The 140,954-nt window shown below is 47.2% G+C and overlaps 2 protein-coding genes and 1 long non-coding RNA gene across 8 annotated transcripts; all 3 read left to right on the top strand.

Moving 5' to 3' along the window:
• The first annotated feature begins 19,469 nt into the window (after positions 1-19,469).
• Positions 19,470-73,375, top strand: POC1A (POC1 centriolar protein A). 5 transcript variants are annotated; one of them, XM_036391213.1, is made up of 11 exons: positions 19,470-19,856; positions 30,242-30,326; positions 30,992-31,163; positions 32,072-32,251; positions 33,354-33,461; positions 34,704-34,819; positions 39,017-39,150; positions 46,947-47,015; positions 48,228-48,323; positions 61,112-61,249; positions 73,091-73,375. In XM_036391213.1, exons 1-11 carry the CDS (start codon positions 19,470-19,472, stop codon positions 73,187-73,189), a joined length of 1,584 nt encoding a protein of 527 aa, XP_036247106.1. In that variant the 3' UTR covers positions 73,190-73,375. The 5 variants fall into 5 exon arrangements, with proteins under 5 accessions (XP_036247106.1, XP_054372056.1, XP_036247104.1 ...); XM_054516081.1 differs by lacking the exon at positions 19,470-19,856 and adding an exon at positions 29,026-29,079 and having other exon boundaries at positions 34,734-34,819; positions 61,109-61,249; XM_036391211.1 differs by lacking the exon at positions 19,470-19,856 and adding an exon at positions 29,026-29,079.
• A 34,421-nt stretch (positions 73,376-107,796) lies between these two features.
• LOC118691498 (uncharacterized) lies at positions 107,797-111,660 on the top strand. 2 transcript variants are annotated; one of them, XR_004981013.2, is made up of 4 exons: positions 107,797-109,369; positions 109,529-110,454; positions 111,104-111,226; positions 111,425-111,660. It is a non-coding gene; the product is annotated as an uncharacterized LOC118691498 (long non-coding RNA). The 2 variants fall into 2 exon arrangements; XR_004981012.2 differs by having other exon boundaries at positions 107,797-110,454.
• Positions 111,661-117,836: 6,176 nt separating this feature from the next.
• DUSP7 (dual specificity phosphatase 7) lies at positions 117,837-126,050 on the top strand. Its single transcript, XM_036390998.1, has 3 exons — positions 117,837-118,458; positions 120,733-121,161; positions 123,659-126,050. The coding sequence occupies exons 1-3, from the start codon at positions 118,047-118,049 to the stop codon at positions 123,964-123,966; spliced, it is 1,149 nt and encodes a 382-aa protein (XP_036246891.1). The 5' UTR covers positions 117,837-118,046; the 3' UTR covers positions 123,967-126,050.
• The last annotated feature ends 14,904 nt before the right edge of the window (positions 126,051-140,954 follow it).

The following is a 140,954-nucleotide window of genomic DNA, read 5'->3' as shown; positions in this document are numbered from 1 at the left end:
TTCTGTTCTGATGATTTGTCAATTTCTTAGCTAAATAAAAGTTAGGGGAAAACAAGGGTAAATTCCAGCAGTTTGAGTGGAGAGTGAGAAGCCACAGAAAGTGCTTCCCACAGAGAAATTGAAATTGAAATCCTGCCATAAGATCATGTTAATGTCTGCAAATGTCTCTGAAGCGTTGCTGGTGAAGATGATCTCTTTCCATGTTGCTGGTTTACCCATGTAGGGTCAGGTGTAAGTTACCTGGAATACTTCTCTCCCATCCCTCTTCTCTCAAGCATGTTTGCCCCAGCATTCCTGGAAACAGAACTGGGTTCACAGGTTTGTAGCATTCATCTCCCCTTGCATTTGTCTGCAGGTAGCTCCTTTAATAGAATTTTCATGAAATTTTGAAGAGAGCATTTAGATACTTAGCAGAAAAGCAAGGGTCAGAGCCCTTCTGCCTCCAGCCTGTTCAAATGAAAGGTTTTGCCCACTTCTGAAGTCAGGACTGTGCATATTCCTAATTTTTTCCCATCCTGTCAGTGTCAGAGAGGGCAAGCCAGAAAAACAATTTCCCCTCCCCATACACAAACCCTTGTCTATATTGAGATCTGAATTTTCTGAGGGAGTGGGTGTGATCCTGACATCTGGATTTAATCCAGACTCAGATTCCGGGCTTCATCTGAGAACCTCCACCTCCAGTGCTGAGACCAGCAGTTCTTAGAGAGGATTTAGTTTATTTACCTTTTAAGGCAAAATTGGAGGTCTGTTCTAGCAGCTGCATAGTGACAGTTCTTCCCATGGTGAATTTCTTTAACACGTTTCCTGATTTGGAGCCAGTGTCTTCTTTACATGACAGAACAGGAAATCTCATTCCTTTCTAGGACCCTCTGAGCAGCAGAGACTTGGAGCAAGCTGGAGGAGCTGCTGGATGCCGAGGCTCGTGTTGTGGAGTGGCTGAGCAGCACCCCTGTCTCACTGACACAGGCCAGGCAAGATCTGTGCCCATCTCATACAAACAAGTGTGAGTTGTTTTGTTCCCTGCTGTAATGGATCTCCTCAAATTCGTGGGCTGCTGGTGGGCCCTCCCAAGGCTGTTGGGTCAGGACACTTTTCCTGTCTGCCAGAAGCTGCCCACTGCAGCGGAGGAGTTTGGTTTCCTGGCAAAGTCCCATCACAGGGGGGTGAGTCAGGCTCAGTCCGGGCAGTGGAAGCTGTTGTCACCCTCATACAAGGTACCTCACTGTCCCACTGAAGGGCACCACCCCACACTGCTGCTGCAGTCACAGCCCAGCTGATTAACACATCCACCAGTGGCTTATCCTAAGTCCAGAATATCTCCCTGACATCTCTCCAGTTGCTGCACATGTAGAAAATCACATAATTTTTAAAAAATCTTTTATTGTTGAGTATGTCTTGCTTTGTGCAGCACATAGCAGGAAATTATACACTAATCCTTCCAGCTACTGTGTGCTTTGCTGCACTTGCCATGACTTGCCTCCACACCCTCATTTCCTCCTCTCTCACACAGTTTTCCTCCTTCTCTTAGAAAGAACCAGTAGACCCCAACCAGTATACTTTTAGTTATGGCTATTGAAGCTATTCAGCCTGTCATTTTTCTTGCATATCTCAGCCCTCACTTCTCCTCCTTAGGTACTCAGTCAGAGACAGCACCTTCTACATCCAGTTTAGGAGCTTGAAGTCTTCTCAACAGAAAGCAGAAATACCTTAGAAAATGTGAATTCAAGTGCTTCCTATATTGAAGGTGTGAGAGGGTGGGGAAAGGATTTGGATTTTTAGTCAGAGCTCTTTATAGAAGTAGAATGGATTTTTCCAGAAAGTATTTAAATAGATAGCCTGCTTCTCTATAGAAAGGGCAGCTGTCAGAGGAGAGAAGTGTGTGTCTTCTTCGAATTTAAATGCTTTAGGCCCAGAAAGACACTCAAGTCATGCTTATGTAGTAAAGCATCTTTGCTATAGCAGGTATCTCTAATAAGAGCCCCGAGTGTTGCTCATACCTGTGCTACTGTGGGCTTTGGCAGGCAGGTGGAAGTCAAAGCAGAAGGGGAGTTGTCCAAGTCCTTGAAAACAAGAAATCAACCCACAGCAGTGAAAAATGCTGTGCTGGAGCCTATGGGCTCTCTCCCTTAAAGCAATGCCAATGTTAGGAGTTTTCTGTCAAGAAGATTGCTAGAAAGCAAGCAGCAGACCTTGTTCTCTTCTTCTTGTCCTCTAAAAATATGCTGGTGTTGGCTAGGATAGAGTTAGTGCTCTTCATAGCAGCTTGTGTAGTCTGTGCTTTGGATTTCTGGTGAAAACAGCGATGATAACAGAGGGACATTTCAGTCATTGCTGAGCAGTGCTTGTGCGGTGTCAAGGGCTTTTCTGTTTCTCCCACTGCCCTGCCAGCAAGTAGGCTGGGGGCACACAAGAAGCTGGGAGGGGACAACCCCAGCTGAACACATTCCACACCATAGGACATCAAAATCAGCAGTTAAACTGGGAGGGTAGAGATTGGCTGGGGGTGTCATAGCTCAGGGACTAGCAGGACATCAGTCAGTTGGTGGTAAGCAATTGTTTTCTGTTGCATCTTGTTTTCTCTGTTACTTTTGTCCTCTTTCTTAGTTATTAAACTGACTTGATCTCAACCTACAAGTTTTTACACTTCCATTCTTCTGATTATCTCCCCCACCTGAGAGAAAGGGGGGAGTGAGTATGGGCTGTGTGGGAATTTGGTGCTTACTGGTGTTAAATCATAACCAGAAATTTCTCTGACTTGTCTACCTGTCCCATGGGCCTGCCATGGGCACCTGAGAAGGCAGTAGCATAATAAAACTGCCCTCCCTTCTTTCCAGTCACCACAGGCTCAGACTGATACAGGAAGTGAAATTCTTTGTATATAGTGATGTCCTTTTTTTGTCAAAATGAAGATTCCATGACTGGACAGTTTTTAATCAATACTATTTCCTGCTGCCTTTCTGTTCCCAGGTGTAGCAATACAAGTAAGTTTGCCTTTTCAGCCTGGGAATAGGAGTAAAGGCATCCAGTGAAGTCCTAATAGTCACAGAATACCTACTAGTAAGGCTTGTTGTTGTTGTTTGTCTCAGCAAAGGTTTGTAATTCTTTTACACATCTGGTAACATAATTTCTTCTGCAAAGGTCAGTGAAATTCAGTGAAGTAAGGAGAAGCATTTCAGAATGAAATACCTGCTGATGACGTGAGAAGGTGGGGGAAAATCCTGCTCCTGACTAGAGCCAAGCTGGGTGTTTCTGTGTAGGTGTTATCCCATGAACAAGTACCCAGTGAGGCAACAGAACTCTGTTAGCTGAGTGGCTTTTCTCCTTATCCAGTCATTCTATAGCATTAGATATTGCTGGCTGTGAGTTGGTTTTAACAACTGTTTTGGAGAAAGCAAGCAGTAACAGAGTAAAGTGTAAAGCAGTTTTGATCTTTCATTGTATCCATCAATGGCCAGGGAAAATTTATAGTTTTAGAATTAGTTGTCATAGTTAATATTGTATGCTATAGTTGTACAGTCAGAGTTAGCTCCTTGCAAGGCATAATCCAAAGGATTGAGGCAAAGTGGCCAAGCAGCAGAGCAGAAGGATGCCTCACATTTAAGTAGAGGTTTTCCAGACATGGAAATATGAAAGTGTGTGGTAACAGGGTATAAAACCTCACAGAGCCAAACTCTCCTGTGAGTGGAACACCACAGCCTGTGTATACACCAGAAAGGTGGAAGAATGAGTTTACAGCCTTCTTGGGGTCCAGCTCCAAATGCTTCCAGCTCCCAGTCTGCATTCTGCCCATGGCATTTGCTGTGCTGTTTTGCAATAGCTCTTGTTGCTTAACCTGTGAGAGCAAGACATGCTATTCCTCCTTATGCACTGAAGATTACACATAGAGGGTGGTGATAAGGTATTAAAATGAGAAGAGTGTCAGCTATGGGGAAGAAGGGGCCTTGTGCTGAAACATTAAGGGAGGAAATTAGCACACTGTATCTCCAAATCTGAACTTGAAAGCTGCAGATCAGAGAAACTCTGTGACCTATTGAGATTATTGGAGTGTGCAAGGCTTTAATTCCTTGTTTGCTTTGGTACTGAACTCTCCCAAAAGCTGCCAAGTGCTCTGTGTGCCCTGTCTTACAAACAGCCTCAGTCATGCAAAGCTCTGACTCCACTTCCAAGGCTCCCAGGCCGCTCTGCCTGCCAAGAGGCACAGGCGGTACCAGGAGCAGTGAGGATGCCAGGACAGCTGGACTGGGAGGTTTCTTGGGGTACTGTGACCCTGCTGGCAGCCTTGTCTGCATTGGTTTACTAGACCTGATGGTTCTGCAGCTGCTTTGAACATCATTCCAGCTGAGATCTGTTGGACTAGAGGACTCAAAGGAGTGAGCTGTCTCTGGCTTGGTGTGCTGAGCAAACCTAGTTGTGTTGTGTTGGCTTGGGGTGGTGGTCTTGGTAGGAAAATGTGTTGCTCTTGTGCCTCCAGGAGATGTGGTAAAGAGCTCTGAGCTTTTAAGGTCTTCTTTTCAGGAATCTTCCTGCTTAATTGGGGGTTAGGCATGTGCTCTCTTGGAAATGTATCTTGTCCCAGCCCTGGGCAAAGAAGATGAAAACTGATTCTAGAGAATGTCCTAGAAAGAGATGGAAGTGCAAACATTACATAAGAAAAAGGTTGAGAGGGATCAGCTGAGACATTAAGATTGAAATGGCAAAAATACAAACCAAGGTTAAGTCATTGTCTTTACTTCTGTGCCTGGTTTCTCATGTCCCACTGACTGTAAGAGCAAACCAAGGGAGAGTGCAGGATTATTGCTGGCTTAGCACTAGTGATGGATCAAGTGATTGACCTCTCTGCTGTGGTTTTATAGAGAGCTCTGGTAATCTTAGGGATATATACATTAGATAATTCAGTCTCTTCAGACTTTCAACCCAGAAATTCCTGCAGACATCCCGCAAGCTTGTAGGAAAACTGGCATGTAATTCTGATGATTTAGTTTTGTACTCCTTATTTTTTTTTTAAAGACCTCTAGTCTTGAAAAGTCTCTGCTTCAAAGTTTAACTTGAAAAGGAAATTCCAAATTCATGTTCTCAAAAAGAGGCATTGTGTTTTCACTGTGAAATATAATAATGCATAAATTAATAGAAAATAAAAATTATTCTATGTTACTCCAGGTGACCTGTTGTGAGACACCCTCTCTAGGCACTGGTAAGGATGATTGATCACATGGGGAGGAAGTACTGAGCCTGTGAGAGTGAGGTGTGGTGGCTCTGTGTGGAGAGGGAACTCGGGGCAAAGGATAACTGGTGATTCTCCAGCCATCAGTAGCACCAGACAACTTTAAAATTAGCTCCACTGCACAAGGCTCTTGCTGGCCAACAGTGGCTGAACTGTTTTCCCAAAAGCCCTGATGGCAGTTTAATATTTCCTTGTAGTTCTTTGGCACTTTGAAGTCTGCAAATACAGCACATAATGATGTATTATTGTAGTGTTTAACAAGTAGAGGTGTGGTTGGGTTGCTTTGCAACGTTTTTCCACAGCCCATTCACTACTTTAAGGTTAGTTCTTCTGCCTCTGATGGAGTGTGCTGAGCAATCTCTGTGCCCAGATGGGTGTCAGGTTGGGTTTTTTTGTCAAGCTGAATTTTGTGAGGCAACAATATCTAGAAGGGAGTAATTTTGGGGAGAGATGCCATGCTGGGCCATGCACACTTATTGGCCAGGCTCTGATATGGAGCAAATGTTCATCCTCTCCAAATGTTCATCCTCTCCAACCTGCAGCAAGAATGAGCCACTGTAGTGGAGGGTGGGGTGCCTGGGAAGAGGACAGCCACCATTTCAACCACAAAACAGGAGCCAACAGTTCTAATGAGTGAAGATGTGCAAACCTTCTGGACCTTTGTGCTCTCTAGTGCTGAAATCCAGAAGTATCTTCAGGGCTTGTGTAGCACCTGGCTTTGCACTTTGGTTAGAAGAGGTAGAGAGGAGGCTGCTGCTTAGCACAGCAAACAGCTCTGCTGTTCTTTGTGGGGTGTGATGGGGGCAAGCTCTCAGTGCACTTGTGAGCCTTTGAGGCCATGGATTGTTCTGTGAGAGCTGTACTCTCTGTACTTCTCTCTTGGAAAGGTGCTAATCTTTCCTGTGTTTATTTCAGCTTTGTTCCCAAAACTGCCTGCCTCCTCCACAGCAAAAACTCTGTCAGGATTATTTACCATGAAGAACACTGAGATTTTGAGCAAGTAATTGAAATTTAAAGCTCTAATTACAAGAGCAAATAAACTAGAGATGCTTCCTAAGCTCATATTTTAATTAGAAGAAGTGATTTCAGTGCATCCTTCCCAAAGTCCTGGCACTGTCTCTTGGGTTTGATAGCCAGTGACCCAGTTTTCATGGAATGATCTCAGTGTAGTGCAGTCTCTCACCCAGCTGCACTTGGATCAGGGAGAACAGTGCATGTCTACAGTGATGGTGTATATACTGTGAATTTGATTGCTCTGCTTTTCAAAGTTTCCTTGGGTAGAAATACTGTTTTATGTTTACTTGGCAGCTTTTCTCCTTTCTAGTTGTCCTGGTTTAATTGTATCTGTTCCCTGGCATGCTGTCAGTTGTTCATGTTGGGGAATACAATGCCTTTGGGGGTGATGGTGAGCACAAGTGACACTTTAATAAAGGTCCCCAGAGACATGGCTTTAGTACTAAGCTACCCCCCTCTCCCAACAGTTGTCAGTGTAGAGCTTATTAGTCATCCATCTCTCCTCTGAAATACTATTTTTAATGCTTCTGCTCTGTGCTGAGTCCTCAAAAGCTCTGTTAGGTGTTGCTGGTTTTGCTGACAGTGGCTGCTTTTTAATTGCTCAGGTAGCAAAAGCAGGGCTCGAAAACTCAATCAACATTATCCTGTCTTATCTCCCTGTCACCAGTGGAGCTAAGCAGATCAAGATATTTGTATGGATCATGTGTAGAGGCAAAACACAACCAGCTGTAGAGGCCAGGGCAGGTGACATTTACCTAGACTGCTCTCCCCAGTTCCAGCCATCCATGGCCTTGCCCTCAGTCAGTCTCTGCTCCTGCTCTGTTGGCAGATGTGCTCTCCACTGTCATGGGCAGGACCAGCTCTTTCTGCCAAGTGACCAGCCTGGCTTTGCCAGCATGTGACCTCTGCTAGTGTCAGCTGCAGTGTCAGGCCCTTTTCTTCATTGGCCTTGATGTCCCTCTGCAGCACCCAGGGCTGTGACTGCCTCTGTGCAAACTGAGGCAGCCCTAGCAGAGCAGCTGGTATCTCTTAGCTTCTCCCAGAGGAGTTGTGGGAAGAAGTGACTTGGGATAGCACATCCCACCCAGCACAGGGATGTGCAGAGGAGAAGAGCAGGGTTGCAGGTGAAGCACAGCCCAGGGATCTAGGGTTCAGCTGTCCATCAGGATTTGGTACAGCTCCTCTGCTGGAGCCTCATGTCTGCCTGGTCTGTTTTCAATCCCATCACTCTCCTGTGTCATGGATTATGTCAGTGTGGTTTGGGCAGGGGCTTGTGAACAGGCTCTGGGTTGCTGTCACTTCCTCAGGGGACATGGGGAGAGCCTGGTGTGTCTGCTGGCTAAAAGCTTGGCAGGGAGCAGGCTTGGCAAAGCAGCTGCTGCTTGGCTTGGGTCTGGCATAACCCCTGGCTTGCTTTTTTGCTTAATGAGCCACCTTATCTGTCATGTTCCTCATGGCAGATGGGGAATCTTCAGGATTAATTAAGGATCATAACTGTGACCTAGTTACCAGACTTGCACTATTGTCACTGGAACTCTCTGAGCCATCAGGCTGTTTGAGAGAGCTTCTTACCCTTGCCTTCTCTGGTTACTCGCTCTATGTGTCTTTGTGGGACTGACTCTGAGCCCCAGGCAGGATCACATTGCATTAATTTCTCTAATTGATCCCTGCTTTACCCGTGGGTAGGTAATTCTCTGCTTCCTGCTTGCAGTGCCTCAGTTGGTGTGGGGATTGGATATGCTGACATAGACCTTTCACAGGGCTGTCTCCTGCTTGGGAGCAGGGGAGGGATTGGCTGCAAGATGAGGGAGGATGGTGCAGGAGACAACATCCTGAGACAGTCCAGTTCCATGCTGCCATACCTTAAACCATATGGATACTGAAAGGTTATTCCAGGGACTCTCTTCTCTTGGCTCAAATCTTTCTCATTTCTAGCTTGTGCTTTATTGTGGCAAACACTTAGGGATGCTCCCCTCATGGTGAAACAGCAACGATAACTAGAGCTTGAGAAGTAAACTGAGTTCAAGCTCTTCTAACCCTGCTTTTTACCTGCCAGATTTTCAGGTAGAGCACTGTTCCAGCTGGTGATGTCTCAGCCCTGTGTTCCTGTGCTCTGCAGACCTGCTACAGCCCAATCCCTCCTTCTGCTGGGGAGGGGTTTGCACCACAGGGATCCTCTTGTTCTCTCCCTCCTGTTGCTGCTGGTTTGGTGGGAGCTTGCCTTGCCCACGGGACTGAGTCCCACACAGCCAGGCCATTGCATGAGCTCCCAGCCTCCTGCACAGGGACTGCACATGGCCTCTGTACTGCTCACATGAGGGAGGTTTGTGTTCCTGAGGCTCCCCTCAGTCCCCTGTGGAGCTTTAACCAGCCTGATGTTCTGCTCAGGGTCTGTCCATAGCCCCAGTGGGATCCCAGCAGCTCCTGCTGGTTTTGGACAGAGGAGCATGAAGGAAGCTGTGGAGTGGGACCCCAGGGAAGCAGCACTTTGTCCTCAGGAGCCCACCTGGAGGGGGAGCTGCCTGGCTTTTCTCCTCTGCCTCAAAAAACATCTCTTGTGTTCCAGTGACCTGCTTATTATGTAGGTCAGCATCAACAGGAAAAGATAAACAATTTCAAAAGTAGGAGAAATCCAGCATGAATCCTGCACACAGCAGTTCCTTCCAGAAAAGCAAGGAAAGTTTTCCTGGGGGAGGTGGCAGGCAGCATGGCCTGTTCTTCCACCCAGCCAGGGCAGAGCAGCTGGAGAGGGAAAGCTCTGAGGCTGTAGGGATGTGTGATGCCCTGAAAGCAAGCACAGTGTGCCATGTGATGGGGAAACAGTGCATTAAGTTAGGCAATAGGAACTTGACTTGGGTGGGTTGTTTGTCCTTTATTGACTTCCTTGGGTTTGGTTTTGGTAAAGAGGAGGCAGTTTCTGCTGGTCTGCTTGGTCATGTGTCTGCACAGCACACACTGGTGCCATGTTACGGGAAGAGCTGTCCCTGCTGGGACACAGCTGTCCTGCCAGGGTGAAAAGGGGATGCAGAACAAGCAAATGCCTTTGGATGCCAAAAGTAAAACTGGGACCTCAAGCAAAATTCATCTCAGTGTTGTGCTGGTGCCATTACCCTGGGGCTGCTGCACTATGCTTGTAGCAGAGCTGACACCTTGTGATACCCACTGGGGAAAGAGAAAGTCCTTAGCATGAACTCCTGACTGTAACCTAAGCAAGGAACAAGTTGCTCTCTGCACAAGCAGTTTGGAGAAGTCCAACTTCAGTTGTACTTGCCACTGATGCAGTAAATCTTAGTATCCCTCACTATGCTCACTCCTCTCCCAAATCACCTACTGACTATCAGCTTGGTGGGAGACACCCTGTGCCCTGGCTAATTCTCACTTGGGAAAGTGTGTGTGTGTGTTCTTGCTAGCCAGCCAGCAGGGCAGGTGAGAGCTGCAGCTTTCTCTTGGCAGGAGCAGGAATGTAGCTCCCCTCTCTCCCTGCTCACTATGGAATTTTTCTTTCCCTTCAAACATGTAGAAACACCATGTTTTTGAGACAGCTGGGTTTGACAGGAGAAGCTAAAATCACTCAAAGGCTTCACTCATAATCAAGGTGAGGCAACACAATCTTGTAATTGTACAATGAGATTTCAGTATGCTGCATTTCTGGGATGAAAAGGTGTGTGGGGAGGTGGGTTGTGCAGTGAGCAGATGGCTCTGCCTGCATCTGCCTTGCTGTTTGCTGGGTCCCCTCCCCATTCACCTGGCCTAAAACTGAGTGTCTGAGGCCTCTCCAGCTGCAGGAGGTTCCTGGCACCACCTCTTGTGCTTGAGGGTGCACTGAGCTTTTCTCAGATCACAGGTTCTTGCAGAGGTGCTCACTGTGTTTCAGATACAGCCTCCTGCAGCCTTTGCTCCTTACTTTATACCAGCATCTGCTGTGCTGGCTTGATAAAGCATATCTGTCTGTGATTGGACTGTCCTTCCTCTTCAGTGGCTTGATCTTGGTGGTTTCTATTTAATATTTGAAGAGCTCTCTGCAGATCCCAGCTCTCCCATTGTCTCACCCAAGGCCAGGCAGTCCTTGCCCCATCACACCATGGTAATCTGGAGAAATCAATGCAGGAAGCAACACAGCAATGACATTTTGAAGAGAATGATGTTTTTTCACCTGCAGTAACAGGACATCTCCCATGCTTTGTGCACTCACATGGAGCAGAGCATTAAAGCAGCAGGCATGTGTCTTAGCTGGAGGCACTGCCAGTGTACTGCACACAGCTTGGAAGTCTCAGTCAAGATGTAGGATTAGGGTAATACATTCCTAGCCCAAGATTTTCTGACTTAGCAGGGGATGGGTGCCCTGAGGCTGGGATTGTCACACTGGCTTGGTGGGTCCTTGCACAATGAGGCTGCTGTGTGTTGGAGACAGCAGAGTGCTGGAGCTGTCATGTACTTGTGGTGAGAGTGTTGAGGATGGCTTGTTATCTGTGCTTGGAGGAAGGATTTGATTAGAAACTGTCTCATAAATGTGTGGTTATTGAATGAGTTGCTCCTTTAATATGCATGAGCCATCTCCACATACGTGACAAGTGCATCTGTCCTGGGCAAGCAGCTGCTCTAAAGGAAAGCAGATGAGCTTTCCTCATCACAAGCCTTTTCTCATCAAGCTTTTTCTAAATTGTTCCCTGCATGGAGCAATTCTACAACAATATTAAACACAGCAGCAGGGGTGAGTCAAGCAGATCTTGTCAAAGCTGCCCTATTTTTTCTCTTTTTGGTTTTATTATAAATTGAATTCACTGTGCCACAGGGAACAGTGCTGTTCTCAGCATGATTGGTAGGAACAAATAGTCACCCAGGAAAAATATGTATTGTGTGGTAACTGGGAAGAACCTCCTGTTCCCAACAACTCCAGCCTATCTGAGGCTTGTTGCCATGAAATTGTGGAACTTAACTAAAAGATGATTGGGCTGTGAGAAAATCCTTTTAGCCACTGGTTAGCTGAGCTTACTTGTGTATGTCTCATTGTCTTCAGAAGTTGGTGAGACCATAAATTTAGCAAGATGGAGTGTCCAGCTCATGTTCTTAAATGGAAAACAAGGCAACCTGGTGTTGGAATCAACAGTGATGCTTTTGTGAAGGAAACTTGTTTATGTCTGGACAGTAACACCCCAGTCCTGAGGTGCTGGAGGTCAAGTATGCAGGAAGTCTGTGGTTCTTGCACCTCTTTGGTCTGGATAAGAGATGAGGTCAGGTGGCCCTTGGACTTGGCATGGAGGCCTTGACAGCACTCTGCCTGGCCTGGGGCTCTGCATAGCTTTCTGTTGCGAGAGCACATCTCCCATTTGCTCAACTTTGCTTTGCTAATATCAAGATAAGTCCTGGTATTGTTCAATGTAGGTTTTTGCCCAAACCATGAACAGCAGTTGAACAGTTACTGTAGCCTCAGATGTTGTAAACTTGTGGGCAGTGGGCGAGCTGTACTGGAACATGGAAGGTCTTTGAAGCAAACACCAGCCTGAGTCTTGGATAATTACTTGGGCTGCTTGCAAGTAGTTGTCCCACCAGTTACTTGTCTTGGAAGCTTCAATTGTCCTGTGGATGAAACAACGACTAATTTGAATTAATGTTAAAGTAAAGGGTGCCTGAAGAAATAAACCACCTTGGCTGTTTTTGTGGCAGTGAGTTCTTCGCAACCTGGGGTTGTTCTTTCCTGCACAGCCCCAACTTGCCAATGCTCAGATCTTGGCTTCCACCTCTGGGGTGGTGCAGTGGCCCCAGCACAGACCTGGCTTGCCCAGGGCAGGAATGAGTGAGGAGCACAGCTGGGCCCTGCTGGGCAAGAGGGGGAGGACTTGGAGATGACTGTGCACCTCTGGATGCAGGTGAGGGAGGTAAGGAGGCAAGATGAGGCTGCTGGAACCTCAATGCAATGGTCTTAGCATTCCTCTGCTCTTTCTGCAGCCTGCAAAGTGGGCCCTTGCAGCCTCTGTCTGCCCCTGCACAGCCTTGCTCAGACACTGCTGGTAAAGCTGGCTGGACATCCTCCCTAGGAGGTGATTTAATTACAACCAGACAAAGCCTCAAGGATCAAGCCTCTGCCATCTCTGGTTGCTCAGCCCAGTGGAGTGGCACCATGCAGGGAACTGGTTTCACAGCTCTCTTGTGCTGGGTGAGATCGTGCTGTGGGGGACAAGAAAACAGCCCAGTGTCCCAGCATGAATGAGCCATCCATTCATAGCCAGCTTCTCCAGCAGTACCAGGCAGTCCTGCACGGAGATGGGCTGCAGGGATAAAGGACTGACTCTCCTCTTGTGACAGGAGGGTTTATGCCAGGCAGTTGTGGCTGGCTGCTGATGGTGATAGGAGAAGGAGACTTGGACTGAAGAGCTTCCCTTGTGCTCTGGGTGTTCAGGCTGAAGATCCAGTCTCTAGATCATGAGTGTCCAAATGCTCTGGTTTGGAGGTTCAGGCTACATCTCTAAGAATTGAGGAGACAAACCTACAAACAAGAATCTTCTGATTCGGTGCCTTTTCAGATTTGGTTTTGCAATTCTCTTGTGCTTTAAAGGATTTTTGCCAGGCTAGGATATGATTTGCTCTTGGCTTCCTTTTCCATTTGTTTCAAGCTGAACTCTGTGAGGGCACAGTGTTGTACTGGGGTTGTACTGACTGCCTGCCAGTGCCTTTGAACGTGGTGGCCATGCTGCAGTTCAGTGAAAAGCTCAAAGAACAGTAAAGCTTTTAAAGGCTCCTAAGAGAGCTCTGAAACCACAAAGCCAGTTGATAGAGACCTTGCCATCCACTGACCAAGAAACAGGCTGTAGCAGACTTGAACCATGGCAGCCATGAGGAAAAAAAAACAAACCAGAAACCAATTATCCAAATACTAAATCCATGAGGGACCTGGTTTCCTTAGGTCTGCTCTGATGGAGCTCTTTGCATGGCAGAGGAAACAAAATCTCTCATCAAGTAGAAACTAAATTAGTGGAAAACAATTTCTGGATTGCTTGCAGCTATTTGCCAGTAGTGTAAGGCAGGAAAAGGTTAAACATTAATTTCTATTCATCTCTTCTGCACTTTTTTTCACTTGCCTCCAGTGTAGCAATCTGGAGGGTGGATGGCACACGCAGTGCTGGGGAAAGAGGTGCTTTTGGGTGAGGATATAGTGGGAATGTTCACCTTTGGGGGATATCTTGCCAGCCAGGGCTGCTGTTGCCAGTTAGGCCAAATGTCACTGAGCTGTTGGGCTGAGGGCTTGGCCTTGGCAGCCAGGGTTGCTGTGCTGTGGAGTTGCCCTGCTGCAGCCAGGCCCATTCTCTGCTGTGTGCCTGGACAGATGAGAACGTGAGGACTCAGCCTGTGCTATAACCCCTGCCCTGAGTTTCTCCAAGCCTGTCACTTGTGAGTCACTATTTGTTTATTTAAAAAGCTCACACAAATGATATCAATACAGAGTCAGGCTGTTACAGACACTGCTGTTTGGACATCAGGCTGTGTTTGCAGAGCACAGGCAGAGCAGTTGCACAATCTGTGTAAGTAGTCAACCATTCCTAAGAAAACCACTCAGATATCTCAGGTTTTCTACCTGATCAATTGCTTGATCCCAATGACCTGACTCTCTGGTTGCTTTTACGATGTAGAGGTTTGATTTTCCTGCTGCAAAGGTGTTTTACCATGTGTGGGCTTTGTGTCACCTTTCCACCTCCCCTACTGCATAAAAGCATTAGGTGAGAAGCTGTAAGAGCACCACATCCATACAGGTGCATAAAAGATATGTTCAACATAATTTAATGTGGTTACTCATGATTTTATTTTTTAGTGCTAAAGCTTCCTCTCCACAGTCTAAGCCCAGAACCCCATTGTAAATGCTGGTTTCACCAGCACGGCAGAGACCACAGCTCAGCTCAGGGGCAGAGCTTTGTACCACACTGAACAAGGTATAAGAGCTTATGGTGGGGTTGGCACCAGGAACCTTTACCTTATAATTATGACATCTAGAGGTGATATGAGGGTACCTCTTTATAGTAGCAAGGAAATGTTTCTATAACTGTGCAAGAAACATATATTCAGCAGTAACAGTAAAATGATGCTTTTGCTGTTCACCTTGTAAGATCAAGGCAGCTCCCTCCAGATATGTGGCAGAAGATGTGCTCTAGCATAGTACTCGGCTAAAATAACAGGCCATAGGTAGGTCCTTGTTGTTTGGCCTAGCTTAAGAGAGCTGGGAATCTCTGTTTATAATTAGAGTAAATAAGCCCTGATGGAAAATTGTCATCCTCCTCTTCTTTGGGTCATTTTTATCCATGACACCCATGATTGCAACACCAGTGTGATTAATTCCATGCAAGGGATTTATCTAAGATGTCTTTTCATGTGAGGTTAGACCATTTGCTTGCACAGTGTTGTAATACTTTACAAACAAGAAGCAGAGCAACTCTGTGTCTGCCCTCCTCGGAGATGGTGGTCTGTCTTTTCAGGCTCACAAGAGACAGAAGGAGGAACTGAACACTGAGAAGACACTTTGAGAAACCCCACACTGCCAAATGAGGCTTTGTTTTGCACAAACAACACTGAGACTTGAATACTTCAGTCTTGGCTGACTGTATGAGTCAAGTGAGTCAGAACAAATGTCCATCCAGCTAGCAGCAGACTCTAAAGGAAGATGCTGGTGTGCACTGTGCTCCTGGCAATCCCCTGAGCCAGAGGATATGAACCAGGAATAAAAAAAAAAAAAAAGAGAGAGAGAAAATTGTTAATCATTAAAAGAATAAAATTTCTGGTGAACTCTGCCTCAATGAACTTTCATGAACTTCACAGAATCACTAGGCTGGAAGAGACCTTCAAGACAAACGTGCTTAGTTTCGAGCTGAAACTTGGCAATGAGTTAAACAGTTCTGTGTCATTCGGAAACAAACTTCCTTGAAAGAAAATAATATATTTGTGTTCAATGTCAGCTGCACTTTCTTGCCCTCTAAACTCTAGGATAGCATACCACACTGTCATGAAACTTGCTGGTCTTTAAACTCTCAGTCTGAATGCCATACAGTTTTGCTTTGGCTGAGTATCCTGTAATGTCAACAGCCTGCATTTCTGACATCTTTTGTCATGGTGTAAGTATTTATGGCAACCATGTTGTGCTAGAGAGACTTTTCCCTGAAGGTCAGGACAGCTGCAGATGAAATTGCTGATCCCTTCCTCTGCTGGTCCTTTACTGTACCTCTGCAGTTTCTAATAAATGTTTGCTGATTAGAATAATTAGCTTTGGGGTAATTTGACAGAACTAAATACTGCTAACCCTAATTGTTCAATAAGTCGATTTATCAAGTGAAGTACTTTGCCCTAGGACCTTTTTGGTGCACCTAGGTTTGCACCACTAGGTTTGGACCACTCTGCTTAAGTAGAAAAACAAAACTGGATGTTCTTAGCATGAAGTTCTCCTACCTCCTGAAACTGGACACCATCTCTCTTCAGGTTAACACAAATGACTGAAAATAGGAATTAGAAACAGCAGGTCTAGCTCCTCAGCTCTAATTATAATAGTGTTCAGCCAGAGCCAGTGCCTGCATTTGGCAGAGGTACTGGCTTCTGTGATCAAATCAGGCAGCTTGAACAAGAGCTTGGCCATTCTCCAGCTTTAGTGTGACACTTTCCTGGGCAGGCAATGCCTTTCTTGTGCTGTTCTCTGGGGAAGTGCCTCACACAGAACAAGTTCCAGTGGATCACTTACTCATTCAGCTCCTTAGCTTCTGCTTGGCACGGGCTAGAAGTTGCCAGGAGCTTGACAAGTGGCAGTGGCCATAGAGCCCTTGAACTGGAGCCAGCATGAGCACAGCTGTGGCAGAGCTGTGGGGTCTGCTCCCAGCAGCTGAGGTCTGGTCCTTCTGTGCAGTTGTGGTTATTCAAGGGACCAAGCGACCCCTGAGGAGCAGCTGAATGTGGTATTCCCCTGTTCTCCTCCTGGCTGCTTGGAGCATCCTGAAGCCCAGCAGGTGTTTTCTGTTCAGCGGTGGTAGCAGGCTGTACTAGATAAATATCTACATACTCAGCAGGCTCAGGAGGATTTGTGGGTGTCTCTGTTTAGGCTGGTCTGGACTTTGTCATGTTTTGCTGCCCTTCCCAGATGCTTCCTTCTGCACTTAATAAAGTAGGGTATGGCGTCACTTTTGGTTTTGTCTTTGGAAGAGTAAACAAAACAGAGACCAAAAGCCAGCTACTTAAAATATATTCCTCTGCTGTAACTGGGGAAAATCTCTCCTTCAGTTACAGGCATCCACTGTTTGGATTGCTCATCCTCCTGGCAGGGGTTACAGCTTTGTCTGCCTCACTTGGTTCAAGCCTAACCTTTCTGATCTTTCTATTTTTGAAATGCCTGAAATTCTATTGCTTCCTGTCACGGATTCTGGCTCCAGCTGTTTCCCACATCTCCAGGAAATAATGAAAAAAGAACTCATCAGTGGGTCAAGGTATGGTGCTAGACAAGAATGTGCTTGGTTTTGCCAGAGCTTGGTTTATCTGTCAGAGACATTGCAGGCCTGGCATTGAGCTGAAAGGCAGGGGCAGAGGAATGTGCCTGGTCTCCAAGAGGGAGTAAGCCCAACCAAGAAATGCAGAGCTGGGTGACTTGCAGTGGGAAATAAATTCTTCTGAGAAGGCCTGAGGTGTTGTAGGAGACTCCTACACCTACAGGCTTTTCCTATACCTTTGGATAACTCAAAGCAGCACCCCCCAAACTCACTGCAGCTGTAGCACCTCCCTTTTTATTGACTTGTCCATCTTCCTGTGAGAACCAGCTTCTTTCTTCACCTTTCTGCTTTCACAGGAAAAAACACAGCAGCTTACTTCCTGAAGGCTGAGCTGGGAGAGGTGGTGCTGTGATCACTGGATGCTGGCTCTTCACCCCAGAGGGTTTGCCCTGCTGCCAGCAGCTGCATGTGGCTGTTCCTTGTCTTCTGTGAATGCTTGGTGAGTAAGCCTCACCAAGTAAGCCTAAATTGCTGAGGATTTTCTGGAGATAAAGCTGAAGTCAAAAGCTGAATATGGACATTTTATAAGGGTCAGAACCTGCTAGAAACTGGCTTTTTGAATCTGTTTTGAATGGAGGATTCACATTCATGTGCAAAAGACTGGAGCTAGACAGTGAAATATCCTCTGACCCTCCAATTTTCCAGTCCTTAATACAGTATTAAAGCTCTGTTGCAGCAGTTTGAAGGATTTACAGCTAGATATAAACTGTTCTATAGAGGAAATATAATCATATTTATACTTCTCCCTTGTGCTGCTGGTGACTCCTCTCTGTTGACAAGCTCTTCATTCATTGGCACGACCATGACAAGCCTGCTTTTAGCACTGTTTCCAAACTTAGCCAATGTTTAGAACAGATTGTCAGAGAACAGCAACCTGGCAGTGCTAACAAGGTGAGCTCAGGGGTTGTTCTGGGCTCTCAGCCGTCTGCTGGGTCCCTGTCACCTCAGAAATAGCCTCTCCTCTCACAGAGATCACAGAATGTTGCAGCCAAACTGCCTCACACTGGGCTGCAAGAGAGAGACAAGCAGCAGCTCAGAACTGGGTACCAAGACAGGTTGTTTGTATTGATCCTGCTGGCATGAAGAGTGTTTACTCCACACAAAGGCTTGCTGCAATGTGTTTCAACACAGAAAACCCTTTCCCCTTGCTTGGCAGAACTTTTCCTAGCCAATTAAAAGGCTGGTTTGTTACCAAGGAGCTTTGTAAGATGTTTCTCCAGTGAATCACAAAAGGTGCAGACTGTCAGGGTGTTTCTGCAGGTGTCAGAGGGGCGCAGCTGGACAGGTTTCCAAACGGGGCACTGGGATGTCCCAGGCTGCAGCTGTCCCTGCTGCCCTTTGGGGAACAACTCCTGGGTGCAGCTGAACATGGCCCAGGCCTCTCCTTGCCCCTTCAGGACAGCTCTGTGGACTTGCTCAGGTAAAAACCCAGGGCTGGTTATCACTTAATAGAACCATATTGTAACATCTGAGACAGCCCAAGCTTGAGGTTTCAAACTCCCCTGTCTTCTTCAATACCCAGGTTTGGATTTTGGCCAAGACTAAAGTCTTAGTTCTTATGTATTTTTGATTTTCAGGCTTGAACTGGTTACAACTCTCTTCTTCTCTGCACTTTCTAGCTTCTATGATTCTGTTATAGCCCAGCTTTAAGATGGACCATCCCAAGGTGCTGGAAGGCTACAAGCCAAGAGTGAGCCACAAAAAAAAGAACCCCAGCTGCATTGTGCCTGGATGAGGAGCTGGAGGAAAGCTGCCCCTCAGGAAGCAGCCAAGATCTTTGGCCTGTCCAGGAAACCACTGCTGGCATGGAGAAGGAGAAGCTCACAGCAGCTCCTGTACAGGACACACAGGTGTCTGCTCACAGAAAGCCTGTGCTTGCCAAGGTAACATAGCTAATCCCTAACACATGTCCCTGCATATGCAGACCCTGTACACCTTGACAAACAGCTGCTCCCCCACTTCCCAGCTGTGCTGGAGAATGCCTGGAATGTCTCATCTCTGTCACCACCACCCAGCAGCCAGGCCCTGGCTGGCCTCCACCTTTGCCATCAGGGCTGGGCTTTCCCACATTCCCCCTGTGCAGCCTGGTGCAGTCCCTTGGGCTGGCCTCTCTCCTTGATATCCACAAGGACATTTCTGCAGGTGTCAGAGGGGCCCAGCCAGAAAGTCCCCAAACAGGGCCCTGGGATGCCCAAGGCTGCAGCCATCCCAGCTCCTCCCAGGGAACACACTCCTGGTGCAGCCAGACAGGGCCCAGGCCTGTCCTTGCCCTTCATAACAACTCTGTGGGCACTGCTGGGCTCTGGGCTCCCACCAGACAGAGAAGCAACAAGTTCCCTTCAGCAGTTTCTGCTTGGGCTGCTCCCCCTGCCAGGGCACCACTGAGATCAGTGGTGAGATCAGTGGCAACCATCACTGAGATGTCACCTGCAATGTCCCCACAGCACAGGCACCACAGGGCTATGCCAGAACATTCCACTGGAACCCACAGTTAGCCATGGCCAGTTGGCTTTTGCCCACTGACTGGGAGAACGAGGTATGGCTGTGCAGGGCGATGGCCAATGAGGGAACCTTCAGTCCACCTGTGAGAATAGAAAAGCGAGCTGATTCCCCCAGAAACACCAGTCCTTTCTGCTTCAGATGCACTGGGGCAGTGGGCTGACATGGCTGCTCCTGGCCTTCCAGAACAGGGGGAAATTGTGCCCTGTGACACTGCCATACAAGCAATGGAGGATGAGCAGGACATCTGGAATGGCAGTGACAGACACAAGACCAAACGAGCTCCTGCTGTTTCCAGTGAGAGCACAGGCAAAGACAATCAATTCTTGCCCCTCTGCTTTCCAGAGAAGCTTTGGAGAATGCTGGAAAGTGACCAGTTTCGGTCCATTTGGTGGAGTGAGGGTGGAAAATGTGTGGCCATCAACAAAGATCTCTTTGAAGTGGAGGTGCTGGGCAGGGGAGTTTGCCAGCGGGTTTTTAACACGCAGCACATCAGGAGTGTTATTCGCCAGCTGAACCTCTATGGATTCACCAAAGTGCAGCGGGATTTCCAAAGATCTGCCTCCCTGCCTGAATTCCTATCAGAGGAAGCAGCAGCTTCTGCTCACAGCCAGGTACAGCAGCTGCTCTGCACAGCTACTAATGCTTGTGATAATCTGGGGGAGGAGAGGGACCTTCACAGCAAATAAGGCCTTGCCATAGAAGAGGTGGGGATGGGAGTGAGTGGTCTGGTTTTCATTCCTTTCTCAGCCTGTGCTCAGGCAGATTTGAGAGAGGCTTTCTGACTAGTAGAAATGCAGATAAGATACATTTCAGTGAGAGCGACTGAGTTTTAACCTGTTTAAGGGACACGCAGACTCAGTGTAATCTGATTTCTCTGAATGTCTTTGCTCCATGGCTGGCTGTACCAAATCTGAAACCTCCCTGTGGCACCTGCCCAATGCCAAGCAGATGCATCCAAAGATCATGGGGTTACCTGCCTGCTCACATCTGCACTGAAGCTGCTGAGAAATAGTGATATTTAGCTTTTGAAAGCAGCTGTTCTGCTTTGGTCCCCAGAAGGAAAAAACCTCAGTTGTGATGGCTGAACACAATGGTCACATAATGCTTTAGCCTGAGCTTTAAGTTCCATATTTAAGTTCAAAGTCCTTTTCCTTAGCCATGCTCCTCTTTTGCAATTCAGAGTCCTAGTTCTTGCAGCTTGGGTTTTTCCAGTCTTGGAATAGTAGCAACTAACTCTTCTCCTTGTTTTAGATCCTCTACTACTATAACCCCAGCTTCAACAGAGCACATCCCTGGCTGCTGGGAATGTGCAAAAGGAGAGCTGCCCTCAAACAGAGAACCCTGTGTGCAGCAGGGTTGGATGAAAGGCCCCTCCAAAAGCCCAGATGGTCAGTGTGGAGGGACATGCAGGTGTCAGCTGAAGCCCATCCATCTCCACTGGCAGCTGCTCCCATGCTTCTAGAGCCTCCTGGAGCGCTGTATGGATATAAAGTCTGATAGCCACAACCTAATAGAGTTGATAATAAACTGTTTGAACAGTAAACCTTTCTGGTTGTCCTGTCCTAACTGAACAGTGGAAAACTCTCTTACATCGTTCTGTGTCTTTAATGTCCCACTTATCCTTTAGTGGCCTCAGCAAGACAGATGTCCCAGCACAAATGTGGCCATGTCATGCTAGCACAAAGAGGTGCAGCAAAGGCTGAGCTCCTGTTGGCACTGGACAGAAAGGAAGCCAGGAGCTTCTTTCTCTCTCTGAGGATAAGATGTTGGAAGGGTAAATGATCTGTGCAAGGAAGCAATTGGTTTGGGTGGTAGGCAGGGAGCCCACCACTATCTCGTTCTGCCTGCTTCAACTGGCTTGGAAATAGAAAGAACCACTATCCCCTCACACAGCTCAGTTCACAGCAGGAATGTCCAGCTTTAGTAATTATGGTCTTTCAGAGGGGGGAGATGCTCAGGTGGGTGCCATTGAGTTTATGCTCGTTGGAACAAGGGCTGCTCTGACATTCTGCAAACAGGTGCATCCTTCAGCATGTAAAGGCAGCAAATGTAACAGATATTTGGGGTTGTTCTGTGGTCTGCTCTGGTCACACTTACCTGCCATTCCCCTCTGCAATGTGCAGGAATGGTGTGTGGGAAGGAGAGAAGGCAGCTCTGGGTATTCAGGAGGTGCAAGGCTCCTGAGAGTGTAGAGCTTTAGAAGAAGCACTGGGCAATTCTGTGCTTGCCTGTGCTGACCAAACTCTCCTGTCAGCAGGAGCTTCTCTAGGAAGGTTGATGTTGCCCTGCCTACTCTGCTCTCAGCATGGCTGAGTCTTCATCCTTTTAGTTTTTCCCACGTGATACATTCCACGGACACCTGAAACTCTTCAGCAAGGTCTGACTGATACCCTCTTCTAATCTGCAGAGTGGAGATCCAGATTTGTGAAATTCTGGGACAAAGAACTGTTCGATAAGATTAGAGGCTTAAAAGTCAGGGCCAAATGTGATCCAGCCCAGTGATCAGTGTTGTTTGGAAAGCAGCCCCATGGGGATGGGTGATTTCTGGAACATGCTTCCATGGCACTGGCAATACTAACCTGCTTTTAGGTGGGTGGTGCTGGACCATACAGTGTTACCTGCCCTGGCCAGGCCAGCCCCAGGGTCTGTGTGGCAATGAACCCTGCTGGGTGCGGGTGCTGGACATGTGCCCCATGAGTGAGGAATTCCATGTCCCAAAGGTTTCAGCTTCACTCCTGTGAACTCAGCTAGCATTTTCCTAGCACTAGTTTTTGTGCACTTTGGGCTCTGGGTTGATGCAATTGTGAGTTCAGCGAAGCCTGAACTCTGCTCACCCCTGCAGACACCAGCAGAGAAAGTTCAGGGACTGAAAGCAGCCACCTGCCCTTGCTCAGCAGGATCAGCACAGCTGAGCCACCTGTGCTGGAGACATTTTAAAGCCAGGTTTGATCTACATTCCTGTAACAGATTTTAAGATTTTATAGTGGCTTAAGACACTAGAACTAATGTAAGTGGTCAGAGACAACTTTGTAGATGCCAAGAGGCTGCTGATGGTATTCTGGCTGGATCCAGCTTGAGGTTTTCTCACTCCTGGATTCTTCTCCTCTTTAGGCTAGTTCTGGAAACTGCAGGCATGTACGAGCTCCCTTTACTTGCTCTCTCTCAGATGGCTTAAGAACTGTGTAGCTCCACAGAGAGAGTAGCAGTGTATTCCTCTGGTGCTTCTGCATGGATCCCCTTGCCACCTTCCCCTCAGCCATTTGGATGAGCAGTGAGTAGTACAAATCCACTGCAAAGATCAGGCAGCAAATAAAACAGGGTATTGCAATTAATTCTGACTCTCTGCCTAGCAGACGCTTCAAATCTGAAGCAGAAGTATTTTCTCTTAAGTGTCCGGAGCAACTGCAGAGTCCGGGCTTTGCAGACCTGCTGAGTGCTGAGGGGAGAGCGCCCCCAGCCCTGTCAGCTGTTTCCTGCTCTTGCTGTAATCAGCTCCTGTCACTTTCCTCCCTCTTTCCAAGGCACTGATAACAAGCACCTGGGCAGCCAGGTGACCTTTGTCTGAGCTTCCTCTTTAAACTCCCTTGGCTTTTGCTTCATTGCCTGGTTGTTATGCAGTAGTAAAGATCTGCTCCGATAGCAGTAGAGGCTGCTCCCCTTTCCTTTCTCTTCTTTATGGAGCATCAAAGCTCTCTGAATTTGCTTGAACAGATTTGCATTTAGGTCAGGACTTACTTGAGTAAAAGGTTGGTATTTTTCTTCCTCCTGTCTTTCTCTTAACTCTGTAAGGAAGGGTAATAAGCGCAAAGGCAGGTGGCAAAAAGAAATATGGGCTATAAATAAACAGGTTTGGTACACAGGGGAGGACAAAGTCATTAGTAAGAGAAAAAATAACTGATGTGGCAGCAAGCTACATCTTCAGCTGCTGTAAAACAGCCTCTCCCCATGGAAGCAATGGGACATGTCGCTGTCATCAGCTGAGCTGCTTGGTGGGTCTGCTCCCTTCTGCAGTGTCTAACCTGTCTGTAGCTGCCCCCTTCCACAGCAGCAGTAAAGGAGGTTGGACAACAACTCTCTGTGCCATGAATCTTCATCTACATTCTTTGGCTCCTTGTAGCTGTGTGCTTGGGCTGCCTGCATCCCTGCTGTGCTCTCTGGATGCAAAGTGCCAATACAAAGGTGGCTGTAACACCCCAGATGGCCATTTCAACCTATGCCAGAGCATTGCAGGGCTGGTTGCCCAATGCCACTGCCTCCATCTCCAGGATGTATTGGGATGGGACACAAAACAGCAGTGAAGGAGCCATGCTGGGATCATGGGGACAGGATGACCTTGTTGTGAGAGTGCTGCTAGCAACTGGAGCCCTGGGTGTAGGTGCTGGTTCCATTTTAGTGTTTGCATTGCATTCACCAGCTCCATGTCTCTTGGAGCTTCCTTTGTAGATGGCAAAATACTTCTTCCCTTCACTGGTCTCATTGAGAACCTCAGCTTTTTCAGAAAAACTCTCATAGTGGCTTTCTGAAGCTTTGCATGCTGTTCTTTGGAATATTCTTAGCACTGCAAAGGTACAACTAGGTACTGGTATGCTCAGCAGTTTAAGTATTAACAGGACACGTGAGAACTGGGGTTTGCCATATAGAATTGGTAAACATTAAGTTTAGTTGCTAAACTTAGACCCACACACTCTAGAGAGAAATCCAGGCTTTTATGAATTGGGCTTGAAGTCAAAGGTTAACTGTCATTTCATGCAAGAAAAACTCACCTGAATTCTGAGTGTGTCTGATGCTCTGCAATAGCTTTTGCAGCATGCAGAAATCACAGCTTTGGCAGGGCTGCCAGTGCAAGGCTCTGTCGATGTGACAGAGGGGGCAGATCCTGGGGCTTCTGGTCTCTTTCTGATTCACTGCGACAAAAATAAGCCCAGGGAAGGACTTGCTGAGAATTACTAGATAATGCCTAAAGGTGCCAAGCTGGGAAGTGGCATTTAAAAGAGGCACGCTCAGAGCTTTTATCACGCAGAGTTACGGTATTCTTCCCAAAGAAGCTGCCTAGATGGGCCTGATTTATCTCTAATGAAGCCGTGCTGCATTTCATCCCTTTTTCCTGCTGGCTTTTCCCTCTCTATCCAGGCGAGGCTGCTGCGGCCCCCGCCTGCCCTCCGGTGGCCACCTGAGGAACGGCAGGAGTCCCTGCGGGGACAGCGGGGTGACAGCGCACGGCCTGAACGCCCCGGCCCTGAGGAACGGCAGGAGTCCCTGCGGGGACAGCGGGGTGACAGAGCACGGCCTGGGCGCCCCGGCCCTGAGGAACGGCAGGAGTCCCTGCGGGGACAGCGGGGTGACAGCGAGCGCACGGCCTGAGGCCCCGGCCCTGAGGAACGGCAGGAGTCCCTGCGGGGACAGCGGGGTGACAGCGCAGGGCCTGAGGCCCCGGCCCTGAGGAACGGCAGGAGTCCCTGCGGGGACAGCGGGGTGACAGCGAGCGCACGGCCTGAGGCCCCGGCCCTGAGGAACGGCAGGAGTCCCTGCGGGGACAGCGGGGTGACAGCGAGCGCACGGCCTGAGGCCCCGGCCCTGAGGAACGGCAGGAGTCCCTGCGGGGACAGCGGGGTGACAGAGCACGGCCTGGGCGCCCCGGCCCTGAGGAACGGCAGGAGTCCCTGCGGGGACAGCGGGGTGACAGAGCACGGCCTGGGCGCCCCGGCCCTGGCTGGCTCCGGGACACCGTGTCTGAGGGACTGGGAAAGCCCCATCCTGCCCAAACTCCGGGCAGATAATGCCACAGGGATGTTTGAATGGCTGAACTGGGCTATTCAAGAGTATCAACTTCACTGCTGGGCCCAATGTGTGCTTGTTGCTCCCAAGGGCCCCTTTTTCCCTCTAGGATTTTCTTTAATTATTAATTAATTTTCTTAAATTCTTTCTCTTTTGACATTTGCTCTGAACTCCCACAGGTGGGAGTGTCATGCCACTGATCTGCTGTCCCCTCTGGCTGTTGGTGTTACACAGTGGCACCCCAGGGCTGAGGTAAGCAAAGTAACCATCCGTGGCCACCATGGATGCTGCTTGTGTATTATCTAGAAGGCAGCTTGGGGTGTTTTTTTGAGTGGTGTAATCCTTCAATTAAAGCAGATGTTCCCATTTCCTGCTTTTATAAGTGGGAGTCCAATTACAACGTTTCTGTTTTTTTATTTCTTTAAAATGGATTCTTCCAGACCTCAAGCATATTTAGCATCATGTATATCTACATGTGGTGGCTGTAGATATAGATTTTATTTCTCTAAAATGGATTCTTCCAGACCTCAGGCATATTTAGCATCATGTATATCTTCTTTTTTTATTTCAGTACAGAGAAAGAAAAGCTAATGCTGAAATGCCAAAGAATTTAATGAGGAACAGGTCAGGCCACACTAGAAACCACTTCAAACTTGCAGATCCAAAATCCATGGCTATGTGGGCAGAAGGGCCATGTCTGGGGGAGGAATGTATCTCTTCAGATGCAGTACCTCAAAGGGCAGGGAGGAATGCAGAGCTTTTCAGGCACACAAACACCCCTGAACCAGCAGACTGTCTGCTGCAGGAAGGCAGTGCATCAGGGAGAAGGAGGGATGGCTTCCCTGAGAAGACCCATTGATGGAATTGTGTTCATGGCTCTGCATTTATGAACAAAGCAGCAGTGATTCAGGTAAAGTAAACCAGAACATCTCTTGACCAGATGGCTTGAGTGAGGGCTTGGGCTTTGTTTCCCCAGCCTGATTGCTGGGCCGTTCATGGATGGAATGGAAACTACTGCTTTGGGGTCTCATGCCAGAAATTAAGCAAGTGTGTCCCCTGCTCCATCTCTCCCAACTAGTTTTAAGCCCACTAGGTAAAAAAGTGCAATCCTATTCAAGAAATTTGCTAAGACAATGGGTTGACATCAATGAATCCCTGCTGCTTTGGGGCAGGAGATATCAAGAAAATTATTCTCCATGCTATCACTGCTGTTTCTGCATTGCAGGGATCCAGGGAGCCTCATTTCTGCAGGTGTGAGAGGGGCCCAGCCAGAAAGCTCTCCAAACAGGGCCCAGGGATGCCCAAGGCTGTAGTGGGATAGGAAATAAGAAAATAAAGATAGTGTAGAAAGTAATCTTACCCCTAAGGAGTTGCAGCTGGGCCAATTATCAAGGATTAGGAGCAGGCCTGACTTTAACAGGCCACACCTGTAAGCAATGAGAAGCGTCTATAAAAGAGTGGGGTGGCTGCTTTGTGAAGAAGAAAGAGTCAGTGCTCTGAGGAGCTGCCCATGAGAAACACCAAGAAGGTATGGAACTTTTGTGATAAGGCAATAACAGTATGGAGTAAGATGACAACACGAGGCTGCAGCCATCCCAGCTCCTCCCTGGTGAGGACCCACTCCTGGTGCAGCCAGACACAGCCCAGGCCTCTCCTTGCCCACAGCCCCTCAGGACAGCTCTGTGGGCACTGCTGGGCTCTGGACTCCCACCACTGGTGGCTCTGGGACAGAGAAGCAACAGGAGAGATCAGCCTTTACAGTTCCCTTCAGCAGTTTCTGCTCGGGCTGCTCCCCCTGCCAGGGCAGCAGTGCCAGCCATCACTGAGATGTCACCTGCAGTGTCCCCAGAGCAGAGGCAGCACAGTGATACACCAGAACATTCCATTGGAACCTGCTGTCTGTTGGTGCCAGTCGTTCTTTGCCTGCCAGCTGGTGGGGCACAGCCGAGCTGTCCAGGGCCATGGAGCGAGAGTTCTCGTCCCTGCGCTTTCCACAGAAGCTTTGGAAAATGCTGGAAAGTAGCAAGTTTCAGTCAATTTGGTGGACTGAAGGTGGAAAATGTGTGGCCATCAACAAAGATCTCTTTGAAGTGGAGGTGCTGGGCAGGGAAGGACAGCAGGTCTTCCACACACAGAAAATTAAAAGTTTCATGCGACAGCTGAATGCATATGGATTCACCAAAATGCAGCAGAATTTCCAAAGATCTGCCTCCCTGCCTGAATTCCTATCAGAGGAAGCAGCAGCTTCTGCTCACAGCCAGGTACAGCAGCTGCTCTGCACAGCTACTAATGCTTGTGATAATCTGGGGGAGGAGAGGGACCTTCACAGCAAATAAGGCCTCCTCATAGAGGGCCATTTGCAGGTTGAAAAGAAGCCACTTTTCATAAGGGGGCTTATAAAAATGAGGGAAAGGGACTTTTAGTGCAGGCAGAGAGTGACAGGACAAGGAACAGCGGTTGTGTAGTGAAAGAGGCCAGGTTTAGATTGGCCCTTAGGAAGAAATCCTTCCCTGTGAGTGTGGTGAGGCCCTGGCACAGGGTGCCCAGAGAGCTTGTGGATGCCACATCCCTTGAAGTATTCAAGGCCAGGCTGCATGGGCATCTGAGAACCTGGGATAGTGAGTGGCATCCCTGCCAAAGGCAGCAGGGTTGGGACCTGATGATTTTTAAGATCCCTTCCAACCCAAGACAGTGTGTGATTCTGTGATGGAGAGGATGGGGATGGGAGTGAGTGGTTTCATTTCCTTCTCTGGTTTTTATTTCCTTCTCAGGCATGTTTGAGTGAGGCTTTCTGACTGGTAGAAATGTGAATAAGATATATTTTGGTGAGATCTACTGAGTTTGAACCCATTAAAGGCACAGACAGGCTCAGCATAATGTGATTTCTCTGAATGTCTTTGCTCTGTGTCTTGCTGTATTAAATCTGAAACCTTCCTGTGGCACTTGCCCAATGCCAAGCAGATGCATCAAAAGACCAACAAGATTACCTGCCTGCTCACATCTGCACTGAAGCTGCTGAGAAATAGTGGTATTTTCAAAAAGCTGTTCTGCTCTTGAAAATCCTACACTTCTCTGCTCTCAGGAGGCAAAACCCCAGAGGTGGTGATGCCTGAACACAACCATCTCAAGCTTTAGCCTGAGCTTTAGGTTCTACACAGCCCTCAGGGTACATGACCCTCTGCTGCAGTTTGGAGTAACCAGGGATATGGTGGCAACTAACTCCTCTCCTTTGCCTATTTTAGATCCTCTACTACTATAACCCCAGCTTCAACAGAGCGCACCCCTGGCTGTCAGAAACATGCAAGAGGAGAGGTGTCCTTAAAGGAAGGGGCCTATATGCAGAAGAGATAGAGGAAAAGCCCCTTTAGAAGCTCAGATGGTCAGCCCAAGCTTCATGGAGAGGCAGATCTGGGCTCCACACAGGCGTCTGCTAGAGAGCAGTCAGTGTCCAGTCTGTAGTGTCTAATTAATAGCGCTGTTCCTAGATAGAGATGAATAGAGTTGGAAGAAATTTGAGTTGGTATTAAACCACTGGAAGAATAAACCCTTCTCGGTTGTCCTGTGCTCTTTCCACAACCCCGGGGTGAGCTCCTATTTGGAACACTCACAGGCCAAGCAGAAGCAACTGATCTCCCAGCAGCTGAACCACTTCTTGGAAGTGAGCAGCCCTAGAGAGCACGGCTTTGCGGTGCTCCCCTGGCTGCGATCCGGAGACCGCCTCACCAGGCTCGGGAGCCATTCGGCCCCAGGGCAGCAGTGACACAAAGGAGAAGGGTAGTCGGCACTGAATAGGCTGCCAAGATAACGGCTGTAACAGCGGCGGAGGGGGCTTTCCCAACGCCCCCCAACGACCTGAGTCCCCTGACGGGCCCAGCCGTGCTCAGAGGATCCCGCTCCCACACACGGGCCACTCCCCGGCCCTGAGGGGCTCCCGCCCCGGGCCCGCCACGGCGCCCTCAGGCCAGGCCCGCCCCTCGCTGGGCGGGGCCGTTGCTACGGGGCGCGAGCGGCGCGGGAACCGAACGGCGGCCGCGGGGCGTCATGGCCGCCCTGTGCGAGGTGAGCGCCGGCCGGGCGGGAACGGAACGGAACAGCACAGCCCGTGTGGGGCTGCTGAGGCGGGACCGGGGCATCCCGCCGAGCGGGGGGGCGGCAGCGGCAGCCCTTGGGCCGTTGTGTCCCAGCTGGGAGGGTTGTGACTGCCCGGAAGAGTGAAAGGGGAAGGCAGGGCTGGTGCCGGCCCGGGCGTGTCTGGTGCTCTGGGGGGCTCTGAGGCCGCGGTAGCGGTGGGAGGCAGTGCTGGTTTAGGGGGGTTCAGCGCTGCTGTGGGGTGGCATCGTGCAGGTGGGGCTGGGGACAGAGGGGCTCGAGGAGTTTAATGCTGGGTGGAGCTTAATGCTGGGGTAGCCCTGGATGTGGGGTGCTTTGCAGCCGGGGTTGGTCTGTGTGTGTGCAGGCTGTTGGAGGGGTTCCGGATCTCCGGGGGGCCGGGGCTGAGCGGGGAGCGCTGCCCTGCTCTGGGGCTGGGTGCTGGGCTGGGCTCTGGTCAAATCCTGAGTGTGGGGATTGCCAGGAGGCAGGGGCAGTGTGTGTGAGAGCAAGGATTGAAGGCTGACCAGCCTGTCCTGAACCATTTTCAAGTGTTAAAACCTCTTGTAATAGTTCTCTCAGGTCTTTGTTTTTTTGCCTGACCTCCGACTTTTGTTGGCCTTTGCAGCAAGGTGCTGTGGGAAGGGTTAGGTGTCAGTCTGTTTTGCTGCAATTCTCATTTGTCCTGCCTGTTCCAACAGGTGTGTTAAATCTTGTGAGTTTGCCTCTTCTGTGCAAATAGTGGCCTCTTGGCTACACCTGAGCTGAGCAGCTGTCAAAGCAGAGCTGAGCTTGGCTGCCTGCTCGGGTGATCATGGACGTAGCTTATCTGTTCTGCAGTCAGCTTTAGAGTCTCTGTGCCAGCAGCATGTTGTAAAAGTGCATGAGGGATTTGTGCAGTCACTCAAGATCCAAGCTAATAACAGCTTGGATAATTTGCTTCTTTTAAAATTTATGGTATATGTGAAATTTGTGTTTTGTGTTGTGCAGTTGCCTGCACTATGGTTCTTGCCTCTGCCTGTTTTTTGTAGGGTGAATATGTGGCTTGGTTCACTTCTTCTAGAAATGAAATTATTTTATTGTACAAAGATTGTTCTTAAATCTGTAGTGTCTGAACATTCTTGTCTTCTAGGAAGATCCATCCCTGGAGAGGCACTTCAAAGGCCACAGAGATGCTGTCACTAGTGTGGACTTCAGTCGTGCTAAGAAACAATTGGGTAAATTGTCTGTGCTTTGATGGCCAGAGGATAAAGAAAAAGCTGTTCTGCTTTAGTTAGTTGGGGGGAGCAGTGGAGGTAACTGAGCTCTGCACCAGCAAAAGGTCCTGCTGTTGCTTCCTGTTGCTTCCTGCTAACAGCAAATTGAGTGCTGCTCCACTCACCTTGCCAAGCTTGTGTTTTTAGTATGTTGTGAAGAACCGCTGAGCTGACTTTGGTCAATGTTTTGCCACAAGGGGGAGGTGTAGCCAGGGTGCTTTTAAGTCACCAACTCAGTGGTCTTCTCTGCTTAATCTGAAGTGACATTTAACCTGCTGCAGCTGATGCCTCTGCCCATAAGAAAGTGAAGAGATAACCTTAATTTCCTGAGTGTGTGGACGATTTGCAACCTGTGGCTGTTGCATGTTTGGACTCTTGGAATTAAATTGTCAGTCCAAAGTAATGCATGGCTGGCCTTGTTTTCTTCGAATTACTAATGAAATTATGTGCATGACAATAATGAAATACACAGCTTGCATTAGACTGGTGAAGCTTCAAGGGCAATGTATTGAGACTGCTGCAAGCTACGATGGAGAGTTGAGTGTGAAATGTAGTTTTAGTGTAATTGGAGGAGAGCTAATGCAAGTTTGCTTTTGTGTGGTTTTGTTTTTCCTTTTTTATTTCAGCAAGTGGCTCAATGGATTCGTCCCTGATGATTTGGAGTATGAAGCCTCAGATGAGAGCCTATCGCTTCTTGGGCCACAAAGATGCAGTTTTGTGTGTCCAGTTCTCACCTTCTGGTCACCTTGTGGCTTCAGGCTCTAGAGACAAAACAGTCCGTTTGTGGATCCCTAGTGTGTGAGTACCTGTTCCCTTCTGCCTCTCTTTGTGTTTAACTATGGCTTGGAATTTCTCCTTAGTGCTTTGTAGCAGTTCTCTGGCTATGGGACAGGGATCTGTTTGAGGGAAAGAAGAACCACTGTGTCTTGGTCTTCTCTTCAGTCTATGGATATGGAGCTCCTGGTGGTACAGTACATGCTGGAGACAGATTTTGGACTGAGAGTTCCATAAACCTGTTGGATCTCTAAATGTGCTGTGCTTCGGGTCTCTAAATATGTCTTGTGCTTATTTGCCAGAAAAATGCATCTTGCATTTCTTTGGAAATGATGTGTAAAGAAAAACGAACACATTTGAATTGTCTTGCCTGGCTGAGTTAATGGCAGATTGCTCACAGCTGTACTGCATCAGGTGTGCATGAATGCTTGTGTGATGTGGCACTGGGATGGCCAGCTGGGCATGGCCCATTACAGGAGCAGTTGTGAGGTCGTTGCCTGCTTGGCTCTTGTTTGAATGAGCTGTGAAAACACCTCCCTCTTTGCCTGCCTTGCAGCAAAGGACCTGGCAAGAGTACAGAACCAAAGTGTTTTCTTTAACATTGATCTTTTTGTAAGTGTCTAAATGGTTGCACAAATTGGCTGTAGCATTTTTCCCCTTTATAGGAAACATGGGTTGTTTCCTGTTGGATTGGCCTCCAGTATGGAACTGGAACAACTGGTTTTAGCTGTGTATTCTGTACTGCTTATGAAGCATGAGCAAGTTTGAGGTTGATCAACGTTTTTATCCTAATGTGGTCACATGCAGTTCCCATAGAAGTGATGGTTACTAGCATGGCTCAGCATACAGCAGCTCTGTGCTTTCAGGTACAGAAAACAAATGCATTTGCTGCCCTGTTGTGCAGTTTTAAAGAGCTCTTCCCTTCTGTGTAGCAAAGGAGAATCAACTGTGTTCAAGGCTCACACAGGAACCGTGAGAAGTGTTCATTTCTCCAGCGATGGCCAGTCCTTAGTTACAGCTTCTGATGACAAAACCATCAAAGTGTGGACGGTTCACAGGCAGAAGTTTCTGTTCTCACTGAGTCAGCACATCAACTGGGTTCGCTGTGCCAGGTGAGTACAGCCCTCTGACAGACAGAGATGGAGATTTATCCCTCAAAGCAGAGGCTCAGTGTCACGGTCTGGTGCAACACATTTCTGTTCAGGGTGATTCAGGTGTGTCTAGTGACTGAAATACAATGCTGACCTGCAGAGACATCCTTTGAGTAATAGTCTGTACCCACTTTGTGTTTCTCCAGTAATCTCTGCCAATTAGAGGCTTTCCTGCTTTGTGACGTGTTTTGTTTTTACCTGGTAAGGAGAGTTCTGTGTCTTGAAATTGCTAATAGAAAAAAAAAGGAGAGGTTTCTGCTGTTATTTCAGCTTGGTTTCCTTAGACTTGTCATGCCTCTTGTTAAAATGATCAACAGTGCTACCTCTAAAATGTTTTAAATGCTGCCATAAGAACATTATTTCCTGATAACTGTTTCAGATTTGGTTTCAAGGAGTTATTTATGCATATGTGTATCTAGGCTAAAGCCATGGTTCCTCTGTAGGTGAAAAGTTCATTACAGTTCTGGAACGTGGTGGTGGCAGTGACTGGTAGCACTATAGATGCCCACAGAAGAGCAGAAAGGATGTTTTTCCAGTATGTCTGATGATCTGTAGTTAAGAGACTCAAGTCCTGATTCTGTAATGTGTATTTTTGTGAAGAGAGGTCTGGATCTGTCATGTATATGGTATTTTGAGATGGGAACTTGATATATTCTCCTAAGGCACTGGAATGGTGAAGGCTCTGCTGCAGCTGTTTTCTTGTGAGTGGCTGTGTTGCTCTGAACTCTAGTGGTAAAGGCAGGAATTGTTTTGAATCGGGGCAGAGAAACAAATTGAGGTACGCTTGAATTTAAACAAGTAAGGCACAGGATCTTAAGTCAGACTCAAGACTTTCCTGAGGGTTATTTTATGTGCTCATGGAGTTAGGGATAGTTTGAGTACTCAGGGCTTGCTTTCTTTTCCCTCAACTTAGTGATTGGATTTTCAGTGTCACTGATGTCTCTGTGACTTCTTGAAAAGCTGGGTGTGTTTACCAGCATGTCAGAACACCTGGCCGAATTCAGTCGACCCTGTACTCCTTTCATTTGAGGGCTTTTGTTAATTGCTGTCACTCTTGCCTTAGATTCTCTCCTGACGGACGATTGATAGTGTCATCCAGTGATGATAAAACTGTCAAGCTGTGGGACAAAACCAGCAGAGAATGCATCCACTCCTTCTGTGAGCATGGAGGGTAAGTACCTGGTGGTGATGTCTGAAGTGGGGAATTTACACCTGGTTTGTGAGGTTCAGAGGTCCCTGTCCTGGCAATTATAAAACTGCTTAAAAAGCCATTAGCACCTTTTACAAAAGTAGCCAGTGTGAGGCCCCAGTCCAGAATTGCCCTGGTCCCTTTGACTGCTCAAGGTTAGAACTGTGAGGGTTATATTTCAGCAACTGTCCAGCACATCAAGCCTCAGTTTCTTTGTGCTTATTTATTTTTGGAGATGCTTAAATTCCTTATTTCTTCTATTATTTTGCTCTGAGTTGACATAAATCAAAGTGCAAAAGTCTACTGACAGAGTAGCACTTGGATGCTTTGATTAATCTTCAAGTTTTTTAATAACAAGGTTATTCAAAACCCCCACTTTGCAGTCAGAAAAATAGTTGTTGAATTTGGAATGTACAAAAGATAATTTACCCAGAAACATAAAACTCAGAGACCTGAGACTGCAGTCTCCCTAATTCGTTGCTGCACTGAATTTCTAGTGCAATCATATGTTCTTTCTAGGTAATATACAATGTTAATAAGACAAATTCAGACATTTTTTTTCAATGCTCTTAAGTATGTGTCTTGTCCAAACAACCTATTGAAGTAGCTCAATTTTTTAAGTACTTGCTACGAGAACAGTCAAAAGATAATTAATTTTATCCAATTTGTTTGGTGAGGAGTTATCTTTTCCTGAAGGGTCTGATGCTTTTATTGTACTTAAGCATTCAAACTAAAAATTGATTGGATTCAGAACCAGAAAGAAATTTGACCTCAGCCTTGCTACTTTCCAAGGGGCAACATATGATTTCAGGCACAAATTCACTCAGTTCCATCTTAAATTTAATTAACAGAAGAAAAATCTCTGTTCAGTCTTGTACACATCACTCTGGAAATAATGTTAATATAGTAGAAGACATATATTATGCAAACATTAAATGAAGACTTGAAAAAATTGTTGTGACAGTTGGATCCATCAGATTTCAGGAGGTTTGTGTCTACAGCTCCTACACCTGTAACGTGAACTACTGAAGATGTGCTTAGGTAGGAGCCTGCAGTCTGGCTGGGGTTAGAAGCAAGGTCTTAAGAGAAATTCAGCAGAATACATTTTCAGGTTATCTGCTCCTTTCCTTAACGTTCAGTGAGTCATGATGTAGCTCGTGAAGAGGCATTTTTGATGTGCAGCAGGAGTTGCAGGTCAGCAGTTGGGTTTGGTGCTGTTGGCAGGTTTGTGAACCACGTGGATTTCCATCCCAGCGGTCACTGCATTGCCGCGGGCGGCACGGACAGCACCGTGAAGCTCTGGGATATCAGGATGAACAGACTGCTGCAACACTACCAAGGCAAGTCAACAGCTTACAAAAGCTGAACCTTTCCATGTATTGATGCCAATTGCTCTGAAGTCCAAGGATTGTTTCTCCATCAGCTGCTGCTTTTCCAAAAAGGCACTGGGTTAGGCCTGCCAGCAGGAGCCTTTCTTCACCAGATGTCATGCTTTGCTTTGTGTTTTGCTCAAGAGCTAATCCTGAAGTTGTCCCGTGTTGCATGTGGGCACGGGTCTTACCTGTGATGCCATTTGGCTCATATTCACTGTTACTGAGAAGGTGATGTGCAATAAAAAGGATGTGGCCTTTGCCTCTGAATAAGCCTATAGTAGTCAGAATTGCATTCTGGCAATTCAGAATGTTAGGTTCTTTTATGAGAAAATTAGGAAAAGTTAGCAAAAAAGGAAAATCAAAATCAATCAGTTGCAATTCTATACTGTGATCCATGTTTATGGTTTCTTTTCCAGACTCTGTTTTTCAGCTTCCATAATTAGCTTTGATGATGCCAAATGGCATCTCTTCCCATTACATGTTCTTGTCCTACTGATTGGTGCTGCTGTTTGGTAGATCTGCATAGGAAAAGGGTGCCTTCCCTTCCCTGCCAGCTTCTGTGATATTGATTGACCTATTCTGTGCATTAGTTTCTTCAGCCAAAATGTGGCTTTTCTTTGCTAACAACAGTTTTTAGGCTGCTGTGATATTTTAAAATGAATACATTCTCCAGCACTCTTTTCAGTGTTGATAGCTTATTAAACTTAATTTTGCTAACTTTCCCTGAGGAACTGCTTCTGGCTTGCTCATAAAGCAGAACAGAGACACGGAGCTTGGTGTTATCTTTCTGCCCTCAACATAAGCTTTTGTGCATTCCTGCTGTGAGTCTCCCAGCTTCAGTCATTCTTCTGGATCACAGTCACTCCCAGCTCTCTGATAGTTAACAAAATCTAATAGATATCAAACTTTTTTGGTGACTTTTCCAATTCGTCAGTATTGAGCGTGCAATTTGTGTAATAAGTATTGTTAAATTGTGGCCTGTATCAAACTTGGAAATGCCTTCCTGAAGTCTTGTTGCTAAAATCAGTAGTGTTTTTAAATACTTGGGCAGTGTCATGTTGTCCTTTAACCTGCTTTATCAGCTTTTCAATGGTGGCAAGATCTGCAGTGCATGTTTCCAGCCACAGTATAACTTGGCTCAAAAGTTGTCTCTTCCTGCTTTCCACTTACTGCTATAAAATTGTCCAAATCTAATGTGGTTTAGGCTTGGCTTCCAGGTTTATTTTTGTCTTGGATTGACATATTTCCCTGGTATCCCACCCTTTCTGAATGGCATTTTAGTGTGACACCCTTGCTATTGAAGTGATCATTTTCCTGGGGTGAGTGTTATTTTTAACAGCTACTGTGTAAATCTTAACTGTGTATTAAACCTTTAACTAAAAATAGTAATAATAGCTGAAGAAACCTTAAATTGCAGTGGTGGTTTTTTGCAATCACTTCATGCACCTGTGGCCACAAACTGGTGTGTTCTGGGGACGTTTATAAGTCCTGCCCTTCTGAGGGTTTATACATACCTCCTTTTGGTTAAATCTGATTTAGTTTTGTGTCTCCCCTGTGAAGCTGCCAGTCCTGTCCCACTAGATGGCATCTGTGCCTTCAGAATGTGCTGATGCTGCCGGATTTCCAGGGACTCCATTTTAAACATGGAGTTAATAGATGAGTAGCCCTGCCTCGGGCTCTTGCGTCTGAAGGTTGGGCTGCTTTCCAGCACTGATTAGTCTTTTAGCAGTGTTGCTCTTGTTGCTGGCACTTGTTCCAACTGTGACATTTGTAAATGAAGGTTGGAAGTAGAGAGCAAGCTGCAAAACCTTTTGTATGGTGTGTTTTTCTTTGAGCCAAGCAAAGTATGCTCTGGTCACGTTTTTACTGTACAGGAGAACACACAGAGGCTTTATTTGGTTCTCTGCTTGGCACTGACTCTTTTGTACAACCCCTACAAAAATGGCCAGTGTTTATTGCCTGACATTTTTTCCCTGTCCAAAGCTGTGTGTGGGACACCTCTGTAGCAGGTTTATGGAAACTGCTCTAACCTGTTTTTTATTCCTGTTTAAAAAGAATAGTTGGTACTTCTGTCCAGTTTGGATGGGGCTGATGGTGGATATCTGTTCAGTGGAGACTGTGGCTGTTTCAAATTCATCCTAATCTATCTTCTCCTGGTGATACTAAGGGTTACATTACATAAAAGCAATGCTGTGGGGCTTGGGACAGTTTTGTGCAGGCTGGGAGGACTCAGTTTTAGATGTTAACCCCCAGTGTAAGTCCCCTAGGGGGCTCTTACTTTGCTAGGGCTTGGCTGGCAGAAGGGTGGGCTTGTAGCTAAAAGTCACTGGGAGATGGCACCTGCTATTTCTTGTTCACAGCATGAAATCAAGTGAGGTGGCAGGACGTGTTGGCCCTTTTCTTGGAGAGATGTTATGAATGGTCTTGTGGGAGGTATGAGCTGCTTTGTGAGGAGAGATGAACTTTTCTCTGAGTTTACAAGAGCCAGTAACTCCAGGCACAGAGCTGTGACTGCTTATGCAGCCACAGTCTGTGACTTTTTTTTCCATTATGGAAAGGATTTTTTGTGAAGCTGGAAATACTTTATTTACCTTCTGGAACTTGGAAATGTGATACATTACTAACCTTGTCTATTTCTGATGTGATTCCTTTCAGGACTTTCCTTAGTTGACAAGACACATTTACATTTATCTGAATATAGACACTAAGGGGGTGAGGAATATTACAAATCACTCAGAATAAGATTTTCAAGGGAAAAAGATATTTATTTTCATAAGAAAGATCTCCACACAGACCTTTTTCTCCTTCAGTAGGTAGCATGATACAGGGTTGGGGGTAGAGGAAACTATGTGATAGAGACAGTATTAACCAAGAAGAATAACAGTTTAGGAGTTACCTGTGTTAAGATTTTCTTCTGTTTTGTAACAGTCTGGGTCAAGAGGAGTTGTTTTCAGAACTTTGCTGAGGTATTTAGTGTTACTGAGAATTTCAAAAGTAGAGGCATTCTGTTTTACAGTTGAGCAAGGTTATTTCAGCTATCTGCTTCAAGTCCACGTATGCAAAAAATATTATTTGCTTCTAATGTACTTAAAATGGTATTTTAAGGGGTTTCTTAATATGCAGTGTGGATTCAAAATGCACAGTAGACTCTCAACAGAATATAAATTTAGTTGGGTGTGATGTATCAGAAGTAGTAGATTTGAGATACCAGAACATTTGGAGGGCATATAGTATAATTAAGAATAATTGGATGGTTAAAACCCTCCTCAGGCTTATTAATATTCTGTAATGTCACATACGCTCAGGAAGCTGGGCATATGTGAGGTACTGCGTGTTCTCATAAATAAATATGTTCAATAGCCTGTTCTGCAAAAGTTTGGGGAGGGAAAAAAGTCATATATTAAATGTTTAATGTTACACTGAACTTCAGTGAAGTTTGATTTTTTTTTTCCTAGAACATTTTCTTTAGCTTTTTTCAGAATAAATCTTGGGCCTCATCTTCACGCAGGGAAAATGGCTTTATTGCAAGTTCACACTCTTGATAGTTTGTCTATTTGTATTTGTTTTGAATTTTTGGCAAGACAAATAGGATGTCTGAGGAAATAATGCTTGTACTGGACCACTTTCAAGTTGCTCTTATTTCCCAGTTTCTCTTAACCCCAGTCTTGGCTAGAGTCAGATAGTAAACCAAAAGAAGCTGTGCAGTGTCAACTCTGAGTGTCTTCCTTTGTAATTTCAGTCTTCTCAGTGTCCTGAGATGCAGATTTTCATCTAGAATGACTTGAGAGTGAGGCCAGCAGCTCCACCGTAGTAAAGTACATCAATGTCCAGCACTCTCACAGAATCCTGTAGTTCACTTGCACATGCAGTACATTTTGGGGCTATACTGGAAGCCTTTGTAGCATTAGATCTCCCAAAATAATTGGCAAAGCTTCCATTTTCCTTTCAGTAAAGTAGTGCCTATTTTTACAAGAATTGAGTTACTGTTATTGTTCTCCAGTGCTTTGAAGAGCTTTTGTGGAATGTTTCCCCCATGATAATTTTCCTGTTAAAATTTATAACAGAAAATTGCAATGTGCTTGTGCTTTATTTTATTCTTTTGCCTTGGGCTTATGTAAACTGGCTTTGGTGACTATTATACTTGGGTTTTTTTTCCATCCTTAGTGCACAGCTCTGTGGTCAACAGCCTTTCCTTTCATCCCTCTGGAAACTATCTGGTGACTGCTTCCAGTGATTCAACTCTTAAGATTCTGGACTTGTTAGAAGGAAGACTTCTCTATACTCTGCATGGTCACCAGGTGAGGCAAAACCTTTTTTACAGTGATGTACAGACTCACACTAAACTGAGCAAATGCATACTTGAGACTTTCATTCTTCATGACCAGAAATTGTTTGAAAGCTTCCTTGTGTAAAATCATGATAATAATGCTAATAATCTTTGAGATCATCACTGTTTTGAAGGGAAGGAGGTAAGGCAGGAATGGAGAGAATGAGAAAGCAAGACTAAAAGTGAGCTCCAACACTGAGGATTCAAGTCTAAGTCAGAAGAAACTCAGAGCAGCACCCTTGACTCTGACTGACCCTGTCAGCCTCTAGTGCAGCTCTGTCTCCCTCCCTCTAGAGAGCTGCAAATAACACTTGGCCCCCTGACACAGGTGTTCTGAAGATAAATGCTGTTCACCTGGCAGGAGACTCAAGAGCAGTAGCAGTAAAATAGAGGATATCTATTTTGGGATTTGATTTGGGAACATCTTGTTAATGGACTGAATCACACAGTTGAAGGTGATAAATGGTGCTGGTTGGTTAAGTTTAACTGATTGGCCTATTAGTATTATGCTGCTGGGTGTGTTGCTTGTAAGGTTAATTTTATGAATGCTTGGAGCTCTCTTTCTAAATCTTAAATGAAAATAAATAGACTAATTTCATTGCCCATGCAGAGTGGGGTGTGAAAAAGCAGGACTGCCTTAAGGCATCCCTTTCCAAAGGGACAAAGAGAACAGAAATTCTTAACCCACTTGTGTCTCTTTTAAAGTGGGGGCTGAGTTTTAAAGCATAAAAACTCTCAGGGGAAAACCACAGCCTGAAGCTTTTTGGAGATGATGGGGATTGTTGTGGGCAATAATGGTATCTCTGTAGGCTGTAAATCTGATAATTCTGTCTTCTTGTGGCTTTGTTTAGTGACTGCCTTGTTTGATGTCTAAAAAGATCAAGTTTCTCCTGTAACTTTTGCTGTATATTAATAAAATTTTCTTTTTTTTTGTAATATTAATGGAAAAAATAGGAAAACCTTATGCTTAAATCTTTCATGAAGTAGAGCTTTGATTAAAATTGACCAAAGGGTTCAACTGTTAAAAGAATGGGGAGGAGATAACAAATGCTGGTTATCCTAACACGTCAGCCTTGGCTGTATAAAACTGTTCTTGGAAGACTGGACTAAGTGGATACTCCTATCAGATAGGGGCTGCAATGCTTCTGTTGCTTTAATCTTGTTTTCATATTTGTCTGTTGTGTTAATCTGCCAAGTGAGTTCTTGGGAAGAAGCTTCCTGGAAAAGGGTAAGTGTTAGAAGCATGGGAAATCTTTACACTTCCCCCCTTCCCTCAGGAAGGGATGTGCTGGTTATGGCTCAGCAGCAGGCTGAACCTGCTTTCCATTTTTCTCCCATTTGAGCTGCTAGCTGTGCCTCACTGACTGCAGTAGCACAGAAAAAAAAAACGTCTAGCATTGAATGAGAGTCCAAAACTGATTATGGTGATGGAGATCTTCAGAATGAGCAATAGAAAGTCCCTTTAGGCTAATGTTGTTCTTAACTTGAGGCTTTAAAAGAACATTTTGTGGATCATCTATTCAAAAGTAGAATTAAAGCTCCCTGTTCTTCCTCCCTGCTGCTTCAGATCAGTAAAACAGTGCCTGCCTCTTTCTCCTGGGCATCTAACTGGCATTGGAAAAGCTTTGCCTTTGGCACAGCTGAAGAGTAGTTGCTGTTGTGGCATTTACAGCTTCTTCAATTTGGAAACAAGTGCAAGTATTGAAGTGGCTGGTAGAGCTTTCTGGTTGCCTTTAAGGGTATTGCACTGAGATATCTGTGGAACCAGTCCTGGCTCAGTCCTGCCTGGCATTCCCTGTCTGGCGTGTGCTGTATTGCTGTGGGGCGGTTCTTTTACTGCCTGGTTGAACACTGCTTTTCCACCAAAAGCATATGGCAACCTGTGCTTCATTCCCAGTTAGCCACTGTCAGTGGCTACAGGCTGTGCTGTCACCAGGGGTGGATTCCTGCACTGGCTGCTCTCCAGCTTGTTCTGCCCACAGATAAATCCACTTTACTTAATAATGAGGGACTTTTTGTCCCCTCTGTTATTACTGTGACTTGTGCCAGTAGCCCCAAGTGGCTAAAAACAAAGTGGTGTGGACTTTTTGATCATTAAATTAATTTGCCTTTTTAAGTGAGTGCTGCAGGTTAGTCACTGAATGGACAGCCTGTTCTGAACATGTTCTTGAGTTGTGACTTTTTGAGGTTGAACGTTCTGGTTGACACTTTGTTCCTGCTTTGACAGCTGGCTGCTGTTACATTGTTCTGGGAAGGCTGCATGCAAATGGACACTTGAAGGAAAAAAACCCTGAGGTCCTTTAGACATAGTTTGACGCAACTGCTGGAGTGCCAGAAATTTGTTAGCAGCTGATTAGCTGTGGTTTACATGGGGAGGTTGGCCAAGTTTACATTGCTGTCTTTAATTGAAATGTAGCTGGCCTCTTGTAGCAGAAGGATCATTAGAGATAGAAGTTTGCAATTTGGAGCTGACATCTTGCAGCTGCAAAATATCATTCTGTATTGTGCTGCATATTTTGGTTCTGGAGTGCTTCAAACTGTGAAGTGCCCTTATCTAATTCCATACAGATGAGACACTGGCTTGGTATGTAAATCCACCTCTAGTACTGAATCACTGTTGAAGAACAGAATGTTTTGAGGCCTCTAAGCCACCCCAGAGAGTTGCTAGAGGAGAGCAGGTATGTACATGGTGCTTGTCTGCCCTTTGGAGTGGTTCCAGACTGACTTCCTCAGTGGAATGGAAGTTCTCAGTAAATATTTAGAAAACATCTCATGGTTATGTTCATAAATAGGAAGATAGAAAATGCAAAGTTACAACTCTTCAAGCAACCTTGACTTGAACTGTGAAGTAGCTACATTTTACCTACCTGGGCAACATCAATGCTCCCTCCTTTGCTCACTGACTGAGGTTTCCTGAGCAAGTGCAAAGGAAAAAAATGTGCTCCTTTACTGTCAGCTGCCAGCCCTGCCTAGGTGGCATTAAAATCTGTGCAGGCCTGTCCTCTTTGAAGAGTATGGGGACATCTCTGGGCTACACAGAAGTCAAATAAAAAAGAAAGATGTGTGTTGCAAACAACAAGCAATTGACTTTAGGCTAGCATTTCTGAGTCTTGAAAGGAAATACGGGTTCTCTGTCCTTGCCTTATGTTTTTATAGACTGAAACTTTCAGGAGTTAAAGCTGCTGCAGATTCAGCTGTAAGATGCCAGTATAAATTTGCCCTATGTTAGTTGTAGTTCTTGCTCCCTGGTGAAGGAGGATGCAAACATGTCAGTCTTGCTCAGGAATTTTTCAAAGCCCAGTGTACTGAGAATCCTTGGGGCTTCTTGTCAGAGGTATTCCACCTGAAAACATCCTTGTTGTCATTGCCACCTCTGTTCCCTGTGCTTTTCTGCTTGCTTCCCTTCCCTTCTTCCTTTGCCATGTGACTTGCCCTCTCCTCCCATGCATGAAGCAGCTGAAAGCACTGTCAACAGTGGCAATGACTGCTCTGTTTGTTCTTAGCTCTTTTATGCCTGGAACTGATGATGCCAGGGCTGGGATCCCAGAGTGTGGTTGCTGCTGGATTTGCTTCTCAGGCCTTGTCTCCTCTCATGTCTCCTGTTTCTCTTTGCACTAGTTAGTCTGTTCCTGGAGAGTTTGGCTGAATGTACTGGCTCCCACTTTTACATCGCCTTTTGTGGCAGTGGACGAGGAAGCTCTCCTTTAATTCAACTATTAGCATCCTCTAGATATGCCTTATTCCAACTCTTAGCATTTTCCTTGCTCTCTTACCTATGGCTTTTCTCTACTATGCATTGGTTTCTTGCAGGACTGAAACAAAAAAAGAAAAAATCTGCTAGCATCCTTGACCCCACTTGTCTCTCTAGCTTCCTTCCACACTGCCTCTCCTTTCATAGTGCAGACAGTGCATCATTAAACTACTCTTCTCTGGTTTATCCCTGGACCCTCTCCAACCTGGTTCTTGTTTTTTTCTGTGAAGCTGAAATGTTAGCTTTGTTCCTAGCTGAAGCCTGAAAGTCTGGCCTCTCTTGACTTGCTGTTGGTGTTGGCCCTGTTGTTGTTGAAGTGTTGTGCCTTCTGTGCCCAGCAGCTCTGGGAGGAGAAAAGGATATTCAAGAGGGATTTCTCTCTGATTGTCCACTCATTATTTATGGATGGTACACATTCATCTGCTGCCTAAGTGTAGGTGTGACTCTGGGCTCCAGTCATATTTCTCCAGACTAACCTCTTGGCCTTTCTCTTAAGTATTTCTTTCAGAGACATCTATTTTTAGCTCTACCCTTGAAAGCTTTGTGTTCAGGGATGCTATTCCTGTTGTCTTATGTCACCCCTGTGTCAGTTGTTACTGATGCTATTAGCATCCTGCCAGTCACTTGGTGGTGTAATCTGTGTCCTGGCTTCAGATCCTGTCCCTCTTGGTGATTAATGCATTCAAGTCATTCAGAATAGTCTCACCATCTATTTTGAAGGCCAAACGTAATGTTTTATGTAAGCTGATCAACCTGGGAAGTGCAAGGGCAATAAAGGCCTTGCAGTCACCAACCTCCTTTGTAGGAAGTGGGAAAATAGGCAGAAGGTGTAGTCTCTATCTCTGCACATAAATTATGTAACTTGCTGGGCCTCACCTTTCTCACCTGTGCAAGCAGCTAGAAATGGGCTGTCACCTGGTGTTTCAGCTGCCATGCCATGCATATCTGACCTTGCCTGAGCTGTGTTCACTGGGAATGCTGCAGCAAACAATGAGGCTTGATGCTGTTATCATTCCTTCTCTGTGGCTTCCTTTTTCTTTATGGCTGCTTTGCTCCATCCAGTGTTTGAGCTATTTGTCCTTTTCAAGGCTCTCTGGTACTTGCCTCTACTCAACCAGAGCCTCGTACTCTTTCACTAGAGGAGATGAGTTGAATGTCAATTAGTGGCCATTTTCTTCTCACTCAGCAATTTCAGTGGGTAACTTGTTGCTTTCTTCTGTATTTTCTTCAAAATTCCTGCAGCTCTCCCAGTATCACTAAAGCTGCTGTTATAATTTCAGACTCTACTGGACATGCACAAAAGCTTGGCAGTCCTGACATTGACCTGCTGAGGATTAAACAGAAATGTTCCTTACCGCTGACTTGGTGTATGTCATAGCCCAACCCTTTCTTCCTGCAGCTTGCTGTCTAGTCTGAAGCAAGAAGATGCTGGAGTTTGGGGATTGGTGCTAGCAGCTTGTGTGGAGCACCTTGGGGGTTCAGACTGGATATTCTGAACCTCCAGGAAATACTAATAGAGGGCTCTTTGATCCTGCTACAGAAGGTAAAATCCTTCTACAGATCCAGTAGAAGAAGGTTGCTGCATCCCACGAGTTCTAGTTATGTGGGAAATAAGCTTAAAATTCTCTACAACTTCTGTAGAAGAATACGCAACTGCTACTTTTTGATACTTCTAATGCAAGCAGTAAGTTAAAAAAGAGGGGAAATAAAGGTTTGAATTCTTCATTCTCCAATCTCATGTCTGTTACCCAGATCTTCATCAGAAATCTGTTGCATTTCTGCTGTGCTTTCCTGGGACAAATGGAAGTTAGGCTGTGTCTAATAACTGCCAAATGTAGCTTTTTATTTTTGTTTGGTGTGTCAGTATTAAATTGCAAGGGCATTTGGCAAACTGTTGCTATAGCAAACCTGTTGTATCTTGGAAGAGTTCTGGGAGTGTATGGAGCAGGAATACTTTTTCACTTAACTTATGTCAACAAATCTGTAGAGGATGTTGCGTCTGTAGACTTGTTTGTTCCCTTTCTTTCAATTTATAAAGGCACATTCAGTCTTTGATATAATTTTCTATTTTGGGAAGAATATGTTCTGTTGAACTTTTTTTCCCTTCAGAATGCCATGACTTTGGAGTCAGTTCCTTGCCTGTTTTGATGTGATTTGTGTTGTACTAGATTTTGTCTAAATACACTGAAATATTTAGACTGATAAAAATATTTTTAGGAAACACTGCTCCTTTCCAGTATTCCTCGTTGTGCTTGTTCCTGAACACTTTATCTTAAATTTTTTTCTGCCCTCCTAACTCTGACTGGTTTATTATAGTGCAAGAGCAGCTTCTGTATGCTCAGCCTCTGTTCTCTTGGAGCAGTATTCACCACTGCAGTTCTCTGGCTGTGGAGTTGTTTCTACCCTTTCTTACTGCTTGTCTTTGGCTTTTGCATTTTTTTTAGAGCCTGCATTCCTGACACGTGATTAGAGAGCTCAGCACTGGGGTAGGTGGATGGGAACAAAGGCAGAGGCACAGTTTGTGTCAGCTGGTTGATGGCAGTGTCTTTGGTGTGAAATACCTACCCTAGTTACTGCTGTGTCAGGTGAGTGAGCTTAGTCACAGCAGGGACTGCGCCTGCGCTTTGGAGCTGCTGCTACTGGAGCATTCCTGGCAAGTCCTCTCTAGTGAGGTGTTGCTAGGGGAGGCCTCAAAGTATTTTGAAATCACTGCATGTTAAATGATAATATAGAAACACCTTTGTGTTTTAAGGAAGCTAAAACTGTTCACACTGGGATTGAGCACAGCAGGGTTCTGGTTTTGCTGCCATAACCTTGTGCCAGCATGTTTGGATGCCCACAGGACTGTGGGGCACAGGTTGCAGTGACAGCTGTGTGCTTATCTCACATGCAGTCTTTGGGTATTTGTCTATCTTCAGGATTTATTATGTTGAATTCAGTTTTACAAAGAAGGCAAAGAAAGGGTGTGAAGTTTTCATGCAAGTGTCCATTAGAAAGATGTGGACTCAGTTGTGTCTCCTTCCAACAGGGTAAGGAGAAGCTTCTTAATTGCTTTCTGAGATACATGGTCTTACTTGAAAGGGGGTAACTGCTTCTGCCAGGAGGTGGATGATCATGTGATGGAGGTTTCTGGTGGTTGTGGCTTTCCTGGTTGTTTTTGGTGTTTCCTCCAACCCTCCCCAGCCAGCTCCATAGGCAGCCTCTGGAAGTTCTCATTCTGACCTCTGCCCCTGCTGCTGAACATTCTGCAGAGGAATGTGTTCAGCAGCTGACATAAAACTCCAGGATCTGGGTTCTCAGCTGTTTACTCTGAGCAGAACAGTTTGTCTGTTGTGCCTGGGCTCGAACACCCGTAGCAATTCCTCAGCTCTGTTTGCAGCTCAGAGCTCCTGCCTTAGCCTGCCATGTGCACCCTCCTGTGTGCTTGCTGGAAGGTGGAAAACACATTGAACTAGCTGTGTGGTGTGAAAGGTGTGCTGTAGCACTCAGAAGCATTTAAAGTCTCTCTAAACTGAATGTTTTAAGCATGACTTCTTCAAAATGCAAGTCCTGTGCAGAGGTGATCCTGGCTGCCTTAACTCTGGCATCTCTCCTATCAGACTATTAAGAGAAAAGCAGTTTAAGCCAGCCTACTATACAAAACCCTCATAGTTTCAACACTTTTAATAAATGAACAGGAGTTTTAGAAATTTCTAATTCTAAAGTGAAGAGGGAATGTTTGAGGGGAACAAGAAAAAGCCTGGTGCTATAAAAATTGGTTTGTTCCTGTCTCTGCCATAGATATTGAAAAGTGGGTGTCTTAAACTGGGGTCAAAAGTGTGGGAAATGGTAAGTGCCAGCAAGCTGAGCATCTTAATTATGGCCCATTTACCTGACAGGTAAGAGCTTTTCAAATTTTGCCTTTAGATTGCTGATGTCAAATGATAAATACCTTGTAAAGCTGTAATGAATGGAACATTGTAACAATTAATTTTCTTTTCTCTTTTTTTAAACCTGTCTTTTAAATGTGTTTGCAGGGACCAGCTACCTGTGTAGCATTTTCAAGAGATGGAGACCTATTTGCCTCTGGAGGTTCTGATGAACAGGTACCTGATTAATTTCTGAGTTATAATCCAGATTCACATTTCCTTAAAAGCTGCTACTTTTTGTTCTCCATTGAACAATGGGGAAAGCAAAAGTGTAACTTTTATCCAGTATGTCTGGACCATGCTGAAGCAACTTGCTGTTTTATGAACAAAAATCTGGAGGTCAAACCCAATTATTTTTCTGGTAATATAAGACATGTAGCCAAGAAACCCATATTCAATTGCCAAACTGCAATCAGGCCCAGCCTGTGCTGCAAATATGTCCTGGTTTTAGCACAGTGAGTTGCCCTGCTGAAGACAGACAGACTTCAACCCAAAGCAGTGGTCTGAGCAAGGATCATCAGTCTTCAAAGAGCTGTGTTGCATTGCTCTTAATCCCCAGGCTGGACCAGGTGGCAATGCCCATCTCTGACAGCACCTTTGTGAAGAGACAGATTTGTCTATTCATTAAGAACATCACTTTTTTTCCCTGTTGCACAGTAGAATGGCCTTGTTGGTTAACCATGCAACAATGAAATAAAAATGCTTTTATTGGTGCAATTTTGTAAATGAAGAATAAATGCTCCTTCTGATAACCAAATGAGCTATCTGGATACTTGGGTGTCTTTCAGACCTCTGAATTTGTTGATTGATTGCTCTTTAACTTTTTTTAGACTTGTAAAGTCACTGCTGAGGGGTTTATTTCACGGATTTCCTCTTGATATCTTGAAGTGATTCATGTGTCAGAGGCCTCTTTTCTGAAATCAGTATTGTTATGGATTGTGATTTAAGTTTGGTGTCCAGCTGACAAACTAGCTTAAGCTCTTTAATGCTGGTCTTAGTACTAACTCTCCTTTTCCTCTGAGTCTCATGATGAATGAGTGACTGAGTTGGGCTGTGGCTGATAAATGTTATAATGCTGAGCATGCTATTTTAAAATGTTTGTGGTTTTAATGGTGTATTCTTCATGTTGCTTTGAAGTTCTCTTGGTCCTTCTAGTTTAATGATGTTCTTGACCCAAAGAATGCTGAAAGAGGTCACTTATCCATTGAGAACTCAGTTAAACTGTCTGTATTTAGTAGCATATTTACAAACAACATCCTTAATTTAATCAATGGCAAAGCTCTTCTAGGGAAACTTCTTGTGGATTTGCTGATTCTTCTCTGAAGGGTTGAAAAAAATGACCTATAAGCAAACTTGGGAAATGTTAATGGAGTTAACTTTCTTCTGCAGGTGATGGTGTGGAAGACCAACTTTGATGCTGATTATAGTGATGTAGTGAAACCCCAGAAATACAGCAGCAGTGTGGATGAGACCCATGGCACTGGGGTAGGTCAGCAGCCAGTAATTGTGGAGAGTTCCTTTCCAGTACACTCAGGTGTTTGAACCATGGAATCATCTTTCTGTGCTGTTTATTTGAGCTGCAAGACATCTGTTTTTTAACTAACCTTGTATTGTTTGTTTTTGTTTAACTGTACTTACTTCACAGGGCAATTATATATAATGATCTTAAAAGGAAGATAAACTTAGTGCATGTATAGATGTGTTTTTTAGTAACAGCCACTGTTTAGGAATGTGTGGTTCATAATGACATGAATGATAGTTCACCAAAAAAGCAGATGTAAGCAACAACTGAAGTTGGCTTTGCTAGCTGACACGAATCCTTCAGGCTGGTGTCAGTCCTGAAAATAGAATTCACGATATCTTTTCACTGACAGTCAGCAAAGACAAAAAAAATTGCCTTGAGTAGGTGTCACACATGACAAATAGGTGACATATTGTACTGGAGCTTCTTTCCTGAATACCTGGAGACATTAGTTCATATCTGCTCCCTGAATCATTGTGTTGAGACCTCTGAGTTCTGACTGTACCTGAGGATAAATCCAGCAGCTGAGCAATTCAGTGATGCACAGATCTGAGTGCACCTTAGATCAGTGCATCAGATGCTGGCTGTTACCAAAATGACCCTTGAAAGCTGCTGCCCGTAAAAGCTGTGATTTTTGCACACGGTGGTGATTCATTTAAAGGTCTTGATTTTTCTCTTGTCAATCTCTGGATATTTTTGATACATTTGGATATACTGATAGGATTCTGCTGTATGTTATTACCATGGCTAGTTTTTAGTTAATCTTGTTCAGCAGAGCTGTAAGCTGAAAGGCTTTCTGTGAAGCAGGGGTCTGTGCATAAGTGGCATTGCCCCAACTGAAGGGCAAACTTTAGGCAGTGCCTCTTGCTCTGTGGCAGTGTCTTTGACCATATCAGTTTAGATCTTTACTGGGGTACTAAAGTTATCTCTCAAACACAATAGTGTTTTTATTTAATATGGTTTCAGTCCATTGCTGGAGATACTGAAATAGCCACAGTACTTTGAGATGAACAAGATTTGAGTTTGCAGCTCTAAATCAGATGCCCTGCTATGTGGAGTGCTGTGTAAAGAAAGCAAACAAAACTGAGGTTGGTTAATGTAGGTTAGTGGGAGAGCATGGGAGGAAACAGTCACATGAGGAAGGAGGTGAAAGTGTTTATTGGTCCTTGGCTGGTTTTAGCTAAATCTGACTTCTTCCTTTTCCTCCCCTCCTGTTCTAACTCTAAAGTTATGCAGGCTATGAAACTATCAGTCCAATGACCTCTTTGTTTATTAGCCTATTGAACTGGTCTAGCTTTGAACTCTATCTGCTTTAATTTAAAATATGGCATAGTGTAATACTGGGCTGAAATACAGCATAGATACCTCCTTTCTGGGAGAAAAATAACACTTTAGGTTTGTAGCATGCTTAATTGCTTAAAAAATGTAGACAAGGTATCAGCTAATGGGAAATGATGGTAAATGATGGTAAATTTACCTTGTGCTGCTGTATTGCCAGAGCATCTTATCCAGTAGTCTTTTAAAGAAAGGAAGAAAATCCCTGAGCTGTTCTTAAACTTAGTTTTTCATTATAAAACCCCTTAAGATGTCCATTGAAAGGGGCTGCTGAACAAATCCCTTGAACAATGCCTAACCACCTTGAACATCTGTCCCTCCAACACAAGTGTTCCCCTATGGAAGAGGGTTTACCTGGCCAAACATCCAGTAGATGCTGCTGAGACCAGCTGTTTGTGTGCCACTGACAGCAAATCTGTGTCATGTGCTGGTGGCTGACAGGGTTTGCTCTAGTGATGCCCTGATCCTCTAGGAAACAAGGCACTCTAGATTCTGAGGTGTCATGTGTTGGTTTGGCCCAGGTGCTGTGGATTTGTAGAGGCAGGATTGAATCCATGCTCAATCATGAGCAGAAAGATATTTTGATTTGGGGTCCTAAATTACTTCAAAGGAGTTTTCTTAAACTGCCATCCAAATGCAAGCTTTGGCTTGGGCATGCAGCATGGGAGGTGCAAAATATAGCTAGTACTATATCCTTGGATTGAGGCAGTTAAAATTGCTTAAGTTAGGAGGAGAAGAATAAATAATGTCCTCTGAGACATTTGAATACCCTAGGTTAAGATTAAATTTAGAATTGATCTGAAATGTTCTTTGCTGTTAAAAAGAAACTGATATCTGAAAATGGCTTCATTCTCTATTTTAAGTATAACCTGAGCATGAAGATCGTGGCTCCATAGTAACTTATACACTCATGTCAGTCTCCTCTTTTAAGTGAATGTCATGTCTTGTATCTTTTAGAAGTAGATTGTGCTGGGCTCTTTAAGAGTACTACCACTCCTACAACTCACTGCAAGGCCTAAATTTCACTGTATTTTAATTTCTTTCTTGTATTGAGCCAAATGCTTGCTTTTTTAATAGTGAATTGCTTACTTTGGTGGGTTTTGGGTAGGTGAGATAGTTATTTTCTGTCAAATTCAGACTTGATGCTGCCACCTGCAGATCCTGATTTCATGCCAAGGTCACCTTTTCCTTCAATGAAAAGTGAACCTACTCCTTTTTCTACTGCTGTGTTAGTGTGCCAGGATTCTGCCTATTGAATAATCTTGAGATTTTGCAGACATTTCAGGATGTAATTACATTTAAAATAGGCACATGGGTTATTATTTAGTTTTGGTACCCCTAAAACACATGAACACTATTCTTGACGCATCTTGAAACTGTTTTCACCCTTAAGTCCATGAGAATATTTTTCCAAGGAGAGCTTTTACTGTTGTGTAGCTGTATAATTTTTTTTGTTAAGCATTGTGAAGGCACGGATATTAATGAAAACAGTGGCTGTGTAAAACCACTCAGTGCAGTATCTGGTTTCTCATGGAGAAAGGCTGACTAACATGCAAGAAAGAATAACTGAATATAGACATCAAAACTAGTTTGTCATCAAGTTGAATAGGAAGGAAAAAGAGTCCTAAATAGGCTGTGGGATAAGGGTCATGAAATATTGTCAGGGTTGGTGAGCTTAAAACCAAACTTGCTCCAAACCGATTTTCACTTCCCTAGGCAGAGGGAGACTGGAGCCTTTAGAAGATTCTGGTTTCCCAGGCAGTTGGTTTAAGTTCAGGATGAATCAGGCTATTGGACATGTTTGTAACAATGGACAGAAACTTCAAAGTTGCTCTGCCCACCTGCTTGTGTTTTCTGTAAATACAGAGGCTTGGGAGATGCAGTTTGCTTTGGAAGTAGAACTGATCTGTGCAAGGACTAATGCAAATGAAAGAGAAGGACACATGGGCAGAATTGCAGTCATGGCTGGTGTGAAAGCAGAGATGTGAAAGTGTGATAAACAACTGAAGCTGTCAGAAGTGAATTCTAAGTTAGCATAGATGTGAGACTGTAAATGTTAGATCAGAAGTAGTAGCTCTGCAATAAATGCTTGCTTTTAAATTATAGGCTAACAATTGTTGCTTTAAAGTGTTGCATAATAACCTTGAAACCCAAAGTTCAGGGCAAGCACTCCTGGTGTGTGCAGTGGGAAGCTGATGGGAAGAAAGGAAGTCTTGCAGTCCTGTGCCTTGATCCTCTGAGTGTGCTTGCTTTGATCTAAAATCTAAAGGGTAAATTCATGCTTTATGCTACAATATTGAGTGGTGAGGACCTAAAAGAAAGTCAGAATGAGAGAATGGATTTTGCAGATTATTTCAAAAATATAATCTTTTACACTTGTCTAGGGTCAGTTACTGTAGGCATTTAGATCTGTCTGGGTGAAAGTTGTGTAGGATCAGATCAGAGGATGTGTTCACTGTTCTGCTAAGTTATGAAAACATTCAACATATGATTTACTATTGTCCAGAGAGGGCAGATAATGTGTTTTATTTTGGGGGGGTTTGGTGGTGGACCTTTTTTTTTTTTTTTTTTGCAGGTACAAGGAAAGCTTTGCATATGTGGCTGCAGCTGATGTGAATATGCAAGGACATTTGTTTCATTATGGGATAGATTTGCTGCTATTGTTACTAATTCCAGGAAGGCTGTGTATGGTAAAGTGTCACAGCAAATGCTGAATGGCTGATGTCACATGGACAGTTAGACAGTGCTTGGGTGTTTATCTAAGCTTGTTTATCTAAACACTGAAAATGGTGAATAAAAGCATTGTGATATAAGCTAAGTAGGTAGACAGTTTTTTTATAAAATATTATGGAAATATGCATTGATATATAGTTTTTTTGCTCAGATTTAAACATGAACCTTCTGGCATGTTGTAACTCTGTGCAAAATGTTACTTTGCAAAGGAGAAGGCTTATGAGGAGATTTTAGCCTCATCATCCATATATAACTTTCTAATGAAAAATACCTTAAAACTTGCTTGTGCTGAGGTACCTCAGACTCAGAAAGAAGTAATCCCTTGGTAGTGAAATTTGGGAGACAAGGCCAGAAGTAGGAACTGTCCTCTGACATTCTCTTGCCAAAAAACTGCCCTCTTGATGTTCTCTCCTGAAATTCAGGAACAGAAATGTTTTAAATATCCCGAGCTCTTATGGAGTGAAATGGCACTTAGTTGTGAAGATACCAAATTTCTAGGCATAGCTGACCTACACAAAGGAAAGCTTGGTAAGAGCAGCATTTCAGCAGAAAGGACTTAGAAACAAAAGCAGCCTGTGACTTTTCAAATGTGTCTTTCAGCTAAGACAGACATTTAGGCTCTTTTGATGCTGCTGGGTTAAGAGCTTTCTCCAGGCCTTGAACTGTGCTTACTTCTTCAATGGTAAATTATCCCAAATGGTCCTGTTGGATAGGATTAGAGAGAAGCTCGAGAAAATGTGATCTGATCATAAAGTTGTCTGAAGTCCATCACAGAATGTCCAGAGCTGACTCCACCTCTCTCCTTTGCTGCTTGGGTTTGTTTGGTGACCTCGGGTGCCTCCAGTGCTCAGCCCATGGTCTCATGCTGACTGCAGCAGTTCATCCTGTCAGCTTGTCCTTGTGTAAACAAATTCCTTCTGAATTACTCACGGGCCAGATGTGCCTCTTTTTTTGACCTTTTGGCTTCCAGATTGGTAACTGTATCTAATTTTGGCATTTGTAATACTTATGAATCCTGTTGCACCTTTTCTTTTTTACTTCCTGTGAAATTCCTTCCTGGGAATCAGTTTAATTGCATAGAGCTGCAGCTCTTTGCAATGGGATGTGAATGTGGGTTTTTGTTTGCACCTTCTCCACCTCCTTCTGTTTATGTAATTTTAAGCATTATAAGGGAGGGATCCTGTTTTCAAGAGCAGGGATCCAATCTTCAGTCTGTGGTGAAGATGTGGTCTGCAAAATGATTATTTTTCCCCATCTGCTATCAACTTACTTTTCTGAGGATTCCCACTCCAGGAACTTTAGTCTGGTGCACAATTGCCTTCCTCCTGGGGGATAGGTAAGTAGATAGTTTACTTAAAAGAAAAACTGTGGTGAGTACTCAAGGTGTTTCCACTGTTCTCTATCCTACCTGGCTGTCCCAGCAGAAACTTTGTAGGGATGAACAGGAGCCTTGCTATGATTGATCACAGGAGCTCTTCCCTACATCCTTCTCAAGCAGGGTGGTTGCAGATGGTTACTTATAGCTGCCTCTCCTTTTATTAAAGGAAACCCACTTATCTAAGCCTGTTTGGAGATGTGACCTTGTGATTGGTTTGTGAGGGAACAGATCTTAAACAGGAACAGAGAGAAAGAGATTGAGAGCAGCCCTGAAGAGAAAGACTTGAGGATGTTGCTTGACAAGAAGCTTGACTTGACCCAGCAATGTGCACCTGCAGCCCAGAAAGCCAAATGTCTCTTGGGTTGCATCTGAAGCCCTGTGGGCAGCAGGCTGAGGGAGCTAATCCTGCCCCTCTGCTGTGCTCAGGTGAGACCCCACCTGCAGGCCCCAAAGTGGGGAAAATGTGTACCTGTTGGGGTGGGTCCAGAGGAGACCATGAGGATGATCAGAGGGCTGGAGTACCTCTGCTGTGGAGACAGGCTGAGACAGTTGGGGTTGTTTAGCCTGGAGAAGACTCCAGGGAGACCTTAGAGCCCCTTCTGGTACCTGAGGGGGGACTACAAGAAGAGATGGAGAGGGTCTTGGACAGGGGCATGGAGTGACAGGAGGAGTGTCTTGGTGAAGAACGTGGAGAGAGGAGAAGGCAGCACCCTCAGCTGGGCTTTGCAAGGAGCCTGAGTGACTGCAGCAACCTGCAGCAGCTTTGCCTGGTAGTGGATGGAGCAGCTGTGCTGCTACAACTGTTTTCCCTTGTGCTCTGGTTTGACAAGATGTCTTCCAGAAATAAGAGGATCAGCTTTGAATTTCTGTCATCTTACAGTGAATAGATTTGTTCTTAGACTCTGGAACAATAAGGCAAGTCCTGACAAGTCATTATTGGTCAGAATAAAAATTGCCTTTTAAGTTCAGCATCTCAGGCTAATTAATGTAAATTCTCCCACTTAGGTTGCTGCTGTATGAGGTTTGTTTTAATGCTTGAGTCATAATTCAAAGAAGTGAGATGGAGGCAAGATTTTAAAGTTTTTTTTCAAGCTGCAGTTCCGTGCCAGCTTGGAGATGCATGAAGTTAGCTTAAGCTTTAAAAGTTCCTAAGATCTCAAACTTTTCTGCTAAAATTCAAACTTGAAGAAGGAGTAAGAACAAGTGCATGTCTTGTAGTGTGTCTGTGTCTGCATTTACATATACATGGCATGCATTTTTATACATGTATACAAGTAACAAAATAGGTATGCACATGATTTGTATGTTATACAGTGTGTATGTACCTAATTCAGTGGAAAAAGAAAAAATATTCTGATGAAGGGAATGAGCTGGAAGCTGTTGTTCCCACTTCAGCAGATCACTTGCCTTGTAGGCTGATGCTTTTGGTGTAAAAGAACCTGTAGCTGGACAACCCAAGGCTGAGAATAAACACTGTTTTTTCAATGTTTGGTTGCATTTTCTTGGGGTTTTTTTTCCAAAAATCAGGACCAGAAAGAAGCAGTTCAATTCTTGGTGACATTTCTTACAAGTGGTTTTCATTCTTATGTTTTTGTTCCTATCATGGCTTGTTTCCACACAAAACTGTTCCATTGAGATTTTTGTTGTTGTTATGCTCCAGGAGCAGTGTTAGACAGTTTAGCATCACCTATGCAACAAAGCTTAATTATTCCATACTGAATTCTGGAAAACCTCTTCCTATTTCCCTAAAGAAACTCTAGGACTGATGGGAGGGGAAAATCGATTAAGGGAGATAAAATGCAGGAAACATAATTCTAAAATGTTGAAGTCCACCCTTAGCTTTTCCAGAAATACAGGCTTGCTTTTTTTTTTTTTAACACTTGGCAGTCATTAAGTTTTGTCTGTCACTGGGCTTTCATTGTCTGGCATTACTATTTCTCATTTCACTTTTCACATGAATACTATTTGTGCTTTTGGAAATGCAATATGTGCCAAGGTCCCATTTGTCTTCAATGTTACCTTGAAGCTGATGGTACTACTGTCTGTCCTGATTTAAAAGTGACACAGACTACAGGGTAAGTAAACTGGACCAATAGACACTCAACCACAGAGGAAAGTCAGTGAAATGTGGGAACAGCTTTTCCCTTCTGGTGAGGACCTGTTCTTGGCTGGAGATAGCCAGACAGGGTCACTTGCAGAGATAGGATGCTGATATTTCTGCAAGCAAATTCCAATTTCAATCCAAGTGCAGCCTTCTCTGTTTGGACAGGCTGTTTTGTACATTTTTGAGTCCCTGAGCTGGGCACTAACTCTTCCCCTGTTTCTGTCCTTCCAGGCATTCTGGTCAGCAGAGCTGGATGCTCTGATGCTGTTTCACGTAAAATACACGAGCCTGCTTCATCCACCTCCTCCTGCCAGTGCCTCACTTAGGCTCTGGCACAGGAGTGCCTGGGGATTTAAATGGCTTTGAGATGTCCCTATTAACTCTTATTTCTTCCTGAGTTTATCAGGAACTTAATATTTATTGGCCTATGGTGAAATGTGGTTGTTACAGCAGAGGTGCCAAATTTTAGTGGTTTTTTAGTAACAGCAGTAGGGAGGAGGATTCTGCATAAATAATTGCATCAAACCCAAGGTACCGTTTGTCTGAAGCAAAAATAAAGGTAGGCAATGTTCTTTTCACCTGCCCTCTCTTTTCTCTCACTCCCTCCCAAATTCCCTGCATTATTGCAACTTGAATTCTGACATAAGAGTTGAGCATAGATGAATGGTCATATAAATTGTTTCACAAAGCTAATTTAACTTGTGTCCTAAATTGAGTTGTTACCCTATGCTGGTCTGGACAGTAGATGGGGAGTAATGCAAATCTTGAAGAATGTGATTGCTCCAGAAATTTCAGTGCTGCCTTGAAGAGGGGATGCCTTTCCAGGCCAGAGAAATGTGCCTGTGCTCATTTAAAAGTGTGCAGCAGGGAGGACTGAGGTACTTCTCATCTTTTCATGAGCCCTTCTGTCCAGCACGGTGTGCTCCCTCTGACCTTCCCGTAGAGCTTACCTTGAAGCTGATGTGCTTCCACTGGATGTCACTGTTGCTCTTTGGGAACACATTTAAAGTATTTTACCTGGAGTGAAAATGACTCCTCAAAATAGACTTTTAAAGGTATTTCTCTTTTCTTTGGATTAGTAGAATTGGGGTTCAGATGAACTGCATACAGCACCTTTGAGTATTTTCTGCTGCTTTGTTTTTAGGGGAATTTTTTCAGCTAAGATAATGAATTTGATTGCACTAGGGAATTTTAATACATTGAAGGTCTGTGTTGAATTGAACATGTTGGATGTGTGTGTTAAGGGGTATGCTGTCTTTCTAGATACTTGAAAATCAATTCTTGGCAACATCATACTGTCTTGAAAAAACCCCACCAAAACACAAAACCCTCAAAAGAATAAATATACTGTGTTAATTAATTGAAAGGGACTTAAAGGTAGAGCTGAACCTACCCCCTTCACACCTCTCAATTCTTCCCTTCCAGTGGAGAGAGGTGAAGAAAAGGAAGAAGAAATACTTCTTCTGGACTGAATTATAAGAATCCTACATTTTATTAGTAGGTGTAAAACTGAGGTGGGTGGTTATTGTATCAATATGTCTTCTGAGGATCACCATTTAAGAAGCAAAATGGCATTTTTTAGTTGTCTCCTGCAGTTTGCTACAGATGCACATGTGTTGTTTAGCTCATACCTGCCCCCCAACCCCTGATCATCACTGTAATTGCTGGCCAGGATGCTGTTTAGCCAGAACAATTTTCATAAGAGGCTCACTAAGAGACCTCTGGAATGAAGGCTGATTAATTTTCCCCTTCCCCCAAGTAGTTGCCTTGTGCTGTCTTTAAGTGGTTGCTATAAATAAATCACTTCTGTTTTCCCTTTGTCACTGGGATCTGTATTGTATTCTGAAGCTGCTCATCTCTTCTTCCTTTAATGTTCAGCTGCTCCTTGCTCTGCTCCCAGGGTGTAATACACAGATGTTGTAATAAGATATTTAATGGCAGAGACATTTGTTTGTGGTGCCAAATAAATTGTACACTTGAACTCTGACTGAAATGAATTAAACCTCTGCAGCAGTGCCATTGTTCCTGGTGCCTGTCGCCAGGATTCAGCTGGCACTTCACCCACAGGTGAGTCAGATAAAAGCACAGGTGTCACTGCCTGTAATCATGATGGTCATTGGTACTGAGACAATTTTGTATTTTTGCAGTGTTTTTCTAAACCTGTTAGAATTTAAATTCCTGATGGCTGGCTCAGATTATATAAAATTGTCTCTAGAAGGGCTCCTGGAGTCTCTCTAAGGCTCTATGTTTCTAAGGGGTTTGCTATTCATTCTTGTGAACAACAGCTGATTTAGTCTGCTGTTACAAAATTTGAAAATGTTTCAGCCTGCAGGCAACTTTGTTCTTCCTCAGCTAGGTGCACACTTCCAGAACTGAATGGTCAAAGACCTTGGTCAGCTGGAAGCCTCCTTTTTGGAAGTGGCTGCTGTGACCCAGTGGTTATTTGCTGGCTGGCTGTGTCCCTGCTTTAGACACAGGCACTGACTCAGAACCTCACTGCTGAAGGCTGCAGCTTTGGGATTTTCTTGATGGGCAGTAAGGAGCCTTTCAAGCAGCTGTGCTGTTTGAAATGGGACAGTATGCCATGTTGTCATGTTTCTGTTTTTAAATGCAGATATATTTCTGTTCTTGGGGCTGTTGCCTTCAGGAGCCCCCATGGCCTTTCTGGAGGTGGCTTTTTGTGGGAGTGGTATGTAGCTTCTGAGGTGAGCAGCAGAATATGGCATCTGACAGCTCTGGCTTCAACCTGACATGATGAGGGACCACCTGACCCCTAAAACATCAGTGTAGGAACATCTCTGCAGTATTGCCTTTGCCAGACTCTTACACTTTGTGAACTGTAACAAAGAGAATATAGACTCAGAGTTCAACCCCAAAGCTTTTTATGAAAAGCTGTCTGACATATGCTATAAAGATAGATGGAGAAAATCTGTTGCTACAGTCATTTTTCTGCTCTGTGAGTCAGCTTGTTCTAATGGGTTTTGAAGAGGATAGCTCATCATCATTTGGGGTTTTTAAGTGCAGGTTGTATGCAGCGTTAGCTCACTAAAATTTTCTGCTGTGCCATGATTGACTGGCCTGAAGTTACATCATCAGCATAAGCTAGTCAGCCTTAAAATAGAAAGAAAATGTTTTTTTTATGCTAGTTACCTATTGAAAAGCAGTGATTTGTGGGTTTTGTTTGTTTTCACTTTTAAATTTAAGCAGCAAATAGCAGGTTTTTAAGACTGGATTGATCTCATCTCTGCAAGAACATATTTTAGTTGATTAAATCAATGCATCAGTGAGCAATGTGTGGCTCTTTGGCTTCCTGCAGCACAGGAGTAGCTGGAGTGTGGCTGCCATGCTGTGTGACCTGGAGTGTGGGCTGTGTTGGCCAGGGGCCTGTAGACAATCCAAATTATTCAAGCAGGTGGGAGGAAGGAAATTAGCAGAGGCCGGTGTGGCTGATACCCAGCTGCAGCCCTGGCCTGTGGTGGAGCACAGTGATCCCTGTGAAGCAGCTGTTGCTTAAACCTTCCCCTTCTTTCCTGCTCCTTGTGCAGAACTGGCCATGTGAGGCTTAGCTGTAGGAGGATGGTTTGGTGGGCAGGGTCTGGAAGACCCTACTTACTAGCTCCTACTTACTAGCAGTTGGTGGCCAGCAGCAAGGCTTTCTCCTGTCAAAGCTGCTGCTGCAGCCTCTTAGTTCTTCTTCTCTTGCTCACCCCCTCCAGTCTCCACCTTCCCTAGGTACTCACATTTCTGCTCCTTGTACTACTTATTGCATATTTTGCCTGTGTTGTTGAGGTGCATCTCAGCCTTGGGAGCCTTTATGTGGCCTCAGTCAGTGGCTCCCATCAGCCCAAGGGTTTTGATGTATATTTTTTAAATATATGAGATATGAATTTTTTGTATGCATGTATATATCTTCATGATGTACTGAACAGTTTGGTGGTTAAAGTTATGTGAGCTGGTCTTGTTGCAGTTTATTTGCACATCTGCACACATCTGGCATCAAATACAGAAAGGAGCAGGTAAATCAGTAGTGTGCTGGTGAGAAATGCATTCCTGCAGTTGCATAGGAGAGAAGAGACAGAGGCAAATCTTTATTTCTACTTAGAAAAAGTACATGTGGAAGAGCTTTTGGAGACTGTTTTTCAATCTGTCAGAATTCCTTGCTTTGTTGATTTGTAAACTTTGTGTGAGTAATAAGTGCATGGGATGGAGCTGCACCAGGGATTGGGCTATGGAGAAGTATTTTGAGAGCTGTGATCTTGGCTTTCAATTCAAATTTTGTCCATTAGTGTAAATTGAGAAACTGAAGTCTGTAGTTGCTTAACCAGTTGGCTACCTCCTTTAGCTAAACTTCTTTGTACTGCTTCTACTGGCACTGTTGCAGGTAAACAATGCAAATAGTGTTTGTTCTACAAGAAAGATACCATTTTGAAAGAAAAGGAAAGAAGAATAGGTTCTTTAGTAGAGATCTTTGTGTATTTCAAACTTAATTTATTCTGAATGAAATATTCAAGATTGCATAACTAAAACAGTTGAAACTTCAAAGTAAACTTGTTCTTAATCTCGTTGAGGAGGAAAACCAGTTCAAGATATAAACAAAATTAAAATTACTTAATCAAAACAGTTCCAATGCATATTGGGACATCTTGCTTCTGCTGAACTTAACTATGGTACAATGTCTGCCTACTTTCAACTACCAAACATGGAGAGAGGCTTTAACTTCACTGTTGGAGTGCAATAATCAGACTCCTCTGGGGTAGCTTACTTAATTCCTGTCACTGGGATGTAGTGCTTCCCTAAGCAGCTCCAGTAAATCTTCACTTACCTGTAGTCTGTGCCTGTGTGCCACAAGAGCACACCAAAGTTCTTTGCACACAGAAAACTTGAACCTTACAGGATTGCCTCAAGATTTTTATCAAAGGTTTGCCTTGCCCGGTGGGAGTTTAAAAACACCAAAAGCACACACAAAACCCCCCCAGAAAACAACTAAACCACCCTCCACCTGGAGCAGGCACACAAGTCAGCAGAAGCTTTTCCTTTTCCAGCTGTGGCAAGAACAATTCCTTTCCTCCTTTCCCTGTTTTTAATAGCATAGACTGTCCCAGCATAAACTGTCCTTTACTGTTTACCCTCCATGGAGCAGCAATCCTTGTGCAGTTATTTGCATTGCAATAGCAGATCATGTCTGTTTATTTTTCTAGCAGTCAGAAATGGATGGTGGCATTCATCATAAGAAAACAAAAACTCAGGATTCTGTTAGGACCCATGAGCAGCAAGAGGAGGAGACCAGTCTTGCAAATACTCTGGAGCATATTATGGGACAGCTGGATGTTCTGACTCAGGTATGATTTGCTTTTTAATTTGTTATTGACCAAGGTAACTGTGACTGGAAGAATTGAGAATGTTTTGCAATAGTTATAATAGAATAATAATATGGCTAATAATATGGCTAATAATATGGCTAATAATATGGCTAATAATAATATGGCTAGTTCAAAACCTCTGCTTTTTAGTAGTATTTTGATAAGTCTTTCATCATCTGCTTCTCAGCTTCTCTCTATCAGTTTCCTCACACCGACTTCCACCTTAGGCCCTGCTCTTCCCCAGTTTCTTTGTGCTGCAGCGTGGTAGAGGCTGCTGGAGCAGCTCTGATAGACTGTGCTGTTAGCCAGGGTTTATCTAAGGTGATGCCTAAAGGAGTGGTTGGCAGAACAACTCTGTTTTGGTGAATAATGTGTGTCTCTCTTCCCTCCTCCGTTACACCACAGCCCATAGGTGAACTCTGTTCAGATCCTGCTCCTTTCCCCCATCCTGCAGTCACCTACACAGTCCAATCTCTGCAGAATCCTCCTCCCATTAACAAGTCTGGGCCCTTCTGTGCCTCCTTGCTGGAACATGTTTTTCACCCACAGCTACAAACAACTAATCCCTTGCTAAAACATTAACAAACAGTTCTTTCTTGGAGTCAATAAGCAATGTTTGAAGAGAACCAGCCATGAATGGTGATCATCACAGAATATGTTCACTTAATAAGAATTTGGGGATAGAAGTGTTTTTGATTAACTAAACTGCTCATTGTGGAGAAATACTGTTTCTGGTGGGCTGGACCTGAATTTCATTGTGGTTTTTTTTCTGAGGTATGTGAGAAGCAGGGAGAAAGTATGGAATGGCAAACATTGGAGGTCTCCTGTAGCTGAGACTATGGTGATAGGTTGGAAAATTCTGTTGGGAGGGTTTTTCTGTGAGTTTCAATACTGTTTCTGAGGAAGAACAAGTAGGTCTTAAACTCTTGGTGTTGAACATACTGATTAGTAGTCTGAGTTAGCTCTCTGCTCTTGAGAGAGTTAACTTGTCAAAGTACTTGTCAAAGAGTGTAACATGATGGGTTGGAGGGCCCATCAGGAGATTGAAGGCTGTTTTAGGGATTAAAAAAACATGCCACAACTATAAGCAGTCTAAAATAGTGTAGGATGAAACCCAAAAGGTATTTAAGTTCACTTGGCAGAAATGCAAAAAAGCACTTTTGCTGTGATCTTTAAAACACTGAACACTGGAGGAGGGGAGGGAAATCTTGTGTGACACTGGGCCCTCATACTTGTGAGTAAAAAGCAATCCAATGTATACACAAGATATTTTAATACTGTTTTTACGTCTCCCTAGTAAGCTTGGAATGTGATTGTTATCTTTCATTACATTAATCACATCCACATTTCTGATGATGGATGTGTAATGGCTCCTTTTCAACTTCATAGGTGTTTAGAGGAGGCAAGTATTGCAGTAAACAGTACGTGTGGGATTTAACCTAAATATAAGCAATGCAAATATCTCTGTTGAAGATATTGTGTAACTGTAGAAAATTCTAAATCTTGTTTTAAACCTAGCAGAAAGAGAAATTGAGATCAGTGGGGGAGGAATAAATTAGTAAGTTATAGGATAAAATTGGAAGTAGCCCTGAAATAGTAAAAAACCAAAAGGCTGCCTTGAGTAACTGTGTTCTTCAACCTTTTACCTTTTTTGTAGCATTTTTACCATCTTTGAAGCACTTAATTTCCCATTGGTTCTACTCTGTGTATATTGTATTTAACACCATTTTAATGCATTTGTACAGGTAGGTATTTCTCACATGCTGCTTTCATGCCAAGGTTTTGATATGTAGAAGCAACACAAACCGACACCAAAGAAACTTTAGCAAATGAGCCTGGAAGAATTCCTCATTCCTGCACTAAGGCATAAAAAAGGCACCTCAGAAGGAGGGATGTGGGCAGTAGCAAGGCAGATGTGGAAGGCATTGACTTGCATGTCTGAACTTTGGCTTTTTCACCTTGGGCTGGTAGGAGAAGGGAGTGCAGCTCCAGCACAGCCACTGTTACCCCTCTTTGATGCAGCTGGATGTGCTCTGGTGTAGGAGCTGTGGTGTGCAGAGACCCAAGGGAACTGGAAGCAGTGCCTGGTGTGGGGCTGGTTGTCTTTCCAAGGCATTTCTGCCAAAGCACAAATGGGTGCTGCTCCCTGCAGGCAGCAGATTCAAACCAATGTGTGTGTCAGGTTTGGGCCTGCTGACTTCTTTGTGAAAGGAGGACACCACTGCTTCTTCAAAACAAGCCTTCATAAACAACACTTAACAGGTGTCACTATTTTCTCTTCAGAAGGGCTGAAGATGCTCCTAGTGCTCTGTTAAAATCATAATTCCTGAGTATTTTGTGTTTCAGGAGAACTCTAAGGGCATAAACAGGGCCATCCACTTGAAGGGAAAGAGAATGATTTCCAGAAATTATATAGCCATCCATGGGCTTCTCAAAAATTTCATCTGTTAGCTCCATGGGAGCTTGGATTAATTTCTGATGTGGTACCTTGAGTTCCTGTGTTCATTGTTGTTGTAGATGCAAGGCTGTGTTGCCATCATGTAAAGTACCAGTGGGGGAAGGTTGAAGTTGTAATAAACTACTTGGGGAAATTATGCAGATCTAAGCCAAACTTACTTTCCTAATATTTTTTTCTGTAGCTGTCATTTCAAGGTTTAAACCTGGTATCATGTAGAAGTGAGAAGAGAGACAGTACTTCCAATTTCTGCTGAAAGAGGTGATAGTAAGACATCAGCTGTGGGCTGTCATCCCTTGCCAGCACACAGCTTTGTTCTGAGCTGCACACTTGAAGCTGCATCACCAATTATTAGTACCTTTCCTCTGCTGGCAGTAGATTTCCAGATGAAATGTCATGTGCTTTGATTGAGTGAGATTGTTTTTGTTCAATTCAGAGGTCTCTTCCAGCCAGTCACCAATCACTGAGGCTGTGGAGGTGGTGTGCCCTGCACAGGAGGATACACTGAAGCAGACTTGCTCCTTCAGCTGGGCACTTCAGTTCTTATCAGAGAGAGATGGATCAGAAGAATCCAGTGGCTGTTGTGTATCACAGCTGCCAGTAACCATGAGAGTGAATAGAGGCTTTGCTAAGCTTCATTCTTATGCTGTTGATAGGATTCTTTAAAGTTTTGGCAACTTTTTCAACTGGTCTTTAATTCAATTAAACCTTTTTTTCCTCCCCCTCCCCAAAGCTCTGTCAGGATCTCTTTCATTTTATTTGTAAGGAACTGGGCTAATGTGACCTGACAGGGTCTTCATATTTTTTCCTAACAGCAGTTTGTGTTTGGCCTTACATGGCTCTTTCAGGAGAGTAGCATATGCTTAATAATTCTGCTGCCTTCAAGAGTGAAGTTGAGACCTGGACATAAGCCAGTTGTTCCCAGTAGTTTTGGATTACTTTTGATGCCCTGGTTCCCCTCTGTAGGAGAGCAGGCAATTCACATCTGGCAAAAGAATGAGGAGGATGAGAATAATAAATGTATGATACTGATGCTTTGCTCCTCCCTTTCCTGCAGCTTATTCTCTTGTCAGTGTCTCAGTGTTTAAAAATCCTCTACTGCCATTTCAGAGATGTGCCCAAGATGAAAATGCAAACTGTTCATCAATTTATTTGTTTATATTGAGGACTGGATCTCAGTATCTCTGAAGAGTTGGGGTGAATATTTAAGTTTAAGGGGAAAACAAGGTGATTTTTCTCTCTTGGATAACCTGGCACAGAAAGGTGTATTTTGGCTGAAACAAAAATGTAGCAGATATCAAAGATTAGCTTGGTTCAGGTGCATTTACAGCTGAGCTGCCCTTCTGAAAAGATCATCTGTGAGTAACTGTCTTGGCTGCATTTGCTGTGATCATCTTCAAACAGTTTAATGTACTCTTGTCCTCACTCCAAACACCTCCAGCTGCTGTGTTCACTCTGTTCATCTGTGGGCAGCAGGCACTGAGGCAAAAACTGCTGGTTTTATGTGGGAAGGAAGATGTCTTCTCCAAAGGAAGAGTTCAGAACCAGGTTAGCATAAAAATTCATAAATAGCTGCGATAATCCACCCACAGGAAATGGCTTTATATGCTTCCCCAAACTAATCTTGCCTTGAAGCTGGGAGAAAACAACACGGTGAAATGGAGAAGACTTGATAAATCTGTAAAATAATCCAAAGCCTGAATTGAAGGACAATCTAGCTCATGTGAGATTAAAGGATTATTTCACTCCAGAAAAGATTGCAGGCGGAGAAAGAATTTCTCTAAATTATTTTTAGCATAAAAAAGACTTGGACAGAAGTAAGTTGCTTTTTAATTAAAACTGGAAATGTTTGTGTGTCCAGTGCTTGGTAATGAAAGTGAGTAAAATCAAATTTTTACTCCTTTTTTGAGATGTGGTCTCAAGCCTGTGTTGGTGAGGGATGAATGTGGTCTCTCTTTTGAGAGGCACTGAATGTAAATTAAGCAACTGGTTTAGTAAAATATATGCTTTATGGCTTCAGTAGTTTCAAGTCAAGAAGAAATATTTGGCAGTGGTGGGGGGATCATGTCCCAAGTGCTTCTACCTTTGCTGTGCACAAATATCTTGGTTTCTGTGTTGCTCTCAAGACCTGAATACCAATGGACCCAATATACAGGAGAAAAACTGCAAGTAATTTTTATTCCAAGAGAAATAGTTTGAAATGTGAAACACTAATAAAAAAGTTCTCATCTGAAAATCTGTGGAGTGTCAGATGAGCTTGGTTTTTAAATCTGAATTTAAAAGACATAGAGGCTATTTCTTGTGAATCAGACCCATCTCTTAGAGATTCAGTAGCTTTGATCTCTCACTCAAAACAAATTAAGTACTCTGGTTATTGCCAGTCCTCTGTGTCATTCAGCAGAGCAACGTATTTTTTCCCCCTGAAATTTACTTCCAAAATACGCTTTTTATAAAATCTTGATGCAGATACATTTTTCTCCTTTCTAAGACTGCTTAAATTAAATGCACTCTGAGGGATGTTGCTGTCTTAGCAGGGCACCCTCTGAAGGCTGGCTCTTCAGAAGTGCTCATCCTCTCCCTGGATGTTCACAGGACCTTCACCTTCCATTTTCCCTCAATGGGAAGGAATATTAAACACCTCCCACAATTTGTTTTCACAAGCAGACTTTGAAGATTAATACAAGTTGTTATTCAGCTATTGGATACCAGCAGCTGAGTTCATTTAGGTGAGTGATTTGCATCCTCTCAGAGGCTGGGGACGGATATGAGAAGGCTTTGAAGTCTTTGTGGTTGGGGAAGACCTCTGGTCACTTGGAGTTCTAACCTCTGTACTGTGCAGTTGCTGTCATGGTGCATGTTTGGACATTTTCTTGCAGCTCATTCTGACTAGCTGTGGTTTTTTGTGAAACTGAGAGTCTCCTGACTCCTTTGGCTGTGCTGGCCCAGCCCCAGAGGTGAGAGCTCTGCAGCAAGGAAGCTGCACTGAAGCCATCAGCCATTCCCTTGCAGAAACGTGCAGGATCTGATGCAAGTGCCATCAGTTTAGCTTTGGCTGATCAGCTGTCAAGACTAAAGCAACAGCAACGTGTGATGAAACATTTCTACTCAGAGGGCTGTAAATGCAGACTCAGTTGCAAAGGGCTTGTGTGCCTTGTGTCTCCACCCTGTGTGGATGAAACTGGCAGAGCCTGTGGCTCATTTTTGTAGCTAGGATTGATTTAATACAAAGTACAACCTTTTCTGTACCCCAGGGTCCCTTTGGTCACTGTGATACTGGTACTGATCATGCTGCTTGCTCTGGCAAATACTGGATGGTACTGGAATTTTTGTGTATGCTTGTGTGGTTTTCCTACTGTAAAAAGCACAGTGAGCACTGCAAGTGATCACTTGTTGCTGTGCTGAGTACCCCTGGAGGAGATTTGTGCATTACCCCAAAGTTGCTGCTATAATTTAGTGAAAGGGTTGGTAAACTGTAATTCTGGTAATTCTGCAGAAAGTGAGGTGTGCTGGGAGGTGGAAGGAGAGGTGGCAGCTGAGAATGATAGAATGGTTTGTTTGGAAGGGACCTTAAGATCATCTAGTTCCAGCCCTGCTGCCAGGTCAGGTTGCTCCCAGCCCCATCCAGCCTGGCCTTGAGCACTGCCAGGGATGGGGCAGCCACAGCTTCCCTGGGCAATCTGGGCCAGGACCTCACCACTCTCATTTTAATTCCAAGGGGAGGGTAGCTGAGCACTGGCTTTGAGTTTTCTCAGTAACCATTTCCTTCTTGCAGTGCTTCAGGCTGCTAAACAGAGAAAATTCTTTACTTTTCAAGTGTCCTCAGTAATGGATGTCTGAATGGTGGATGAAGAGAGGGGTGGGACTATGAACTCATGCCCTGCACTAGAGAGCAGACAAGGAGGTTGTTTAGCAATACAACTTGAGCAGATCCTGATGAGGCCAGGCTAGTGCTGGCATTTGTCCTTCTTCAGGCATTGTCATGTATTCCTAATCCATGTGACCCCACAGTGAACCTCGGATGGATGCGCAAAACCTGCATTGAGGGCTCTGTGGAGCTTCCTGACTCAAATCTGTGCAGCAGCACTGACCAAGATGTTCCTGTTCAGCCACATTGGAGCTAACTGTGTTGTAGGAATAATAATAAGTTTGTAGAATTTGAAGCAAGTTAGAAAGTAAACCCAGGAAAATTCATGGTGTTGAATTAGAGAATGGGATAGTGCTGAGTCTTCACTCACTAACTCAACCTGGTGTGAAATATCCTATGCAAATAGGTTTTATGAGAATTCATGTTAGAGTTTGCCTTCAGAGCCATTGAGATGGTCAGGGGCTACAGACCTGATTTTAAATGTTTGGGGTAGCACCTCTTGTTTTAATCTGAGCACATGAGGAGTTATCATTTCTGTTAGAAATACCCCACATTTTATTTTAAACCAAAAACCACTCTGAGGTTAAGGCTTTGACCACTGGAGTCAGGCTGGTCCTTGCAGGCATTTGTTTGCTAGATAAAGTGTTAATTCTGTGAAAGCTTCATGCCTTCTCCTACTGTGAGATGAGACTTCTCTCCTCACTCAATCTGAACTGCCAGCTCTTCTGAGAATGCTTCAGAGGTGCAGAAGTGTAGCTGACTTGGGTGCCATCTCAAAGCTGTTAAATTCCAACTGGCACTGAGGAGAGCAGCCCAGCTCTCTGTAGGTGTGCTTGGTAAGAGCAGGGATCTGCTCTGGGGGTCCAAGTGCAGCTGCTGAGGTGAGGGGCACTGGCTGCAGGTTGGGGCAAAACCCAGCATGGGATAGGAGGAGGAGGAGGATCTGTTCTTGCCAGACAAGTTCATGCTTGAACTCTCTGCATAAGTTCTCTCATGAGCCTTTCCATCTTGCAGCTGCAGTTTGGAGTTGTAAACTGTGATTAGTGGTGGGAGTTAAGGGTTTTTTTTCTCCTGTAAAAGGTAGGTAGGGCTACCCCAGTGCAAACCCTTCCCATGTAGTTTGTTTCACTCATTGCAATAGTTTAGAGAAAGGGCTCCCAAGCTTAATTTACCTGGCTGCCCCTTGGATGCTAAGGCAGCATTTTTATGATGCAGTTCTCATGTACTTCATGTTTGGGAGTAAAGTGGGCTCTGAAATTGCTAATTTTAGGGAAAATCACTTGAAGTTGCAGCGTGGCATCTTTGAGAGCACACCTGCACTGGCCGTGCTTGTTACAGAGGGCAGAGCTCTCTGACCTGCAACTCTAGGTCAAATGTGACAAATCCTATTCTGTAAATCTATGGGCAATCTGTAGGTTTCAATGGACCTTTTAAAAACCATCAATCCCTAAGTTCTGCCTTGTACCCACACAGTGGAGTGGAGAAAGTGTGGGTGCAGAAACTTAAAAACTTCTGCATTTGTTGTGTGCTTATTGTGGGTGATTTTTTTTATAAATTGAAAAGAAAATGCTGTCTTCATAAATTAACATGTCAGATAGGGAAGAAAAATCTGAAGAGGAGGAAATAATGTTTTTTCTTTGAGCTGTTTGATATGTTAGCGCTCTGCAAAATGTTTTAGCATATGCTTAGAAAAAACAGTGGAGCAAACTTTTGAGGATCTTTTTAAGTAAAGCTAGAAAACTACTTCTGCTTCCTTTGAGATCAATGGTGAGAGGGATTTTCTGCTATGAAGAAACAGGAATAGAAGTGCAAGTATCCTATTTTTCTTGCACAGAGCCAAGAACACATCTGTGGTGCAGTCACTGTGCAGGATCGTATCCCTTGTAGGTTCAGCCAAGCTGTTGTTACTTTTCTGAGGAACTGCTGTGTCCATACTTTTTTGGGGGGATTCCGTGATTATTGGTGCTCAGTCAGGCAGTTCTGTCCCTGTGCTATTCCATGGCTAACTCAGAGCCACTGTGGCTGCAGACTGGAAAGGCCCTGTGCTGCACCTTTGGCCTTGCAGAGTGTCCCTGAGCAGGCTGAGCTGAGCATCAGTTACTCCATTAGTTATTCTTTGCCTGCCTTGCCCCCAGCTCCAGGCTGTCCTGCTTTAGCCCATCTGGCTGGCTGGATCTCTCCTACCAGGGGCTCCACTGCTGCTCCAGAGCCTTGCTGCTGACCTCTGCTCCCTGGCTCTGGACTCCTGTTCAGGTTTCCTTCGATGCTGCTGGAACTGGTTTCTTTTGGCATTCAGTTAGCACCTGGTTCCCCTTATCTGTCCTCCTCAAAAGCCCCTCCAGGGCTGCTGCAGAAGCTTCAGAAGCCCTAAGACCAGTGGCTTTTGAACTGTCTCTGCTGCTTTATCAAACACGTTTAAGAGGGGCTAAGGAAAAGATACCATGAGAGCATCTTGGAACAGCATCCCAAATCACTGTTATTTGGGTTGTAAAAATAACATGGAGTAATGGCATAAGGGGCTTGTCATCAGGTAAGCAAGCATGACTACTGGGGACCTCAGTTCAGGTGTCCTGGGGGAGGATGGGAGTGAATATTCCCCAGAATTTTAAAGTAAATTGGAGGCAACTTTTTATTTCTCCATATTTTCTCATTAATGTTTCCAAAGAGAAGATTGGTCTTCATTTACCTTCACAGACTCAACATTGAAAAAAAAAAAAAAAAAAAACAAACCAAAAAAACCAATGTTGCCAGAAGTGTTGGTAGAAGTGATTTAAGTTTTCTGTGAAAAATTCCTGTATTCTGTTCTAGTGCCCATAGTAATGCTCAGTACATTACTGCAATGTCAAAAATACTCCTTAAAAAATAAATAGCTTGGTCTTTTTTTCTTGTTTAAGCCTAAGCTGTTGTCCCTCTGCCAATTTGAGCCAGGACTTCAATAAATTATCCAGCATTTACTCCCTGGTGCGTAATGGAGACATGTACTGAATTCCTGACACACCAGGAAGCCCAGATCCCAGATCCTGCCTCAGAGTGCAGACTGGGCTCTGGTGAATCCTCACTGGATCTGGCTAACAGTGGTCTCCTCCTTGGCTTAACTGCTGGTTTGTCATCTTTGAGAAGCCATAGCAAAAGCATGCAGGAGTTGAATGGGTGCAGTTTCATTTGCCTCCTGAGAATGACTTGCTTTATAAATAGCAGCATGGAAATATTGTAAAACTTTCAGGTGCTAATAAAAGAGCTTTTCTGTGCAAGTTGCAATATAGCACTTAGAGCAACTGGGTAGTATTTGTGCTTTCCCTTACCTTCCTAGGATATCAGATGCCCTGTCTATTTATATTCATCATATATTCAAGTCTAAATGGACTAGAGTCATTGATTCCTACTTTGGTCTTCCTGAATTTAATTTCTGACTGCTGCTTTTCCACTTTTAGTTTCCAAAAAATACTTACTGCAAGTTTCTGCTTATACTTACGTGCAATTTCCATTCCAATAAACATTTTCCTTACAGCTTTCTCACAAATTCAACACTCTGTGAAGGCTGCTTTACTTGTGTCTCATGGTGCTGTGTGTAACAGCTCTTAACTCCTATTGACAGGATCATGGTGGCAGTAAATCATGGAACAGAGGAACCACGAGTGATCTGGGCATTGCTTCTGGCAGGGCAGTGTGACTGGGCCTTTAATTCAGCCGGTTATCTTTCTCAAGGAAATTTGATGCAGTGTTTCATTCTCTCTCTTTTTATTGGAGTGTTGAGTTACTAGTTCATTTTTTTAGATGGAAAAGCCAGGATCCCTACTGGTTTTCATTCTCTGTCTGGTTGCTTAAAGGATAAGATCTTTGCTGTAAACCCTTGATAGACATTTGGCCTGCTGTGTTCTGCCCTTGGTAGCTTTGTCCTGGTCTCCAAGACAGTCACTAGGCAATGGCATGGCTGGATATGGAAAAGATTAAGTCCTCTCTCCTTTGAATAGATGGGAGGGCTCCTGCTGGCTCTGGGGCACCTGGGATGTTACCTGCTGGCTCCACAATGTTTCTTCTGGTTCTCTGTGTACTTCAGTTCCTGTGCCTCTAAGGGATGGAAGTAGAGGAGGGAAAAACTTAAATGCAGCTGGTGCTGTTGCCTATGGAATATTTGACAATGCAGGGTTTATTCTTTCAGGTGAAGCTTTCTACAGCTGCAGCAGAGCTCTTCTGCCTTGTCACAGGTCAGAATTAAGAAATATATTAGAAATAAGCTTTGAACTGTGTTTAGGGAGGAGAAAAGGGTGCATTATGATGCACTGGACAACCTCAAGCCCTTCCTGACTTCCTTGATGCAGTCTTGCAAGATGGCTTTGCCTTATGCCTGCAGTTGTTTTTACTATGTCTGTTTTCTCTTCTCCCCCACAACTTGTCTCATTCCCCAAATCATTTTACAGCAGACTTTTCTTAGTCTCAAGTGGCCTTAGCCAAGCTATTTCCTCTCTTTGTGCTTTCGTTTCCCCAGCTGTAAAATGGGGATAATGAGACCTGCTTGCTTTTGTCAGGCACTTAGAGATGTGCTTACGAAATGTGCTATTAAAAGGCTTTCTATGTATAACTGCTATACAAACAGCGGTTGTCCAAGTTTATTTGAATTACTTTATTAAAGTCCAAGGTTCTGAGCATCCTTTGTTTTTAGCAGAGGATGTTATTTATGCAGTAAAAATGCCCAAAATGTGAGGCTATCGATCGCTGCTGATAAGTTTATGGATATTAAAGCATTAAATCATCACCGCCCATTATCAGCCATTCTGGTGTCTCTGGAAGCTGAAAGTGGTTGTGCATAGCTGGGGCCCTTGATTATCTTGGAGTGATCAATAAAAGGTTTTCAGCAGAAGCTTTTATTGCCACGTGGTTAAAATGTTCTTCCTGTGCATCCTGTACATGATGACTTCAGCTCCAGGAGAAAGAGAGCAATCCTTTGTAGGGTAAGTGGATTACACAAAGAAATGTAGGCATTATGTTGAGGAAGATATTGCCACTTTTGGAGGGGAGTTTTCCCCTCCATCTCCTGCTGCATTGTCTCGGGCTGGGAAGGTTTTCTTGCCTGTCGTGGTGCTTGTCCAGCAAGTTTTGAGTGTTTTAATTACAGCAGACCCGTGGTGTTGAGGGAAGGGAGGAAATGGTTGGAAGCAAAGAGATAAAATCAGAGCCATAACTGAGTAAAATTGTTTAAAACTTGTGTCTCGTTAGCAGAAGTGTGTCTGGTGCCTCATGAACCTGTCCAGGAAAGGAAATGCAGAGCCAGTGCTGAAATGGGTGCTTGGTGTTGTCTGCAGGAGGGCTTTGTGCCCACTGTCTGCCCTTGCTCCTCTCTGAAGTCATGAAGGGCTCTGCCCTCCTGGAATACTGACACTGGAGTTCCAGCCTCAAAATATTCCTGTGAATTTAGTGTTTTACTGGGCACATTTTATTGAGAGTACAGTGTGCAGTGTGTCTCTGTCAGTAGCTCAACAGCAGCTTTTACTTTGTTTTGCAGACAGTTTCCATCCTGGAGCAGAGGCTGACACTCACTGAAGACAAGCTGAAGGAATGTCTTGAGACTCAGCAGAAAATCATTCAGAACAAAACAAACTGATTTCCTGAGATCAGACAGGAGCTGAAGGAATTGGGAGGTTTGAGGTTGTTTGTGTTCCTAACAGACTGTGTGTGACTTGCTTTAACAATTTTGAGCACAATCTATTTTTCAATTGGAATGTATAGTTACTGTATCTGTAAATAGCTTTGTTACTTCACTAAAATAAAAGCAATATTTTATTCGTAATGTGGGTAACAATTGTGATCTCTTGTGCTTTCCAGAAGTCCAGCAGCCAGCATGTGGACTGAGTACTAACCAGGAAGGTCACATCTCTCCTGTCTCTGGTCCTACTAAGTTCAAGTGTGTAAGCACTTTGGAGTTGCCAGATGCCTGGCCCAGGCTGTACTAGGCCAGTTGCTGAGGCATGTGCTGCCTGAAGGTGAGAAGCAAAGTGCTCTCAGGACATTTGGGGCAGTGCTATCTGCTTTCACCTCTGCTCTAGGACCATATTGAGCTTTCATCTCTGGTCTAGAACCATATCAAGCAGGTGAGGTCCTGTGCAACTGGCACCTGGAAGGGTTTGTCTCAGCCAAGTCTCACACAGCAAATCTGACACAGCAGCTGAGACCCTGGATGATATTTGTGCAGAGGTGATTAAATCTGACACATTCAACCTGCTCCCATGTGCAACAGAGGAAAAATGACTGAGGCTGGAACAGAGGCCCCAGCGTGTCAGATGCAGGGTGATTTCCAAGGAGATTTTGCTTCATCTTTGCTTCTTAAGTTAAAGACAGGGCAAAGGGACAGGAAGGGAACTAAACAGTGGAATGTTTTCTCCATCATGGAACTCCGCTCTTCTCATACTGGACTGCCTTTAATTTGTGGTCATTTTGCAGATGTTTTCACAATTGAGTAGCTCATCACTGGCACCTTCCTCCCCTCATTGCTCCTCCTGACTTTTTTGGGCCTTGAGCAGCTGTTCAGTATGTAGCTGCACAAGAATTTGGACTTCTGGGAGATCCTGTCTGCAACACCTCTTCTGCTAACACATACTGGTGGTCTCCTTTCCTGCAATAAACTCTGACCCACATTCCTGGAGAAACTTGAGCAGCCCAGGGTTGCCTTGCTCACCACTGTCTGAGCTCTGCAGACAGGGAGGCTGCCTCAGTCCCTGCCCTTGGTGGTACCTCGTGCCACCAGCACCTGCCAGCCCTGCACAGCTTCCAGGGCCTCTATCTCCACGTGTGTTGTGGCACTCTGGATGCTTGCCTGAGGACAGGCTGGCATCCTTACTTCACATGGAGGTTAGCTGGTTTTAAGGCCAGGCTGTGTGGTTTTGGCTTTAGAATGGTTTCTGGTGTTGCACCTGTTTTTGTTGCAGGCTGTGTTAGCTGGGACAGTTCCTTGGTGGTGTTAATGCTCCTCATCCCACATGGGGGGAGCTGGTTGTGTTTTCCTGCCCTCCTTCCCTCCTGGTCCTTTGTACATGTCTAAGGAACCCCTTGCTGGCATGATCACAGTATTTCACTCCTTCATTTGTGGGAGGCTGAGAGCTTTCTCATTTCCATGCTTGGTTGATGATGAGTTTCTCTCTGCTCTGCCACAGACTTTGTTTTCTGTTTCCAGGCTCTGAGTCTGATAAATCATTACTTTCCCTTAATGGAATCAATTCAGTGGTGGTATTCTGTGCTCTTGCTCTAAGCTTTCAGTGGCTTTTTGCTGAGAGCCTGACATCATTTTCATTGAAATGAGCTTGTGTGGTGATGCAGATGGGTGGGGAGGAGGGGACTCAAAGATGCTGTGGCCAATTTGCTGCTAGAAAAACAGCTGTTCCTGCCCTGATCTGCTGCCACTGAAACAATGACAAAAATCAGTTGCAAGAGCCTAAACTTTCAACTTGATCCTCGGTGTTGTGGACTGGCCTTTGGGGTGTGGAAGGGAAAATTGAAACATTCCTATATCAGTTTTTAAGCTCAGTTAGAGTGTGGTGCTAATAATGCCAGAGTTGTGGGCTTGATCCCTGTATGGGCCATTCACTTAATAGTTGGATTCAATAATCCTTGTGGGTTCCTTCCAACTCAGAGTGTTCTATGATTTACTTTAAAAATAGCCTTTGCATCCTTTTAATGTGTAGTTTCTAATGTCTTAGAGACACAGAAGCAACTGTGTATAGTATTTTAGAGAGGATGGCAGTGCAATTGACACATTTCACATGTGCCCAGAGGTGTCCACATTTGGGCACTTTTGATACAGATGATTTTCCTTTTCAGATGTTCTGAGTGAATCAGAAACATTTGAAAGATGTAATTGTGCTTCTAAAAGAGGTTAAATGCTCAAGTGCTGAGGACAAGTGGGATGTAGGGTGCTGTGTTTTAACCCCAGCTGGCAGCTAATCCCCACCCAGCCCCTCACTCACCCCAAGTGGGATGAGGAAGAGGCTCAGAAGACCAAAGAAAACTCGTGGGTTGAGATAAAGACAGTTGATCAGGTAAAGCAAAATGTGGAATTCATTCACCACTTCCAATGGGCAGGCAGGTGTTCAGCCATCCCCAGGACAGCAGGGCTCCATCACATGTAATGATGACTTGGGAGGACAAATGTGAATGCCCTCCCTTTCTCCCTCTTTCCCCAGCTTTACATGCTGAGCATGATGCCACATGGTTGGAACATCCCTTGGCTCAGCTGGGCTCAGCTGTCCTGGTTGTCCCCTCCCAACTCTGTCCCTCAGCCTCATCTCTTGGGGTGGGGTGAGAAGCAGAAAAGGCCTTGGCTCTTTGTAAGCACTGCTCAGCAGCAACTAGAGCATCCCTGAATTATCAGCTCTGTTACCAGCACTAATCTGAAACAGCCCTATAGGAGCTACTGGGTAAAAAAATACCTCTATCCCAGTCAAAAGCAGCAGACTGGGAAAATTGCTTTTCTTACCTTCTTGTTCCATGTTGTTGTAGTAATAACCCTGGGTGGATGGGAGTGGGGAGTCAGAAGGAGAGGGAATCTTAAAACCTCCATATGATTTAGGAGGCAAGAAAGGTAATCTGAAAAGATTCTGACAGTATTATCTACCTTCTTTGTCCTAAATCTCAGCAACTTCATTTTCCCCCTTACAACCCTCCTACCTGGAAGAGGACTTAAAATGTACCAGCACTTCTGAAGGCTGGCTATTGCTTGAGAGGCAGGCAAGGCTTGGAAACTACAAGACTGACATTTTAATCCTTGGGATTAGATTGAACAACAGTTTAAAAAAAATGAGGAGCCCAAATCCTGTTGCCTGTCTTGTTCTGAGACTCCATGCTTTATCCACTCAGCACCCCAGGTTTTGAGTGCTGAGGGGAGAGTAGCCTCCAGAGTGAGTTAAACCCACTTTTACACTCATGATCTTTTTTTAATGTAGTGTCCCATTTGTGAAGCTGTGAACTCGGGGAGCAGTGGAGCAGCCAAGTGAGGAGCAGCCTGTGGCTTGTCCTTGGGCTGACATGGCCTCTGCTCTGCTTGAGGACAAATCCTGCCTTGCAAACCTCACCTGGTGAGCTCTGTGCAGGAGGAGCCCATGAAGAGTTAAGGATTTTGTTTTGGATTTCCAAGGCATGGTGGAAGCCAAGTTCTTAAAAAAGTAGTTTAATTTGTTGCCATTACATTTGCCAGACATATGACCTCACTAAACTTTCAGCAAGGGTTCTTTGTGCTGAGATTGGCCCCTGGGGAGCCCAGTGCTGCTGCAAATGGCTTTTTGGCTGCTGTGAGTATGGAGCATGTTAAACATAACCGTGATCTCTGAAAAAGTAAGAATCTTCAAGCACTGCCCACTTTCCTTCCTGTCTGGGAGCTGGAGTTGGACAGATAGAACAGCAGAGCTTTACTGAATAGGCAGAAACAGCAGAGCACTGTGGTTCTGACTCTCCTGGCTGGGAAATGCAATAGCCAGGAGCATCCTCTGCCCACAGGCTCGTCACTGGACAGGGGTCCTGCCAGCTAACCAGGAAATAAAATCCAACTATGATCTAAGTAGCTGGGCTAAAACTAGCCAGCCTTGTGGTACAAACCACTTATTATATAACCTCTTTAAAGAGCTGCTTTTGAACGAAATGTTTTTTGAAACACGAGTGAGTAGGAGGGGAGGGGAGCGAATCGTTTTACAAAGGTTTGTCACTCTGACGTGAGAGCAGGGCTGTTTCTTCTCTTGCTTTTAGAAATGGTTGGTTTGCAAGTGCTTCTCAAGTGGCAGGACCTGATCACTGGTAGTTTTGGGAAGGAAGTAAGCTGGGAAAGAAGATTCTCATATTGATACTCCTCTGTGGATTTGGTCTGTGGATTTAGTGTGCTGTAGGAAGTTTTACGTGTGTCTCAAGGAAAGTTGGGATTTGTAGCTCTACAACAGAGCTGTCACTGCAGGCAGACATCACTCTTCAGTCCCCCTGTTCTCCTTGTCAGAGGAGATATTTATAAATTCCTTCCTCTGTTGCGGTACAGGTTCCATGAAAGAAGAGTTTGTCAGGGATTTAATGTGGGGTGTCAGTGAAAAGAGTGATGGGCTTGCAGGACACAGGTCTCTGGCATCCCTTCTTTTCTCCCTGTCTCCTTGTAGCACAGCACAGCAGCCAGTGCTGCTGGTAAAGGTGTGCTGAGACCCTTTGTGCTGCACTGCACAAGTGGTGGCTGTCACCTCAGGTGGAGTTTGAAGGTACCTGGTATCAATTCTGAGCAAAGGTGAGGGTACATGGTTAAACCAGCAGGAGGGAGAGGGTGCTGTGGGGTGGTTTCTGGTGGGGGGTGAGCATTGTGAACACCTGGACATGTTCTGGCAGAGGGTCATTTTCTGCTTAGCTGCAGCTGAGACAGGCCAGGTGACCACTGCTCCAGGCCAGGAATTTGCCATCTGCAAGGAAGTCTTTCCCCAGTGACCACCTTTAGATTTCTTTATACTCACTCCAGCCCTTCCTCCCTGATAATGCAATACAGCTGGAAACACACCACTCTGTTGTCACAAAAATGCTAGGCTTGAATCAGTGCTGTGACCCAGTGCCAAAAAGCTGTCACCCCTGTTCTCCCTTGCTGTTTCTGCTCCCTGCAGGCACCTTCCACGCAGCTCATAACTCACTGCTGCCTTCCAGAGATGAGGCAAGCTGAGGATACAGTGGTGCTCTGTGTGGCACAAGGATTTTTCTGCAAATTTCCGGTGGGGAATGCTACTGCAGCTGATCCTGCTTACTGCAAGAGCTTGTGGCTGTGTGGAGCATGTGCCACTGGTGGTAGCTGCTCTTGCAGCTGGTGACTGAAAGGGTTAAGCTTAGCAGCTGCCTGGATGGAGCTCCTGCTTCCCTCTGGGGTGGCTGCTCCTGGCAGGGATTCCCTCCTCACGTTTTCACAGCCTGAGCTGAGCTTTGGTGTGCAGATCTTCCAACTGCAGGAAGGACTTTGCCTGTTTCAGCTGAAATGAGCACCTTGGAGTGTGCTGGGCACCACGGGATCCTCTGGCAGCACGATATGGGCAGGGGACGAGGGGGGCATTGCTGTTCCCCTTGTGTGAATCCCCTCTGCCATGTGTAGGTGCTGTAACAGCCACAAAGGCTCTGCCTGTCTCCTGTTACACCTGGTCCATGAGGTGACCAGGGCTAACTGAGATGGTTTTCATCCTGTGACAGCCTAGGAATATCCTTTTCCTTTTGTTCTTCTAAGCTGTGGTTACTTCAGAAGACGCTGTTCTTTTCATCCTGGGAGCAGTAGGTGTTGATTTCTGTGTCAGTGTCTTCTGATGCAGGCCTCTGGCTGGAAAAGTTTGTCATTGCATGTTGGGTTCCCTAGGCTGGGAGCTTTTTACAGGAGTTAGGGATGAAGATCCTGGCTTTTGGCACTTGTCCCCTGTTGACATCAGTCAGTAGGACCAAGACAGAGGTAGCTGTGGTGTTGCAGAAACTGCTGAGTGCTCCTGGAGTGAGAAAGGCAGGCTTCTAGACTCCTGTTTGTGAAGCAAGATCCCCAAGGTGACCTGTTTGACTCTGGCCCTATCTATGTGCTGTTAAGTTAATTAACAAATAACTCTAATGCCACTTGATCTCCTGCTTAAAGATCAATGCTTGCCTGCTGGGCTATTTTTTCTTTGTAGCTCCTGTTTGTTTCTTAAGGGAGAGATTATTTGACCTGTGTATTTGTGTGATGTGTTTCTTTCTTTTACTCTATTATTTATGAAATCAATAGGTCTTAAAAAGGAACTCTTACCACAAAGTGTCTGGAGCAAGGTGTGCTGAGGAGAAAGTGAAAACCTGCCTGCTGGCACAGCCTTTCCCATCAGCCTTGGCTGGAGAGAAGAGGAGCTCACCTGAGCACAAAGGGGTGGATTGTCCATGAAAATGCCTTAACAGCAGCCCAGGTGATGGGGGCAGAAGCAGAAACTCTTGTCTGAGTACCTGCAGGTCACACAGTGATGCAGGGCCAGAAATAAGGGTGGGCCATGACATTGATGTTTTAAATTGGGCAGCTCAGGTGGGGGGTATGGTGCAGGCTCTGTGCTGCAGAGGATGCTGAAAATTCTTGGGATACCTTTGAGAGGAGCTGTTGGTGGTGTTGAGCAGGCTCAGAGTGCTTTGGAGACATTGCAGCTGTGGTGAGGGAAAGAAACAAAGCTGAGCAAGTTTCTGTGTCTGGTCCCTCTCCCCACCCTTTGATAGCAATGGGCCTGTTGTTTTCCCTGGTTCCTGTGCTCCCTCCCCAAGGGTCAGCAGTGCATTTTGGAGGTTATGTTCTTTGCTGCAATTCCCGCACTCTGCCTCTCCTCACTGTGTGCTGCCTTCATTGCCAGCTCTCACAGGAGAAATGAAGATGAAAGAGAGCAGAGATAATTATATTTAATAGCAATGAAAATCGGTGTGGTGATTGAGGAGCTGTTTTCCTTCCTGCTCTCCCACCTATTGAAGGTGGGAGGCAGCTTTGAAATCTCATGTGGTCATTTGGCCAGCCCTGTACCAGGCTCCACTGTGGCACCAGTGGGGAGGGGAAAGCCAGGTGCCATCTGTGTTGTCTGGATTTTCCAGCCTGGCCCAGATAGACAGGAAAGTCTTTTCAAAGCCCCTTTGCCCCTTCTACAAAGTGCCTCTGCCCTAGCCCCAGCAGGTTGGCTCACCTGCCTTTTGGATGCAAATACTTGCTAATTTACAAGTTGGGAAAGGAGCAGCAGAAAGCTAATGAAAGTCAGCTAAAGTCCTCTTTTCTTAATCCACCCCAGCAGTTCACAGTCTGGATCAAAGGGCTGTGGGATCAGCTGCCACTCATCCTGCAGCCAGCTGCTCTGGCCCTGTCCTGGGAGCCCAGGATGTGAGAGCAGTTGCTGCAGGTGGAGAGGTGCTGAAATGCCAAATGATAAATCTCCAGCAGACACTGGAAAGGTTCTCCCTGTCTTTGAGACTGGCATGAAATGGATGCTGTGGTATCTCAGGTGTTCAGAGAGCTCAACGCTGAGTGAGTGACAAAGGGACTGTGACTCCCATGGTTGGAGCCAGTGTGTCTGTCTGTCTGTCTGCAGTGAGTGGCAAGGCAGTGCAGCCACCAAGCCCAGGGGCAAGAGCATGCTGTGGCCTTGGCAGAAACCTCTTTAAAAGCATGACTGTAATTCTTATCCCAGCATTTATTTAATGTCCTGGGACCCCTTCTTACCCTTCATCAGCTTCCCACCACCCTGCACCAAACGCTGCTCACTGCGAGTGTCTTCCCCCAGACTCTGCAGCCAGAGTGCAGGATTTGGCAGTGAACCAAATTATTTCTTATGTGTGGCATACTTCCCTCTCCTGTGGCTACCTGTAACCTGCTCCATCCTCCTGAAACCCTCCTGCCTGCACAGACCAGTGAGACTTTCCTTTCCTGCCCACCAGGGAGATGCTGGATCTGGCTCTACCTCCTCCCCAGGTATTTGTGCTTTTTGATTTTTGTTTGCCTCTCCTTTCCTGTAGCCTCTCAAGAAGCCTGGCCTGACTGAGAACTGTGTGCACTGTGTTTCTTATCCCACCCTGGCAGCCATGGGCTTATGCAGGCTCCACACCTGAGGTCCCCCAGTTGGTGGGTTTTGCAAAACCCCTTTCTAAAGGATTTCACGGCCAGTCCTCTGAGACAACACAGGGCTGGAGGGAAAAACATGTACCACTTGTGTGTACTGGTGCGTGTGAGTCAAACTACATCCAGGAGTCCTGGACAGGGCTGGGAACAGTCCTTTCTCCAACTGATAATCCTTCCTGGAGCCCCACCACACTGATAGTCCTTCCTGGAGCCCCACCACATCCCTGCTGGAAGGTTTCTCTCTCTCCTGTCTGATGGAAGCTGTCACATAGGTGGGATGTCTTGTAATGCCAGCATTGCACAGATATCCTTGGGATCTTTGCTGGAGACCTGTGAGGTAGGAGAGGCCATATTCCAGCCACTCGTCACGGACAGGGATCCTGACTCACTGGAAGGTGGAGTGACTTGATTCAGACCGTGGCACTTGCCTGCAGGTGGTTGTGCTGTGGCCTCCAGCTGGGGCATGGTGAGGCAGGTTTGCTTGCAGCTGGCTGGGTGCTGCTGGCAGTGGGAGTGTGGTGTGGCTGGAGCATCCAGCTGTGGTGCCACAGCCTCAGCTGGCTTTTGTGTGGAGCTCAGCTTTGCAGCTGCAGTGGCTGAGCCAAGATCAGCACCTGTGTTTCTGTTTCTTTTGGCTGTCCTGTGGGACACTTGTGGCTTTGCCTACTGGAAGGTGCCCCAGAGCTTGGGTGCTGGGTAGGGATGTGGTGTTGCAGCAAAAGTTTGGTTTGGCTCTGAACTCCCTGTCCTGGGCTGGAGCTGGTGATTGACCCTGGAGACCTCGGCCTCTTTCTCCACAGACAGGGATAATAATATTGCTATGAAAGGGGTGGTGTGGAAGTCAAAAGCTAAGTGGTACCAGAGTTACTGATGAAAGACCCGCTGGTGTGGAAAGCTACAAGAAAACCCACTGTGGTCATGTTCTCCCCTCTGTTGTTACAGTCCAGGAGATGGAAATGTCAGTCAAAACAGAGGCTGCTGAGGGTGAACCAGTCTCTTTGGAGATTGCAGACAGCATCCTAAAGACATGTCCTCACAGTTGCCTGCATCCCTCACCTGTGTCTGTGCTTGGCTGAGGAAATAGCTCATGGCTGTGTTGAAATGTGTTTGGTTGGGTGACAGCCCAGGTGCAGAGCTCTGGGTGCTGTTTCATTTCCTGTGCATCTCACGGCTCATCTCTCAAGTGCTTTCTCAAGAGGCTTTCTTGTCTTCCACACCAAACCTCCTCCCTTGTTGACTCTTCACAGGATGGTTTCTACACTTGGATTTTGTGTCTTACTTCTTCCTCTTTGTCTCCTGAGGGTTTCATGCCTGTTAGGCTCACTGGAGATCTCTGAGAAGGGAGGGATCCTTCTCTCCTTTTTTCTTCCCTGCAGACTGCATCTCTTGATAAAAGGCCCTTCTCCCTATTGTGTTGTGCTGAGTGACCAGAGTGTCCCCTGCTTCAAGTCCATTTTCTTGGCTCACCCTGAATATGCTCAGAATTTGCTGATAGGATTTGCAGTTCCTGACAACCACGTCTTTGCTCAAGCATCAGGGGTGGAACAGACTATCACCACCACTTTGAGACTGGTTTCCTTGGTGGTGGGCTTCAGGTGCAAATCCCAAATTTCAGGTTTCCTTCCCAGCCTCTCACTGCTCTCCCATTGCTCTGATCAGCCAAGGCTGGTGGGAATCTGCCACTCCAAGCAGGATGCTGGGATAGGGGCAGACAGCAGGGTCCTCTGCCATCAGTGCAGTGTGGCTCAGTGGCCTGGCTTGCAGAGTGCAAGAGAAAGCATCTCCTGTTGTCCAGCAAGTGCCATACCTAGTGTGCTCCTGATAACCACAGTGATATCCTGCAGTGTGAACTCACCTCTCAAACCTGACCCAGGGAGTTGGTGCTGTGAGATAAATCTGTGCTGATGGGTTCTGCCCTGGTTGGTTGTGTTGCACCTGCACTGCACAAAGTGCCAGTGTTACACCTTTCTCTAATGTGTTTGGGGTGATACCTGCACTTTCACCGTGGCCCAGGGTGGCTCAGGGCACGAGGAGAGGCTGCTGCAATAGGCAGGGGAAGGAGCCAGGAGATGAGGCTCCTGCTGCTTAAACTGACTGCTATGGAGTAGAAGGATTTCAGAAAAAATCCACACGATTTGGACGTGCCCAACACTTCCCCTGAGCTTGTGAGCTTGACCTGCCCCCAGGCAGCCCAGTTCCCCCCACCCCATGCTGTGTGGGGCTGTGCAGCTGAAGGAAGCTGGGGAGTTCGTGTCCTCCCCCAGCCACAGGGGAGGATTAGCTCCCTAAACCATGCCAAGACAATAAGCTGCAGATCAAAGGCAGAGGAGGTTGGCCAGGCTGTGTGCACTTCATCTGCCCTTCATCACCCAGCACTCCTTGCATCCTGCCTGGGGGTCCGTGGGTCACCCAGCGTGGGGGGAACAGTGCTTTGGTGGTCTCTGTGCAGATTGTGGGGACAGATTAGGCTGCATGGGAGGCATAATCAGGAGATTATCATACCTTCTCTTATCTTAAATGCCATCTCTTATCATACCTTCTCTTATCTTAAATGCCATCTCTTATCTAAATGCCCTCAGTTGTGCGTTCTGCAACAAAAGCTTACAGGTTTGAGTTTACCAGGTGGTTGCTGTGGTGTGGCTGGGTGAGCAGCAGATTCCTGGCTGTGAAGGGAAACTTGCAATATCTTGTCTTTGGTGCACAATGCTTGTGGAAAGCCTCTGGGCTGGCTGACTTGGAGTCTCTGTACTGCTCTAGAGAGTGAGGTTTCATGTTGTGGAGCTGAAAAATGGCATTCAGGATATGGTGAGTGAAGGCTGGGAGTGTGGGCCTCCAGCTTCACCCCAGTTTTCTGGAACATCTGCACTGTTAGGAAACACTTAACTGCTGTAAGCTCCTGTTGAAGGAGCTGGGTTTTACTGCAGCAGGAATGTCCTCAGTCAGGGCAGATGCCTGCTCTTCTCAAAGCCCATCCAGTGTTTCTACACAAGCTCATTTTGTGTGGGCTCTTTCAGAGGTCTGACAGATATTAAGTCTGCCCAGGTCAGTAAAACTCCTGCTTGGCTCCCAGGCTGAAGGAGCTGATGTCACTGGAGGCAGTGCTGAGTGTGCCATGGTTTTGTACCTTCCATCAGGAACCTAAGTGGGTCTGGAAGAAATGCTGACTGCCTTTCTTGAGGTGCTGGAGAGCTGAGGTAGAGCTGACAGCTCTTGGAAATGTGTCTTACCTGTTGCAGGTGTTAAGGAAATGTTTGAAGTACATGATACACACAAAACTTTCCCTTTGCCCAGGACCCAGGTGGGTTGTGAGCCGTGCCAGGGTACACAGTCACTGGGCAAGGATGGACAAGTACCTTGGTGGAAATAGTTACACTATTGCATTCTCTGATGAGTTGTCCTTCCTAATTTCCCACTCCAATTTTGACATGTGTGGATAGAAAAACAACTGTGAATATTTTCCCATAAAAAGTGCCTTTGTTTTCCAGCAGACTCCAGATCTGATAGAAATGTTTTGGGGTGGGAGGTATTAATTGCCCTTAGCACAAACTCATTTTGCAATGCAGGTGTATAAGGTGTAATGGCACATCCATTATCAAGAACTTGGAGCCTCATTGCTCTGTTAGAGGTAATTCTGACTTTTTTTTTTCCTGTTACACAGATCCCATAGATGTTTCCGTATACTCAGTTGTGTTGTTGGAGGAGGAACCAAGCAGCAATTTTCTGGTTTTCATTCATGCTTAGAGACCTCTGGGGTCTTTGAGGGGAAAAAATGACAATTTTCTTTTATGACAAAGAGAAAATTTATTGTCCTGTTTGAAATTGCGTGTTTCTTATTGCTTAGTTGCTCTTAATCTTCCAAGAGACAAGTGGTTATGATTTCCCTGCTGTTCTTGAAATATGATAGACTTCTCATTGGGTAACATTGGGGAAAATTTTCTCTACCAAAAGTGGAAATTTTGGGAGTCAATTTAGTGCTTCAGCAGGAGTCATTCTGCAACATCAGCAAATGGCCTTTGCTGCTAGCCAGCATCTACTGACTTCCTGTGAATGAAGTTGGGTGAAAGATTCGGGTGAACAGCAATTCTGAAAAAAAAAAAAGTCACTTCCTTTACCCTGAGCCCATCACAGATTTAGCCTGACTTTGGTCAGTGCTGGGATTTTTGCTGCTCCCTGTGCTCAAAGCACTCCCTTGGAATTGCATCCAGGTGCAACCTCCTCTTGCTTCTGGCAAGATCTGAATCCATTGTGCCCAGTTCCTAAATCCTATCACCGTGTTTTATTCAGCATTTTTTCATTCAAGTAAGAAGCTGCTCAGTTTGTCCTGTGTTGAAGCTCACGAAGATGGGGGAAGATAAACTCTTGAACAAGTGAGGCATTTGGACATCAGAGCTGATTTCTAAGGTGTCAGGAAGGAAAAGGCTCTCTCAATCACACACCCTGGCACCCTGATGTTCCCTGCTTGGCTAGGGACACCTGCATGCTTCCCCCTCGGCCTTGGATGACACAATGACTCATTGATGTTCATGGTGTCCCCTTCCAGGTGATGTGGTCCTTCACTACAAGCCTTGGAGGGCTGCTGTGACCCTTGGCTTCAAGAGGAATCAAGGAGAATTCAGGAACTTTTGTGCCCCTGGAAAATCCATGCAAGTATTTGCCCTGGACTAAACAGCAAGAGAAAAGTGACCAAATAAATTGGAGACCTCCAGAGCAGAAATGTCTCAGGCACAGCAGCTCTTCAGAGCAACAAAGCAATTGAGCTGGACTCCCTTTCCTCACACACAGACCTTCCACTGAGGCTCTCCATGGAATAGACCTGAGGTCTAATTCCAGAGATCTGGGCTGGAGGACCTGGCCCTGGGGACAAGTGCAGCAAGGATGTTGTCTCTCCTGCTGGGTGTTGAGATGTGATGATGCAGCCCTGTGTAGGTGTGAAATGTCAGCAGTGAATGTTTACCCAGGGTGCCTGATGTGACGTGCAAGGACCTGCCTGTCATTTTGGACCATCTGTTTCTTGCTGTGGAGGTGTCTCTTGCCTTTCCTGCTGTCTTCCTCAGCCTGGTTCTTCTCTTTCCAGTCATGGTCCCTTACTGCAGGTGCTGCTCTCTCCCTCTTCCTGGTCTTCCATCCTAAGCCTGCTCTGTAGCCTTCTTCCCACCAACATCCTGGTGCTGGGTTTGGGTTTGGATTTTTGTGGTGGATTTGATTCCATGAAGCAGCACCCCTTTTGTGAACTTGTTTTTCCTCATTAAGTGGCTCTTGCTGTCTCTCCCTCCCCTTGGCATGGAAGAGACACGCTCAGGCTCTGCCTGTCTGACTTGCACTTGCTCAAGCCCTGGGGACTGCAGAGCTTGTCCTGACGTGATCCTGCAGCAGTGGAGAACACCTGTAACACAGTGGAGAGAGATTCATTGCTGGGGTAACCAGGGAAATAGGAAATGCCTGCCTGACTGCCTTAGAGCCCTTATGGTGGCTCTCCCAAAATAGTCTGCTCAGGGAAAAGCTCCCCTGGTTGTTTCCCCTCCCTATTCAGGGCTTGGGAGCTCTGTAGGAGAGTATTTGTGCATCTGTGGTAACTCTTGCCCTGACCCCACAGCAGTGGGTCCCTGGTGCAGGGGGAAGGGGCCATGTGCCCACTGCAGCCTCATGTCAAGTGGGATGTGACTGTAGTCAGTTCTGCCTTGTATTTGGTGTCAGGGAAGGGATCATCCCTTTTTCTCCCGCCTCTGAGACAGGAGTTCTGTTCTGCTGTGGGGGTGCCTTTCTCTGAGGGAAAGGGGAAGAGCAGGGAGGAACAATGCCATAAAGATCTGATCCTGTCATTTCCCTCCCAGCCCTGAGTAGTGTTGGGCACTGTCTGCCCCAGCCACCACCACAGCTTTTTGGTGGGCACAGGGTGTCCTGTGCCTTGGCATCTCTCCTCTGGCCATGTGGTTTCTCCTTGCATTGTGGTTTCTCCTCTCAGGGCAGATGATGAATGAAGGAGAGCATTTCCCAGGACACCTCTCCTGGGTAGCCCTCTATGGTGCCATATTTATTTTGCAGGATTGATGCGTTGTGCACTTTTCTCTCTGGCTGATTCAAGCAAACACACACAAATAACTCTGCTTTTATCTGCCCAGGTCCAGAGCCTGCTCAAAGCCTCCTCCTGGCATGACTCACTCCTGGGCAATCCCTGGAGAAAATAGATGTGGTAATTCAGTTGCAGATCCCATCCTTTTCTCACGGCCCTGTGGTCAGCTGGCTTTGTCAGATGTGCTCCAGGTGGCTGACAGGAGAGCAAGGTGCTCTGAGCAGGAGCCTTGCATCAGCCAAGTGTCTTTTCCTGCCTCTCCTGCTGCTCCAGCCCTCCCAGAGGGATCCTCCTGGTTGGCAGGTTACTTGGTCCCACAGCCACTTTGGGACACTCTCTGTCAGCTGTGACACTTTGGCTCTGGTAGAGGTGTAAACTGGGTTCTTGATCCATTGAGTAATTAATATGAAGTAATTCATAAAAAATGTGCACTGTCACTTTTGTTGATGTCCTGGCCTTTGCTGGTTTCTGTGAGGGTAAATTTTGTTCACTAAAGATTTTGTTTTTACAGAATGCCCTTTTATCATGTTTTCCTTTCTCCTATTTTGCCTTTCTGTGTCCTCCTTTTTAATCCTAAGTAAAACCTCATCATAAACTAAAATCCATATTTTAGGAAAAACAACACATAAAATTGAAGGGGGAATTTGGAATCCAATTTGATGAATAATAAATAATCCTGGACTCAGAAAAACCTCAGCTATTTTTCTCAAAGCATCTAGTGCACTACTGGTTTGATTGGCTGCTATAAATATTGGCCAGGTTCTTTCAACCCTTGGGAAGGTAAATGAGAGGCCAGTGCCAGGTTTGGTTGGTGCTGGGGGCAGATGTGTAACTGTGAGCAGGGAGCCCAGCCCCAGTATGGGCTGGCAGCTCGGGGTGCAGCAGAGCCCTGTGCTTGATGTGGGATCTCCCTTTGCCACAGCTCCAGCACCAGCCTGGGCCAGAAATTGCACTGGTTCCAGCATGGCAGGGTGCTGGATGCCTTCCTGCCCACACAGAGAGCTGAACCTCAGTGACAGGCACTGGGTGCACCCTGACATTTCCATGCTGCTTGAGGCTGAGGGCTTTGGAGAGCTGGCACTCCTCACACAGCCTGGAGCAGTTGGACATCAGTGGGCAGCTTGGTGCTGTGATGTCCTTCCTTCCTTCCTAGGGCCTTAGAGGAGCATTTTTGCTTCATCAAGACCCACTTGTGACAGCTGGAGCTTTGTCCTCTCTCTGTCTTCAGTGAATCAAGTTTTTTATTTTGCTTTCCTTTGCAATCTGCATCATCATAGGGCCATAGAACGGCTTGGGTTGGAATGGGCCTTAAAGATCATTGAGTTCCACTTCCATGCCTTGGAGATGAGCTTTTCTAGATGACACCTTTCACTAGATAAGCTTGCTCAAAACCCCTGTGCAATCTGGCCTTGAACATGGAGCCCTTTCCGCTTGACATGCTGGTAACTCCTAAACTCACAGGACTTGTCTGCCTCTCATCTTTCCATGCTTACAAAGCCCTTGCTGTTGTTCAGCTCCAGGACAGCTGTCCTCTGTCCTGCCCCCTGGGGCAGATTGCTGCAGGATTGTGTGTGGTCGTTTTTGGCACAGCCTGAGCCTTGGATTTGGACTTGGCCCCAGCCCTGCCGAGCACAGGGCTTGAGCACAGACCTGAAGGAGGAGATAAGAACAGCCTTTGTGTGTCTGACTGGAAGCATCTCCTTTTTCCAGCAGCAATGGTGAGGGATGCCAGGAGCCTAGAAGAATAATCAGGGGCATGTGTGGACCCATCCATCTCTGGCAGGCAGCCCTTGGCAAGCCATGGTTTAAACTCTGCTTCCCCTGGCAAAGATGGTTTCCATCATGCTTAAGAGAGGATGGCTTCTCCAGGAATTTATAGCCTCTGCTGTTATCACAACTGAAGCTTGTCCTCCAGGCTCTGTGGAAACACCCTCATCCCCAAGGCTGCTGTTCCTGTCCTGAGGGGCTGCACCTTGCAGCTTCAAGCCCAAGGAGGGTACATCAGGCTGGGCTATGTCCTGCTTTTCACTGCAAGGACTTTCTGTCTTCTGTGGGGGCCCGTGCCACACCTGCACAGGGCTGACTTGACTGGCCAAGTGATTGAAGAGACCAAGTCCTTGAGCACAGTTACCTGAAGAACAAGAAACATTTGGAGATGTTTTTCCCTTGACTTTATAACTTTCCAGTGGAGCTAATGACAAAGCAAGGGCTGCACTGCTGCCACCATAAGTGTCAAGTGGTCTCTGGTGTACTTACCACTGGTGCTACCCTGAGTTTCCTGGTCTCAGGGGCTTTCACTGCTGTTGGTTGGGGGATTTTTTAGCAAGTTGCCAAGGGGGATTCTCCAGCAGAACTGCCTCGAGGATCCTGGCTGTGGTCCCTGCCTGTGCTGGCCGTGCTGCAGTCGGATCCAGTAGCATCGTGTCCATTTCCATGGCAACAGCACGTGCATGACCATAATAAAGTCAGATTACAGCTCCTTCCCTGTGTGTGTGGGCAGGAAAGGAGTTTTCTGAGGTAAGAGCTCAAATGACTTGCAAAGGAGCATTTTGGCTGGGTAAAGGCAGACTTTCCAGTGGCTAGGAAGGCTGTTTGTGCAATGCTGGAAATGCTAATGAAGATTGAGTGAAGTTTCTGGGATTTTTTTTTTTTTTTGCTCTGCCAAGCAGATTTCATGCACACGTGTAGTAGGAGCTATATTTAAGGGGTGATTGTCCAGAAAGGGCTACAGAACAGGTCTCTGAAGCCTGCTTGTCCCACAGGGTAATAACATGGGCTGTGTATTTTCTCAGAAGTGGCTTTAATGCTGTGGGATTCAGTCTCAGCTTGGAGCCTGCTGCTGTTTGTCACGGGCTGAATGCCAACAGCCAGGCTGTGGGGAGAGCTCACACACAGCCCTTGAATTTAATCTGTGAAGAGCAGGAGCTGGGCAGGACTCTCTGCTTGGCCAGTGATGAAGGTGGTCTCCTCTGGAGATGTGGTGTAGTCCAAGGGGGTCCATTTGGTACTTCTGGAAGTCTCTTCCACATGAGGCCATGACAGGACTGTTGGTAGGTCGCTGGTGCTGGTGGATGATGTTGGGGCTGTTGGTTGGTTGCTCTCCAGCACTGTCAGCACCGTGGCTGAGTTTGCAGGGATCTGAAATGATGAGTCCTTTGACCCCAGCACTGCAGTTCCAGCACTTTGGTTAAAAAACGAGGAACCCTTTTAATGTGGTCAAACCTGGCTTTCCTTGTCCAAGTCAACTACAACTAGTAAAGTGAAATTCCTGGATGGGCTTAGGAGTGTCATTTCTGCTTCAGTATGGAGCCATACACAGGACCAACAGGATTTGGGCACCACGTGGGTTTTGGAGCACCAGGCATCTGAGCTGTGCTCAGATGGGGATCCTCAGCTGCGCTGGGGATGCTGGTGTGGGAAGGACACCAAGGAACCTTGCTGCATTCTCAGAGTGCCAGATGTATCTTGGTGAGGTTTCTGTGGTGGCTCCTCGCTCAGTCTCATGGGGTAACATCAAAGGAGTCTGCCAGGGGAAACAGAGACCAAGGTAATGCCTCATCATGGGAGAGCTTTGAAAGCCCTGGCCAAGGGAAACCTGCCTGATTGGCTCCAGTGGGGCTGGCAAAACTGGCTCTTCCCAGCTCTGTGTGTGGGGCTGTGTGACAACTGTGCATGGATGGGACTGTTGGACACTGCCCTGGTGGCTGCTTACAACAGAAAATAGGGCAGTGCTGGGGCAGGTATTGCAGCCGGAGGAAGCTCCCAGAAGGTTCTAGGGAGGGGTTTAGTTGTGGTTAAAAAAGGTCAGGCCCCAGGTGCTGTCAAATGTCACAGGTTCAGTACCACAAACATCCTGTGGTTTTGTGTTTCCCCTTCCCATCCCAGCCACGGCCTCTGCTGTGGCCCCCAAGATGTGGCTGTGAGCTGACAGTGTGTTCTGGAGGTGGCACCCGGGTGGCACCCACTGACTCAGCCAGTGGGTGTGAAAGCCAGGGGCTGGCTTTAGCACCAGCCCTGCCAGAGGGATCTCAGCAGTTTCAAAGCATCCTCGCTGCTCAGCCCGGCTTGGCTCCCTTTCAGCAGCCTCTTGCTTGAGCACCAAATTCCTCCTCGGGAAGTGCAATATTCATGAAGGAGACACGTTAATTAGCAAGCTGTCTGCTCCCTGCTTTGGCATGTGAGTAGGTGGTGTTACCTCTGGAATTAGGTTGAAATCCGTTTGGTATTTAGGTGCATTTGATTTGCAAGAGCTTGTAGGCCCCTTAAAGAGCACCTCTAAAGCACGTTGAGCTACACACAACTTTCATGTGATATGTTTTCTTTCTGTCACTCTGGGACATGCAAAGACACCTCATTGCCAAGCTGGTGTCCCCTGGCCATCTGAACAAACTGTGGGCAGCTGAGTGCCACCATTCAGGACAGATCCACTCGTTCCTGAGTGCCTCCCCTCTTGCTGGCAGAGCAGCCAGCAGGTCAAGAGATCTGTGATTATCTCACACTTGGTCATGGAAGTTGCTCAGAGGAAGCTGATTCTCAAATTGCACTGTGTTTGGAAGTCAAATGAGCAAACCCCAGCTATGCAGCTTCACAGCAGCTGTGTGTGGCTTTGCTGTCCCCAGCCTGGAGAAATGTTACTGTCTCTGGCTGACAGTTTTGAGCCCCAAAGGGGTTGTGTTGCAGCCTCTCATTGAACCCCAGTGGCATGGAAGGGAACACAAAATGGTAAAAACACCATCAAACCCAATTAATTTCAAATCAGTTCCTGGCTACTGCCACCACCATCACTGCTCCAGTGCTAGTATGTTGTCTTCAAGTATCAGTAAATTTTGGCAACTTCTCCTGGGCATGAGAAGCCAGAATCTGTGGAATTGAGCTTTTTTTTTCCTGAATCTTTCTTTCAAGATATCTCCCTCTTCTGCGGAATTCTAGGAGTAAGAAGGTAGAAAGTGAAGATGCTAAAAAAGACTAAAAATCTTGCTTGTGTTGTAGTTGAGAAATGATATTTTCTTCCTTTTGTAAATGATTTTCTGTGGTTTCAATATTCTCTTTTGCTTTCTGTCATAGCAAAAAAATGAGAGGAAAAAATGGAGGAAGTCATGAAAAGACCAAATGTTTTTAATTTTCTGGTCAATCTCTTAAGAACTTTAAAGAAATGGCTCGTGCTAGTTTTTGGAAAAAGGCAGAGAAATTCCAGTTTCTGCCTGTCATTTTTTCCTCCCCACTTGAAATAATTCATCCAGCCCTAAATTAAACCATTTGATTTGGAAACTGGGGCAGAAGGTGAGTGTTTGTGGGTGTGTTGGCAGGGGCATCCTGAGCAGAGAAAAGCTTTTGGAAGGGCAGGATGCAGCCCCAGCACTGCAGGGTGAGCTATACTGGGACTGTCTTTGGGTAAAACCACGGCGGGTGCTGCTGGGGTGGACGAGGAGGTGAAGACGCCAGCCCAGAAAATCTTTAAATACTTCCAACACAGGAGCTCAGCCCCCACTCCTGTTAATTTGGGAGCTACTCCCAGCTGCTCTCTCTGGCTCTGAGGGATGCCCTGCTCCCAGGGTCAGCAGCCTGGCACCCAGCACCCCCCAGGACAGCTCCCTGCCCTCTCTGCCTGGCTGTTGTGCTGAACACGGAGAATGGAGGAGAAACCCTTGCTGCAGTGAGGGGTGAGTGCCTCCTTTCCTATTGGAACCCCTCTGGAAGATAATCATCACTAATGCCTTGTTTCTCTGATTTAAATGAAGGTTTCTGCATCCACTTGCATTCCTGCTCTGCACCACATGAGTCTCTGCTCCACACTCTTGTTCTTGGGGTAGGCAGAGGCTTTGCTGAGCCCATGGACTCCTGGTTATCCACAGCATCAGGCTCAAGACAGACTGAGCTGGGTGAGTTGTTTCCTTCCTGCTTTCCCTGAGCCCTTTCCCAGCAGTGTCACCCAGCTGACTGAACAGGAGTCCTGGGGGCTGCTGCTCCATGCCCTCGTTTGGGTGCACCCAGCTGCACTCTGTGAGCAGCCAGGATTCCTTGTGGGTGCCTCTGGAAGCACAGCCTGCAGCAGGACACTGCTGCTGTGCCCCCTGAGGATGGCAGGGAGGAGAAGGCTCTTGGGACAGAATGACTTCACAGAGGCACTCTGGGACTGGTCACCCCTCCTCACAGCAAGGGCTGCTGGAAGGGAGCCCAGGAGAGCCCTGCCAAGGATGTCTTCATCCTCATACCCCAATGCAGGCAGTGTTTGCAAATGCTGAAGTGATGCTGCTCCACCAGGGGCCAGCCAGGGATGATAATGTAGCTTTGGGTGGCTCTGCTCCAAGGCCCAAGAGCCTCAAGGTGTGTTTTGGCTTGTGGGGCACAGTGGGGGTTTGGATGGCCCTGGAGGAGGTGACAGGAGGGCATTGGCTATTTGGCTATGAACCCAGGGTGGCTCTTACTGATCCCCACAGTCCTGAGAGGTGAGGATTTCCCCATTTACAGTCACAGTGATGTTCTCCAGCTGTACCTGAAGTACAAGGGGGGGATCTCCCAATGCAGCACAGCTTTTATGGGCTGAATTGATTGCTAGTGAAAAACCCAAGCCTCAGTATGCTGTGAGATATCCCTGCATCCCACCATCACCTCAGAAGAGCACTGCAGAAACACTCCAGTCCTGGTGCAAGGGCTGCATGTGGCCAGAGCCACTGTGTATTGTCGAGGAAGGACTCTTTTTGCTTTGGCAAGAGTGAGAAGAAGGTTCATTGAAAAGATCTCCACTGGAATACCAAAAATGCTTTAAAATGGTCTGTTTTGCATTGAGAAGGTGTAGAAATGCAGAATGGATGGTTCTTGTAAGCTGCCCCACCTGAAACACCAAAGGATGGAAGTAATTAATGAATTAATTTCACTGTCCCCATTGGAAAGATGCTGGCCACAGCCCTGGGAAGCAGTTGATGGGGATGTGGAAGGCAGCTGCCTCCCTTGCTTTGATCCAAACCAGTGTGAGCACCTGTCCAGAAATGCGGGGTCATGCTGGCATCTTGCAGTGCCAGAGCCTGAGATGAGGCATGGCTTCTCTTTGAAGTCAGGAACAACAATCTCTGAAAATAATATTAATTAAACAAAAGCAAAACAAAAAGCAGGACCTACTCCTCTCCACTCCCCCAGTGGGAAGATATGACAAAGCCTTTCCTGTGTTAGGGTTGGTGCTCTAAAAAGAGGAGGGAAGATTTCTAGCAGCCTATCTCCTTGGTACTGGGCCCATTTCAATGCTGTGGTTAATTACATTAAATAATTATGGTATTTAGCTCACTTACCCTGTGCCTTTTCACACCCTGGGTGACTGTGGGATGGCAAGTACCAGCCAGAGCAGTGAGGGGAGGTGGAGTCCATGCCCAGCCTCAGCTCTCTGTGCCAGCCCCTCTCCCAGTGCTGGTGAGTTCAGAGGTGCCCAGGCTCACGTGGGGAGCACCTGGAGCAGGGGGTGAGGCAGGGGGAGCACCCAGAGCACTCTGGAAGCTCTGGTGCACAGGGCCAGGAGCTGTTCCTTCTTGCTGTGTAATGAGACACTGCCACGCCTGTGCAAATTTCCCCATAGCCTGGGGCTTGGGTGGAAACGTGTGGGATCATTAAATCAAGCTGCTTAGGAGCTACTTGAAGATGGAAGGTATGAAATCCCCATATGAAATGGTGGTCATGTCTAGGCCATCCCCTGAGCTCCTGACCAGTGCCTCTGGCTGCTCTTGGCCCGTGCCCCTGAGGGACAGGCAGAGCTGGCTGATGCAGAAAGCCCAGCTGAGCTTCTGCTCCATGGTGCAGAGTGTTTGGGGCTTGCCTGGCAAGGCCAGGATGTCCCCTGGCATGAGGAGCCAGCAGCAAGCTCAGGTGGTGCCTGTAAGGACAGGACCTAGGGGAGATGGAGGAAGGGCTGTGTGGGTTTGGGATGCAGAGCTGGTCCTGATTTGTTTGGGGTGTGGTTCATGCCACTTTCACAAAGGTTCTGCTGAATTCCTCTGCATTTGTGCTTCCTCCTTCCCCTCTTTCCTTGGGGCTGGGATCCCAAGGAATTGGGAAGGAAGCCGTGAGGGAGAAAAAGGCTTTTGGTTTGAAAGGCCTTGAGTGTTTGGGAGCTTCCTTAGTGCTTTGCTGCAGGCACCTCAGAAGGGAGGTCCAAGCAGCTCCCTGCTTATGTGGGTCCCCAGGAATTCTGTCTTGCTCCCCCACCTTCCCAGGGCATTAATTGCTGGGAGCTGGGGCTGTGCTCTGGAGTCTAATAATGTAATATCTGTTCCTTTGGTAGTCAAGACTGCAGGGTAGCAAGCTGATCCCACAGCACATCTTCATTCTGCAGCTCAGTGATGCATCTCACCTCTGGGCAAGGGGGTGGATCAGAACATGGAAGCCACATTTTTCCCTTGGAGGCTTGTGCAGAGCTGGAGCAGCTCCAAGCACAGCTCCCAGGCTTGCTGCCTGCTCCATGCCAGGCTGCAGTGCTACAGGGGCTGACAGGGATCCAGCTTTAACTGGAGGAGCAGCAGTTCTGGTGTGAGCAAAGAAGATGCAGGCAAGTTGTTTTCCTCCTGTTCCACTGCATGTTACCTTCCACACATGTGCAGTGTGAGGGGTGTTTTCCCCTGCCTTTGCATGGCACCAGGTTGGTCTGTAAATCCCTGTGAGTCCTCTGCATGGGGACAAATGCAAATGCTCCATCAGCCATGGCCTCCCCAGGTGACGTTCAGCACGTGCTTCCCTGTGCTCTGACTGCCTCCCTGCAGCCTCAGCTCAGAAGCACCACTCAGGCTTTAGCATCTGCTCTCTTGAGCTTTGCAGCCCTGAAATGCAAATTATCTTCATCACATGTTATGTGCTGCTGACTGTGGGATGTGCCCAAATATTGAGTAACTTCCCAAGCTGAGCCTAACTGCAGCCAATGGGATCTAGGGCTGTTTCTTTCCATTTGGGTCATGAAGAGAATTTGGATAGGTAATTAAAAGAGGTGCTGCCCTCCCCAAACAGCTGGTGGGAGAGGCAACTGCCAGGAGAGAACTGGGTTGGAGGTTTGCTTGAAGAAAGATAAAGTGAAATTCTACTGGAGATGTCACATTGGGTCTGCAGATACCTTAATTATTTTGGAGAGGACCAAGACTGATGCTAGACAGTAATAAATTGCTATCAGAGGAGACATTTAGGAACCAAAACTCCAACTCTAGAGCCTAATTTTGGGTTCCTCTTTCTTGCACGTGGGACCTGCCTCTCCCAGCAGTATGAATAACACACCTGCTGTATCCCCCTTCCCAAAGCAGCCTTGGGCAGCTCCCATGAGATCCCTTTAAACCCAGCCCTGCTCGACCTTTGTGTCCAGTTGAACAGCATGACCCAATCCTTGCCCATGGGGAAGCCTTGTTTGATTGTGGAGGTAATAAGCTGATTGGAACACAAGAGCTGATAGTTTCAAGTAACTGAAACTTAACCTCGCTGCATAAAGCGTCATTGTCCTGCCACAGAAATCCTCTGTCCGGGAGAGCACAGCTGCAGGGGAAATAAATGCTCTTCTTTTTTTCCTTTTTCTTTCTCTTTTTGCTGTTTGTTTGTTTAAACCCAGAGCCCTTGGGTCAGTTTGCTCTGGTTGGCTGCAGCACAGTGCTGGTGGGATGTGGGTGCTGAGCTCTGCCCAGGGGGCTGGGGCTCCCTGAGTGACTGTGGGGCAAATTCCCTTTAATCCAGGGAATTAAACCCCAAGCAAAGCCATTGATGGTCATGGGTTTAGTTGAGATCCAGGCCAAATCCTGTTTCCATTGAAGCTAAATGGGAGCTTTAGCTGCTGGTTTCAGAGGGATCAGGGCTAGGACCTGCTGCCAGGTGTTGAGCACATCTGCCCTACTGACCTCAGCAGGATGGGCTGCCCTGCCCAGGGATGGGTTCTGGCTTCCTGTGTGCTGCAATGATCTCAGAGTACTTAGAGTGGCAGTGGATGCTCAAGCTGTGCTTTGCCTCCCCTGTACAGGTCCTGACACCAAAACAACCTTGACAGGTTGACAGGGTCCTGACAACCTTGCTCCATTTGAGCCATCACCAGGCACCAGCTGCTGATTCGTCATTTGCCTTCTCCAAACCATCTCCTGATATGGAAACAGTTCATCACTGCCTGTAACCAGCAGGAACACCAGATCCTGCAGCATCTGTTTTGGACATCAAGGCAAGTGGGCCTGGGACAGCTTTATCTGGGGTAGAACATTACTACTGGTGTTGTACTAGAACTGCTGCTTGCCTGCCGCTGCCAGGAGAAGCACTCCCAGACAGACTCACCTTCCAAGGTGTGTTATAAATGGAGAGAAAACCTAGGTATTTTTGAATACATGTATATGAGTGGTTATTTTGGACAGAAACTGCTGGTTCTGGGTGCTGGGAGCTGCAGGAGCAGCCACCTCCATCAGTGCTGCATCTCCAGCTCAGGGCTGGAGAAAGCTGGCTCATGGCTGTGTTGCCCAACACACAGAACCATGTTGTTCTTCCAGCAGTTCAGACTGTGTGAAGGTAAGAGGCAGAGAGGTTATTTTGTTTACTTAGTTTTATTTTTTAAAAGCTTCCTATATTTTTTAAATTCCTCGCCCACACAAATCCATGGGGTGAACAAACAAGGTCATTGTCCAGCTGGTTTTGGGTGCACTTAGAAATCCCCATGGGGATTTTTATCTGGCAGGGCTGGGATCCTCTCTTCCCAGTCACAGCTAGCATAAAAACATTTCTGCTGATTAGTTGCACTTATTTATTTGTCCAAACACACAGCAGCCCAAGCCTGTGTTTGTGTGTGTACTCAAATGTCTTCCAAAAGCCACTCCTACCACCCCTGCAAAATAGTTGGAGGGTGACACAAGAGTGATAAACATCTGGCCATGGGAATGCTCTGGAGTGAATGAAGTTGTGAATGGGGACCAGTGGCACTGAAATGGTGGTGATTTCACTCCACATGGGACCAGAATAACCCAGGCTTAGATGCCCCTGTGTCCCAAGGGACAGACAGTGACTCTGAGCCTCCAGCTCAGGAAAGTCCCTCACTCAAGGAAGAAGCTTCAGTAGATGCTTCATCCAAACTTTTCTGCTGGCATGGATCAAGGCTAGATTTGTGATTTCAGTGTTCACACTGAAATCTTTGCTTAGTGTTGACTCACAGAGGGAAGCAGAGGTTTGTGATCTGTGGCAGGAATCAGCTGTCTTGTTCGTCAAAGCTTCCAGCTTGATGACGGGGTATTTGTTGGAAGATGTAAGAAATTCTACTGCTTGGGATTGAAATAATGTCACTTAATTGCTAAGACACTGGGAAAGCCTCAGAGATTGAATCCATACCAACTGCTGGTTCACAGGCTGGTGAAATCCTGCTGTTGTAAGTACATTCTTAGACAAATGTGATTTTTGTGCTCTGTAAAAGCAAAATTTTATTAGTTTTTATTATTTTTCAAACATTGCCTCTACAAGCTACTCACACTTCTCTAAGAAAATATCTTTGCCATTACTACTAAGTAGGTGCTTTTTAGAAACTTTGGAAAAATGAGCTCTGAAATGAAATCCAGAAACAATTAAATCACACAGTTCTGAAGCCTTTTTAACCATAAGTTATTTTCTCTGGTTTATGGGTGTCTTCCCCATTCTCTTCTGGAATGCTTGGTTTTGCTTAAAAACATTGCAGTAGTGGGAAATGGTTTTGACAGAAGATCCAGCCCTTTTTTTTTCCATGTCCTCAGCACAGAGGCAGCAACTATTAGAAGAAAACCCCAAATATTTTCTGCCTGACGCGTTTCTCATCTGCCACTCTTGTGGGCACTGGGAAATGCAGGAACGCTCTGCCCAGCTGCTGGCAGTGCCCTGAACCTGCCACTTGCTCTTCTTTCCCAGGGCAGCACAAACTGATCCTCCAAGCTCAACAGAAGTTTCATGGTCCAGCTTTTTAGGCCCACACATGCCACAACCAACACTGCAAAGAGCCCAGCTTGGCTCTGAGCCCTTGGAGGGGCTGAGGGGGGGGCTCCATGCACCACCTGGTCCTCTACCTTGTGTCTCTCTAGCCCTCATCCACGGGACATGTGCAGATCTCTTAGGAATTGCTGGAGTCCCAGCACCCCACCACTTTTTGACCTGAGTCTCTAGCCCTTCTGTGCTTCCCTTCTTCTCTCTGCTGCCCATAATTAGGGCAGATCTGGGATAACAGGAGCAAGTAGGGGGGAAATGTTGCTGTGGCTGAGGCTGGCTAAGGAGGAGCTCAGTGATGAACCTGGACAGCAAGGACTGGGGTGGCTGTGATCTCCCTGAAGACTTCCCCTTCTGCACCTGGGGTTGTACCAGGCTCAGATCCCAAGAAGTTCTAAACAATGTGTGGCTTGGCCTGCTCATCTCAGGCTGGAGGTTCCTGATGAGGCTCCTGTTACCTTCCACCATGGCCCAGAGCAGGGACCTGGCTCTGCTTGCATCTCCTTGGGCAGAGGTATTTCCACCTGCCAGCATAACTTCACTTTTCTCCTCCAGCACAGATGCACAAGCAGGGAAGCTCTGTCAAATCATAGGGGCTTTGGCCCTTGAGAAATCTATTTCTCTTCCTTTTTTTGGTGACCTGAGAGCCTTATCCCAGCTGGTAAAGAGCTGGTTTATGATTCATGGCTGGAAAGAGAGGCTGAATCAGAGAGTTTTGGCAGCAGCCAGGCTGAAGGTGGGGTTTGAGGATGGCACTGGCTGCAGGAGCTGTGAAGGATCAAGCAGCCCCCCAGGAGGGTCCCCAGCTGTTCCCAAGCCACCTGCACCTCTCCTAGAGACAACCCCTTGCTGGCATTGAGATTTCTCTGCACGGTGCCTTGGTCCTAGGAGGGCTTTTTTTCTCACAGGGAGGTTTGCATGGAAATAACCTGATGTGGGAATCTTCTCTTTGCACTGAGGGGTTAAAGTCTGCTCCCTCCTTCCAGGCTGACCGTGGAAAATGCTGCTCATGCCAGGGACTGTGCAGGACAGAAAGGAGGGCTCCTAGGATACAGTGATACAAATAACACAACTTGTTCCACGAGCGGCGGAAGCCAGCAAAGCCTGGTTTCCGATGGGTTTGTGTTGGGGAGTAAAGGATGTGCAGGAGCTCTCACTGGCCAGTAAAAGCTAAACACACACCATCACCTCCTCATCAGCCACCCACCTTCACAAAATGCACATTCCCACAATAACTGGGAGTCCCTTGTGGCTGAAAGTGTCCAAAAAGCAGGAGAGTTGGAGAAGAGGGGTGCAGGGGTGCTGTGGCTGTGGGAACCTTGTTTCTGTAGAAAATCAGGTTGTAAAAATGAGGATGCAGGCAGACAAACTCTGGGCTAGTTTAATGATGTTTCCATCATTTTCTACCTCAAACTGTGCATCTGCTTTGTGATGATGATCATTTTGCCAGGGCCAAAGGCACTCAAAGGCAGAGGTTTTCCATGACAATGTAACATGGTGTGACATGGGGTACTTTAAGCCCACTGGGAGAAGTGTCATTCTGTTTGGCAGTCTGGCTTTTGGCCTTTAAACTGGACAAACTTGTGTCCCGCTTCAGCCCAGACCTGGCATTTTTGCTTTGATTGCCCCTGCATCTCAGACCTTGGGATATCTGGTGGTCAATGTGTGCTAAAAGCAGAGCCCTGCCCCTGTCCTCTGCACCAGGTGTGAGTGACCCCTGAGCGGTATCTGACATTGGGAAGATGCAGCTGTCACATATCCAGCTGCTGGTGACCACTAAAAGAAACCAGCAGTTAGTTTTCTTCTTTTTTCCTGCTGGGATCACATCACATTTGATTTCTAGGAGACAATACACCTGTGATGGAGATGTTCAGCAGATGCATGCTGGAGCCTCACAGGAGCCAGACCTGGCCCTGTTTGTCACAAGCCCCTTCTTAGGAGCAGCACCAGCTCATGTCACCCTTTGAGGGATAGAGGAGCAGTGGAGATGAGGAAGAGGTTTCTAACTAAACCTGACAAAGGTGTGTTTGATGATTTCTGTCAGGATATGGTGAAGGCTCCTGGGTGATGCACTAGTGGGGAGGAGGGGGAGTTACTGTGTCATTTTCACGAGGGTGGCAGTGGGGCCACTGGTGTCCCTTGACTCTGAGCCACCCACCCCTGGGGAGAGGCCCCAGCAGAACTTGGTGTCCTGTGAGTGAGGGGGGCTGGGAGAGCCCTGCTCCTGTTCCCACTCACCTGGGTAGGAAGCAGCATGGTCCATACCCTGCCCCACCCTCCTGAGCCAGCCATGGGAGTCATGACTGTGGTGTGCTCCTTGACAATTTGTCTCTGGGTTTGAGGGATGAGCATAAAAGCTGTGCCCAGCCAGGTGGGGTGGCAGGAGGCTGCTTTGCCCTGCTGGGAGCACAGCCCGGGGCCGTGGCGTTGGCAGGAGGTGACACAGCTGAGGTGACTCGTTACTGCCAGCACACAAGGCACTGCTGGGTGCTCATTAACAGGGGGAGGAGAGGGTCTCGAGGTAAACAGAGCAAGGCTGGCAGATGACTGTGCCATCTCTGCACAACCTCGTCTAAGCCTATTTATATAAATCATGTGAAACCCAAATTAGAATTTTATCCATCTGCTGTGCTGCAAGTTGCTCTTCCACCAGCACAGCAAGCCAAGAAAATGCTCTTAACTCCCTAAGATCTGCCTCGAGTGTGAGCAAGTTTTGAACACAAGGCCCATGGCTGGTGTGGGGGTGCTGTGCTGCACATCCTGCGAGGCTGCAGGCCAGGCTGGCACCAGGCCCTCCAGCAGACTGCAGTGTCTTGACATCAAAGGCGAGCCAGGCAGAGGTGTGGATGTTCAGAGAGAAGTCTCCAAGGCTCCTGACTGAGTGTGGGAGGACAAGGGCTCACCTCTGCCTCATGTGTGACACAACCATGGCTGAAAGCGTGGAGCAAGACCACCTCTGCCTGGCTCCTGTGCCAGTGCTGAGGCCAGACACTGGGGTGAACTTGCCATGGTTTGGCACAATGAGGAAGGTCAGGAGATGCTCTCTGCTCTTTCCCATGTGTCCTACTTGTAACAAAGCTGTACTTTCAGCCTTTCCCTCAGGGAGGCTGTTACCCCTTTGCTTTGCAGATGCCCAGTGCTCTGCACGGGGCAGCTCCTTGGAGGAGTCACACCCAGGTAACCCCAGTGTGGCCACAGCTCTGTGCCTGCCTTCATGTGTGGTCACTGAACCTGCCACTCCTGTGGGAGCATCCCAGGGCCACTCCTGTGGGAGCACACACTTGTGGGAGCATCCCAGGGCCACTCCTGTGGGAGCACACACTTGTGGGAGCACCCCAGGGCCACTCATTTCTAGGAAGCACCTCTGCCTCCTCACACTGGAGGTCCCTGATGGAGATGATGACTCACCAAGGGATCTTTTGACCTCTTTACCCACTACAGGTACGATCTGCCTTTCTGGGCATTTAGTGCTTTTCCTGTCATTAAAAAGAAAACCTTTTTTAAAATTATTATCATTATTATTTTCCCCTCACTGAATTGAAGATTTCAGTGAACAGTTTGGGGGTAAACAAGCAGAGATGACACTGTGGAGGAACAGTTGGTCAAGTTTGTGAGAGATGGAGCCAGATCTAAATATGGCACAGCCTTGCTGGTATGGAGCAGAAGGAAGGAGGCATATGTGTCTGAGCAGTTGGATTGCTGCACGCTCTGTTAGATTTCCTTAACATCAAGTGCGTATCTTCCTCTTTTCTTTCCTTTTTCGTATAAAAAAAGGAGTAGAAGCTCACCAGAAATGTCTTTGTGTGGAAATAGGGAAGGGCTAAGAGGAGGTGATGGGCCCTCTCCATCCCCACTGGCTCAGTTTATGGCTGCAGGCAGATGTGTCTGCATGAGATGCTCCTCCACAAGAACCAAACCAGGAAGTCAACCCCAAAATTTGGCCTGGCCAAGGCCTTCTCCCAGGTGACCTCCATGCTGCTTGGCATTGATGGAATAGTTCTGTGGGATACTTTGGGCCATGTATCCCACAGAATCCAAGACCTGCAGGAGGGAGAAGGTCACCAGAAGGTTCATCTGGAGATGCTGCCCTCTCTCAGCCTCTCAGCTGGGCCTCTGCCCACCAGGGGCAAGATGGACCAGGGCTGTGCCCTCAACCTGGGTGTCTCCTACAAAGTCCCGGGCCACTGTGTTGACAACTGAAAACCCAATTCCCTCTAGCAGTTAGCTGCTCCTGGGAAGTACATCTTCACACCCACTGGCCTGCATCAGCTCTTGAGCCCCTCTGTCTGCTGACAAAAAGCCTGCAGATAAATCAATGTCTTAGAGTGTGTCCACTGCTGAAAAGAGCTGCACAAGGATTTCACTCTGCCTCTGTGGCTGACTGTGGAGACAACCAGAGGCCAGGTTATGCCAGAGAGACAGCGTGCTGCTGACTGCACACTGCCACTCCTCATGTGGCTCCTGCCTGTCCTGGTGGGTGGGTGGGTGTCCTCACAACCCCTGGGCTGAGGGACTGAGGCTTTCTTGTCTGTGGGATGCTCTTGCTGCATTTTCCCACAGCCAGGGAAAGGCCAGGAGCTGGAGAGGAGAAGCCAAAGGTGAGACTGTTGCAAGCAGCTTTAGTCAGGGCTGTGCAGAACATGACCTGCACTAAAAAGTTATTTGCCAGCAAATTACATATGTTTTTATTTTTGTTTAATTGCCTCTGTTTCCCTAATTGCATTTTAGATGGGAGACCCCAAAATCCTCAGCACAGGAGAAAGAGCTACAGAGAGAGAATGGAGCAAGGCAGGCCCCAGAGCACTGGTTGTGCTGCCTGGTGTGTCCCAGAGGTGTCAGCTGCCTTGGAGCAGCACCTCAGCTACTTCTCCTGCCCTCTGAAGACTTGTGTGAAAATGACCAAGATACAAAGGGCCGGGGCTGCTCCTGGAAGAGGAAAAGCTTGTTGGTGTTGCTTGAATGAAGGGGCTGAGGACAGTGCCTGAGTGTCTGCATTCACATCCTGGGAAAGCAGTTGGAGATTGATCCTGGTTTGGTCACCCACTGTAGAGCTAATTTTTAACACCAACCATGTGAGTATAAAAAGGATTAACCCTAAGTTTTAGAGCTTTGATGACATAAAAAAACGTGGTCAAAGCATTTGTGTAAGGAGGTGTTTCAAATGCCCTTTTGTGAATGCAGAGGTTCATCTTATTTGAAGAGGTAGAAAGAGGAATACAGAAACAATCTTCTGCAATGTAACAGTGCTGCTTGTTTCACAATTTTGTTTAATTCATTTTTATGAACAGGCTCTTAATTCAAGTCTCTTTTTTTCCCCTGCTCCCCCTGCGCAATGCAATCCCATTTGTGTCTAGGTTACTGGCAACCAGTATATCAAGCTCTAGCCAAGCATGTATTAAAATAAAGCTGCAATCTGCTGAAAAACAGGTTTTAAGATGGAAACAAATAATTAGAAACACACCAATTAGTGTCTGTCTGACAACAGGTTGAGCTCTGCATGGATTTAAACAAAGCTGTAATGGCAGGATGTGAGCGATGTAAACTGGAGGCAGTGGCTGAGTGTTGATTTTAATGGGTCAACTGGAAAAGATGTGGGGAAGGAGCAAACCTGGTTGGTTTTGGCTGGGGCTGAGCACCCAGAACTGTGAGATAAAAGAGAAACACATGGGGGCCTTGTAAGGACTAAGGCCTGGGGTGGAGCAGGAGCTTTGGCTGATGTCAGAGTGCAGCTGCTGGGTCCTGCCCCTCTACAGGTGCCTGCACGGTGTGTGTTTGCTGGGCACTGCTGACACACCAGCCAAAGGTGTGGAAGCATTTTCTGTGGTTTTGTACCTTGGCTGTGGGTGGTTTTGTGCCTGCAGATTCTGGCAATGCCCTGGGGCAGGGCAGAGAGCCCTGCCTGTGCCCCCTGGCCAGGCAATGGACAGCAGTGCCTGTGGGGAGCTTTCCAGCAGCTGCTGAGAGCAATTCAGTCAAATACTCTTTCTCTCATTGACAGGAACATCTTACCACTGGAATTGCGGTGTGCCCGGTCCTCAGCAAGCGTGTGAGAGAGCAAATCACTCCAGCAGCGTGGATCGTTCTTCTGCACCCATTGTTATGGAAATCGCCTTAGAGACTGTTGCTCCAGCAAGCATTTTTAGAAGCACGAGGGAGTTGCGCAACAGGAAAAGTGCTCGGAGGTGAGGAAAACCCCGCTGGAGGCTCTCAGCACTGCCCCTTCCCCCAGCAGCTCTCCGGGTGGGGATGGGATTTAGGGTCGGGATGGGATTTAGGGTGTTCCTTTGCCTGGTAAGGCAGGGAGAAAGTGCTGCTTGTGGAGGAGAAGCCCCTCGTGCGTCAGTCTCCAAGGAAACCCTTGGTGCTGCGTGGCTCAGCCTTCCTTGCACGCCTGGGCACTGGCTCACACATCCCAGGCTTGTGCCTGAATCACACATCCACACTTTGATCTGCCAGTGCTGTTTTATGGGTGCAAATTTTAGGCGAATTGTGGGGTTTTCCTACCCCTAGATGCCACTTTATCTCAGAGAGCCTCATGGTTGGCTTTGGTGTGCAGCACAAGTGAAACCAGCCCTATCTCTGTTTCGAGTGCACATTCCTCACTGTTGAGTCTGGAAGGAGAAGCCTTCTAATGCTCCCACACCTCCCAGCTTCTCCAGAGCGAGCCTGGTGGTTACAGGGAGGCTTGGCCAGCAGGTGCTTCCACGTGTGCTGCCACCAGCCTGGGTGCAGTGCCTGAGCCAGGGCAGGTCACCTGTCTGCCCCCTGCCTGGTGACAAGCAGGAGGGGTAGAGAAGAGCAAGTCACTGCCCCAAAAGCTTCCAAACCCCCACAGGTTAGGGCTGCCCACCCACAGGGCAGTTTCACTGCTCACCCCCCATTTGTCCTCAAATGCCCAGCCCTGAATTTTAATTAAAAAAAAATCCTCTCTTCTTGTCTCAATTAACTACAAACAATTGTTTCTCTTGAGTTTGCTTCTCATGCTCCTCATCACTGCCTGCTCTGGAGCAGGACCAGCTCTCCAGCCTGTGCCCAGGAGCTTCCTGCAGCCTCAGCTGATGGAAGGGGAAAAGCACAGATCCAGTGACCTTTGTTTGCCTCACTGCTGCTCACAGTCCCTGCCTGACATTTGAGGAGTGCTGGAGGCTGGGGCCATGGGGATGGGGTATTGGGCAAAGCACGTGAACCTCATCCTTGCTGGAAGAATACAGGCTGAGCTGTGACCCTTCCTTTCCCTCTCTGGAAGTCACAGTTGACTTTCATGGTGGTGTCTCACCAGGAACAGGACACTTCCTCCAGCTCCCTGCTGGCCAGGCAGAGGGACTGACCACAGTTTGTCTGTTTCCAGACAGTTTTACTGCCCACAGCAGTGGAGCTGGAGCAGGGTGGGATGTCTGGCTCTGTGGGATGTTGTGTTGCTCACTGCCAGTGCCATGGGATAGGACAAGAGGGAGCTGATAGGCTGGATCTAGGAGGGGACCGTGTCCTCCCAGGGGAGATGCTGGGGATCATGAGGTGGTGGCAAGGTGCCACTGAACAGCCTGGCTGTTAAACACTGACCTGTCAGGTCCCCAGCTTCAGCCTGGCTGCTCCCTGGCATCCCCCAGCACTGCCTGGGCTGGGGAAGGACAGCTCCATCCCATCCTATGCCTGCCTCCTTTGGCTTTTCCAAGCTAGCTGGTCTTAATCTCTCCAGGCCCTTCCTGCAGGACCACAGTGCTGGGTGCTGCAGATGTGCTTGAAGGCCCTGAACACCCTGACCCTTGTGCTGGTAAATTGTCCAGCTTTGCAGCCAGTGCAGCTGAAAGGGTATTTTTCTCCCTGAACCTGGCAAACTCTTTATCCCAAGGATCCTTGGTGGTGTTAACCCCCAAACCTCAACCTCAACAGCCAGAAGCATGAGATTAGCATAAGCCCCCAGCTTTCTTTCGATAAAGAAAATTTGGGGGGAGGGTGAGAAAGGATAATTCTTTGGACTTTGCATCTGAGCCACTTGTGCTTATTTTACCTCCCTTGGTACTTTATCTGCTGCACTTGTGCAGGCTGGAAGCTCCCTTTTATTTTGTTTTGTTTGCTTTTAATGTGAAAACTGAGCTTTTTAGGGCAAGTAGCTGAAGCTTGGCCACAGGAACTGAGCCATGGGCCGTGCCTGACTATGAAAGTCAGATGCCTTTGCTGGACATCTGGCTGCCTTAGTGCCAGATAGCAGGGAAGAGCACTTTAATATTTATCCTGAGCTAAAAAAACAAGTAGAATGGAGAAAAATATACAAAGTAGGCCATGAAAACAGGGTTTGTGAACATCTGAGATCCGCTCCTAATTAATAGCAGTTCCCATCCCAGAAATCATACCATTCAGCAAAAGTTAATCATCTTTGCTCATACATACAATACCCTTCAAGAGAGAATGAGTCACCCTCATTGAAATGTCTGATGTTATGAAATCCAGTGTGACTGATGTAACAGACCCAGCTAAGCTCTCCAAATTGGCCGGCAGCACCGCGGCGAAGCTGCTGTGTGTGAGCTGACTTCATTGAGCTCCGCTCGCTTGCACCCAGGATGGATTTTCCCTTTAGTTTCTGGAACAGACTCACAGCAAAGGGCCCAGGAAGGCTGTGGGAGGGCAGGTGAGTGTGGCAGGAGGGGTTGGCATGACCAAGCCCCCGTGGTCCTCACTTCCCAGCATGAAATTGCTTGTCCCCACCTCTAGGAGCCCACAAAACTACGGCAGCCCTGATCCTGAAAATATTTGGGCACCCATATAATTCACAGCTCTTTGGGGTGCCTGGGACCAGCACTTCAATCACACCACTCTACATTTTTAACCATTTTCTGACCTGTGTCTTTATTCTTCCCTGCTTGGTTGAGAGAGAAATGTAGGTTGAATTCAGCATTAAGATTCTGCCTTGATATCAGCTGTTCCCTTTTAAATTAAATATTATTACCTGCAAACATTTCCTTTTAGCACTGGGAGCCGTTTGCTTGGTGTACTTTGTTTAAATGTCACCATATGAATTACTGAAAGTAATTTAAATATTTAAAGACATATACTGCAAGTCTAATTTTATTTTGAAATCCTGAGCCAGGCTCGCAGCTGATGCAGCAGATAACAGCTCAGCCTGGCACCCCTGGTTCCTGGCCCAGTTCTTTAAATTAATGATTTGCATTCCCAACACCTTTCACCCAACAAGTCTGGGCTCTGAGATTTTTTTTCCAGCCAGATTTTCTTCTCTCTTTGAGGCACTGCAGCCCCTCTAGGATGGGTGTGAGTCCCTTGGCAGCTTCTCTCCCATCCACCCGTCCACCTTGGCTGCCCTTCTGGGGCATCTGCTCCATAGGGCAAACCCTTGGAGCAGTAAGATCAGAAATGTCAGGGCCCCAGCAGAAGAGACAGCAGTGCTCTTGTATTTCGTGCTTTCCAACTAGAGAAGATCCCCCTCCTGACACAACCTTTTCATCTCTTGTTATCTTTATGAACAGCTTAAAAAAAAAGTACCATTTCTGGCACACTGGCCCTGCTGCTGAAGAGCTGTTCCTCTTCCACCTCCTTCACCTGCTGGGATTAAAAGCTACAGGGAAGCTGGGGAGTAAATGAAAGGCTTTCCACAAGGAAATAAGCTAAAACAGTAAACAAAAGGCTGATTCTTAGAAGCAAAACAACTGAAGGTGTCACCAGGAAAACATGGTGATGAATCTCTCTGGTCCTCGGAAGTTGCCTTACATGTGTTGGAAATTACCTTCTGACTCAACCAGCTCAGTGTGTCTGGTGCCACTGTGCTAAAAGCTTTTAGCTGACCTGAAGGTTTTCAAGGAAATAATATTTCCCATGAGAAATGTCACCACCAGAGCCAAGCCTTTCCTGAGAAAAGCCTGGCTTAGGTGGGTGATTTCTCCTGCTCTGGAGCAGCCTCCCTGAGGAGCTGAGCTCCCACTGCTGTGTCCCCATGGGCAGCAGCTGCTCTGTGGGCACACCCAGAGCTCTGCTCTCACTCCTCTGGCAGGGGGGTCTCCGATGCAAGGTCCAAGTAAAAGCCTTTTAATCATCCTGCAGCCATCTCCTGGGAGTGTTCCTCTTTCCTGCTGCCCTTCTCCCTCCAGAGCCTGGCTTCTTTCGCAGAGCCAGTGACTCATTCCCTGCGATGTCTTTACTGAATTTGCCCGGTCACCTCCTTCCCTGAGCGCTGCTTCCTCGCTTGTCAGATGGTGAGTGAAGGAGCACAGGCACAGTGTGTGCTGGGATGGCACCAGCTGCTGGCAGGATCCCCCTTTCCTCGTGCCCTGCGTGTCCCTAGGCTGGTGCCCCCCTCTGTTGTGGGCAGAAGGGAAGGGATGTGTGTCTCCAACTCCATCCTTTTCTCCAAGATCCACCACCTGAGCTATGGAATGCTGTGAGCTCTCCCTGCTCCCCTGGCTTTGCACTTTCCAGCGTGCCATTCACAAGGACCTCAATGTGCAAAGAGGAGCTTTGTGAAGTCCAGCAAAGGGAGTAGGAGCTCCTGCCCCCAAGGAGGAATGACCCCACTCACCAGTACAATGACCCAGTACAAACTGGGGACCAGCTGGCTGTAAAACAGCTTTGCAGGTAAAGACCTGGGAGGTCCTGGTGGATAATGAGCTGACCATGAGCCAGTGGTGCTTTCTCACAATCAGCTTGATCAAGCACTGCTGCCAGAAACTGGATTGGCGCCTTTTGAGCGTTTCAGATACTTCTTGCCAACTCTGAGGTCCAGCAGAGTCCTGCATGAAGGATCTTAAACCCCAGTTCAAGGCTTGGAAAACAGGACACAGACAGAGGGAAGGGACCTGCCCAGCATCACACAATAGAGCCAGTGGTGGGTTGGGAAGGGACTGGACTCTTCCCTGAGACCTGTTTCAGTTCCCTCTATGCTGGGTCCTGTTCTTGTAGGTCGTATATGTGTATTCAAAAGTTGTGAATGTACCCAAGAGTCTCAGGCTGGCCAAAGAGATGCTTTGTGTTCAAAATAAAGTCCTGTTTCCTGGAAACTAAACTTTTTTGGGGGAAAAAAGAGCAGGGCTCAGCTGAACATTGCTAATGCTGTGAGGAAAATAGAAGTTGTTTTTTGATGCTCTGAAAGAGGAACCAGCTCCTTGCTCCTGAAATGCTTCATGGAAATGGATTCTTGGTTGTTGTTTAGTTTTATTTTAACTGCAGTGAGAGGTTGCAAAACCAGAGAATTTGACGCAAGGAAAAAACCTCTGGAGCCAGAGCATCTTCACAGATGTCCAGCAGAACTTCTCCATGGGAGAGCAGTGCTGCCACAGCACAGGTGAGAGCTCAATGCAGGGCACGAGTCTGGGCTGCCTCTCCATCCATAGCCACAAAACACACTCAAACCAGAACAACTGCCTGAATGAAAAGCAGCATTGAAGGGAACATGCACTGTCTGGGAGACCTGCACAGCTCATTGGAGTAAAAGGATATAAACAATAATTGGCTTTAACACCACCCATGGTGAGAAGCAGCAGCACAGTGCAACTTGCTGCCCCAGGGTCTGTGTTGGCTGAGGGTTTAACTGGTACATTTTGGGGTTTCACTGATAGCCAGGGCTGTGGGGCACTGCCATGGTGCTGGGGCTGCCTCTGGGCTCTGGTGTAAATCCCAGGCAGTGCTGCCAAAGCCACTGGGACTGCCCTGGCTCCACCACAGCAGAGCTGAGCTGGGCTGCCCCTCTCTTGCAGCAGTGGGAGAAGCCCTGGCAGGGTTTGCATTTCAGAGGAGCACCCAGGTGCCTCCCAGAACCAGGCTGAGGAGCAGTGACACCCAGCTCTGTGTGGGGAGAAGCCTGTCCTGGTAGCTGGTGGCCCTGCTTGAAATCAGACCAGCAGAATAGTGAGGAGGGAAAATGCAAAGGCTGGAGAGTGAAGTATGGTGAAGTCTTTATGTCTCCTCTTATTTTCTCCCACATCTTCTCCCAGCAGAGGGACAGGCCATGCAGAATCTTCCCTGGAAGGCTCTGCACTGCCTGCACCCCGTCCAGATCTTCACCATCTGTCCACTTCCCCTGCCACAAGTCAGCATCCCAGCAGCAGCTTGGGGAGGTGAGTGAGGGTCACAAAACTCAGCCCCTGGGCATGCACTGGGAAGCTGGGCTGGGCACACAGAGCGGGGTGCAGCCTGCTCAGTGACAGCCCTTCCTGGTGGGTGGTGAAGCTGTTCTCACAATGGTTTCCCATGAAAAGCCTGCACCAGGAAGTCCCCACTTAGGCTCCTTGGAAAAAAAAAATCTTCCTCTGCAGGAAATTGCTTCTTGAAAACAGCCTGGCTGTCTGAAGGAGCTGCCGAGGAACTGACGTGTGCGGGGCGGGCGCCGTGCTGGATCTGCAGAGCCAGGGAGGGATGGAGCCCAGCAGAGCCAAGGGCCGGGGCTCAGACAGCACCAACAGGTCCTGCATTCCATGTCTTGGACCATTTCTCTCTTGCTTCACTCTTTTCTGAGGAGGAAGGGTTTTTCTGGCATGCAAAAGGAGGAATAAATGGGATATGGAGGTCTGTATTCAACTCCAGGCTGTGCAGGCTGTGTCCAACACATGCCCGAGCCAGGGGAGATGTTATTGGCTTCTTAAGTCCCATAAGTGTCCTGTCCTATTCCATCATTGCAGTGACAGACTCTGGAGGGTCTCATGCCAAAGGAACAATGGAGCTTTCCCCTCCTCTGGTCCTCTGCAGGGGAGAATTTTCTAAGGAGCAGCTTCCAGACCTCCTCATTTAAAACTCACTGCTAAAAGGATAAATAATCTTAAATATTCTCCAGTTCTTCCTCTGGAAGGAGCCTGGAGCTCAGGAAGTGAAGCAGGGAAGAAGGGGAATGGTGATGCTTAAGGATGTTTTCTCAGTTTAATTAGATTGGAGCTGCCCTCCCTTGCTGGGGGAGCCTCTGGGCTCTTGGCTCCAGCTTAAACATGAGCCCCCTTTCTCTCCTGGGTTTCATAGAAAACACACCCATTTCCTGAAAAATTCAGGGCTTTCCTCAAACCCTAAACATGGAGCCAGACTTTTCCTGGGTGGCCAGTGAGGGCAACAGGAACAAATTGAAGCACGGGACATGTCAGTTCCCTTTTTCACTGTGAGGATGGTGAAATACTGCACCACCTTCCTTGCCCAGAGAAGGTGTGGAGCCTCCATCCTTGGAGATATTGGCATATCCAATAGTAGGGGCAATACTTGCCCTAAGAGAAGCTGCTGTGAGACAGGAGCTGGACTGGACACTCCTCAGAGGGACCTCCAGCCTCAGCCCCTCTGGGCTGCTGTGCCCCTGTGAGATGGTAATGGCCCCACTGCACAGGAGGGGATGGTTTGCTTCTTCTGCAGGAACCTGTCAGAGAGCAATTTTGTTGTCTTTGGAGCAGAGTTCATTGACACATTGACATGAAAGTCTCCAGCTGTGCAGGAAAAGGGCATCTCAGAGAGCCAAATGTTATGTCCATTTAATAGAAGAAAAATGGCATTATCCCGGGACCTGGCAATGCCAGTTCCACATGCTTGTGGCTGCCTTGTGTTTCAGGAGATGCTCCAACAAAGGTTTCTCCTTGTGGTGCTTCTTCCCCAGCCTCCATCCATCTGCCTTGCCATGTGGAAGATGCTTCCAGGGCTCAGCATCCCCACGGGATGGAGCCCAACATCGGAGACTTTGCCCCGAGGCAGGGCTGTGTTAGGAAGCGTGAATCTGTTCCCATGGCTGAGATGGATGCCTGCAGTGCCAGAGCTGATGCTCCACAGGGATTGTTTGCTGCAGACAGGAGACTTGGACCCTCCTGCTGAGTGTTTGTGGGTGAAAGGCTTCGCCAGGCCAAAGTCATCTGACATTTTTCTCGGGGGCGGGTGAAGTTAATGAGTCCAGATTAGGCAGTGCGGAGGCTGGGGAGCTGGATTTCTGCTGAATATATATGAAGACAAATGTAAATTCTAAACTTTCTAGGGAGTATTTTTACCCTGGCTCAGTGCTAACATTGATAAAAATAGTCACAAATTAGTGCAAGAGTAGAAAGTAAAATTGGGGATTTTTTTTTCCCTGTTAAAACCATGCATCTGCTACCATAACTACCAGGAGTTAACCTCTTCCATGCATTAATGAAACATGGGGTAAACCATCAACAAGTGCCCTCTCCTGACAAAATAACTCCTACTACATTAAGTAATTAGGAAGGGAAGCTGAAGTTAAATAAAAAGTCTTTTTTAAAAATTTATTTTTAAAGATAGAAAAAAGTGATTCAGTCCTAGAAATTCAGCACTGCAAGAGGATGTTAACATCACACCAGCCCACCTGCCTGGTTCCTTAGCACCCAAACTCTTGCAAAGGTGATGGGAGGTATCAGCCCCATTCTACACATGGGAAGTACACAAAACTGTGGATTCATTCAACGTCACAGAGCAAACCAGAAGCTGGCCTGAGGGGCCCAGGTTACCTGAGCAAATTCCCAGCTGAAATCTTGCTCACAAAACACAGCTTTGAGCTGCCAGTCCAGCATTAAGCTGCCAGGAAGGTGCTTCCTGTCTTGGTACTGACGGATATTCGATCACAGGCACTTGAGCCAGGTGAAACTCCTTCTAAAAGAGTTTAGTAGCTTTATGGGCTGGTATCTGGGCCACCAATCATACCTAATACCTCTTCTTAGATGTAGCAAACAGCTGATGAGTGGTGAGAAGGTAAGTCCTATGAAGGTTCAGCTGCTACAGCCCAGGTTTGTTGCAGGAGAGGCTGGAAGGAAAATCCTTCGGGGGTGAAGTGTTGTGGAGAAAGTGCAGGTTACAAAAAAAAAGCTTTTCAGAGGTTCATTTTTAAGAAGAAAATATATATTAACTTCTGACCAGCTTCTAATTTACTTTACTCTGTAAATCCTGAGGAGCCCCTTCCTCACCTAAGCTGTAGGTAGTACCATGCATCCTCTAGGAGTGTGACACCTTCTGCCCTTTCCTCACATCTTGCCTCCCTCTTTGGCTCAAAGTAGGGTCTGTCACATCCTTGGGAACGATGCCTCTGCAGGGGCTGCCAGGGCCTAGAGTGGGTTTTGGGCAGGCATCTGCTAATGATGCACTTACCTTGTGTTCTGCCATGACTCATGGTCTTTGTTTCTAAAACATCAAAAAGGCCTGTGGGCTCTGCAGTCAGAGAATCTGGGAAGAGAGAAGTGGTGGTGATGGAAATGAGGAACCTGAGCTGGCATCTGCACCAGCATCATGGGAGGTGGGGACAGGTGAAGACAAAAGCACTCTGAAGCCAAGCCAGCAAGATGGGGCTGTGGGCAAGGGGGAGTTGCCTGGTCACTGCACTGGGCATCAAGCAGAAGGACTGTTGGAGGAGGGAGCCTTTCCACAGCAGAAAAACAGCCAGAAAGATGCACACAACCTGTATTAGAAACTTGGGTCAGGTCTGGTATTGTGCTATGGGGATGATGGCAAACCCTGGGTTCCCCAGGCCAGTGGTCACCAAACCTGCTGGAGTTCAAGAAGGGTTGGACAATGCTCTCAGGCACGTGGTGGCACTCTTGGGATGGTCTTGGGCAGAACTAGAAGCTGGCCTCAATGATCCCTGTGGGTCCCTTCCAACTCAGGATATTCTACAATTTCATGAATCCACATGTAGAGTGGTTATCACTTTGTGCAGTCCTTGTCACGAGCACTTGGGGCTTTTGGGACCTGAGCTGAGAAGGGCCAAAGCAAAATAATGTCACTTAACAGAAGATGACATCCTCTACCTGCCCAGCCAGGACCTGAGGGACATTGGAAAAGCTTCCCCTGGCTCCTGGCTGCTCCGGGCTGGCAGGGCAGGGGCCATTTCTGGACAAGTGTTGTTCTGCCTGTCAGCAAAGCCTTGTGCATGGGGAGACAAACACCACCAACACCCCTGAGCCCTGCCAGCCGCGCTGGGCTGAAGGAGGTGCTGGCACACCATGTCCTGGCCCCAGCCTGCAAGCCATGTCTCAGGAAACGTGGGGATTCCGGGGGATGGCCGCCGCTCCCTGCAGGCAGGGATTCCTCTCTGACGGGAGAACCCCCGCGGGTGTCAGTCCCGGATGCCGGCGGGCCGGTGCCTTGGCTGCCTGGGCGCACTGTGAGCGGCTGACTCCAGAGGGCAGCACGGCCACGGGCTGGCACCGGCACCCGGCACCCAGCGCCCAGCACCGCGACCCTGCCCGGCCAGCCCGGAGCCAGGGGAAGCTCTTCCAGTGTCCCTCAGGTCCCGGCTGGGCAGGCAGAGGGTGTCGCCCTTCTGTTAAGTGACATTATTTTGCTTTGGCCCTTCTCAGAGTGAAATCTGCACTTGTCTCTGCAGGTGACGCGTCTGGAGCCTGTCCCGAAACTGATGTGGTTGCTGATGCGACCGCAGAATGGAGGTGAAACATTTCTCTTCTGGTTTCACAGGACCACACGCTGGCGGCTACACCTGCCTCCCTCGCACCACCGAAAAGGATCCCTGTAAGATTTCTGGGCTGTTTTCAGCACAACAGGGACTTTAGACCCAGATTTTAGCTCTCTGCACAAGCTGCTGCTGCTCCCCTTGTGAATTGGAGGTGCCTTGATAAACATTCTGAAAGGTCAGCTATTTTCACTGTGCCTGTGGCTTGCATAAGAACCTCAACATCCTCTGCTGCAAAGAGCAGTGTTAGGAACTTCCTACTGCCACACTGAATCACAATAGCTTCCCACAGCAACCAGTGGTAAAAATAAACCGGGCAAGGGGAAGTGGACAGCTTCTGCTGTTCCGCTTTCTTGGGCACACTTGAGTCACAAAAAAAGCGATGTACAACAAGACATTTATTTTGCTGATGCCAATGAAATCCATGAATGGTTCAGGGCCCGGTCCTGCTGAAATCACAGAGTGTTTAGCAATGAGACACTCGCTGTGCTCAAAGTTAAGCATGTGCTCAAATGCTGTCTTAAGTCAGTATTTTCATTAGGATCCAGCCTTAGGAATTAGACTGAAAGGAGGCAGGGACCCCTGCACATCCAAGTGCTGCTTTTGTACTAAAGGCTCAGGAATATAGCCCTCTTGGCATATTTCATGTGTTAAGGGTCTATAAATGATGTGAGAGAGACAGTGGCTCTGAAATGGTTTCAGTAGTGGATCTCAGCTTTGAGAAAAGCAGATTTTGACCAGAAGAAAAGTGTCTTCAGATACAAATCAATTTGAAGTTCTGCCTAGAGACAATGCCATTTGAACAGCACAGTTCTCAACAACATTACAACTGAGACTCTGTGTGTGCACGTGTTTGTTTGCGTGTGGGGGAGTGTTTTAAGAGCAATATTTTTCCTGTTACACAAGGTACAGCCCAGTTCTGGCTGAAATTCAGCCAGCTGGGGAAAAAAACTTGAGGAGACCTAGTCAGGTTGCTGAGCCTGGGAATCTTCTGGTGAAATAGACCTGCCTCTTCCCTTCAGTGTGTGCTGACAAAGTTTATATTAAGAGGCTAAAGAGATGAAAAGTTAGGGAGAAAAAAATGAAATGGCTTATCTGTCCCAGACTGGGGAGAAGGAATGATTCCCACTCATGCTTACAAGAATTTGGAGAGCCGGGGTTTGTAGGATAACCCAGGAGAGAAGAGACCACAGCTGAGCTCCAGTCAAATCTCTGGCTGAAAGCTGGGTCAGCCCTGGGGGCAGGCCAGGTTACCTGGGGATGGTTGAGTTAGATCTTGAAATCAATCGAGGATGGAAGATTGCACAACCTCTCTGAGCAGTCCACCAATGTTTGACTGCCTGCATGGTGAAAATAGATTACAGTAGAAGTGGCTCATACAGAACCACATTTTTAATGTCATCCTGCTCATTAAAAAGAGAAAGATCAAATCTATTTTGTAACAGGAACAGTTTGTGTGAGGCACGGAAAACTTCTGGTACCAGAGGACTGATTCACATGAGAAGGAATGTAAAAGATGGAAGGAAACCAAAGGGTGCCTCCAGTTACATTCCTGTCTTGAAATGTTAGTGTTGCAGCACAAAAGGTTTGTATTTATAGTAGTGGATACCAACAGGGAAGATACTCTAAAAATAAACAAGGATGCACGGATAAAAACATCTATGTTGTAGCTCATTCTGAGAACGAAAGGCAATGTGGAGGCTTAATGAGTCTCAGTCGATTTTATTTTGGAACTGTGAGTTCCTGTCAAAGACCAAACAGGGCTGGGCACGACCCACTCAGAACCCACGCGGGCCTGCGCACCCTCCGGCCCGCGGGCTGGGTCACTTCACTGCCTGAGCCTTTTATTAAGCCCACGCTCGGGTGAAGGGCGCGGGGTCAGCCCCGGTGGGCCATGCAGTGCCCGGTTCGGTTCGGTTCGGTTCAGTGCAGTGCAGTGTAGTGTAGTGTAGTGCGGTGGTGGTGCGGTGCCGTGCCGTGCCGTGCCGTGCCGTGCCGTGCCGTGCCGTGCCGTGCCGTGCCGTGCCGTGCCCGGTTACCGGCGCCGTGCCCGGCGCCCTGCGGCTCCCGCGGCCCTTCCCGCGCTCGGCCCCCGGTGTGGCCCCGCCCCTGCCCATATTGGGCCGCCCCGCTCTCCCCGCCGCGCCTCATTGGCTGTGGGGGCGCGGGGGGCGGGGCCGGGCGGGGGCGGGGCCGGCGTGTGCGCGGCGCGGCGCCGGGCGGGGCTGAGGCGCGGGCCCCGCCGCCGCCCCGCCTCCCGAGGCATGACTCGCCGAGCCGCCGGCCGAGCGCCGCTTTAATTGAGGCCGCCGGCATGGGGCGCAGCGCCTAGGGCAGGACGGGGGCCGCCGCGCTCCGGGCCGCACACACCGCGCACCCGCGGCCGTGCTGAGCGGAGCCGCGTCCGGCGCAGCGCAAGACCGACCCAGCGGAGCGGGGCCGCGTCCGGACGCCGCGTGGGTGGCCGGCGGGCCGGGCGCTGGCGGCCGCCGCTGCCGAGCCCCATGAAAACGCAGGTCTGGGGGAGCTCCCCGCGGGCGCCCATGGCTGCGGCGATGCCGTGCAAGAGCGCGGAGTGGCTGCAGGAGGAGCTGGAGTCGGGCGGCGGCCGCTCGCTGCTGCTGCTCGACTGCCGCCCCCACGAGCTGTTCGAGAGCTCGCACATCGAGACGGCCATCAACCTGGCCATCCCCGGGCTCATGCTGCGCCGCCTTAAGAAGGGCAACTTGCCCATCCGCTCCATCATCCCTAACCACGAGGATAAGGAGCGCTTCGTTAAGCGCTGCAAGGCCGACACGGTGCTGCTCTACGACGAGGCCACCGCCGACTGGCAGGACAGCGGTGCCGCCACCTCCGTGCTGGGGCTCCTGCTCCAGAAGCTGCGCGATGACGGCTGCAAAGCCTATTACCTGAAAGGTGAGGTGCCCCTCGCCCTCCCTCCAGCCCCGTCCCGCTCCCGCCGCCCTTGTCCGTGTCCCCCTGCGCAGCCCCTGGCCGGCCGCTGCATCCCTAGGGTGCTCATCCCCTGGTCGGACGGAGGTGGCTGACTCCTTTTGCTTCCTTCCCTTATCTGTTCTGCCTGATTTATTTCCATTTTTCTCTATGTTTTTTTTTCCCCTCCTCTGCATCCCGCTTTAATCCCCCGCACAAAATGGTCGCAGGCTGGAAGCGGCCGGGAGCGCCCCGCTTCTTCCTGCGTCGCCTCCCCGGTAGCGGCGGGAGGAGCCCCCCAGGCTCGCCGCCGGCGCGGCCCCTGCAGCGCTGCCCCGTCTCAAGCGGATCCCGGCTGGGCAGCGCCGGGTGCCCCTCGCCTCCTCTGCCCGGAGGGAGCTTTCCCGCGCCGGCACCAGGCTCCTCTCCAGCCCTCCGGCAGGAATGGCTGGATTTTGGGGGGCAAGAGAGCCCTTCTCTATTTGTATTTTATCTCCCCACATAACGCAAAAGCCCTCGCTAAGGTTTTCCTCCCCCTTTGCCAAGCAGTGCTGGTCTCGGGGAGGGCAGCCCGGCTGCTCCCCCGGGACAGGGCGATGGGGAGCGGGGACCTGCCCTGCAGGGGAGCCGAACCCCGCACTCGTCCCTCCGCCAGGGCTGCGGGTGCTTTGGGAGCTTTGGTTTTTTTGGGTGTTTTTTGGCCATTTTGAAAGATCGCAGCGGGCTGAGTAGAGCCCGCAGCTGGGCTGCTGGGACCCTTCCCATCCTCCCAGTGCTCCCAGTCCGGTCGCTGGGTGGCGGCTTTGAGGCAGGAATAACAGGAGAGCGGGGGAGCGTGCGTGGGGAGAGTGGTCAAGAAAGTTGCCACTTGCGGCTCTTTAAAAAACACGGCTGTCCCTTGATATAGACCTTTTTTGGGGAGCCGAGGAAGCCCCAGGTGGCGGGGTGGGGCGGCAGGGGGACAGTCAGGTATTTGGGGACCAGCCCTCGGGGCTGCGCAGCCCACACACGCCTCCTTCAAAACATGGTGAGGGGCCAGCACAGGGGTTGATCCCATTCCCCCTCGACCCTCCGATCCCTGCCCGTGGGCGAGTCTGCCATCCCATCCCGGTTTGGGGTTTCCCCCATGGGCTCCGTTGCTCCCTCTCGCTTTGCGTTCCCGTTTCTCTCCCCATCGTCCTTATCCCCGGCAGGAAGGAGCGGTTTTAAAGTTACTCCTCAGCTCTCCCCGATGCGCAGGGGAAGAGCTGAGCCCCTTTCTCTGCCTTTTTCCGGGAGCCTCGGTGGGAAATGTTTCTAATTAAAATTCCAAAATGGCTCCTCGGCGCTGTCTGGCGGCGCGGGGGGAGGAGGAGGGCGAGGACGAGCCTTTTTCATGAATGGATGTGGTAGGAGCTGTCTGTCCTGCTCAGTGACCCCGCCACAACCGCCGAACCCACTAACGAAGTTTCCAGGAGCCCTTTCTAATTAAACCATTTGTCAGTGTCAGATCCCGGTGGCTGAGCTCTGCTTTAATACCGCCTGGAAAGGAGGTAGATCCGTGGGGTTTTTGCTTCCCTGCCTCTGCCTTCCTTCCCAAGCAGCTGAGCTGAAGAGCTGGAGAAAAAAGTATTAGGGGCAGACGTGAAGGGTCCCATCCCTCTGTGCCCCTGCTGTGGTTTGGGTGAAGAACAAACCTGTGACACTGCTCTGTTGCAAAACCTATTTTATAGTGAGAAAATAATTTCGAGTATCAGTCTGTGGCAAAACTTAGGGTCTTTTTGCCTGCTTGGAGGTGAATAATTTCGTTGGTTTTAGTGCCTGGAGTGAGTGTGTGGTGGTTGTCCCTGATCTGTCTTTTCAGACACGGATACTTTTCTCTCTAAGTAGCAGTAATAGCTCTTGCCTAAACTGCCCCAGACCCTTATTTTTGAGAAGCTGGCACGGCGAGATTGTGTCTTGGCTTTGATTTTGTTTGTGGATGTTTCTTTCTTTTGTGGTTGAGATTTGGCCCTATTTTTCACAGGCAATATTGAATTTTGCAAGGACCACTCCTTGCTCTCCTGGGACCTGTTTGCTCAGTATCAGTTTGCCCAGGGAAGATAAGGGAGCAGGAAAATGCTTTTCTTGCTGTGAAGTTGAAGGGATACCAACTTCTTGCTGGTAAAGACTTTCTGAGTAACATGTTCACAGGTAGAAGAATTTCCCATCATGAAGATTAAAACATCTTTTTCTTTGTCTCTGCCTCTCCCCTTCCCTCTCTCCTTTCCCCCTTCCCAGGTGGCTTTAACAAGTTTCAGACTGAATATTCTGAGCACTGCGAGACAAACCTTGACAGCTCCTCACCCAGCAACTCTCCCCCAGCATCGGTCCTTGGCCTGGGAGGGCTGCGGATAAGTTCCGACTGCTCGGATGGCGAATCCGACAGGGAGCCCAGCAGTGCCACGGAGTCGGACGGGAGCCCCATCCCGAGCAATCAGCCTGCCTTTCCAGTCCAGATCCTACCTTACCTGTACCTGGGCTGTGCCAAAGATTCCACCAACCTGGACGTCCTGGGCAAATACGGCATTAAGTACATCCTGAATGTGACTCCTAACCTGCCAAACATGTTTGAGCATGACGGAGAGTTCAAGTACAAGCAGATCCCCATCTCAGATCACTGGAGCCAGAACCTCTCGCAGTTCTTTCCCGAGGCCATTGCTTTCATTGGTAGGTAGCTGGCAGAACATCTCTTTTCATACTCACCGCTTGGGAATGTGGTGTGCCGCTTCCCAGGGCTGCTGCTGTCTGCAGCCTCACCTCTCCGGGGCACAGCATCAGCTTAGCAGCAGAGTGTCACGCTCTGAGGGGGCACATCTGGTGCATCTCACCCTGGCTGTGTTCAGAGAGGCCTCCCCTTCCAAAATTCAGCCCTCTTGCAGCACCTCAGCCGAGCTACCTGCAAGTGGTTGGACTGGCCCCACTGCCTCTTGCCCTTGTGTGGGGATTTGCACTGCTGTGAAACGGCTGAACCCAGGCAGTGGGGAGCTCCTTTGCCTGCTCTGCTTGGGGATGGGAGCTGCTTTAGTGTGACTGCTGCCAGCAATTCCTTAGCCCCAAATGTGGTTAAAATCAGGGAGTGCGTGTGTGTGTGTGTGTGTTTTCTTTTCCTGAAGGGATTTGCTAGTCTAGTTGGGATCCTGCTGTAAGTCACCCCAGCATAACTAACTCCTTATATGGATACTTCTCCTAAGGTAAGTGTCAACACAATGAGTTAGTGATTATAATTAAACTGCAGAGTTTGGATCGAAAAACCGCTCTTGTAGGCAGCCCCTGTGACAGTTTTGGCTGGTGGTGGTGGGGTTCAGGAAGGAAGATCTCTTATCTTAGGCCAGCATTGACTTTGAGAATTACTTCTTATTCTGTGGGAAGTGTATGTTGTGCTGAACAGGACTGTACACTTCCAGGCTGACCTGTGCTGTTTGCTCACGATAGTCATTAGCTTAATCAGCTGTTTTATGGAGGTGAATGGCACAGGCAGTAGTATCACTGTTAACTATTGAAAGCCCCATGGCTTCATGTCTGATTACAAACACTTGTACGGGTAAAGGAGAGGGGGACCTTTGCCTGCAGACTGAAGCCTGTGCAGCCCATTTCAAACCCCAGAGCTTGCACTGGCTGTGCTGTAAGGCCTGAAATGGGGCAGAGCAGTGGTGGATCCTTGCCTGCTCTTCAGCTGTCAGAAACCCTGATTCTCACACATTCTCCTTTGCCCCCAGCTTCTGCCCTCCAGTAACATGACTGTGGTCAGAAGCTGCTGCTTCAGTGTGGCAACGGGGACCTGTCTGATGTCCCATCTGCACTTCCTGCATGAGCAGGGTTTAAACGTCAGGGTGAGGTACAGTGTCCCTCCCTGCTGACATGTGGCATTTGGGATCTGTCTGCTTCAGTCAGCCCATGTCTCTGTGAACACCGAGCTTGTGCTTTCCAGTTAATGACAGGAAATGGAGGATTACCTCACTCTAAAACCAAACACCAAGAAATGCTGTGCAGGTCAGATGAAAGGCAAAAATGTCTGGAAAAATGTTGAACAGGAGAGCCTGGGGGGAGGGCTGGGTACACTGGGTGGTGATTGCCCACCCTACTGGAAATTCTTGCCTGGTTTTGGAGGCTGGGCAGAAAACCTGTTGTGGCTTGGGTCTGGATTTTTGTTTTGCCTGCTTGTTCTTTGCCCTTCCCTGCACTTACGGTGCCAGAGTGTCTCTTACCTCTGGCTTTGCCCGAGGATCCTCTTTCTCCTGCCACTTTTTCGCTCCCCGCCAAGCTCTCAGTCAAATGACTGACTTCAAATAGGGCTGCCCAGAAGTAGAGGCAGCGCTGGGTACTTGCGTGCATTCAGTGCTCTCAGTGGCGTGTCCCTCTTTCAGCACTGAGATGTCAATTCATAAAGGGATCACGCTGTTCCGGCTGTGTGAGAGACAATGAGTGTGTGTGTGCTTTTCAGTTGGTGGCAAGGGAGGGGAAATTTCACTGCTGTTCTCTCGCCATTTTTTGGTCCAGCCTGCATTCCTGCTTCCCGCTACCATTCATCCTGAGAGCCTCCTCCAACACAAGCGTTTGTTTGTGGTGAAGTGCATTTCTGTCGATCCTAAAGAACAATTTCACAATAAGGGAAGTTCCTGCACTTCAGACTCCGCTTAAATTGGCATTGGCTGCATTCATGTAACTTTCTAGTGGTAGGAGGACAGGAACAGCAGAATAGTTCATGTAGTGCTGGGCTGCAGCCTTGCCCTGAGTGCACAGCCTTCCCTGGTTTAGAAGGAGTTGAGGTGGGTGTGCTGGGTCCAGCCACCAGCATCTCCCTGGAGCTGTTGTCTCCAGCTTCATCTGCCTCCTCTGGGTTGCTCCAACTCTCTTGAGTAGAAGGTACCGATGTTCCCTAGGCAAGGGATGTGTTGCTAGACCTGATTGATAATTCTCAAGCACATGAGGTGCTTGGCCTTGCTGGGGATGTGCAGCTTTGCCATGCAGCAGGAATATCTCAGGAGCCCTGTGGGGAGAGATGTGGGTGTCCCAGGGACATGGGATGGTGTCACTAGGGGCAGGGGATCCAGCTCTGGCAGTCATCGTGGTGCTGGGCGCTTGCAGCTGCCACCTGGCCCTGCTCCAAAGCCATGTGTTTTTGGTGCAGAATAATAGACTCCCCCTTCCCCTTGTCTTATTTCAGATGAGGCCCGTTCCAAGAAGTGTGGGATCCTTGTTCACTGCCTCGCTGGCATCAGCCGGTCCGTAACGGTCACTGTCGCCTACTTGATGCAAAAACTGAACTTGTCCCTGAACGATGCCTATGACTTTGTGAAAAGGAAAAAATCCAACATTTCCCCAAACTTTAACTTCATGGGCCAACTCCTGGACTTTGAGAGGACTCTGGGACTCAACAGCCCCTGTGACAACCGCTCGCCCAGTGAACAGCTCTACTTCACCACCCCCACCAACCACAACCTGTTCCAGCTGAACACTCTGGAGTCCACATGAAGAGGACGCTGCCTGGTCGGGACCTCGAGCATCGAATCGCTTCTCTTGAGTATTTCAACTCTTAACGAAAATCTCTGTCTAGCCAGGCAGCTCTGAGATGAGTAGCTTCTCTGGGCAGAGGTGCCTGGTCGCTGCTTTAGGAAGGCTAATGCCGCTCACTAAGTATCCTGATCCAAGTGGTTTCAAGAGGTAGTGTTTTTACAGGGGGTTATTTAACAGGGGCGATGTTACAGCGTTTCGGACGCAGCTGTCACCGGCAATAACCGCTCTCCTGGGTCCATTGAGACTGTCAGAACACGCACACGTGTGAAGAGCTACCGGGGGTTAGCTTGCTGTGGAAAATGAGGAGATTTATGCACTTGGAAACCTTGAACAAAAGGTGTTGGGCCAAGACTGTTTTAAAACCCAAGTTTACTTTTTTTGATTTAAAAAGAAATAAGAAAAGGTAGATCTTACTCGAGCTTTGGGTTCAAACTCTTTTTAGATATGTAAGTTCTTGACTGTTTGTACAGACCAGGTTGCAAAACCAGTATTTTATTCTGTTTCTTGTTTGATCATTTATTTTTTTTTTTAATCAAATGTTTATATTGACCAAATGCATTTTGCACACTTTGTGAAGCCTTGGTATGTCCTGGCATATTACTGGGTACTCCAGAGAGAGATACATGCTGCTGCTGTTGTTGTTAGCATCTGGTAGGAAGCTTTGTTATGTGTGAAGGCCAGTTGGGCTTAACCGCAACCCCTTCACCACTCCTGCACTCACAATCACAAACTCTGCACTGATTCAGCCAAGGTGACTAAGCCGCAAGCTTTTTTTTAATGCCACCCCTGCCAAAAACACTGTTTGCTATTGCCAGAGGTAAAACTCTCGTAGCCTCCAGAGTTGGTAGAAGCATGTCTGAGCCCGGCTTCATTCTCTGCTGCCTGTTGACTGATTTAACGTCATCCAGCTGGCCCGAAACCATTCCAGCTTCCCGAGTCCAGAAGGTAGTTGCAGTGCTGGCGTTTCTTGTGCACACTGGATTCTTTCCCACGTGTGCGGGGTGGAGGGGGAATGCAGCGAGCGCCTGGAGCAGAGCGAGGATTGTGTGGCGGGACAGGACTCGATCGTCACGCATGGAGCGCGCGAGGGGAGTGAAGAGGTGTGGAAATGATGAGGAGAGCATTGTAACAGAGAATTTTTATATATATATATATATATATGAATATATATATTAACTGGCAAATTCTGAGATGATTGGAGCTTTCAACAGAGGTTCTGATTTTTTTTCTTCCTCTTTCGAATAACTTTATGCCGTGCCTTCTATTCTGAGAAGACTTGTATGTATTTCTGGCTAGTGTTTGGCAAACTCCTTTTACCAAGCTGGGAGGGGAGGAAGTGGTAATAATTTCTGGGAGGAGGGCAGAACGGATTTAGAGATTTCTTTATTGGCTGCAATGTAGTCCCTCCTTTCTCCCCCCTCCCTGTCCACTTTAACTCTCATGTTAGTGAAAAAAAAAAAAAAAAAGCCACGGATTTTTTTCTAAATATCCAGTTTTTTGTACTTTTTTCAAGAAAAATAAAAAATATTAAAAAAAATCTCCATCTGGAGGAATGTTTGACGCTGTCACATCCTGAAACTGTTCTTTTCGTTAAAGATGTTATCAGAATGTTGGAATGAGCTTCTGTTTCTTGTTTTCTGGTTGTTTTTTGTTTGTTTGTTGGGTTTTGTTTGCCACAATGTTGGGATTGTGGGTCATTGGAAGGGAGAATGGGCGTATAGTTGTGAGTGAGAAAATTGAGAATATCCTAATTGCATCTTACCTCATAGAGGAATTTATTTTTTCAGGGATTTTTTGACAGTGCATCTCTATTGCATTACAGCTAAGCTGGTTTGTAAAGGCTTCCTGTGCTGTTAGTGGTCTTTATTCTTTAAAGGAAAAAAATAAGATGCATCTTCTGATTAGTACAAATGAGAGCTTGTTAGTGAGGAATGGTTCTGCTTTCTGAGTTATGAAGGAAAATTAGTGACCCTATATATACTGATCCAATATTGGGACTTTGTTTATATTGCAAATAAATATTATTTTTTCTTTAAAAATGATGTTTGTGTCAGATCCTTGTCTAGCCTCTGCCCATATAAGGGCATGCTGCTCTTATCCATTTTTTATGGTTGATTAGGATCCTTCTGTGACCATGGAGAGCATTTGCTGGGCTGTGTTCAAGTGTGGTGTTTGGTTTCATGCACAGCTTAATTTTTAAGACCTGTGGTAAAATGGAGAGGGGGAGGTGGGCGGGCGAGGAGAGGGACAGGGGGTATTGGATAAACTGGAGAACAAAGAACAGCTTGAGAATGGGACTGGCTTTGACCCCAGCCATTCCTCTGTGCCAAAAATAAATAGATAAACTAAAGACACTTTTGTTCACTGTTTGAGCCTGGCCTGCAAAGGCATCGCAAGGCCTTGCCCACAACTGTTGTGTTAGCAGACTTTATTTTGGTAGGAGAGCAAGAAGTCAGGGGCTTGTGGGCAACCACCTGATGGGTTATCCTGGGGCTCTTGGAGAGCTGGAGCCCCCTCCTGCATCCCTGGGGAACGGGATGCTGTGTGTCTTACACTTGGGCTGTGCTCTGTCCCACTGTGCTCCCTGCATGGTTTGTGGGAATTCTGGAGGGGCTGATGATGATGCTTTAGGGTGAAACGTGGCTCTAAACATCTGAGTGCAGCCTATGTAAGGGAGCTGTGGCTCCCTGTGACTCTGCCTGTAGCTGGGGAGGTGTGGGTTCCCCCCAGCGTTCCTTGTTTTAACCTGAATGGCAAGAAATTAAATTACTTCAGTTGTAAAGTCCCTCAGAGTAAGTGTATGTGTCATCTTGTTCTTATCCTAGGGTCTGAGCACAAAAGGTAGTTTTATTCCAGAAGCAGCTCAGGCTAGTGGGTGCAGAGGGGAGATAGAGGTTGAAGCAGGAGCCAAGCAAGTGTGTGCATGAGTTTGTTTACTCCTGGACTCCATGATGGAAATCTATATATTGATTTGGAGACCTGTTTGTGGCTAAACAAACAAAAAACTACCTGGTTTGCAGGGGAAAGAAGACCTTTAGGTTTTCCCTTGTAATTACATGGTAGAGTAGCTCTTGAGGAAGATAGGAAACTGTGCTGGAGGCTGGCTGTGCACTGAAGGAGTGCAGAACAGCTTGTCAGGTGTGTGGCTGTATTTGCTTCCATCTAATTTCCTCTCAGGTTTTTCTGCTAAGGCGTGGAGCAGGATATTTGCAGTTTGCATTGTAAGCACATTTGTGTGGTAGCTGAGTTGTGGCTGTCTGTCTGCAGCAGCACAGCTGCTGTTTGCTGTGGCCTTGGAGGAAGAGCTGGTGTGCAGAGAGCCACCAGGCAGCTCCTGGGGACCTGATCCTGGGTCATGCTGTGAGTGCCCTGGCACTGTGGCACTCAGAAGCCCTGTTGCCAAACAAAGGAGATTACTTGTCTGAAAATCATCCTGCCACTTGCAAATAGGACACGCAGGAGCTTTTTCCAAGCTGCCTGGCCTCAGCAGCAAGGAGCAGCCAGCCTGGCTGGTCTTCAGCCCATCAGTATTTTACAAATCTCGGAGGGGTTTCCTTGGAGACCTGATGTCCTGAAATTCAGTGAGGAGAAGAGAACTGACATCAGGCAAGGGGCAGTGCTGGAGAAATAGTTACAGAGGAAAAAGAGAGCGTGGGGGTCTGTCTACACTCCCTTGCAGAGGCAGGCACGAGCACTAGCTGAGCGTAGGAGCACAGGCTGAGTGAGAAAGCTGGTTATGTTCAGAGCAGTGGAATTTGGCAAGGAGATAGAGCTTCCCACACGCAGCAGGGAGAAGCTCCTCGGTTAACCCATTGATTCCAGACGAGCTGTCTGTAAGATGCTCTGTGGTGTTCTACTCTCCAAAACCCAGTAATCTCCTGCCTGGGCAGAGAGATCTTCTGTCCCTGGGTTTTCACATGTGATGCCACAAGCCCTCAGGTGATATGAGTAGGAATTTATCTTTTTTTTTTTTCCCCCATGGATGACTTTATCTTAACTCATTTGAACAGTTAGAGTGACCACAGGTCCCAGGTGCTTTCAAAAAGTTTCTCCCTCTATTTCAAGTTATGGCAAAAGCACAAAGCTAAGCTTCTGCAATTCCCTGCTGGAAGCCCAGCATCAGAAGCCCTGTGAGCAGGACACAAGCTCAGGGAAGGGTTTTGTGGTTACTTGTAGCATTTTTCCTCTTGCTTGTGTCTACCCTTCCCTTGGTGGGGCATCAAACACATCCTGAGCATGATGCAAGTCAACCTTTGCAGCTCTGCACTTGCCTGCTGTTGCGACACCCAGAGACGCACGTGGAAAAGCAGACGCTTCCTGCTACCATCTGAGTTTGGGTGCTCACATTTCCAAGGTAACCAGGTTATTTGTGGGCTGTTACATTCTTGTATTATCCTTTATGTGAGGAAATCAGGCTATTTGCAGTGTTGTAAAGGCATGCAAATAGTTCAGCTAATAAACACATCCCTGTATTTACTGGCACGGGCTGTGGTAGTTATGCTCTGGGCTGCTCAGAATGTGTGTGAAAACGGGCTTGCTTCTGGATTTTTTGCCATTTGCTCCCATGCTTCCTCAAATCTGTCCCTTCATTGTGGAGTGCTGGGCTGGTGAGAGGGTGTGTGGGGGATTGTTCACCAGGAACAGCAGCTCCTGGGAGTCCCATCCAGCCTCCACGTCCTGTTCCTGCGAGTTCCTTCACTCAAACTACACAGTTCCTCTCTCCAGTGGCGTTGGCCCCTTGCTGTATCACCAACAGGCCAGGCTCCCGGCTGCACACCTGACAGGTGTATCAGCACCAAACGTGGCGTGGCTGTTCTCTGGGGGCCATGCTCAGGTCTGACAGCCGCTTCTGTGGCCTCTGGGTGGGAACTGCCACAAACTGGCAGAAAACCATGAGGGGGGAAACTGTGAGGGGGAAAACCATGAGGTGGGAAACCGTGAGGTGGGAAACCGTGAGGGGGGAACCGTGAGGGGGAAACCGTGAGGTGGGAAACCGTGAGGTGGGAAACTGTGAGGGGGGAAATGGTGAGGGGGGGAAACCTTGAGGGGGAAAACCATGAGGCGGGAAACTGTGAGGCAGGAAACCGTGAGGTGGGAACCATGAGGGGGAAACCGTGAGGTGGGAAACCATGAGACGGCAAACTGTGAGGTGGGAAACCATGAGGTGGGAAACCGTGAGGGGCAAACCATGAGGGAGCAAACCATGAGGGGGAAACCATGAGGGGGCAAACCATGAGGTGGGAAACCGTGAGGGGGAAACTGTGAGGGGGCAAACTGTGAGGGGGAAACCATGAGGTGGGAAACTGTGAAGGGGAAACCATGAGGTGGGAAACTGTGAGGGGGAAACTGTGAGGGGGAAACTGTGAGGGGGAAACCATGAGGCGGGAAACCGTGAGGGGGAAACTGTGAGGGGGAAACCGTGAGGGGCAAACTGTGAGGGGGAAACCGTGAGGGGGAAACCATGAGGGGGCAAACTATGCGGTGGGAAACTGTGAGGGGGAAACTGTGAGGGGGCAAACTGTGAGGGGGAAACCATGAGGTGGGAAACTGTGAGGGGGAAACCATGAGGCAGGCAGTAGTCGGTGTCCAGCCTCAGGACAGCTGTCCCCATCATGGGCAATGGCAGACACTTGGGGTTCTGCCTCCCCACTAGATGCTGTGACATGTCAGGTGCCACCTGAAGGGACCCTGACCGTTGGCCTTGGAAGGGCTGAAAAGTTTATGGCCATCACAGTGGCTGGGTCCTGTGGAGGATGAAGAGCCCAGGGAGGAAGGCTCTGAACCAGCCAAATCCCTCAGCCTGCGATGGAGGTGGCACCACTGTGAGAGACTGGGAGCTGCTCATGAAGGAACTGCAAGTTTCTGGAGTCTCTGGGCTCCTCCCTGACATGTCCCTGGTGCCCTCCTGTGCTGTGCCACCATCCTGGGCTTGGGGTGGGAGCTGGGTCAGGCAGGAAGCTGTGGTTCAGCTTTGGTGGCTCTGTCAAGGGTTGGGGTTTAATTATGGGTTGGGAATGACTCCTGCAGCAGGAGCAGCTGCCCGGGCTGGCTGGCTGGCCCTGGACTGCTGGGACCTGGCCTCCATGGGCTGCGAGGACCCCTTGGTGCTGGGGCAGTGCAGATCCCCCTTGTCTGCCTGGTGCAAGGTGAAACCACCAGTACTTAGTTGGCCTTTCTCTCTCCCCCACTGATTGTCCTCATCACTGAAATTGCTCTTGTTCTGCATTATCCTTATGTCCTTTCCCTGGTTTCTCCACTGCCTTCTGTTTCTTAAAATGGTTGAGAGATGAGGTGATCTCACACGGCAGTGGCTCCTGCAAAGCTGTGGTCCTTCTATAGGAGAAGGGAACTCTGGATTCTTCTCAAAGACAGTGGGACATGTTGGATATGAAGACCTGCTGTGCTATGGTGAGGTTGGGAGAGGATATGTGTACCACTTCTGTGCTGCTCAGTGGTACAAGGGATCCAAGAGATGTAGGGCTCCAAGAAGTTCCTGGTGAGGGACCCAAGACTGGGAAAAAGGGGAATCCAGACAGATTTATTTTCTGACTTTCTTTCCTTAGAGAAACATCTGGCTTATGTAAAGCCATTTGCTGAGTTTTTCACTGTTTTATTTTGAAAGTCTCTGCAGTCAGGCATTCTGCTCTTCTCATCTCCCATCATTGCCTCAGGGGCAGATTTTTTCATGATTTGGGGTTTTGCTTTCATGAAATTTACTCTTTGTTTCTGGTCTGTGTTGTCTTTTTCTTCTATTTTCTTTCATTTTCTTGTAAAGAACTGCTCCGGTTTGACTTGTGGTTTTGCCTTGCTTTCTTCCCGGAGGTGAATTGTTGTGATAAGTCCTGCAAAAAATGGGAGGGAGGGAGCAGACTGGTGCGTTGGTGAAACCCTGGTCACTGATCTGGCATTAGTGAAAGCCCTGTGCCAGGGGAAACTGAGCTCTGAGCTTTGATTGCATCCTAAAAGCACAGCATTTTTCTGTATGGGAGATTCGGAATTGAATTATGTATGAGGGGGTGCAGTTAGAGGAATTAGCACTCTCCTTCCTTTTGCCAATGTGGCTCTGAACTGAGCCCATCATTTCCCCCGTGCATTTATCCTGGCATTGAAGTGCTCAGTACCTGGTGAAAGATTTACAGCCCTGCTCCAGTGATGCAATTTGTTTGGGTCTTACTCTAAATTTGCCATTTCCTCTCCCTGGGTGGTTGATTCCCTGCTGCTTGGAGCAGGCAGTGGTCCAGGCAGGATCCTCTCAGAGCTCTGCAATGCAAGGTGCTGGAGGAGAGTTTGATGGGATTCAGGGTGCTGAGCCTGCAGAAAGCTGCCCTCCCCTCTGACAGAACAAAGATCAGCTCTGCTGTCAGCTCCATCTCTGTGTCCTCTCTGCCATTCTTCGCCTTCCCTCTGCCCCCATTCCAGCTGTTGTCTTTGAGTGATCCTGTGCTAGAGGTTCAGTTCAGGCAGGCTCCTGCATGTCTTGGCCTTGCATCCTCTTGGCAGAAAGCTGAGAGCGAGAAATGTTTGGAAAGTCTTGTGGTTTTTTTTTTTTTTTTGGAGTTTTTGTTGTGTTTTTTTGTTCTTCTTTTTTTTTTTTTTTTTTAACAAGAAGCTTCACTATTCATTCATTCCCCAAATAGCTTTCCCTCTTATTGGACATCTTCCTGCTAGGACAGTCCAAGCCTGTTCTGACAGGCAGCTTATCTGCCTGGCAGCTCTGACTGCTTCCTCTGTCTCTCCCTTGTGTGGGAGGTGTTTTGTCTTTCCAAACTTCTGCTGACTTCAGTGGGCATTAGCCTGTGCCCAAACATGCACTGATAGTGCAGTTCAGTGCTGAAGTTCACTGCTGGTTTTTATTTATGTCCCCGTGGCGTGTTTTTCTTCGCAAGAGGAAGGATTTAAGTGGTTTGGGGAGGGGAACTGTTATTGGAAGTTAGTGAGGCTGAGGCTCTCAGCTCACCCTGGTTGCCTCCATCCTGTGAATCCTGCAGCAGGACATGCTGAAGGCACTGGTGTTGAGGAGTGCCATGCTGATGGGGGTTCAGATAAGGGGGATCTGCAACACCCCTGTATCTGAAAAAGCCCACAGCAGCCAACTTGTTACTTTACTGTGTTGCCAGCTGCTCAGGCAACTTAAAGAAATTTCTAGTCTAGTTTTAAATCTAGTAAAAGTGGAGAGAGGTACATGAACTGTGTGTGCATGAAGCAAGGCTTAAAAATATGGGTATTTTTAATAAAACAAATTCAGTCATGCTTGAACCTGCAGTTTGCAAGTATGCACTCCTGACACAGAATCAATGCTTTCAGTTTCCAGTCAACAAATCTCTGGATTTGACTGGATGGTTCTTGAATCTCCAGAATTTCTGTAAGCCTGTTATTTGTGGGGAAGCATTTGGGTTTGTTTATCAAATGCTAAACTTTCCTCCTCAACCTGTGGGATCCTCCCTACTGTCCATGCGATGCCACCACATGCCCAGTGCTACTGCTTGTGCAGTGGCAGCCCAGGGATGTTTGTAGGTCAGGGATGACAGATACTCAGCAGGGCTCATCGGTGCTATTAATTAATTGCATTCCAACAGCAGCGAAAGCAGCAGCAAGAGTAATAAACAAATTATAATCTACATTATGAAGCTGACAGGTGCCACCCACTCATTACCTGTCTTTAACCACTCTCATTACTACCCAGTCTTTGTGGGAACTAATCGTGCTGCTCAGTGTCCGACGTGCTCACTTAATGCCATTATCTGAAGCAATCGGCCTCTCCCTGTGAAAGAAGAGGAAGGTGCTTTTCCTGAGGCTTGTTCTCTGGGTGCTGGAACACAGGGAGCTCTGGTGTGGAGGAGGCTGAGGGCACCTTTTGCCAAAGCATGGTGTGGCTGGGAATCGAAGACTAAAATCCACGGGGACAATCTGGGGAGGAGCTGGGGATGGGTGGCAGGATGGGAGGTTGTTACTAGGAGGAAAAAGTAATCTCCATGGGTTATGGAATAATATCCATTGAAAGGGATAATAGGAAGAACCCTGTGAAAGGGATAATAGGAAGAACCACATTTTTTTCTCTCTCTAGATGTTTTCCAGGCTTTGGGAACAAGCTGGGTTGCTGACTAATGAACCTTCTCTTTGTGGCTGCCCCTGGGCATTGCAGGAGGAAGTCCTGGTAGTGTTTCTGTGGGGACCAGTTCAAGCTCACCCCAGGAAAAAGAAATTGAACTCCAGAAATTTCTTGCACTGGTCTGGCTTAGGCTGGGCTCAGCAGAGGAGAGGATGCTCAGCCAGAGGAGCTCAGCCTCCTTGCCTGGCTGCTCCATTGCCTTGTATGGGTCCTGGTGTTAAGGACTGTGCTGTGTCTGGGCTGCAGCTCTTCTTCTTTCCTCCCTGACACAACTGAGAGCCTTCCTGGGGAACATTATTGCAGGCTGAAAGATGAGGAATTGGGCTGAGAGACCAGATGAGAAAATAGTTTTTTTTCAAGATACTCCATGGATGGCTGGACCACGGCCAGAGGTCCTGTTGTGCTCTCAGGGTTTTGGGACATCTCATCAGGGGGTCCCTATTGAGCAAATAATAAGCCAAAAGATGAGAAATAAAGACAGAGAGGTGAGGGACCAGCTTTCCCAGTAGAGGATTGGCATCAGTCAGATACAACAAGGGTCTTTAAGAGCAAAAACTGTTGAATGTGTCTGCTAATGAAAAATAGGAATAAGTGGCAGATGAAGTTGTCTGTTGACTATTCAGAGTAGCAAAATCCAAAAGCTGCACTGCATAGCTGTAGGAAGCCCTTGCAATATGGAGTGGTGGAGTTGTAGCATAGGATGCTGAGCAAAGCAAAACAATCCATCTCAGAATGGGATAATGTCACAAGGGAGGGATGTCTCAGAAGTGCAATGAACTGTGCTGTGGGAGCAAGGCTTTGAGTATGGTCAAAACCCCCCAAACAGTCAGCCTCTTGAAAAAGAGCTAAGAGTAAACTGGATAAATGCATTGTATGGATATGTGGTGTACATATTGGGGGTTTGGAGGGCGTTAGAATAACTAATGCAAGGGAAATCCACTGGGTGCTTTTAAATATCAATACACAGTATCTTCAATATTGTGCATTGATATTTACAATACAACACATCTTTAACCATCAATCAGAGTATTCCCACATCTGCAAAGAGCTGCAGCCTGGGCAAGCATTAGTAATGTAACATAGTTACATGCTACACAGCTGCATGGCCTCTTCTTACCCTTGGTTCTGCTGTGAAGTACCATAGAAAACAGGACTACAGGGCAGGATGAAGATTGATCCAACAATAGTTAGTGGCTGTGATTCTTCTGCTTTTCAAAAAAGTTGCTGTCCTAGAATAAGCTGTGTGGCACTCTGTGACTGTGTGTGTGTGAAGGGCTTTTGTGGAGCTTGCAGATACTGTGCTCTCTCAGTAAAGAGCTGCTGGAGAAGACTCCTGAGGCTGTTGTACATCTGATATCAAATGGACATTGCAGACAGACAGCCCAAGCAATGAGAAGGTCTTTGTACCAACAGAAGCGTCTTGTTCTTCACCAGCACCAGTCACTGTGAAATGGACAGAATCATTAGGTGATGGAAAGCCATTGCCTGGGTCAACAGATCTGCCTCTTGTATCCTCTGAGAAACATTTGGGCAGAAAACCAGCTCCAAAAGGATTTGCTTTCTTAAACCCATCCTCTCCCATCACTCCTAAAGTACTGTGCTTCTGGCAAAGGAGAACTGGATGATGTGGAAGGAGCTGGATGGGTCAGGCCAACTCATCCTGCCCTCAAAGCCCTCGTGTGCTACTTTAACGCACACCACAGTGGGGCGAGACACTGTGTGGGAGTGTGAGACAGTTCCTAATGTTCCTGTTGATCAAATGGCCCACTGAGTCTCCTGATCTGCTGTGGTGATAAGTCCTAACAAGGACTCTCTCTTAATCCTCATTATCCTCTGTTGGCGCTTCCTGCCCACATACACTAGATATTTCCTATCAACAGGGAGGAACCTCTGTGGAAGATAGGATCAGATTCCCAGGAGCTAGGCTGTAGTAAGAGTGAAGAAAGAATGAGGAAACTGTCCTAATTTGAGGTTAATCTTATAAATACAGGGTTGGATACAGACAATAGGAAGAGAAATGCCAGGAGAGCTTTAGCATTTAGTTAGGACAGGAACATCATTTTCCAGGAGTAGCCTGAATTGTAACTTATGATGTGGTGAAGTTGCTGTTTGATGTCAGCTTCAGCAGAGGGGAAGAGACAGATTCTGCTTTGTGTTACCAGAAGAGGAATAACCTGAGGGGAAAAAAAAAAAAAACAAACAGGGAAAGGCGTTTTTAAAAGCAGTTTTTTGTCATTTGTATACTGATTCAAGCTGCAGTGCATGGATGCAGTGTTTAATTTCCAGATTTTATTTGAATAAGACACTAAATAAGGAGAAGAAAAGGGCTGTGTGATTTTCTTCCTGAAGCAGACATGCTAATGTACCCATTGGGTATTTAAAGTTGCATGGCATTGCTGAAAATGCAGAAGCCCACAGATCTTTTCTTCTAGTGTAAGTGGGTTATTGGGGTGGGGTGTTTCTTTCCCCTACCTAGACCCATAGCTGGAGCCTGGACCCGTCAGAGGCTTGGCCTGTCCCTCATGCTCACCTTTCTTGTGGGCTGGGTGGAGTGTGCTGAAGCTGTTTGTGGTGGGGAGTTCTCTACAAACAGTTGCTTTTATGAACCTTTTTAGACAGCCTGTTGAACTGAAGAGCTGCCTCCTGCCTGTCCTGTCCACATCCCAGCACCATGCACAGAGCCTGTGATGCTCTGTGTGTTTTGTTGGCAAGCAGGGCGAGAGCTGGTGCCTGTTTCTGAGAAGTGAATTGCCTTTGTGGGGGCGTGAGGGTCCCTAACTGCACAGTCATGTGCAGCAGGTGTTCCAGCATGATCCCATGTGAATGACTACACTGCAACAAGGTGTGGACACTATTGCTCATCCCCGCCCTGAAGGTGGTGTTGCAAGTTCCTGAAAAATGCCGTCATGCCCTCGCGGGTTTGGACTTGTTTGGCTTTTCACTCTCCGTGTCCAGCTCACAGGGTGTGTGGTGATGGTGTTTTATTTGTTGCCCAGCTCTGGGCTGATCACGGCTTCTTCCCTCAGAAGCTTTATAGGCCTTACCTTGGACCAGGTTTGTGAAGCTACAATGATGTACAAACCCCTGCTGCTTCCTAGAAAATTCCTAGTCCTTTTTGGGTAGTCCAGCTTGTATAGAAGATCTTGCAAAGCTTGACCTAAGACAAGTGATACAGTAGTTCCCTGTCCCATGCTTCCTCTATGAGTAAGAACAAGGCTTTTTTAGCTATTTATATGCCACCTGTATCTTAATTTCCCACTTCCTGTTGTTTCTGGCCCTCCAAGAAGAATTGGTTTTTGCCTGAAAGTCAGTAGAACAACCATGTTCTGCCCTCTGAACTCCCAGTTGTTCCTCAGGTGGCTGGCTCTGTTGTTTTCTCTCCACCATGGCAGGTTAAGCCATCCAAGGGCTCTACTTCATTACACACAGTGCACAGTTTGACTCTGATGGCTGGTTTGGTTTTCTTTTTTGGGCTATGTTTAAGATAAACTCTGTCAGGGAGCAGGGCTGGCTCAGAGGACATCCACAGTGATGTGGGCACAGCAGATCATCTTTGTGCTAAGTTTCCTTTCATAAAGGGTTGCTAAGTAGTGCCTACAGGTGATTGATACAGCTGAATAGTGAGCAGAGTATAATTGCTTCTGCTATCTTCTGGGATGTGCTTCCAGCAAGTCACAACACCTGGTAACGCGCTTGTAACATCTATTAACCTTCTAATCATATAAGTGGTGCTTTAATACTGCCTGGTCACCAGTCAAGTCTGGAAACATTGACTGTGGCTCTCCATGGTCACTGCTGAAATGCTGAGCCTGGTCACTGAGTTCACTGCTTCTTGCTGTCAGTCCTTGCCAGGTGCTCCGCTCCTTCTCACAGCTCAAAGCCTGCCTTTGTTGTTGATTTTCTCCCTCAGTTCTCCCGCAGTGTGGTTGTTGGAATGTCGATGCTTTGCTGAGCAGGTGCTGCTGTGCGGCATTTCTCCCCTTACAGGTGACAGCCTGCAGTGAAGAGCTGTGAGGCTGAAGGGATCAACATTTCTGCAGAGCCCTGAGTCACCTGGCATGGCACTGATTTCAGGAAGGTGGAAGAACTGGAGTGAGAGTTGAGGCTTGCTGGAGGAAGAAGATTCAAGGATTCTTGTTTTGTGTGTGCTGTTGGGATCTGGTAGGCTGTAGGAAGGGGAGACCCTGTGCTGCTGGCTGTGGAAGGAGCATACCAGCTTACAGGGTGCTCAGCCAGGCAGGAGACAGATGGAAAGGAATGCCCTGCCCTGGCTGTGAACAGACTGGACCAAGCCACCAGCAGAAACTCTGAGGTTTTAACAAACTATGACCTCATGGTTCAGCCTTCTTCTCCAAGGCCTCCTCTGAGCATAGGAGTAAGGTGTCAGGCCAGAGTACCAAACTGCTGGAATTCTGATCCTCACCTGGGAAGGTGTTCCCTGTAATAATGCAGACAGCAGCATCCTCCCCAGTGGGAAGCCCTGGAGAAGAGAAGGCTTGGCTGGGGGACGTGGGGAGCACACAGGAGGATCTTGAGGTGGGGTTTGAGGACAGGCTGACTTCCAGGTCCAGCTCTGGGGCAGCCCTGGTGAATGTTCTTCACTGCACTGGGAGGGACAGGTGTTCAGTGAGCAGGGCGGGGTGCATGTTCTGTGCCAAACTCTCACTTGTCTCCTTTCTCCTCAGGGCATTTTTCATTCACTAAACTTGCTACTAAGGTAGCTTTGGTGGAAGTAATCACTTTCCTGAAAGTGGAGGCCTTTCCTGGCTGAGCACTCAGTGTTGGGGCTTGGGTGAACTTCTATTTGGAAGAGCAGAGTGGGAAAAGTGGAAAGTTTTGCTGTGTGCTCCATTACCAGAGACTGAGGACAAGAATGCACATTAACAAACACCACCAAAAAGTAGAGAACCACTTTCAATTGCTTCCATTCAGATGCTCCTGGTGAGCAGAGCAAAGCATTGAATGGAAAGCACAGCCTGCCTCCAGTCTGTCTTCCTCCTTCCTGGCTCTAAACAAGACTTCAGGTGTGTAGCTCCAGAATAAGCAGTGAGAGCCAGTTTAGGGTGGGCACCATCTTTGCCCTTCACTATCTCTAGTGCCCCAGTCTGCAGGCACATGAGCCTGGGTAGCACCCTTGTGGCATGGCTGTCAGAAAAAATAACAAGCTGGCAAGTCCTGACTCCTTATTTGTATTTTGGTGAAGGTTTTTATCATATTTCCTGCAGACACCGACGGAGAGGAACGGGTGGTTCTGCTGTTGGTGTGCCTTTCTGATAAAAGCCAATGGTTTTTCACACACTCTTGAGTTGCTGTTGGGTCTCAGTATATCCCATTCTGCTTTTTTATGTCACCGCTTCTCCTGTGCCTGCTGGAAGACAGGTGTCTTCTGTGCAAAGGGTTTTTAAGAAGCTGCTTAGCCTGTTTACTTTTCATCTTTATAACCCTTATTCTGTTTTTTTAAATTCTTCCTCAGCCCCATAAACCTCCTGTTTACTTTCCCCAAGTAGAGAAAATTTACAGGAATCTGTTATATGTTAATTGAAATTGCTTCTTGCTGTGCATGGAAACAAAAAAGGCAAACTACAACTGCAACACAATGTAAGCATAAACAGGAAAACATACCAAAAAAAGCTTCATTTTGGAGACACAGTCCCTTAAGAATGCAAAACCTTCTTGGCCTGGAAGGTCTGTGAGTCAAGTATCAATTGATGTGATGTACTGGAAAAGGAAATGTTTAACTTTTTTATTTATGTCCAGTAAATCTCAATGAAGCCTTTAGGGAAAAAAAACAACTCAGGAGGATTCAAAGGAAAACAGCTCGAAGGACTTCCGGCTGTGTATGCACCACTTTAAATTTAAGAGCTTCATGGGAATGTTGATAGTTTATTCTCAGCAATGTCACTGGAATGAGTCTGTAATTTGGAAACCTTTGCACAGCTTTCAATTTTAAAATAAAAGAGAATTCTGGCCTAGATTTTAAAAAGTGACCATGGAAGGATCCCTCAAACCAGTAGTTATGTAGCCCATAAACAATGTCTAGAAAAGCAAGTCCCTTTAGGCTGTCTCCTCTTGGAATCCAAATTTAATATGTTCTTATGTTGGGAAGTCACCATGTGATTTGGGCAACCAAAAATTGGTGAATTATCCATTATCTGAAATATATTTAAACTGAGTAATTGAACACAATGAGTAGACTCATCAAAACTGAAGTGTGTTTGTGGTTCCTTTGTTAACTGACAAAGGAGCTCAATCATTTGATGAGCATTTGGCTCCAAGTGTACACCTAGCTCTGGAGTTCAACTGCAAAGGGGCAAAATGTTCAGTTAAGCTCAGTATTGGTGGTTTATGAAGATAGATCTATTTTTATTGCTTTACTGGGAAAAGGCTTGAGAATTCCTTGGAGTGTCTTTTTTATTTTTTTTAACCCCTTCCAGCAAGCTGTCAGTAGAACAGAGCCAGGCAGTTGGTCAGTTCCCTGCAGTTGGTCAGACAATGATCTGTGGAGGGATAGAATGGAAGAAAATAAAGATAGTGCAGAAGGTACTCTCACACCTGAGGAGTTGCAGCTGTACAAATCACCAAAGATTAGGAACAGGCTTGCCCTTAATAGGCCACAGCTGTGTCCAATAAGAAGAAGAGTGCTACAAAAGAGCTGGAGTTAGCTTGTTGAGGTGAGAGATGGGGTTTTTTTTGCTGTGCAGAAGAAGGAGTCAGTGCTGTGAGGACCTGCCTATGAGAATTCACCAAGAAGGTATGGGAGTTTTGCAATAAGATGACAGTGATCAAGGAATTTCTTTGGTCTGGAAGTTGGAAGGGGTCCTTGTCTCTGCTGCATTGGGACCCAGCCAGGCAGATCAGTGCTTTTCCTCTCTGCAACTTTAATTAGGGCAAAGGAAGTACAAACTGTCACTATGAGCTGTCCCAACCAACTCCCTTCTTCTATCAACTGCCAACCATGATTTTATGTTTAATTATTTGCATTACATCATTTCTCCTGTGCTAGGTGTTGTATATGGCTAATGATGCAAAGCCTACCCTGGATTTGGACACTGTAGGGGCTTCCCTGTAGGGTGGATGTGCAAAAGTGTTTGAGGTGCTCAAGGAGGGGAAGCTGGCAAAGCCTCCCCTACCTTGTCCCCTTGGAATAATGAGATATTTAACATGCTAATTTAGCTTACTGATTAAAATGGAATAGTCATCTGCAGAAGTAAAGCCTGCACAGGTTAGAAACTCCTTCATGCCTTCTGTGCTGTGTCTGAGCAGGACATTTCTGAGGGAGACCCTATTCCCACTGGCACAAGCCCAGGCTGGGCACTGGGGCAATTGTTCAGAAACCTTAGGCAAAGCAGAATCTATCAAACTCTTGGCTCTGCAGAGCATATAAGTCAAACTATCTCTTCTGAGGGTGCCTGGTTAACAAGAAGATCTCCCCCTGCCCTCCCAGAGCCTGTGGTCAGGGCTGGCCACTTGTCATTGTCCCAGTGTTATTTCCACATCCTCACAGCTTGTCTGTGCACACGTATTTCCACTTGCTTTTTTATCATGTTCTCCTTTCTGAGCTTCCCATTAGACTGTTGATAAACTGTATTGCTTAATATGGGCGAGGGTGTTGGTTTTGGAGGGTCTGGCAGGGTTCCCTGCAGAGGAGCTATCACAGTGTGGTCTCATGGTCTATCAGCTGAGCAGTGCAGCTTGCTGGGTCCCTCCCAGCAGAAGTGTGCCTGCCAGCTGCTGTGCTGGGGGTGAAAATGGGAAAGGATGTTCTGTGTAGTGGTAGTAAATCTCTGAGCAAAGTGAGCTAGGAAAGGGATGGGCAGCGCTGGTGGCAGAGTTGGGT

This window comes from Molothrus ater, chromosome 11 (genome assembly GCF_012460135.2).
Source record: "Molothrus ater isolate BHLD 08-10-18 breed brown headed cowbird chromosome 11, BPBGC_Mater_1.1, whole genome shotgun sequence".
NCBI lineage: Eukaryota > Metazoa > Chordata > Aves > Passeriformes > Icteridae > Molothrus > Molothrus ater.
Note: the sequence above shows the minus strand (reverse complement) of the source record. Positions and strands in the feature narration are given on the sequence as shown.

Coding starts and splice junctions, on each gene's coding strand:
- POC1A (XM_036391213.1), top strand. CDS start 19,470: ATGGAGGATGAGCAGGACATCTGGAATGGCAGTGACAGACACAAGACC. Junction 34,820..39,016: donor ACTGCTGCAACACTACCAAG/GCAAGTCAACAG, acceptor TTCCATCCTTAG/TGCACAGCTCTGTGGTCAAC. Junction 48,324..61,111: donor ATGAGACCCATGGCACTGGG/GTAGGTCAGCAG, acceptor TTTTTCTAGCAG/TCAGAAATGGATGGTGGCAT.
- DUSP7 (XM_036390998.1), top strand. CDS start 118,047: ATGAAAACGCAGGTCTGGGGGAGCTCCCCGCGGGCGCCCATGGCTGCG. Junction 118,459..120,732: donor CAAAGCCTATTACCTGAAAG/GTGAGGTGCCCC, acceptor CCCCCTTCCCAG/GTGGCTTTAACAAGTTTCAG. Junction 121,162..123,658: donor CGAGGCCATTGCTTTCATTG/GTAGGTAGCTGG, acceptor GTCTTATTTCAG/ATGAGGCCCGTTCCAAGAAG.